Source organism: Dermacentor silvarum, chromosome 6 (genome assembly GCF_013339745.2).
Source record: "Dermacentor silvarum isolate Dsil-2018 chromosome 6, BIME_Dsil_1.4, whole genome shotgun sequence".
Taxonomy (NCBI): Eukaryota; Metazoa; Arthropoda; class Arachnida; order Ixodida; family Ixodidae; genus Dermacentor; species Dermacentor silvarum.
In genome coordinates this window covers 15,469,102-15,613,280 of record NC_051159.1, presented here as the reverse complement: position 1 = coordinate 15,613,280, position 144,179 = coordinate 15,469,102, and the positions used below count along the sequence as shown (strand labels likewise).

Below are 144,179 nucleotides of genomic sequence, written 5' to 3'. Positions count from 1 at the left end.
CAGCCTGCTGCCGACCGGTCGGATTGCCAAAGAGGTCGCGGAGCTTCTCCTTGAAAGCGTCCCAGCTAGAGATCTCCTCCTCGTGTGTCCGGAACCAGACACGAGGTGTGCCGCCCAAGTAGAAGGGGACATTAGCTAGCATTATGGTAGGGTCCCAGTGGTTGTTGCGGCTAACAAGCTCATGCATGCGTAGCCAGTCATCAACGTCAACATTATCTTGGCCGGAGAATAAGCCAGGATCGCGGGGAGTGGCAACCGTGACGTACGTTGTGGTTGGAGTTGCAGTAGTAGCAGCAGACGAGTTGTCGTCACCGGGAGCCATGGCGGAAAGCTGGACGGTGCGGCCACTGCGGAGCTCCGTGGTGAGGACGGGGAACGGCACGCTCCACCAAAAATGTTACGCGAACGAAGAATTAAGTACAGGAGACTATTTGCAAGTATATTCACAAAAGATAGCTGCAGCGCTGGCCAGATCAGCCGATAGCTCGAGAGCCCTGTGAGCGGAGGAAGCGGGCAGAAAGGTTGAAAAACGTTTAATTGGCAAAATTACAAACTGCGTTCATTGTTTGAGGCTGAAAAAACTTCGGCTCTCCGCTCTCCTCTCGCAAAACGTCACACGACTCTCAAGGTTGCTTGACCTCGTCTCTGAATAAAGCTATGTTTAGAGCTGAAGCTCACATCCCACCCCACTTAGAAGTCCAAGTCCACTTGGAAAAGAAAAGCTAGTTTTGCATTGACAGGCCACATAGTCTTTTAGATGGGTGGGCGGGCAGTCTGGGCTGTCTGACTGGGCACTGATCGTTCAGCGTCAAAGCAGATGCAATTTCTGCACTACGTGACACCGGGCGAGAAGTCTTCAAAGGTGGATGGTGCATTCTTCAACCCGAAAGGCATTTGCGTCCATTTGAAAGTACCCTGGTGCGTGATGAATGTGGTTTTCTCCTGGTCTTCCTCTTTCACTCTGATTTGCCAGTATGCACAGCACAAATCCAAGACCGCGAACAGGGAGCTGCCAGCAAGGTCATCAAAAATGTCGTCAGCCCGGGTAAGTGGCTGCAGAACATTCACTGTCATATTGTTCAGAGGTATGTAATTCACACACAGCCTCTTTTTGTTGTTTTGCGTCACTACCACCGCTCGAAAGCCCCATGGGCTATAGGATGGTCGGATGATGTCACTCTCAAGCAGAGTCGCTGTCTGACGCTCGAGAAATTGTCTATCACTGGCTGTGTAACGGTACGGCTGTCGACCGTAGGGCTTGGCGTCAGGCACCAGCTTGATCTCGTGTTCGATGCCTTCACAGAGACCGATGTCTTCAGGGCGTGTGCTGAAAAGACCAGCATGACGTTGTACGATGAGCTTTATGGCTGCTTGTTCTTCATGATTGAGCTGAGCTCCAAGGCAGATGTCATTCAGGGGATCGTCAGGGACGTTAGCAAGTGGGTCTGAAGGCAATGGGCTGGAAGAGCTTGTCTGGAGTGGGCTTGTGGGGCATGTTGTTTCCAGTTGAACTAGGGCCGCCTTGTTGAGCTGGCTCCACAAGGGTTCATTCTCGTCTGGCTCGTACTTGAATTGAAGTGGCTCTGCCGTGGGTTGCGAGGGATCAAAACGTGACAATGCAGATGTTGTCAAAATTACTGCATTTGACATTCTTGGCAATAGTTTCTCTTTGCACTGCACGACAACGTTGGTAGATGGCTGGCAGATCACAGGCAGCTTCGGAGGTTTGAAGTGGAGTTCAGCTTGACCTGCGTAAAACCAATCCTCTCCCAGAATGAGGGGAAGGGCATTTCGTTCAAGGATGGCTGCTTCGACAACTGCGGATAGAGGCCCAATAGTGATCCTCAAAAAGACAGATCCTTCAGGCATGACGGAGCTTCCGCCGACGACAAGCAAAGGTGGCTTGGTCCACGGTTCGATGTTGAGGTTTGATGCTAAGCTTGCTGCAAGAATGGTGACGTTTGAACCGCTGTCTGGGAAAGCACTGATCTCTCCCAGTCCTTTGACGTGAGCAGTAGCGACGGCACATCTGAACTTGGATCCATGCAGGGTGTCATTGACACGGCCAACACAGGCTGTTGGTGCTTTGGGGACTGTCGGCTTGTTGTCACCCGAAGGTTGCTTTGGTGTAGTACATTTACTTGCTAGGTGACCCTTCTCTTGACAGTTGTAGCACACCGCATCTTTCAAGTCTTGTCCTTTTCTGTATGCTGGGGCACCATACTTAGCTGAAATGGCTTCGTACCTCGACTCTTGGTCCGCAGGTGGTAGGCTGTTAATACGAGGAGGCGGTGTCATGCGTGTGGTGTGCTGGAACGTAGAGGGTCGAGCAGTCTGTGAGGAGTTCACAACACTGTCAGTTCTGGCAGTAGCACTCTGGAGCTGGGGGCGTCCTGGCTGTCTTGCGAATTGCTCTGCTGGCTGTGGAGATCGGATCAGGCGGGCGTGGTCCAATGCTCTATCCACTTGGGATACAATGCTGAGGAAGTCGTCCACGGTACGGGGTCGCTGAACAGCGATGGATGTGGCTACCTGGTCGCCACGAATGCCTTGAACGAGGTATTAGATGCGTTCCTTGTCAGTAATGGGAACTGGACAACGTGACATGGTCTTGAGCTTTGCAAAGGTGTACTGCTGTAGGCTCTCTCCGGCTTTTTGTGTGAGGGCTGTGACCTTCTGTTGCCACTGTATCATCGAAAGTTGCTCACCGAATTGTTCTTGGAGTCCGGCCTTCCAGATGGTCCATGTGGTAAGCTGTCGTCCTGTTGAGGCATGCCAGTCTGCTGCGACTCCACGTAGCTTTCCTTGCGCAATGGCGAGGAGAGTTGGGTCTTCCCATCGTGCAAGTCGTTGAATGCGCTCGAGCTCTTCGATCCAGTGCTTGAAAGTAGGGGTGCCACTTCCGTTGAAGGTAGGCAGTGAAGCTGAGAGGTCTGGTAGCGTTGTCACGTGCACTGGGTTCGCGTGACTTGCTATCATGGTCATCATAATGGCCATGTTTTGGTGAAGAAAAGCTGCCATGCGCTGCATGTTCTCTGCTGGGTCTGACGTGAAGGCTGGCATGGCTGGGAATGACGTCGTAGGCACTGGCATGGTCGGGAACGACGTTGAAATTTCGGGCACGCATGGCGCGGGTTCGTGGTTTGGCGGCGGGTCTTTCGCGGTATCAACCAAAAGTCGGTCGATTAGTTCCTCCTTGTTGCCGGTTGTGGAGAGGTTTCGGCGTTGCAGCTCAGTTTTAATCAATTGTGCATTCAACGTGGCGAGGTCTTCTGCGGTGGCAACACGCCAGTTGATGAACGACATCGTTGTTGACACGCCGGGCTGGGTAGGCTTAGGAATGGTTTGGCGTTCAACAGCGCTCAATCGAGGGCACGGCGGCTTACTTGGCGGGCGAAGTGGCTGTGGCAGGTTGCGGATGTCGACTGCGCCATGTGTGAGCGGAGGAAGCGGGCAGAAAGGTTGAAAAACGTTTAATTGGCAAAATTACAAACTGCGTTCATTGTTTGAGGCTGAAAAAACTTCGGCTCTCCGCTCTCCTCTCGCAAAACGTCACACGACTCTCAAGGTTGCTTGACCTCGTCTCTGAATAAAGCTATGTTTAGAGCTGAAGCTCACAGCCCAGAGCAGTTCGTCTTCTTCGTCTAGGCGCCCGCGCGCCTCGTTCAAACAACCAAATACCACACGCGTGTAGCAATATAAACTTGTATTGGTAGCATTGCATGGCAAGAAGTCGACCAAGGAAACGCGCCAAACATCGACATTGAAGGCAGAAAAGGATTTTAATAAAGGATTAATGCGTTCCAAGCTGTTTATTTGTTCTACTGAGGATATTTAGGTACCGTTTGTTGTTTCACTACGTAATTTCGTAGAGATCATAGCTGGCCGCCAGCACACCTGTAGGAGTAGAACAGATGGGGCTATATATAGGGCACGATTCGGATTCGTTGTATAAGTGCTCTCCTGTGTGTGCTGATCGTGGTTTCTGCTGTTGCCTTGCCAAAACGCTCGAAGTTTGGAAGGGTTCACATAGAAAAATTCGCTTTAGAATAAACAAATAATGCACCTTGTAGAAGAAACCACTTTGCTACACAGTGCTACTGTCAACACCAATACAGGCTATCAGCTTTTTTAGTGTGTCAGGTCTGTCGTTTCATCATCCAATAAGACGAAACCAATAAAATATTTCGATTATACTTTTTCCTAGAGTACTTCAGCTGCGTCCATGGAACATCGTTGCAGACATCCGCGAGACATCTTTAGGACTGCCAATTTTTATGCGTCTTGTAGTCCTGCGGATGTCCGCCGTACATCCTTCGGAGATCTGCTGACGTCCTACGGGTGACCAAAATATCCAGAAGCGGTAGTCCAGTGGACGTCCAGAGGAGTTCAAATGCCCATTATACCAAAGCATGTCCGATGAACATCCTCAAGTTTAAATAATAAGTTCCTGTGGATGTCTGATGGATGTACTGAAAAGGCTCAAGTGTATGGTTTTCCATGTCCCTGTAAAGTCCGAATGTACGGTTATGGCAGCCATCGGACATTCGACGGACTGCCAATTTTCTTGTGCATAAGTGTCCTGTGGACGTCCGTATTAAACCTGGTGGATTTCTGTGGATCTCCGACGGACATCCATATGTCCAAAACTGACTGACCAGTGGATGTCCACCGGAGTTTCATTGCCCATTGGGTATATCCTTGTCAAGGTTTTTATGCGGTTTTAAGTTTTTTTTTTATCTTGCTGTAGGGCACATGTTGGAACGGAACAATCAAGAGTTCAACGGTGGCTAAGCAGCTATATTTTTCAAACAGTTGTGTGCTCACCAATGAAACTTAAGGTAAACATATAGAAGCATGCTGTTGAATGTCTCTTTATTTTCTATGCAGCAATTTTACTCGTTCACGGAACCGCAAGGCCTGCTGGCTTCCATTGTTTTTGTCTAGTTAAGGTAAGTCGCATGGTTGCAAGCCAGACGTTGACTGTTTTGTTGACTGTCTCTTTTTATTTCCTATGCAGCAATTTTACTCTTTCACGCAAACACGAGGCCTGCGCTCTGCCATCGTTTTTGTTTAGTTAAGGTAAGTTGCATGGTTGCAAGACAGACGTTGACTGTTTTGTTCACTGTCTCCTTTTAATTCCTATGCAGCTCTATTTCTTTCTCACGGAACCACAAGACCTGCTGGTTTCCATTGTTTTTGTCTAGATAAGGTAAACCGCATGGGTGCAAGCCAGAGCCTGAATGTGTGCTTATTCGGTCCGCTTGTTTATGCGTGTGCACAATCCGTTTCCATACTTTTCGCATTTGATCATTTGTATGCTGCTACAAATTTGTTTATCTTGCTGTAGGGCATATGTTCCACAAACAGATGAACAGGGGCCAAACGGTGTTACGTTTCACACAGTTTCATGCACACCTAATTAATCTTAAGGTAAACCTATAGGAGCATGCAAGGCTTGACTGTTCTGTTAAGTGGCGTCTTTCCCACTGAACACAAGACGTTTTGTAGCCGTCTTGGACCAGCCAAAAACAACTAGAACGTCTACAACTATTCAAGACGGCTACAAGACGTCTTTATATGTACGTCTTGAAGACGTCTTGCAAAGGATGGCTTGAAGGCATCTTGTTAAGCTGTTTTAAGCTATCATCTTGCTAAGACGGCTAGAAAATGTTTGTAAAACGTCTGGAAGATATCTGTGCGGATTCTTATCCAGATATATGTATAAAATATGTATTTCAGTTCTTTCCGCTGCTTTATACGGTTGTTAGATATCTAGCACCCATACTGTAGTTAAAACCTGTAGTTAAGCCTGTAGTTAAAAACGTGTACATGCACTGCCTTTCCTTTGGTCTGTCATTTTACCATCTTGTAAGGTGTACATTTCCATTAGCTGCACATGTGTCGTTGCACTGTACGTCCAGTCGTAGCGTCTATACGTATTTCACGAAGAAAAAACATGAAGCAAACGTAAAAAATGTGCTAGATTGAAGGCAGCATACATGCAAGACCTAAGGCATTTAACTACGTTAATTGAGAAAACAGAAAAAGCGAAAAATAAATACAAGGATTGTACGTGCCTAAACTATGAAGCAGACCCTAGGTGGAGACTCCGGATTAATTCTGACCACCTGGGATCTTTAAGGTACACATCAATCTAAGTACACGATCGTGGTTGCGTTTCGATCCTATCGTACCCGCAATCTCGAGCTCAGCAGATCGATGCTATAGCCACTTAGCTACCGTGGCGGGTAACAGAAAAATGTATGCCTATGCTGAGCAGCTGCGCAAATTTAGTGTGAGCGTTAGTTTCAGATAGATGAATAGGTGAGTCCGATGATATATTTGTGTGGCAGAAGATCGCTCGAGTTTTTACCTGTGCGGTTTTCTCCAGGCTGTCAAAATCGGCGTTTTTCGCACGATGCTAGTTCAACCTCCACCCCAGCGCATTATCTGACAGTGTTTCGCTCCTACCGAAATAAGCACATAGAGTTGCATCACAATTCCGTTGTCAGCTGTTCAATCATGTAGTAAAAAACTATAGTATTGCAAGTTCATCAATTCCTTATAACGCATTTCACCGTCGTGTACTCCGAAGTTGTGAGACTGAATCGTTCATTTCATCGCTCTTTCAAATTAAATACCTATATACTCTCAAAAGCTATAGCTGAAATTGGCGCTAAAAATAATGATGTGTACTTTCGGGGCAGAGCAGCATATATGCATTTCATCTAGACGTGCTCGTTTTGCCCAATTATTTGTAACCACAGCACGGCGATTTTAGAAGTTCACCACATATTATAGTAAGCGTTCCAGAAATTTTAATACTGCAAAGTTTATTTGCGACCTCTTTGAAATGTTTTGAATGATTCTACTTTGTATATTTACCTGGAATATTTGTCACATACATAGAAGCGCTAAGTTAACCAATTGGTAACTACACCAAGACCGATATTGCAGTTACCAGGACCGAGCACGGTTGATCCGCAGCTCATGATCAGTGCAGCCATATTGACGCTTTTCGCGGCGATCCCATGGGCGCTGCCATGTTTGATCAAGTGGTTACGCGTCCATTGCTTGCCTCAACTGCCTCCGTTGTCTCCTTGTTTACAATGGAAGTGTATGACGCCGGTGCGACTTAGAAATCCTTTGTTTTGGGAGATATCGTAGACGGTGACTGGGCGGACGACGCGAAGCTTTGATCACAGCTTCAGAGAACATGCAAAAGTGCTTTCGGAGCTCATTAAGCTATGTCCAAACGGCGCAAGCCGCATATATGGTACTTGTTCTAAAAGCGGGGCTAAATGTGTATTCCAAGCTATCCAAACATTCCGCTCATGAATTGAATCAGGATTAGTGTATTTTGCTCTTTGTTTTCTGTCTGGCAAATATTTTGAAGTAGTGGCTTGTCTGTTTCTGACTCAGTGAAGTTCCTCGGTGTGGCCACTATCTGATTATTTTCTGCCTAATCGGTCGCGGGTGTGCTCAGTTCCGATAGATCTGTTCTTGCGCTGCGCGCAAGGCTTGACACGTAGCTGTTTTGTACAGTCCTTTTTAGTACAGTACTTTTTAGCAAATATACATATATTACCACTAGTAACTCGCTTACTCTTGTGGATCGTCACGAAACATTCAACTTCTACCCTTCGTGCGCCATCGGTGTAGTCCATCGTTTATTGTGCGTATATAGTGAGCATATATTCAAGTGTGCGCCCATTCACTTATTCTTGATACGTCGGCGATAGAGTGGGCGTAAGTTTTCCTGCCATTTGGGATAAATGTGCATAGAGAACGTGCGCGAAACTTTCTATGACAGGAAGCGGCGCTACTCCCTTTGTCATTGTTTAACGAGTGGTACTCGATGTTGCCGACGTTCTGGGGCTGAAGTACTCTCTTTGAAGGTTAGCGATACAATGCTGGCGGATGAGCAAATTTCTGTATCCTCGAGGAAAGCCGTACATCTCGAAATGCCGGTAACACGTTCAGACAGTTGCAGCAGCGGTCCGCGAGCTTGGCCACACAGATTCATTCTATTTCTTAACATGCCAGTCACTATTTTTGCAGCCAACTACTACACACGTCTTCAATCCGCATGATTAAATCTAGCATAATTGCAGCACAGTGTATTAGCGAAAACTCAGTTGCATTTCCTACAGCTGATAGCACAGAAGCAAGGTAGAAGGGTAATTGTTTCGTATTCATGTGCGGTCGCTGAGGAGACGTATGGCGTGCCGCCGTAAGCGCCACCTCGTTTCTCTAAAACAAACTGCTCCGCGAAAAGGGTCAATACAGCCGATGCATGACGGGGGTATTATGCAAGCGTCTAGCAAGATCGGAGCGCTTAAAGCGGACAAGCTTGCTTTAGAAATAAGTTTGCAGTCCGCGTGTACTTATCACAACGTGTACAAGGGCATTGCAAAAAAAAAAGCACATTCGATAATTATCGGTATTTTTCAGAGCCGCGTATACTGCATCTATTTTGTCTGCTTTGGTCGTGTTATTAGGTGCACATTACAAAATTGCGATATCGTTTAGTATTGCTATGTCGCAGAGTTGTAAACTTGATACTTTCCAATTTTCGAGACTCGTTCGAAAGACAGCGCCGACATTAAATCAACATCTGCTTCCAGACCATACTTGATTTTACATTTTATTTTAAATGCAAGAAACGTCATCGAAATCGGTGTAGCGATCGCCGAGAATGTCGATTTCACCATTCCTAAGTATCCGGAGCGAACGCTGCAAGCATTGCGCATTTCAGTGCGGGCGCTCTCCACGAGCGCGTTTCCGGAGTTTCCTTTCTCCGTGCAAACGAAAGGCTAACGGCGCCGCGACTGGCAGACATGGAAGGAGGATGAGATTGGAATTTTATTGCGATAGCAATTATATGAACATGTCAACCGGATTTCTGCCGTCGGCGTCGCCGTCGCCGTGAGGTTCCCTATAGATAAAATCTTCGCCGCGCGCCGTATGCCCGAGCGGAAGTGTGCGGGGACGCGCGCTATCACGGAGAGCGAACGCACTCAATCTCCCACGCGCAAGCAAGGAAGCGGGAAGCCAGTGCCGGAGGGAGCAGGGGGGTAGCGCACTTCTACTCTGCCAACAACCGCGCTCGTCGCTCGCCCGCACCGTCTCTTATCTCCACACGGCTCTGACCTTTATGCGCCGTGCATTCGCCGCTCAGTTTCCGTTGAAGCGATAGAGCGCACGTACCTTCGCCGCTGCGGCGTATGCGCTTGCTGCCAGCGTTTTGACAGTCGTTGTCTGCAGTCATTCAGTGTGATCTATTCATGTTTGTTTGTGCGCGCTCACACCACGCTTGTTCATTCCGTTAGTAATAGTCGGGCCGCATTTTCCAACGCACGCTACACATGCAATGCTGCCCGGATCGGCAGTGCAGCGCTACAGATGTGTCCCTTTTCGCACGCGCTGCCCACGGGAAGCGCTTCTCATCAACACCACCGTTTCACAGGCGCCTTCTCGTGGTCATCGAGTCTCTCTTCATGTCGGTCTACTTACGCCGCAGCACACCTGCTTACTTAATCAGCTCATGTTTACTACAATTCATATTGCTACCAAAGCCGCTCACGTACCTCACTTCGTATGACATTGCTGTGTTGCTATCTCATTCATTGCTTCGCCGTTAGGGCGAAACTGTGACATTTTTTCTGCCTCCCCCCATGCCCGGCGGCCCTGGCTGCATAGCGCCTCTTCCTCTTCACAACCACTCTCTCTCGGCGCCTCCAACTATCACGTGACGAAAGCCATGAGCGAGGGCGTTGGTTTGGTCGCGTGAGCTCAACCTCCCTTTGCCGTTCTCTCTCGCGACCTGCCCTTTCAATCTTTTCCGTTTCAGATCTTTCACGGCGGGAAGCGGCGCCGGTTGTTAGGGCAAGTCTGTTCGGGCCTTTGTTTTCGACTTTGAAAACTGGCCGAGCGTGCTCTCCATTTTGTGTCTTCGATGCGTTAACCAAAGACCCTTGCTGACCCTCGGAGTACGCGGCGTCGCTTCTTTGACTCGGAAAGCAGATCCTGCCTCGTCGATACGGACAAAAAAAAAGTGAGTACCGCACGAAAGTGCCTTATTGCTGAGAATTGTTACCCCCAAATGCCCTTTGTATGGGCATGTCACGTTTGCACGACGCGCTCGAAAAGTATACTGTGAGCTTGCCGCCATCTTAAATTAATCGTTGATACATGTTTGTCACGGATAAAATAATGCTTGCTTTTTCCACATTGTGACTACCTATTTCATGACGCGTGTTTGTGTTTTTCTCGATGATCCTGACAACGTGCGAGATATAGCGCTGCACAGACAAATTTAATTCCTAATTATATTGCAGTCATCCATGGCCCGTGGATTGCGTTCGGGACAGTTAGTGTCCCTGTGGCGGTGAAATGCTAAAACACCCGTGTACTTAGGTTTAGGTGCACGCTAAGGAATCCCAGGTGGTCCAAATTATTCCGGAATCCCTCACTTTGGCGTGCCTCATAATGCAGATCGTGGTTTTGGCGCGTATAAACCCCATAATTTTTGAACGTTAAGGAGAGTTAATTACTCATGGCAGGCTTATCACAGCTGCTGCTGTACGCATGCCGAAACTTTAGGGCTTCAACTAGAGTCGCTCGTTTGGCGATACAGAACTACGCTGCTTGCTCTTCCAGTGGCCCACCATTCCCGCATTAATATCGTTGGCGATCACGAACGCGATCAGGAAAACTTGCGTAGCCGACATAATTTGTTTGGCATGTTTATTGTTATTCAATTCCTGGCTGGCGCGGTAGCGCCGTTCAAAAATATTCCCGCCTCCAATATTGATCCCCATTGTTCTCGCGTAAAATCGCGCGCTGGCTGTTGCGTGTTACTGCGTTTGCTTACAACGTGTTATGTTTCTACTCGTATTGTACTGGTTGCGTGTGACCAACCTGTTTTATTCTTTTCATTTGCGTTTAGTGACGGTGATGTAATTGTGTACAGCGCATTCAGTCGAGCTACAGTCACTCACGCTTCGAATCTATTGATTGCTGGTTGTCATTTCTAAAATATTGCGATCTTTGGGGGTGCCTGCTCATGGATGCAGACTCGGGAACACGCCGCCTTGCGCATAATTTTCTTTCGCACTATCCATTTGACCTAGAAATTGTGGATGGATTACGTTAATTCGCATCGGCGTTCGTACCGCAAGTCATGAATCTGAATGTGCTAAATCTCGCGGGCTGAAAACGAAACTTTAGGTAACTCCCCTATTGCAAAACCCAGTATCCAGTGCCCAGTGCCATGCCTGATTATGGGCCTAGTGTCGCGCTTGATGCTGGGACGCTGGCAAGGCGCGGCATACTGGCAGGCGCTGGGCGCGGGGTACTGGTGCGAAATGCAGCTCTAGAGCGAGAAATACGTGGTGGCTGGCTACCTTATATATTTTTTTCGAATACAGAAAGAAACAGAGAACGTTGTCATGCAATATAAAAAGAAGAAAAAGTAAAACGAAAAAACCCGTCAGGATTCGAACCACCGACCTACAGATCCCATTTTTTTTTCTCCTTTATTGAAACCTACAGACCCCAATACCAGTATCTTACCTCCACATCACGCCGATTCGTCATTACCGATCCATATTTTGCCATGTCAACGCGCAGACACAGTTGTAGCTTTGCACAGACGTCTCGCACAGACATAGTAGATGCGATATCGCCTTCAATTAAAGCTTACCCCTCTATCGGAGCGAAAAAGTTGTTGTCCGTATTGCATTGTATGCCTGGAAGTGCTGTAACACTGATTTGCTTTTGCGATTGGTATATTAACTACGAAAAAACCTTAAATGAACCGCCGACCCGGGATGTTGTACGGGGTGTTACTGCCGATTTTGACAGCCGTTTCTTATTCTTCGCGCAAAAGTAATGCAACATTTCCATAGCTCGACAATTCTTTTCAATCGACACGTATGTTTAGTCACATATCTCCGTCAGAGAAGCGGTCGGTTAATGTGGCTGACCGCATTCGGCGACAGCACATATAGGTGTGTTTATAACGCGTCATAACGGCGCTCATCGCTCTTTGTGCCAACACTGTACACACGAAAGAATGGTCTCTTTAAAAACACCGATGGGAAAGGTAAACTACAGAGCGATTCATCCTCGTTAGACTTGTTGATTCCTCAGCCCAGACGGGCCGATAGAGTGTAGACGGACTCGGCGGGTACGGTAGGGCTCCATTCGGTGGAAGCAAACGATCTCGTTGTGGGTATAGGCCAATGCAAAAATGTTTGTATTTAAGCTTCAGAACATTTTAACTATTATTTTTAGTACACCAAGGAAGGTGGAAGCGCACGAATCACCTGCAGGTTTGGTGTCGGTGCGATAATATCAATCAGCGGCAGGCTTCCTGAGGTCCGTTCGAAGGTGTCTGAACGACTGCTCGGTTTACACAACACGGTGTACAACACTGCGACAAACTCGCAGTCATCTATTGCGTACAGCTTACTAGAAAACGAGGCGTTATCTGCGTTTGCGTAATTTCGTTCACGAATACAGCTATCCCCACAGTCAAAAAAATTGTCGCAGTTTCACCTGAAAGGCGAAGCATCAATTGCGATAGCAAATTTGTAGAGAGCTATACGGAGTAATGATAGTAGCTTTATCAGCTGTATAAACTTGGACATGCAGCAGCACCGGCAACACGCATAACTGTTGTCGACGCCGTCGGCGTTTTGCCCGCGTTCACACAAAATGCGTGCGGCGTTGTTGGCTGTTGCCGGAGCCTCTTATATAAATAGGCACTTGGTGACGCAGCTAAACGTCGCCTCCCTTCCCTCCCCCCCACGGCCTTTCGCGCGTCGGAATAAGGCACGTTTGCTCTACATATAAACATATACATATATTTACAATCAATTACAATCAATTACAATCATGTACATATATGATTGTAAAGGAGGAAAGAGACGCTTACTTCTGCAGCCCTTAAGGGAGCACGGCGCAGAACGCGCGTTTGTTCTCCGCCGTGCGTTCACTCCCCGTGAAAGCGCGCGTCCCTCACGCCCTTTCACTCGCACATACAGCGTTCGGCGCGCGGCGACGATTTCATCTCCATTGACGTCATACGGAACCTCACGGCGACGTCGACGGCAGAAATCTGCTTTGGAGTGTCCATATAATTGCTATCGCAATAAAAGGAAATGTACAAAGCGAAAGTGATCTAGTGTCGCACATGCATGGGCAAGCTCACGCACCTTTTTTCCAAGCTGCCACACCGCCGACACGAAACAGACATTTATGATCCCAAATTATAGCGCTATTTAGCACTGGAGTCTGTTTTTTGGACAGGAGATGCCCATAAAATTGCATCAAGCATTTAATATTCAACAGCGCCTATACTCCGGGAGTGCGACGCAAACGAAACCAGCGCAGTCTCCAGTACGAGAAAGCGAACTCCAGTGACAACCAGCACGTGTACAGTAGGGTGCCTCGATGCCAGCGCCGCCGTTCAGGGTGGTGCCATCCTTTGACCGCCCCCGCGCCGCCGCCTTCTCGCTGCGACGCCATCTTGAATCACAGCGAGCGGTTGCGATTGCTTGGTGCCGGTGCTTAGTTGAGACACAGTGCGCGCGGATGCTTCGCTGACGCTTCTACTTACTGGAGAGTGTTCAGCCGCATGAATGACAAGCTTGTCAAGTGCATCGAGTCGACATGACTGGCTGTTGTGTTCCCAAGTGCACCGGATCGACGCGTAAAGGGCTTCGTTGTTTACGCTTCCCCCGGGACCCAGAGCGCAGGAAGAGAAGGGAAGCCCAAGTAAAGCGGTATCACTGGAAGGCAACGGATAGCTCCTACATTGCGAGGTAAGTGTCGAGAAAGTTTAGATTATCGCACCGTGTTTTTCATTTAAATAAGAAAGTATTCTCTGATCCTCGCTCACGTACCTACGTTAGCTCATGACCTAAGCACTGCACCGATGCTGTCTGAGTAGCCTATGGTTTGCGAGCGCGCGTCGCATAGGCTTTTGCCGTTTTGATCGGCGCAGTCTAAGCGAGTAGTACCCTTATTTTAAGGACTGACGAAAATGCTTCGCCGCGAAATAGTCTTACATTAGCTACAAATCGTCATGTAAACCACCTATCTTACTTTTTCACGGGAAGCACACATCGTGTCTCTTGATTGTTTTGTTTTTTCCTCAGTTTCTTTTTTCGCTATTGGTTATTTGGGACTAAAGAACGCAGTGCTTCTTCTGGGGAGAGTGGCTGCTGTGTACGTGGCAAGAGAAGCATTGTGATTTTCACTGATTTCTCAGCAGATATCTTGCGGATCTCAGGTTGTTACGTTATATGGCTGATTTTTTAGACGAATATATTTGTAGCGTGGTGCTCGTAAGCCGATGGTCATTCGTGCTCATTCCCGATCGTAGTGGGTACTGTGACGGTCTTTAAATGCCCGTGCACGGTATGCCCAGGTGTAGTAGAGTTAAGGGGCATCATGGGACCAAAATGTTTCGGCGCTTTCTGGCATGGTGTCTGTTGTAGCCTGTGCATTTCTTCGAAACGTGTGAAGCGAGGTAATACAGCATTACTTCTGCGACAATTTATTTTTAGGCACTGTAATGGGCTCTCTGTATTTACAAGGCAACTTTTCATATCAATAATCACTTTTGTTGTTTTACTTGTACTTAGAAACACTTTGAAGAGGACCAGTACGAGGGAAATCGGCAGGATGGGCGCCGTCTGTTAAGGTCAACAGCCCTACATCATCATGGACTATATTTTCGAAGTGAAAAACATTGCTAATCTGTATTTGAATGTCTTAGTTTCATTTACGGTTTTTGTACGCGATATGTATGCGGTTTTGTTTATTTTTTCAATGTAGTTATCCGTGTTCCAATAGTTATTTTTAAAATGTTCTGTACTCGCCATCGATGTGTTTGGCTGATGCGACGTATTCGATGGTAGCTGATGTTTTCTGGCTAGATATCTTGATTAATATTACCCGCGGTTGCGTTTGCTTGTTTGTATTCTTGTTTTCGATTTATATTGTGTGTAATAAGGTTGATGTACTCACTTGAAATCCCCCCCCCCCATGTAATGAATAAATTAAAAAAAAAACTCTCCCTATCCCGCATTGTGTGTGTCGAGCCTACCTTGCGAACTTTTTTTTTATCTCGTCTTTCAACACAACCTTCAGGCGCCACACAGTACATATAATTTTTCATGTACATATCTCCTTAATGATTGACTGTACTAGACATTACTAAGTAAATGTATTTTGTGCATCGTTTGGTTTCTTGTGTGTATTGCGCAAGATTGACACAGACAAGTTACGTTACATTTTATTGCGATAGCAATTATATGGACACTTCAACCGGATTTCTGCCGTCGCCGTCGTCGTCGCCGTGAGGTTCCGTATAGATTTCAAGGGCGATAAAATCGTCGCCGCGCGCCGTATGCGCGAGCGAAAGCGCGCGGGGGACGCGCGCTATCACGGAGGGCGAACGCACGGCGGAAAGCAAACGCGACCGTCCCGCGAAAGGCCGTTGGGGTATGGGAGGGAGGGAGGCGAGGCGGCGCTGTGCTCCGGCGCCAAAGGCGTATCTTACCACTCAATCTCCCACGCGAAAGCAAGAAACGGGAAGAGGGGGGGAGGGGGGGGCAGCTTCTGCTCTGCCAACAACTTCTCTGCCCGGCGGTCGCCCGCACCGTCTCTTATCTCCACACGGCTCGGACCTTTGTATGGGCTGTGTATTTGCCGCTCAGTTTCCGTTGAAGCGATAGACAGCGCGAACTTGCGCTTGCTGCCAGCGTTTTGACAGTCGTTGGCTGCGGTCATTCAGTGTGATCTATTCATGTTTGCTTGTGCGCGCTGACACCACGATTGTTAATTCAGTAAGCCAATGTGTCCAAGTGTATGCAGCCGATAAAACTACTATCCCTACTCCGAATAGCGCTCTACTAATTTGCTATCGCAATCGATGCTTCGCCTTTCGGGCGAAACTGCGACATTTTTTCTCTACAGCACTAACTAAACCTTATTTTCACACCGCAGTTATTTTTACACCAGCTTAATCCTGTCCGCACACAGTTTTGTGGGCAAAAAACGCAAATTTGCGCGTAGATATCGTCAAATAATTGCAAAGAACGCGAAGAGCACGCGCAACGCAAGGGAAACTAACCGCCGTGCGCGAGTGGCTGGCCACGGTAAAGGAGGCGTGACGTGTAAACCAAAATACAACAGCGAAAAAGAAAAACTTCCACACACAGGGGGTCGCAAACCTTATATACCAAGCATTGGAGTGCAAAAATAAAAAATAAAAAAAATTCTGCGTATTTCAAACACACACGGCATATTAAATGTGATCGAATTAGGCAACTTGGGGCATGTTCCCGGCGCCATACATTTACGTCTTCGACCTTCGACGAGTTAACGGCTATTGGTTATAAAGATTTGCAGATGCGATACCGATAAAAAAAATCCTCATCAAGGCAAAGCACTTGGAAGTGCGCCGCGAGTAACAGTATTTTGAACGCAAGCGTAGCTGAGTCTGAGCTCGTGTGATTCAATATGGCGGCGCCAGCGGGGTTGTCTCCACCCTGAACGGCGGCGCTGGCATCGAGGCACCCTAGTGTACAGCGCACACCAGTGCGCCCCAGCGTCATAGCAGTGAAACCAGCGTCTGGGCAAGTGTGACCCAGCTCTTTTCCAGCGATCTCACCAGTGTCGCAGTGACTCTCAGTGACTCCCAGCGTGCGCCAGCGGCCCCAGTGCCATCCAGTGTCAAAAAACGCGCTGGTTTCACACTGGAAGGCACTGGCTTTTGCAATAGGGTCGTAATTCAAATTAATAAAAATCTGGGGCTTTACATGCCAGAAGCGCGATATCATTATGAGGTACGCCTTAGTAGGGGACTTCGGATGAATGTTGACCACCTGTGGCTCTCTAACGTGCACTCAATGCATAGCACACCGGCATTTTTGGATTTTGCCCCCATTCGAATGCGGCCGCCGCAGACGGGATTTGCGCACCTACAGCACGCCCCATATTTTGTGTCGTTGATTTCTTTGGTTGATTTCTCTGGTTGATTTCTCTGGTTAATGAAATATCGCCAGGCCATCTACGCGTTTCCACGCTGTTGTGTTCTTCGGGGGTTTTACGAGCCAAAACCACTTCTGATTATGAGGCACACCGTAGTGGAGGGCTCCGGATTAATTTTGACCACCTGGGGTTCTTTAACGTGCAATACAACGCAAGCACACGGGCGTTTTTGCATTTCGCCTCCATCGAAATGATCTCGTGCTCGCTCGGCAGTGCAAAACAGCTTAGCCGACTAAGCCACCGCGGCGGGTCACACTGTTGTGAATCGTTGCTTTGTTTCTTGTTTACCCGTTATTTTATCAGAGCTCTTTGGGATCGCTGGTAGCGATTTCCTCCAACGCACTTCTCTGGAAGGGAAATTGAAATTTAGTGTTGTTACGAACGTTTAGCATAGCGCTATATATCGCTTATACCGTTGCCGCGACATTCTCAGGCACAAGTCTGATTGGCTCGCTAAGCTGCACGCGTGGCGTGGCAATGCAAGCCAACCAAGCTGGTGGATACGGTAGCGGCAATAGCGGCATATGCTAAATGCTTGTTCATTTAATGTTCCAGTGGGAACCCGTGAGGTACCTGGATAATTAAGTAAATTTAGGTGTCAGACACTTGCAGCATTCTATCAGCAAGCTGAAGCGCTGGTAAACAGAACGATGCATGAGAGAGTGGTTTCCTGTGATCCACATAACGATGGGCCTTTGTTATCGCAAGACTAATTATTTGCAACGCTGAAAAGGTCATTTCTTATTCCTCTTGTGCCATAGACATGCGGAAATATAGTCTACAAGTCAGGCCGCATTATTGTTCCAGAGCGGATTATGTGTCCATATACGTGGTGTCCTTTTTTTTAGCTGCACCAATTTTTTTTAATTGCCTGTGGCAGATAGCACAATTATAAACCTTGATCGAAATTACTCCATAAGGCGGCCATTACGTTACGAGAAACCAATATGCTTTCCGAATAATTTACTTAATTGCGCTAATGAACAAACTACTTTTCAGCACATATTTTAATCTGCTAGTGGGTATGCAATGCATATCGACTTAGACCGAGATTTGAAAACTACGTTAGTTTCGATATCATAATTTTGAATGTGTCCACCGAAATGCATTGGCGTTCCAGTTAGTGTGTGCTTCAATGTATGAAACAGTGTTTTCTTAAATATTAAGTTAAAAAACTGTGCATTTTTACTGCAAGTTTGTTACCGCATATCTCGAAACCGCTGCCATCCTCAGAATTTGTTACAACTCGATATGCCTGGCATAATCACTAGCTACAATTAAAATATGTGCAGTGAGGTAATTAATAAAAAGTTAATTAGTGTAACTGTCAATTGTTCAAATAAACGTTTTGATTTTTCGTAGAATAGGTCACCTCTTCGAGTAATTTCGAACAATTTGGACAGCACAATTGTGCTGTCTGCCACATGTTCTTAAAATTTAATTCAGCTAAAATAAAAAGGACCATGTAGAATGAGAGCATACCTATGTTCTCATTCTACAAGGTTTTTTTTTTTTAGACTGAACCAAATTTTAAAAAAAAACATTGCATGTGGCAGATAGCACTTGGGCAAGCGCAATGGTTCAGTCATATGACATGTTTCAAACCATTACGTTATTAAGCTGCTTTCTGTGTCACATAGAGCGAAAGAAGCATTCTTTAATGAGATGCTGGAGATGTTAGCCTGGCTATTCGCCTGACATGCTATTCTAGGTGCCTAATAACGTAATGGTTTGAAGTAGTTATATGACTAGCCCATGGCGCTTGTCGTGTAATTGTCATTTTAATTGAGTATGCTGTTAGCGGTAAGCTGAACCAACTGCTGAGTATAGGTTTAGCTTACCACTGAGGCGAGGATGACAGAAGACGGTAAATACGTCATTGCGGCCCCAGTAATGACAGAACAAGATGTTGGCCGTCAGAATAACACACGGATGTAGTGTCCTATCGTATGCGCCTTTAAATAAATAAATTCTAAGTGTGACCTGTATGTGCGGCATATGTATTTTTGTGTCCTCATTAACTGATAGTTTGGACCGAATTTTTTTATGCTGCTTCACTTGGTTCTTGACAAATCTATCTGTCCTAATTTAAACCACAAGAATGATTAATACGTGGAATTTCGCCGTCTTCAGTTTTTCTGCTCACATTGACTTCCATACTTTGCAACAGCTAGGATAATATAAATTCAAATTCAGTGCTGCATCTGGCTTATGCTTTCTCTTGGTTCTGGAGTTCATGTTACAAGAAGAAAAAAAACAGGACGCCGATCGAAAAGTGGTAATAATAATTGGACGCACGGAAGCCTTGTTCACAACACGAACTGCTTGGAACGACGGCATTCTGCGTATGCAGGAGGGATATTGCCATCGTTGCGATACAGCGTTTTTTCTGTAGTTTTTTGTAGTCTGGGTAGCAAGGGATTCCAGAAACTCCCTTCAAATCCAGTTTCCTTAGCAATGATAGAAGCCTTGTCTCGTCGGTGGCACATTCAGCCTGCCACGTGCTCCGCAAGTGGAATGGAAACGACATTGTTTCTTCACTTCCGATTAATTTCTAATTGATATCTTTGACATAGATTCCATGCTTCAAGCGCTTTCAGAATGACTGCTTTCGCTGATGTGAAGATAGTCACGATTCGCGCAGGTTGTTCTGTATACAATGCTTGGAACATATCTTCTGAATCTTCACATCTGCCTGTTCATGCTGCAACTAGTGGGCCTAAACGTGGGACATTGACTTCATAGCGTTTCAGAACAATTCCGATGGCTCACTCAAGGGACATAGGCGAGGGTCGTGTGAGCTCGAGGGCGCGTGTGACCGGCAATGTGGCCGGCCTCAACGATATTTCGTCGAACGAATGAACATTTCTGGTTATGCTCAATCGGACGTAATCTGTGCAAATCATTGTCAGAAATCTGGTCGCCAGGATTAAAGCAAAAATTTTACAGCGATCCCGGCAAATTTGCGCTAAATCAGGACGCTCAGGGCAGTGACGTTTCAGGTGGGGGTGGGTGACCGGGTTTCCGCCCCCCCCCCCCCTCTCCAAGTTTTCTTTTTATTTTTTTACGGCCCTGCTCCCTTTTGTGCCTGGCACGTCGCCTATTAACAAAGGCGCGTATCCTTCGAACGTGCGGCTATTATGGGCATTCGCGTCTCAACGCTTCTCCAACGCCTGAGAACTTAAAATAACGAAGCACCGCAGTCAGGACGATCGCGGTGCTTTAGCTCCCCCACCCCCGAAAAAAAATATCCGGGCTACGCGCCTGGCTCAAATTACGTCGCGAACATTCTGAGTGCGGTTACCCAGGAAGTGTTTCATTCGTTGCGTAGAACATTGTTCACGTTGACCAGTGACCTCGCTTGGCCGCGCGTCCTTGAGTCGACGCTGAAATTCAACATGTACCCAAAAGGGGGCCTTGTCACGTGTTCTGAAAACCTATGACGCGCGGTGCATATATGTTCCTGCCTGCACGTTGCATCATGAACTGGTACATGTGAAGGACACGGTGTAGCATTGTTTTTCGGCGCAAACTGCTACAACGTTTAAATCAACAAAAGATGCAATTTCGAAAAAGGGCTTGCAGCATGTGTATTATTTGAAAACGAACAATGTCGCTTGCGACGTAGTTGCGGAGAACGTGGCAGCCTCCAACCATGGCACTGGCATTCTTGGACAAGGCTGTCGTTATTGCCAAGAATCCGGATTTCACGGTAGTATCTCGGGGGCTTGCTACCGAGGCTACAGATAAGGCCGAATCGCAGCGATGGCATTATTGCATCAGCATACGGAAGATACCTAGGTCGGATTTCTAACAGTTACTGTTTGCAAATAAGACTGGGGTATAAATGAGTGGGAACTCTTATCAGTCATATGCAATAAAATCTTTTTATAGCGAAGTTGAATGGGGAGCCAAAATTACGTCATTATATTGATTACTGCCGTTCACTGCAATATATGCGCAATGTCACGCACAAATTTCAACTTGTATAGAAGCAGACGGTTATTCGGGCAGCAGAACCACTACATGGCCACGTGCTCTCTGAACTTTTAATAAAACAGCACAAGAAACTTCGGCGTCCTTAACACGCCACTTCTTAGCATCTGACACGATTGCCTTTACGATAGCTGCCTTCTGTTTCAATGTGATCATCTTTCGTTACCGCTTTTAGTTGAGTCGTCTCTAGCATCGCGAAACCGGCGAAACGGTGACGCGGTTGAATAGGTTGCACGCTGCGACACCAACAATGTTCGTCGTGTGCGAGCAGCACGTGGTACACACAGGGAGGCGTGGCCTCTGAAATTGCACCGGCGCAATCTCCGAGGCCACGCCTATAGCTGCACTAACTAGCCTGCGCGGTGCCGCAGTGAGAGGAATTGCGATGGCGATCTAGAGTCTGCTTATGCGCAACTACGCGCAGTGATGACAAGGACCAGTGTTCGACGGTGGATTCAACGCAACGTTTTAAACATAGGCAACGAATTTGTGCTTTACCCTGCGGAAAGCAGAAGCGAGCCTGCAAGGGTCGGGCATTTCTTTTTTTCGGAGAAAACTGAAGTTTGGTGTATCTATTGGCAGGATAATTTTACTTCGTTGAAACGAGGTTATAAAAACATGGATATCTTCGGGGATTTCAGCGGGAATGTCATTTTGTTTATACAATAATTAGTTATATCCCGTTTCGTTATAACGAAGTTTCACTGTAACATATTTGTTAATCTTTTGTCTTACCTACTAATTGCAGGTGCGAAAACTGAGGTCAAGCATCATTGGAACACGCTGAATTTTCTGCGGGTGCATAAGCCTGTGGAAATCTCTAAGCCTGAATCGTGAAGTGTCCAATTTGTTATAACAGCTAGCCACAATGCAAAACTCTTGGAGGTGCATTAGAAACATTTTGCTTATGCAGTGGCGTGTTACTGATTTATTAAAAATTCTTTGAAACCTTTGACCACTTTAGTGCTTCATTTGTGTGACAATCATGCTTTATGTTAAGCGTACGTGGCTTTCACTTGTGTTTATCGCTTTTGTGGCTTTGCCAATATTTCAGTGTTGCTATGGTGGGTTGTAAGAAATGGGCCATAGGGATTGGTGCTGTTGGTAAAGCCAACCTTTTTTTAATATTGCGAGGAATACGAACATCCTCATTGATTTCTCTATGTAGCAGATAAGAGGGAGACACTCAATTTCTTTATAATTAATGCTATAATGGAAGGGTGTTTTGTGTATCTAAATTCTTGTGCGTGCCAAACATCCATGCAAGATAAAATTCTGTAATAATGTTGCAGGAGGCTTTGATAGTGCTACGGAACAGTATTTGCCTTGACGAAGAGGCGAGCAGTGTGAAGACGACGACGAAGATTAGAGGCTACAGCCGGCGCGTGCTCTGGCGTTCGGAAGCGTTCGCTGTGGCTCCTGTCTCTTGGCCAGGTTTTGGGTGATATTAGGCTTTACTAATCTTATTTATTGAGGTATCACTTACTCTAACATCAGCTTCATCCTAGGCTAATGTCCAAGAACTCCCCCGGCGGGGGTTTCTCCCCTTGGACGGCCTCTACTCCAGCGGATGAATTACCTCTAGATTTGTTCATCCGCAGGGGTGTGAGCAGCATCCCGGTGGCTCTGGTTCCTTCAAATGGAGGCTCTATACGTCTGACCAACCCCCAGGCGATCCAGAAAGCTCTGCAGGCTGCTACATCTTCATACCAGACCATGACGGAAGTGAGGCAGTTCGGCCGCGGAGGTATCGTGTGTCGATCGCCAGACCAGACCTGTGTCGCGAATTTGCTTAAGTGTTCGTCTTTCGCGTCATTACCGGTGAGTGGCTACATCCCTGCTCACCTCGCCTGCACTAAGGGAATAGTCAGAGGTGTCGATGCTGATCTTTCTCCCGCTGAAACACTAGAGAGGTTGTCTGGGACTGGAGTAATTGCTGTTTACCGATGCAATCGAATGGTAGACAATAAGCGGGTCCCAACAGAATCGGTGATTGCAACTTTTGCTGGAACTTCCTGCCCATCAGAACTAAAGGTGTGGCCCCTTGTGTTCAGAGTTGAACCCCTGGCATGCCGTAATTGCTGGCGGCACGGCCATAGTATGGCAGGGTGTAAGTCTAAACAACGTTGTTGCGCATGTGGGGACGAACACGCTCAAAGTGATTGTAGTGCCCAAGAAGAGCGATGCTGTCTCTGTGATGGAAATCACACAGCCGATTATTCTAACTGTTCTGTTAGGGCTCAAGAATTACAAGTGATTGAAATAATAGACCGACGACGCTGCTCTAGGATGGAGGCAATAAACATTGTGAAAGAAAGGGCATCTGGCTATGCGGGGATTATAGGCAGACAAAATCTTACCGCGGACCTATCACTTACTGCAACTATAGAGGCCGCTGTGGAAAATGCAGTTACCAAAGCTATGGAACGGTTGGCAATGAGCCTGGGTGAATGTATCTCACAGGCCATCTCTAGTCATTTGTCTCATTTGATGCAAACTACCTGCCCAACTCCTGTGACAACGCAAACAGTTGATCCTGAGCACCAAGCTAGTCATAAAAGCTCAGATACCATTCCTTCCAATGATGATATTGAACCTTCGACTTCATCTTCCAAGGGCCCTACAACTGGTAATCTGATTAACACAGATTTGGAAATGACAGAGGTGGAACTAAATTCTCGAGCATATAAAAGAACCATGTCTTCTATCAATGAAGACTCTTCCCCCGGTCCTCACTCAAAAGCTAAGAAAAGTCAGTCCAGTGCTGTGCTAAAGCAAAGCATTCTACAGAAGGCAGTTTCGGCTGCTGCACTTTCCAAAACATAGGATCGCTAAAAGTGCTTCAGTGGAACTGCCGCTCTTTATACTCTGCTTCAGTAGATTTATCTTGTCTAACTTCTCAGCTTAATCCTGATTTAATTATGTTACAAGAAACGTGGCTAAATTCTGCGAAATCTTTTCAAATAAAATTCTACAGATCATTTCGTTTAGACCGTCCTACAAGAGGTGGCGGATTAATTACACTCATTTCATCTAGAATTTGCCATAAGGCTAAAATTTCATTTCAAGTTTCTACTCCAGAGTGTGAAATCCTAGCGATAGAGCTAGTTCTTCCTGGATGTTGTCCCTTCACCGTAGTTAATGCATATTTTCCATGTGGCGTACAGGACATTAGCACACTGGATAGTGTTATTAACTCTTGCGGACGTGAAATTCTAATCGCAGGTGATTTCAATTCTCACCATATCTCATGGGGTTTAAGAACAGATTTGTGCGGCACCCGATTATGGAACTGGTCGTTGGACAATCGGCTAACGTGTGTTAACTCCGGATCTATTACGTTTGTGCGAGGTCAATCTTACTCTTCAATAGATCTTACATTCTGTGGCCCGAGTCTTTCCGTAACTTCTTGGTCGACTGTTGAGTGTTCGACAAACAGTGATCACCTTCCAATAGTATTTGAAGTTGCCCGTCCTGTAACATTTATGAGTGACCAGGTTCGAACTTTTATAAACTACGACATTTTTAAAAAATGCTTACGAAATGCCCTTTCATCTCTGTCTGATGCGCCTACAGAACAAAAAACCACGATTATTTGTTCCGCTTTGGAAAACTCTCAAAAAAAGGCTCAATTTGAGATTAGATTGAATAAAAGAAATTCTTACAGCCCTTGGTGGAATGAAGAATGCACCCGAGACTACAGAAAGAGAAAAGCTGCTTGGAAAAAATTATTACATAACCAGAGTCCGCAAAATTGGAGTGACTACAAATTTTTTCCAGCAGTCTTTAAACATACAGTTTCAAAAGCCAAAGATGAATTCGACTGTAAGCATTTTGATTTCCTGTCTAACAATAAAAATAAGCGCGCATTGTTCCGATTTCTCCGCAGTAGAAAAGTTCTTCCGCGTCAAATTAATATTGACTCTATAATCTTAAGTAGCGATGAAATAAAACAATCACTAGAAGAAATTGCGAAGGGATTAGAGCTTAGATTTTCTTCCGTATTGCCAAGTTGTTCTCGCTTACGTAGGGCATCAGATGATTTTACAGAAATGTCTATGTTGGAATTGGCTGAAATTGTGGAGCGGCTTCCAGATTCAGCTCCCGGCGTGGATGGGGTAACATCTGCTATGATCAGAATCTTATTTAAGGAAGCTTCTAATGACCTTTTAGCTGTTGTAAATTACTCAATTCGCTTTTCATGGATTCCGTCTGCGTGGAAAATCGCTAAAATCATCCCAATTCTTAAAAATCATGGGGAAGGATATACAATAGATAATATTAGACCAATTGCCCTAACTTCAAATTTGGTTAAATTAATCGAAAGAATTCTATATGCCCGTATGATTAAATTTATACAGAACAAAGACTTGCTTAGCCCCTGCCAAATTGGATTCCGACCATCATGTTCCATTTGGCATGCTCACGTGGACTTAGAAAGTAGAATAAAACTAGCACGGCGACAGAGGCAAATAGGTGCTCTCGTGACGTTAGACATTTCCAAAGCATACGACAGCGTTGAACACTTAATCGTATTAGATATATTGCGAAGTCTAGAGATTCCAAATTATTTTTCAAACTGGATTAATGAATTTTTAAACGGAAGAACATTTTACTGCTCTCTAAGAGGCTTTTCCTCGAGTATTTATAATCAATCACGTGGTGTTCCTCAAGGAGCTGTCATTACTTTTTAACATTCTGATGTGTTCCATTCCTCTTCATCAAGATGTACAAACATACGTATACGCAGATGACATTGCTTTCTTCGCATCAGACAGTGATATCCACTCTCTATATTCCTCCACCACGAGGAGGTAGTTGGCTCGGAGAGGCGAGAAGTTCTTCTTTAGGAGAATGTCGTTTTGCAAGAAAAACGACGCCAATCCTCGCCTGAACACCTTCGGCACAGTGACGGTCTTGCCTTCCAGGTAATCTACAAGGTTCCTTAGTTCCGGGTCGGCTCGCTGTTGTTCGGCGAATTCGTCGGCACTGATGGGTCCCAAGAAAGTGTCGTCATCCTGGTCATCCTGTGGCGGCGGTTCGACGGGGGCGCGAGACAAGCAGTCGGCGTCAGAGTGCTTTCGCCCGGACTTGTAAACGACGGTGATGTCGAATGCTTGAAGTCTCAGACTCCATTGTGCGAGGCGACCTGAAGGATCCTTCAAGTTAGCTAGCCAACACAAGGCGTGGTGGTCGCTCACAACTTTGAAGGGCCTGCCATAGAGGTAGGGGCGAAACTTTGATGTAGCCCAGATGATGGCGAGGCACTCCTTTTCTGTTGTGGAATAATTTGATTCCGCCTTCGATAGCGACCGGCTAGCGTAACTTACAACCCTTTCTAGTCCGTCTGTCCTCTGCACAAGAACGGCGCCGAGTCCTACGCTGCTTGCGTCGGTGTGGACTTCCGTATCGGCGTTTTCGTCGAAATGCGCAAGGATGGGCGGCGATTGTAAGCGTCGCTTCAGTTCTTCAAATGCTTCGATTTGTGGCGTCTCCCACTTGAACTCGGCGTCGGCCTTCGTGAGGTACGTCAGTGGCTCGGCGATCCGTGAAAAATCCTTGACGAAGCGCCTGTAATAGGCGCACAGGCCAAGAAATCTACGCACTGCCTTCTTGTCAGCGGGCGGAGGAAAGTCAGTGATGGCCGCCGTTTTCTGTGGGTCAGGGCACACTCCAGACTTGTTGATGACATGGCCCAAAAACAAGAGCTCCTCGTATGCGAAGCGGCACTTTTCTGGCTTCAACGTGAGTCCGGAGGTCTTGATAGCTTGAAGAACTGTTTCGAGGCGCCGCAGGTGTTCTTCGAAGCTTGAGGCAAACACAACGACGTCGTCCAAATACACGAGGCAAGTCTGCCACTTCAAGCCTGCCAGTACTGTATCCATGACGCGTTGGAAAGTCGCAGGTGCCGAGCAAAGACCAAACGGCATGACCTTGAACTCGAACAGTCCGTCTGGTGTTATAAAGGCAGTCTTCTCCCGGTCCCTCTCGTCGACTTCGATTTGCCAGTAGCCGGTTTTGAGGTCCATCGGCGAAAAATACTTTGCGTTGTAGAGTCGATCCAAGGCGTCGTCAATCCGTGGGAGGGGGTATACGTCCTTCTTCGTGATCTTGTTGAGGCGACGATAATCGACGCAGAAACGTAGGGTTCCATCCTTCTTCTTCACTAACACCACGGGGGACGCCCACGGACTCTTGGACGTCTGGATGATGTCGTCGCGTAGCATTTCGTCGACTTGTTCCCTTATAGCCTCGCGTTCGCGCGCCGAAACTCGGTACGGGCTCTGACGGAGTGGGCGGACATTTTCGTCGGTTATGATGCGGTGCTTGGCGACAGGGGTTTGTCGAACTTTTGACGACGACGAGAAGCAGTCCTTGTATTGCAGGAGCAGAGCTTTTAGTTGTTCTTTCCTATGCCTGGGAAGGTTCTGATTGACGTCGAAAGTTGGTTCAGGTACTATAGTCGTCGTTGCAGGTGCACTGGAATCCGTGAAGGCGAAAGCACTGCTGGCTTGTACTATTTCGTCGATGTAGGCGACCGTGGTGCCTTTGTTAATGTGCTTGTATTCGGGGCTGAAGTTCGTGAGCATCACCCTTGCTTTCCCTGCACGTAGCTCAGCTATGCCTCTAGCGACGCAAATTTCACGGTCGAGCAGTAAGTGATGATCGCCCTCGATGACGCCCTCCATGTCTGCAGGCACTTCGGTACCGACGGAAATCATTACGCTGGAGCGAGGCGGATAGGTGACTTGTTCTTCTAGCACTTTCAAGGCATGGTAACTGATGTCTGCATCCGGTGGTATCGCGTTGTGCGTTGAAAGCGTTACCGACTTGGACCTTAAGTCGATGACTGCACCGTGTTGGTTTAGAAAGTCCATGCCTAGGATGACATCCCTGGAGCAGTGCTGCAGGATTACGAAGCTCGCCGGGTAAGTGCGGTTGTTCACAGTGACTCGTGCTGTGCAGATTCCAGCCGGCGTAGGTGGCCTCCCGCTGTACGGATATCGGGTCCTTGCCAGGCAGTCTTCACCTTCTTCAACTTGGCGGCGAACGGGCCACTGAAGACGGAATATTCGGCTCCAGTGTCGACGAGAGCAGTGACGTGATGACCATCGATTAGCACGTCTAAGTCGGTAGACCGTCGTCTGGCGTTGCGGTTAAGTCGTGGCAACGGATCACGGCTGCGTCGGCTTGCTCCGCTGCTGCTACGTCGCGTCGGTAGGTCTTCTTTCGGTGGCGAAGTGCTGTCAAGGCTGTTGCTAGGCGGCGTGCTGATACCTCGTCGTGGTGATTCGCGAATCTTCTTCGTCGGCGGCGGAGGATCTTCGGTATTGCTTCGTACAGCAACTGCACCTCCATCGGTTGCTGCCTTTAGTTTCCCGGGTAAGGACTGGGAGATCGGCCCCGAGTGGGACCGGTGTACTGACGGCGATGGGGCGAGATGTAGCGGCCTGGTGACGGCGAGCGTGAGGGTCGTCGTGGTTGCCACTGAGCTCCGGCGAGGTAGTCGGCGATGTCACGTGGTCGCTCGCCAAGCTGTGGACGTGGCGCGTTGACGGCGAACCCTCGTAGGCCCATCTCGCGGTATGGGCATCGGCGGTAGACATGGCCGGCTTCCCCGCAGTGATAGCAGAGCGGGCGGTGGTCGGGGGCGCGCCAAATGTCCGTTTTTCTCGGGTAGCTGCGCTGGGCGACGGGCGGGCGTGCTGGCTGCGGCGGCGGCGCTGGGCGACGGAATTGCGGCGTTACGGGGCCCTGGCGCGAGCGCGGAGGGGGGCCTTGACGACGGGCGACGGCGGCGTATGTCATCGCTTCCGGCTGGGGTTGCGGCGATTCGGGAAGTCCTAGCGATTGCTGGATTTCCTCCCGCACGATATCGGCGATGGAAGCAACTTGAGGCTGCGACGACGGTAGCAACTTCCGCAGCTCTTCGCGTACTATCGCCCTGATGGTGTCTCGTAGGTCGTCGGAAAGTCCTTGGACTTCGGCGTAGTGTGGCGTCGAACGGCGATTGTATTGCCGGTTGCGCATGTCCAGTGCTTTCTCGATCGTCGTAGCCTCCGAGAGAAAGTCTTGGACTGTTGTTGGTGGATTCCGTACCAGTCCGGCGAATAGCTCCTGCTTAACTCCCCGCATGAGCAAGCGAACTTTCTTGTCTTCGGGCATAGCTGGATCGGCGTGCCGGAACAATCGAGTCATTTCTTCAGTGTAGATACCGATGCCCTCATTCGGGAGCTGTACACGGTTTTCCAGCAAGGCTGCAGCTCTTTCTTTACGGACGACGCTCGTGAAGGTGTCCAGGAAGGCGGCTCGGAAGAGGTCCCAGGTTGTTAGTGAACGTTCCCTATTCTCGAACCAGGTTCTGGTGCCATCTTCAAGAGAGAAGTAAACATGGCGCAGCTTTTCGTCGCAGTCCCACTTGTTGAACGTAGCGACCCGGTCGTATGCCTCCAGCCAGCTTTCGGCGTCTTCACATGGCGAACCGCGGAAAGTCGGCGGCTCCCTGGATTGTTGCATCACGACCGCAGATGTTGGCACAGGGGCTGTCATGGTAGCTGCTGCCGAGGTCATGACTTTTGTCCTCTTGGTCTTCTCAGGTAGGGGTTCGTACTCCGGTGGCAGGTTCAGTAGCCTGCGACTAGCTCGCTGGTCGGGGTAGGCGTCGACGTCTTCTAGACGGTGTGGGCTTGGCTCACGGCTGGACGGGGGGGTCCGGTACAAGGACATAAAAGCACCTCCACCAGATGTCACGTAGTAGTGACGAGGAAGCAAACAGTCGTAAAACTGGGAATGACGAAACTGATTCTTTATTGAGCGAACCTGTGCCCACAAAAGCAAGTTACACTTGAAGCACAACGATAGCGGCGAACACAGTCGGCGATCGTCGAAATCTGATCAGCGGCGAAACGCGTCGGCTTTTATACCTGAGTCATCGAAGGTTCCAGATTAATCCCTGATGCCCGCGTGTCTTCCAGAAAGTTCTAGACAATTCGCGTCGCTCATACAATCAGATTACATGGGCGTCGGTGACCACAGACGACGGATAGAAGCATTGATAACGTCCGAGAAGCTTCCAATGCAGGCGCGTCCTGCGCCGAGCGATAACGTTTAACATTTGTCAGCCAATGTTGAAAGCGGCCACCGGTAAAAGATAAACATGTGTACGTGTCAATAGACTACAAAACTACCTCTATGCCATAGAAACCTGGTTAAACAAAATTCGCCTTTCATTAAACGTTAGAAAATGCTCGATATTGGTTTTCCCTCTTAACAATCCTGTTAACATATCGCTATCTTATCGCCTCGAGACTATACCTCAAGTGGAGTCTGTGAAATATTTAGGTGTAGTATATGACGGTTCCCTCAGCTGGCTCGGCCATATTGACCAAATAGTTAAAAAAGGAGTGAGAGCCGTTGGTATGCTTCGTAAGCTGTGCAACAGTCGGTCCGGAATGCGGAGATATCCACTTTTAATGATATATAAAATGTATGTGCGGCCCATTTTAGAATTTGGATGTGTATTATTTTCCGGTGCGCCAGCTTATAAATTACGTCCCCTTGTTCTACTTGAGCGGGAAGCCCTACGACTGTGTTGTGGATTACCCAAATGTGTTGCCAATAACATACTACACCAAGAAGTCAGGTTGCCCTCAATATTGTGTAGATTTCGTTTACTGACGGTGCAAACAATCTTAAAATTGTATGAATCCCCTATTACAAGATTAGAATACATATTCATTTCCCAGCCTGCACTATATTCTTCGGAATACACTGGCCTCGTTTTCATACACCCCAGGTGGTCTTCGTACAAACATTAATCAATCCCTTAAATGTACGTACCTGGGAGGTGCCGCCTATTTGTGATGTGCGAGAAAACCTACAAATCATATATGATGGCATCTACCCAAACAACGCAAAACTCCTTTCTTATAATATATTAAATGGCCTATTACAAGACCATTTATTAAGTTTATCAATAAGTACGGTCATTGCGACAGACGCCTCACAGTGTGAAGAAAAATCTGGATTCGGCATTTTCTCTCCTGCTCTAAATTGGTCATTCGCAATCAGGATTCCGGACTTCTTTTCCGTATTTCTGGCTGAATTTCTAGCTGTAGTTCTAGCCCTACGCAAACTAAATTCATCAATATCAGCGGTAGTAATAATAACAGATTCTTTATCTTTATGTTCCTCGCTCACAGCAAATAGTGTCACTAACCTTTTACGTACATTTCATTTTCTAGTGCCTGCCCACATAAATTTAATTAGATTGCTTTGGGTGCCTGGACATAAAGGATTAGTCATGAACGAAATGGCTGACAGTCTCGCGAGAGCGGCCCTCAGTGGCCCTGTATTACGATTGCTTCCTACAATAGCTTACCTAACGACTACTAGATTCAGGAGATATTCAATTATTCAAGACTTCTTGAACCCGGCTGTAGCCAATTTCTCAGAATATCGACACCTCCTATTCCCTTGGCCCAAAAATTCCTTTCACACCAGAAAAACTGAAGTCATCTTTACCCGATTACGTTGTCGGGTACCAATATTAAACTTCTATCGTCACAGGGCTGGTCTGATGCCCTCCCCTCTGTGCCCATTCTGTGGAGAAGATGAAACAATAGATCATTTTTTCATATTCTGCCGACGTTTTCCTTCTTTAAGGAAAAATATTCTAGAATCAAAATTTACACAGCTTGGTTTAAGCTTTTCTATTCTAAACATCCTTTCTTTAGGAGCCTCCTCTCTTGGAAAGTGCCACAGGGATATTTGCTCAGCCGTGGAGGAATTTATAAATGCTTCAAATAGATTTTCTTGAATTATTAAATATTTTATTTTTGTTCATTTTCTCCATTTAGCTTTACCGATTTTAGTATTAAAAATATTGCCTAATCCCACCCAAATCTTGGCCAATCCCCCGCAGTGGGTATGCGCCATCAGATAAGGCATACCATACCATACCATACTGCAAGCTGTGGCTTCTTGGCCAAGTGCGGCGCATTTCTTTGTAAATATACTTGTATATAGCTTTTCGTCTGTGTCTTCCTACGTAACATATCTGGTGGAGGTGGACGTTCCCTGTACCTCGTCACGGAGCTTCGCGGTGGACGGTACGTCGAGCCTTCCGTCATGGCTCCCGCCGACGACAGCTCGAGTCAGCCGACTCCGACACCTGCTGCCACTTCGACGACCTACATCGCTCTCCCCGCTTCCCGCGATCCTGGCGTATTCTCGGGAAAAGATGGGGAAGACGTCGACGACTGGATCAGCCTGTACGAACACGTCAGCCGCAATAACCGGTGGGACCCTACTATCATGCTCGCCAACGCACTCTTTTACCTCGGTGGCACACCTCGAGTTTGGTTTCGGACACACGAAGATGAGATCACCAGTTCGGAATCGCTTAAACAAAAGCTCCGAGACTTGTTCGGCAACTCCTACGGTCACCAACTTGCCGCGCAGAGGGCGTTATCCGGCCGTGTGCAGACGTCCACAGAGCCCTACGTCACGTACATTCAGGACGTCTTGGCTCTCTGCCGCAAAGTTGACGCACACATGACTGAGCCAGACAAGGTTTCCCATATCCTCAAAATCATTGCCGATGACGCCTTCAACTTGCTCATGTTCAACAACGTGGCGACGGTGGATGCAGTTATAAAAGAGTGTCGCCGCCTGGAACTCGCTAAACGCCGACGTATCGACCAGCAGTTTGCCCTACGTAACAATATTATTCCATCTGCAAATCTATATTAGTGTTGATAAGGTAAGTAAAATGATATTGGGTCTTCCGGGACGTAATGGGCAGTGTATGTTGTTTCTAGCCAGATCACTGAATCTAGGCAACATTTCGTTGGATAGTTGACATCGAAAGGAGACAGACCATCTGGATTGCAATATGACCTAATTTTAGCTTCTGGAGACTATTTAAATTGCCATATTTGTGCTAGTGCATCCCCTAGCTGACAATAGATCAGGTGTTGAACTAAAGTTTAGAGAGGTCAAGTCCGTTGTACTTTATATATATATATATATATATATATATATATATATATTCATAGCTTGTTTATTCCTTATTTGTTTCTTCACTTTTTTTCCTCAAAGTGAAGACTTCGTAACTTTATGGAATACATTCTCTGTTGAAATAACCTACGCCATGTTCAGATTTCACATCCTCTCCACTTTAGATCTAAGTATATTTCCACTGTCACTATCTTTTGTAAATAGTGTAAAACATTATTTAGGGCTTAATTAGCTTAATACGAGCGACTAGAAAATGCCATCCCTTAGTTGACCAGTAGATGTTTAAAGCATTTAAAACGTTTTTAAGACATCCTCAAAACGTCCAGCAGAACGTTTTGTAGCCGTTTTCAAAACGTTCCCAAGATGTCTTGCAAGACGTCTTCTAGCCGTCTTTGAGACGTCTGCAAGACATCTTGTAAGACGTCTGATATCCCAAATTTGGCGGTGCATTAGACGGTCTTAGAGACGGCTACAAGACGTTCGACAATATCTTGGTAAGATGTCTTCAAGAAGTATTTAGTATCTTGCCAGAACGTCTTTAAGAAGTCTTGTAAATGTTTAAAATGGTTTTCAAGAGGTCCTGCTTAACTTGTCAAGACGTCTAGAAGACGGCTTCTAGACCAATGTGTGTTCAGTGGGTTTTAATTTCTGTGCACCTTTTAATTTTGTATACTGTTATTTCTTATTTGGCGCCATGTGGCTGCCTGGCTGCCATTTATGTTAGTCATGGTAAGCCAGAGCTTAACTAATTGTATTGCTGGTAAAATGCTTGCTGTTTACTGACAACTGTGGTGTTGATATATAGTTTACATGCTTTTTGTTCTGGTGATCTTTTTGTCCTCAGGAGAGCACACTAATCATATATAGTTTGCACCAAGTTACCTTGCACGTAGTATCACTGATTAAAGAATAAGAGAGCAATAGCTTTTTCTCTGAAGTGAATGTACAACAAGTTGCACACTCACTTCAGAGAAATAGCTAGTGCATTCTTGTGCTTTCAATATGCGCCATGTGTAACCAAGCGATTTCGTTGAGAGGAAGCATCACTTATATATAGAATAGGGATAGGATCTGCTCGTACACCAGCATGGTTATTTAAGACGGGGTGTATCGATTCTTGAAACTGTACGTGTGACGAGACATGACACATTGAACACTTTTTGTGGCCGTGCCCAAGGTACTGAGATGAAAGGGACATTCTTATGGAGAATCTGCAAAAAAAAAGGACCTACCGCAGATATGCCTGCGACACTTCGTGTTCCTAGAAGGATCAGTTATAGCACGCAAAGAAGCTTCATGCCTTCTTATTGCATTCTTAAAGTGGCCCTGAAACATTTCCTGAAATGGTCAGAAAATATTGCCGATCTGTCATAGCAGTTGCTGTGAACATGTGTGCCAAATATTACTGCACTGCATGCAGCAGGGAATTTACAATCTCGTGTCAAACACAATGAAAAATCGCTTGCTCTCGCTTCCACAATGTCGTCACATTGAAAGCAGCTGGCCTACCAACACTATTGACTGATTTCGTGATCACGAGAGCATTCTCAGTAATACATGATTCCTAATTTTGAGTTAATGCAATAGAAAAAAGGCCAAAATCATTTCATCTTTGCACTGGGCATAGCTGCATAAACTGCATGTGGCCTTTAAGATGGCAGCGGCGTGCTGCATTGCGTAGTATACTGAGGCTTTTCTCTCTTGGCTTCTCCTCTATGTAGCTTCCAGCACGCTTGCAGGCAGGAAAATAGTCTTGCATTGGTGTGGTAAGTTCACTTATAGTTGGAGGATTGGAAACCTTTTTGCGGCATGAGATTCGTGAGACGATGTCCTTAATAGTGAGGTCACTCTATGATTAGTTAAAAGTGTTTCAGGGCTCCTTTAGGAAGAGAATGGTTTTATTGGCATGTGGTACAATACCGCAGTGATATTGTAAGAGACACTCGGAAGGAGCAGTTGCCAGCCTTGATTGTCAGGCTAAGCCCTCCTGTTGCTACAACCCACCAACGCCACTACTTAAATAAAAGTAACCTACTCCTGTAAGAGATTTGTTTGCAAATCCTCTAACTGCTAATGACCTACTGCAAGTCGGTGTGGATTAAACCATTTTCCAGTTTAATTTCACTCTACCAGTAGCTTTTTCATATCATATCTGCAACATAATTCTGAACGTCATCGTACAGCATAAGATTGAGAGAAAGTATTGCTTAAGTTTATAAAGTAAATATGACCGAGGTAAAACAAGGGCACATATTTTGCTATTTGAAATACCAAATTGCACATCTTTATTGTAAATCAAGTGTGGCTTACTCACTTTTTTCTTCACTGTTGTATTACACAGCAAACTTCTATGGGCAACCAGTGGTATCCAAGAGGGAAGGGACCTGGACTGCTGTGGTTACTGTAGCTAAGTCTTATTTTATGTGGTCACCTGTTCTACTGTATTTTAAAATTTTGTAAAATCATTCTGCGTGTCCTTTAATTTATTAGTCAAAAAAGTCGCTTTTTCATAAGGTCAGGTTGTAATTTTTTTCTGCATGTTATGCACATTTGATTCGGATGTGTATTGCACATTTTATATATGTTACAAATTGTATGCAAGTTATTATAAATATAATGTAATGCTTCAATTTATGTTTCAGTTCTATAAAGTCGACTGCCAGTCGTCCGAGATGTTCAAGATTTTATCGCGAAAGTGGTGGGGTACGTGTTACGTACAGGAAGAAACCCAGGCGGATGTAACTGCTCGGAATGTGGTTGAGAATGCCTACATATATTTGTGGCGGTTTACTTTTATTGATACGAAGGACATTGATGCTCACTTCTTGGTTCATAATTCATTTATTAGTTTAGTTATGCAGTGAATAGTCGGGATGTGCAAAGTGCCTCTACATATTCAAAAAATTGTGTGTAGCAGCCGTAAATTCATATCACGATATGTCAATGTCATGCATATATCGTCGTGGCCGATGTCGAAGCTCCCATATACACCTTCCGCGTGTGCCTGCAGTGTTAGCAGATTCGACTTAATTCCTGGTGTGTGCCTAATTAGGATCGTTGATATACGCTTAGTGCACAAGCGCGCGTGTTTTACAGCATTTTCCACGTCTGCGTTCCGCGAGTGGCGTTGAGCAGCTAGATTTTGTAGGTTTTATTGCAAATAGTCTGAACTGCTGCGTAGTTTCTCGACATGTTTTTTGTAGTCGTTCTTTAAATTGGCTGTTCAGAAATCAGACTATTGTCCTTGTGTAAAGTAACTTCGCAATCGTTGTCACTAGTATTGGAGTCGACACAAATAAAAAATTAAGATGACTACCGCTCCTACCCCCCCCCCCTAAAAATGTAGTCCCCCCCCCCCCCTAATTTCAATTCCTGGGGAAACCCCCGACAAAGAACACTAAAGAAAGAGCAGCCATTAGACCCATAAGGAAACCGGTATCTATCCATAGAAAACGAAGACGGCGTTCCGTGCAATCTAATTATGTTACAGGCCTGCACGTGCTTATGGCGGGCTCGCATGGCTAGGTTTTACCAGAGTCCTTCCATGTATGGAAGGACTCTGGTTTTACTGTGACCCTGATATGCGACCAGCGCGCCTGTTTTTCGTGAGAGCATTGATAAGTTTGTGGAAGTGATAAAGGTGCCAGAATGTGTCCGATCCTTATTGGCCGTCAAGGGTGGAACCCCTAAGAGTCCTTAAAGGGACCCTGAAACGATTTGGACGGTTTTTTACAAACATACTGAGTCGTTAGGGAAGGTCCTTCTGGTCATTTAGCGACGCATTTCAGCAATGTTACGGGCCGGGGTTTGGTGAACCTTCAACAGCGTCTGCAATTCGAGCTCGAACCAGGTTGACTATCGGAGAGGGTCCGGCAGGGAAGACAAGGCCACGTAAAAACAAATAGCAGAAGTTTAATACGTCGTTACGGGTGAGCGGTACGTGTGCTCCAAAGAACAAAGTACAAGAAACGTTCAGCGTATGCGAACGCTCCTGCACGCGAGGGCAAAGCAAGAGTTTTCTCCACGTGGCAGCTTGCTGGCTCTGTTATCAGTGAGTGAGCGCGAACTTTATTGACGTCCTGAGGAGAAAGAATTAAAGCGGGGCCGGAGGCCCCACCAATCAATCCGGTAGCTCCACCCAGGTCGAGGCCGGTAGACAGAGTCCTTCGGCGACGGCCCGGGCCCTCTGGACAGCCTTGAGCTGTGCGATGAGCTCTGTGCTTCTGAGCGCCGAGTCCCAGGAGGACTGGTCAGGAAAGTCCGTGCCCGCGTTGGCAGGGCACAGCCAGAGCATGTGTTCAAAGTTGTTGTATTCGTGGCCGCAGTGTGGGCATTCAGTAGAAAGGTCAGGATTGATCCTGCTTAGTGTTGTTGGTGTGATGTGTGTCCTAGTCTGCAGCCGTCTGTGACGGCCTGTGCATTTTTGAGGTTTTGGTGAGGAGGAAAATTTCTTCGTGCTAACCTATGATTTGAAGTGATTTCGTGATATGATACGAGCGGGTCTTTGTTGTCTAGATCCCTCCAGGCTGGGTTGAAGCAAGGGGGCGGACCGCAGACGCGGAATGTGAGTTCTCGCGCCAGTTGGTGTGCCCGCTCGTTCGGATTACAGTCAGGAGGTCCGGAAATGTTGCCCATGTGGGCCGGGAACCATGTGATGTGTGGGGACGTGAGGTTGTCTCCTCCCGTTTCTTGGAAGAAGATTTTGTTGTCAACCGTACCTGCTTTCCTAGAGACGAGGGCCGCTGAGAAGGTTCTAATGGCTGTTCTTGAGTCCGAGTAAATGACGGAGGCTCCTTTACAGCTTCGAAGGGCCACCGCGATGGCCATTTCTTCTGCTTCGTGAGTGAAGTTGGTAACCACCGCGTGGCTGCGTTGACGAGTGAGCCATGGCGGTCCACCACAGAGACCACGTAGGCGCCTCGATTCCAACACCTGGCCGCGTCAACGAAGAGGACTTGCGTTTCGTTACATTTGATGTTGTCAAGGATTGCCTTCGCTCTTGCTTTTCTCCGCCCTTCGTTGTGGGTCGGGTGTATGTTTCTTGGGATTGGATCAACAGTTATTGACCTCTTGGCAATAGTGCATAGTTGCGACTTCTCTGGTGGCATGAAGACAGGCTGTATGCCTGCTTCTAGTAATATATCGATGCTCGCCCTTGTGAGTGAGAGCCTACTAACTTGGGTGTTTTGCTGTGCTTCAAATAGTTGTGTTGCCGTGTTGCTTAGCCCCAATTGGAGAAGTCGTTGCATGCTAGTGTTTCTAGGGAGGCTTAGGACCGTTTTCAATCCTGTTCTGATTAGTATGTCGATTTTGTTCAGCTCCATCTTCTTCCTGTTGAGGAAGGGGGCGGCGTAGGTTACGTGGCTGATGAGGAAGGCGTGAAATGCTTTCATGAGGTTGTCCTCTTTCAGTCCGTCCCTTGTGCTGGCGACCCGCGATAAGACCCTGATGAAGTTGAGGGTGCTCTTTGTGATGCTTTTAGTGCCTCCATGTTGTCATTGCTGTAAGCCCAAATGACCATGCCCAGGACCTTAATTGTGTTACACCTGGGGATGTTTCCTCCGTCCCTGGTGTGTAGGTGAACGGGGAGGAAGCTAAGGGGCTGTCTCTGCTTGGGGCCTTGTTTGCACAGGAGGAGCTCTGATTTGCTGGGGGAGAGCTTCAGTCCCGTGTTTGTAAGGAAAGCTTCCGTGGTGTCCAGCGCTTGCTGTAGGTTCTGCTCCAGAGTGCATAGCGGGCCGCTCGTGGAATAAATGGTGATGTCGTCCGCGTAAATCGCGTGCCCTACCCCCGGGACTTTCGAGAGTTTGTTTGCGAGATCGTGCATTGCAATGTTGAAAAGAAGCGGCGAAATCACTGACCCTTGCGGAGTGCCGATGTTACCTAGCATGTGCATTCTGCTTCTGATTTGTCCGACGTTTATGGTGGCCGTTCGGTTATCCAAACACGATCTTACAAGATTGTGGAAATCTACTCCGAGATCTAAAGTGGCATGGCGTCTTGTGTGGATAGGGATTTTCTGAAGCCTATGAGACTGTGGCGGAATAGGCCGTTTTCTTCAATGTGCTCTCCCATTCTATTGTAGATGGCATGTTCCGCGACCTTCCCGAGGCACGACGTAAGGGAGATGGGCCTCAGTCTCTGCATGGAGTGGTTTTCCGGGTTTGGGGATGAGGACTACATTGGCAGTTCGCCATTCATCCGGCACCCGGCCTTCAGCCTCGTTAATTTTGCTCGTAATGATTTGTATGGCTTTGTCATCTATATTTCTGAGTAGTTTGTTTGTTAGTCCGTCTGGGCTGGGGGCCGAGCGTCCGTTTAGGTCATGAAGGACGTGCACAATCTCCGAAACTTCGAAAGGATGATCCAGCGAGAGTTGAAGCGTCCCCTTGTACTTGCGCGTCGGGTCGTCCCATGGGACAGGTTTGCGCTCTACCGGCAGGTAGATGTCTGCCAGAGCGTCAGCAACGTCCCGCGGACTCGTGCCTTCTTTCGTGTGAAGATGAACGAGCCTTTCGATCGTTAGTCGGCCATTACTCTTGGTCGGTTTGTTGCTGTAGGCGAAGGGGTTCTTGAGAAGGCTCCACTTGCTGCCCCTTCTCATTTTACCGTCCGCCTCATTACACACCTCGTCCCATTGCTGCGCATTCAACTTTTTAGAGTATTCTTCGATCTCTTTGTTGATTTTCGTTAATTTAGACCTCAGCCTCCTGTTTAGCTTCTGCTCTTTCCATCTTTGTCTTAGCGCGTTCTTGGCCTCCAGGAGGTGTGCGAGTCTGGAGTACATGGCTGGTACCTCTAGGTCCACGCTTATTTCTTTAGTGGCGTTGGCCACCGTAATTTTGAGATTTTCTACGAGCTCTTTGATGGTTTCTCCTTGTCTGTTCTCATTATCCCTCATTCCTCTAAAGAGGTCCCAGTCGACGTAGGTGTATGTCTTGGGAGGAGTGGGTGTGATGCGGACGTTGATTTCTAGGATGTAATGGTCGCTGCCAAGGTCCTCTTGCAGGTTGTCCCACGACCCGTCAGCGTTTCCGAGGAACGTCAGGTCCGGGGTGGTGTCCCTCTGAACCGAGTTGCCTCTGCGCGACGGGAACCTTGAGTCCGTGATGAGTTGCATATGTCTAGGGTGTCCGCGCACTCGGCAAGGTTAATCCCTTTCCTGTCATTGGTGGCGTAGCCCCAGACGGTGTTGTGCGCGTTGAAGTATCCGGCAACAATCAGCGGCCTGTACTTGGCTTGCGACGCGGCTAATGTGAGAAGTTTGTTAAAGTTCCTGAGTCTGTCAGTCGGGGGACTGTAGACGTTTAGTATGTAAAGGTTGGTCTTTAGGGCCCGACTGGGAATGATTTCTATGAGCATGGATTCCAGGCCTTTCTTGTATGTCGGGGTGCCCCTTTCCCCAAAGGTGACGTCTTTGCGGATGAGAGTGTGGCAATCCCCCTGGTTCGGTTGAACTCGGGGTCCAGGGTCGGCCTGGAAACCCTGTACCCCGAGGACGTTTTGAATGTTCTTTTCCGCCCCGCACTCTTGTAGGATGATGACGTGTGGCAAATTGCGTTAGGTTAGCTTTCTTTTTGTTGAATTAGTTGCAGTTCCATTGCCAGATCTTGGAAAATTGTTTTGTGTTATCCATTATAATGGTTTGGCATGGCCCCATTTATGCTGGGCTCACTCATTGGACCTGGCGGCCTGGAGGGTGCGGGCGGGGCAGGTGGGGGTCCCAGAGCAGACATGGGCCTTGGGTCCGGCGTGGGGATTATTTTCGTGGTTTGTGGGTGAGCGACTGGTCTTTCTAGGCGGTCAAGTCTGCCGCAGATTTGCGTGAGTGCCTCCTTAATTTCAGTAATTACCGATTTAAATGCGTTGTACTTGCTCTTCTTCTTGCTGCGCTTCTTAGCTTTGTTGTCACTGACGGAGGCGTTAGAAGGAGCCTCGCTGGCATCAGACATATTGGTGTCCACATCGGATGTGTCGTGGTGACACTCTCTTATACCCTCCGCCATCCAGGCATTGCCATTCTCCGGTGCCCCCACTGCAGAGGGCATTGTTAGGACACGTCCGGGCATACAGACTAAGTACTAGTGGGGCAGGCGGTCGCAATGACGATCAGTTGCCAAAACGATCGTAGGATGAGCTATCGCAATGACGCACGGTAGGTTTTGCATTCGTTCAGTTCACGGCCGCGCAAAGTGAATCGTAACAGACTGCCTCGCCGCCGAAGGAGATCCCGATGGGCAGTGGACAACATGCGCTGGCCAGAGGGATGACACAGGTCGGTGTTCGCAGTCGCCGTCGGTTGTCGCGCAATCCTCTTAAGTACGTAACTCTGTGGGTGTTCTTCAACGTAGCTCACCGTCCCGGTCAGAGTCTACATGCCTCAGAAGGGTCCGCAGCAGTTTCTAGTTCACAGCATATGCTACATGCACCGAGACTCGATCAGCCGCTATGTCAGCAAGCCCGAGACAAATCCTTGCCGAGCTCTTCATGCTCATTTCTCCGCTCAAAATTGAGTTTTACTGAACTCATGAACACATTTTCTTTAAATGTTTAAAGTATTTTAGACTTGGTTGTTCTGCGCAGGGGCGGATCCAGGTTTTTTCTGAGGGGGGGGGGGGGGGGGTCAGCTGCTGTCAATGATGATGATGATGATGATAGTAGCCTTTCTTATTTACCGAAATTTACCGTTTCTGCTCACGATAAGCCCGCGTTTTATACGGCTTGAGCAACACCTGTAGCCCGCCGTGGTGGCTCAGTCAGCTCAGGCGTTGCGCTGCTGAGCACGAGATCGCGCGATCGAATCCCTGCCGCGGCGGCCGCATTTCGATGGAGGCGAAATGCAAAAACGCCCGTGTGCTTGCGTTGTAGTGCGCGTTAAAGAACCCCATGTGGTCAAAATTAATCCGGAGTCTTCCACTACGGCGTGCCTCATAATCGGAACTGGTTTTGGCACGTAAAACCCCAGAAAGAGGAAGAAGACCTGTAGCGAAGCCAGGTATCGGTTTCTCCGAGCTTATAGGAAAAGGATGTTACCCATACAGCCATGTGCTTGGCGGCTGCGCCTGATAATGCAGGGTGTTCAAAACTAAGCTTTATGGTTTTCTTAAAGTTAGGCACTGGGAGGCACGCGAAGACCACGTGTGCAAATAAGGGGGGCACAAAGTGAGATGATAATTATCGCTGTGAGCAGCCCAATTAACTAAAATTGAACAATTATTTTTTGTCGACTGCAGTAAGTGGGCATGTTTGTATTGAAAACTTAGAGGCAGTAGTGTTTCTACACAGTATCAGTCGGAAGAATTATTCTAGCGTGTTCGTGCTCCGAGATATCCGACTCCAAATTTCAATTGTCGTACTGCGCAGAGTTATGGAGTTGACGCGAGAGCGGTTTAGGCTTTGCGTTGCTGTGGAAGGGAGGCATTTTGAACATTTTTAGGGCATTGACATTTTGATGGGTGAAGTGTTGTCATGAGATTTGTGCATGACAACACCAAACATAAAGCGGTAGTATGAAATATTCGTTAGCATAGCTAAAAATGTTTCTGCTGTCGATGGTGCAGTTGTTGCTCTTGATTTCAATAAAACTTACAATACTTGGAAATCAGCAGTCACTTTATTTTCGTAGCCCAGACAAGGACCATGCCCGGTAGTCTAGTCACCATTACGCACGCGTACTGCCCTCCGGCTTCTCCGCTCGCACCATTATCTCGGCATGGCAGCTGCCGCCATCTGTACAGGCTGCGCGGTTGCGTGTTACGACAGCGCTTACGGGCTCTTCGATTTTTTTTTTTTTTTCATTTCACCAGCCGTGAGGGGAAGGGGGACAGTTATCTTTGCCAATGCCTCCGCCCAGTTGTCAGACTAAACGCCGCACGCAACAGCCGCGTCACATCAGGGAGGAGCTTTGCGCCGATCCTCACTCTCTTGCATGCGTAATCATGGGAACGACAACTAAAATTTGGAGTTGGATATCTCGGAGCACAGACACGCTAGAAGAATTCTTCCAAGTGAAACTGTGTAGAAATACGACTGCGTCTAACTTTTGAATAGAAACATACACACTTACTGCAGTCAATAAAAAGTTAATTATTCAATTTTGGTTAATTGGGCTGCTGACAGCGATAATTATCATCTCACTTTGTGTCCGCCTGGCCGCATAACTGATTTGCGCAGGTGGTCTGCATGTGCCTCCCAGTGCATAATTTTAAGAAAGCCATAAAGCTTAATTTTGAACACCCGGTATATCTAGCCTGTATTGTTTCTTAAAATAAAATTTGGGATAATCTTTTGCAGGTTCGTTATAAATGCGTAAGCACGGGTCTGTCTTTGGAGTTCTGTTGGGACACCTTGATTTCCTTAAGGATATTCTTTGTGTTCGGCTGAGACACCTTCGTTTGCTTTGGAGGACTAACTCCCGTATTCTCAAACAGCCCTCGACTCGAAGCTCTTACTCCACTCTACCTTGTTGAGCACAGCGCCGCTTCTCGACTGATAAAGACGCGACAATTCTCAAGAATTCCCGTGAATGATCTTGAACCTCAGTGACCACTTCTGCGGAGGGATGGCGGTGCCATCTTCTCTCTTGAGTCGTGGTGGTGTGTTGACTAGAGGAACGTTCTTGAATACGGGCGTAACGCTCCGCTCCAACGCAGCAACTATACTACGCTGGTTGTTTACAATATGCGAATCACCGCGTATGAAGACTCACGACGCCACCTGCAAGAATAACGATGTGGCGTAGTAGCCGAGAGCAAGAGCCAATTAACGTCTTCATGTTTTGTTTCCCACGCGACGTCATGCTTTTACACAAGGCGCGCATCTGCTCCCGTTTCTCTAATCACGCGACGCCATCCTAGGCCCGCGCACTGGCGTTGGCCGCTGACGTCACCCTCCTCCACTTCGCAGCCGCGGCTCGAGGCTTCGCCCCGCTCCGCGAGAACGCTCACTCAGATAAACGGAGCCGGCGGCGCTTGAACCTCCTATGCTTAATGTACGACAATAAAACTCCGAAGTTACAATGAAAAACTTGTAGCGTACGAACGGCACTGTGCTCGTACTGGATATTGTCAACGTGTAACTGTGATCACAATGAGTGCAAAGTTAAAGAAAAGTTGCCTATGCGTAGTTCTTAGTTTAGCTGTTAGTTGTTATTATTTATATATGAACACTTCAGCGAGAGATCTCTTTCATTAAGCGGGTTGGTCGCGGAACCGATGACAGCCAATGAGGCAACCGTTGACACCCCAAGGGGAAATTAAGTTAATCAGGAGCGAAGGCGCTCGAGCGGATCTTGGCGTGCTTGGCAAAAGGGACGTCCCCTTGTTCATTCGACGCCACCGACGGGACGAGTAAGTCACGGCAGGCGCCAGGAGGTCCAAAGTGTTCATGAGAAAAAATAACTACGGCAACTTCGCGACACCACAATCCTACGGAATACAACTAAGCTTGTGAGCGAGCTAGCTTTACTTCTACATGGCTGATACCACTGGTGCTCGCGAAAAATACTTTTGAAGAATGCTGGTGGCCATATTTTTTTTTTTTTTTGCGACAGGGCCATCCCCCTGTCAGCGAGGGGGCGATGCAGAAATCTGAGGGGGGGGGGGGGGGGGGTCAGGACATCCGGACATCCCCCCTGGATCCGCGCCTGGTTCTGCGCCACCAGGTGGTTGTACCGTGCAAGGCTGCTCACGCCGCTCACGTCTACACTAAAGCCCCTTGATCGCAGCGGTAGTTGTATGGAGGGCCTTTATGCCTGCGCCCATCTTTAAAAATGCCCAACTCGCTTGTGTTTACGGAATACTGGACACGCTCGGCGCTGCCACCGAACGCTCACAACACCCGCTGGTTGGATAGCTTTCGCTGGAGATCGACAGCCAGGCAGCTACGGAGCGATCGGGGAGGCCTCACGCGCTGGCTCCAAGACAACAGGAAGACACGACGTCACATCATGACGCAGAACCAGTGAAGGCGGAGCTTAGCCCTGATCACTCGGCGAACGAGTTGAGGAGAGAAAAAAATGTCACAGTTTCGCCCTAACGGCGAAGCAATGAATGCGATAGCAACACAGCAATGTCATACGAAGTAAGGTGAGCGGCTTTGGTAGCAATATGAATTGTAGTAAACATGAGCTGATTAAGTAAGCAGGTGTGCTGCGGCGTAAGTAGACCGACATGAAGAGAGACTCGATGACCACGAGAAGGCGCGTGTGAAACGGTGGTGTTGATGAGAAGCGCTTCCCGTGGGCAGCGCGTGCGAAGGGACACACCTGTAGCGCTGCACTGCCGATCCGGGCAGCATTGCATGTGTAGCGTGCGTTGGAAAATGTGGCCCGGCTATTACTAACTGAATGAACAAGCGTGATGTGAACGCGCACAAACAAACATGAATAGATTACACTGAATGACTGCAGACAACGACTGTCAAAACGCTGGCAGCAAGCGCATACGCCGCACCGGCGAAGGTACGTGCGGTCTATCGCTTCAACGGAAACTGAGCGGCGAATGCACGGCGCATAAAGGTCAGAGCCGTGGGGAGATAAGAGACGGTGCGGGCGGAGCGACGAGCGCGGTTGTTGGCAGAGTAGAAGTGCGCCCCCTCCGGCGCACTCAGCTCCCTCCGGCGCTGGCTTCCCGCTTCCTTGCTTGCGCGTGGGAGATAGAGTGCGTTCGCTCTCCGTGATAGTGCGCGTCCCCGCACGCTTCCTCTCGGGCATACGGCGCGCGGCGAAGATTCTATCTATAGGGAACCTCACGGCGACGACGACGGCGACGGCAGAAATCCGGTTGACGTGTCCATATAATTGCTATCGCAATAAAAGCATGGCTAGGGAGGAGGGTAACTTGTAATCATCCGTAGCTCTCAATATTGGCGTAGCTCTCTAAATTGTGGCACGAATGTTTTACTGTAGCTGTATTGTGCGCATCCACAAAATTTGTCCAAACCATTTCGGAGACCCGATAAGTTTTAAAATGGCAAAGTCAACAAAGACCAGGCAGATCACATGCATTCAGTGTCTTTCACGTATCTGTGGAAAACAAAAATGTGGTGGTATTTGTTGTAATGTCGAGATCCGGGGAAAAAAAAGCGATTGTGGCCCAATGGTTAAGAGCCCCGAGCTGCTGTGCTTGACGGCAGAGGTTTGATTCCCACATCACTCACACTATTTTTATTCAAGCGAGGCAAAGCAAGAACATACCTACTACAAAGTGCCAAGAATGAGCCAAAGGATGCGTCATATTAAAGAAGAAAGCGTTTATTAAATACATGATTCGAACAGAGGAACTCCCAGTCACGAGTCCAATGCTTTCGTGCGGTGTCACGGAAGCATTGGTCGGCGAAAGACAGATGGAGCAAAGCGCGCTCTCCTCCATTGCACTGTATATACAGTTAAACCTGCTTATAACGAACCTCCATATAACGAATTCCTGGATATAACGAAGTTTTTCTATTCCCCGCCGTTACTCCATAGAAGCACATGTATTTGAGACCTCTATGTAACGAAGTGGCAGCGGGATACCCCCTCGATATAACGAATTTACCCCTCCGACAACCTAGAGATTTCGCCACAAATTTTGTCATTTTTGCGCGAGCAGAAACCGGAAGCACCTTCTCCACCGCGACGGAATGCGAAGCGAGCGCACGTGTGCGTGCGTGCGTGTGGGAGGCAGGCCTGCATCCCTCGACCCGGCGATCTTGCCGCCGCGGGCGTGACCTTTCCCCCTCCCTTCATTCAAACCTGATCCTGCCGCTTGCTGCAGCTGGCCTAGCCCGCCAAGCCGGCAATGTCTCCCTTTCCAGTTGATGTTGCCGACGCGCTGGTACACGCTGTGACACATCACACTCGATGAGCGCGGACACGCACTGTCAAACGCTGGCGGCGTGTGGAAGCGCCGCTGCAGAAGCGAGCAAAGTGACCTTTGTGCTGTTGTCTATCGCTTCAACGCAAACTGAGCGCCGAGAACACTCATACTTTGGATGAAATTGCCGAGGCTCAGCGTACGGCACAGAGAGAGCGGTTGCTAGGTACACCAGCGTGTAGGCATATCTTAGAGTCAATCGGAGAATCGGTGGCTGTGTCGCGCGATGGGGCACGGCTAGCTACACGAGTTGAACCTTCGGACCAATATCATGGTTCGTCCGTTTCCACGGAATGTGCACCCTGTGCACAATGTAGGGAGGCGGATGGCAAGAGCTAGGGCTTTGTTGCGAGAAGCAAAAGATCAGGAGGAGGAGTCTGCGTCCGTTGACGCGGCATGGATTAATGGGAAAGATGGTTATTCGGTGGTGGTGGTAGATGGAAAAGGGAGCGTTCGAAATGCCGCTTCAATTTATACAAAGGATCCGGGGGTTGCTGAGCAGGTGGCTATTGCTTTAGCACTACTTGATTCAGGAAGAGTTTCGGTGTTTAGTGACTCGCGATCTGCGATTAAAGCCTTCTCGAGGAGACTTGTTGCGGAACCGGCTTACAGACTGCTGCAGGGTAGGGATATCACTCCGCATACAGTTACTTGGTTTCCGGCGCACATGGGGTCAGTGGAGAGAGCCCCGCGTAACCTCAACGAGGTGGCGCACAGGGAGGCACGAGGATTTGTGTGCCGTGCCCTCCCTGATGGGGCTGTATCTCCCGCTCCTGAGTTCAGGGACCAGATGTTAACCTACAACGAGATCACCAAGCACTATTACTTAGAGCGCAGGGCATTCCCCCTGCCACATTCTAAATTAAATAGGCCACAGGCGGTTACATTGAGGCTTCTGCAGACACGGACGTACCCTAACCCGGTAGTCATGAATAAAATTAATCCGGACTGTGGGGTTTCAGTCTATTGCAGTAAGTGTGGGGGTTTGGTCGATTTAGAACACATGCTCTGGCGCTGCTCGGCGTTGGCCGGTGATGGTTGTCAAGGTGAACGGTGGTGGCAGCGCATGCTGCACAGTGAAGTGCTAGCGGACCAACTCGGGGCTGTCCAGAGGGCCCGTTTGGCGGCAGAGGGGCTCGGCCTCTCTGTCCCGACGTGGGAGCGGCCCGCATCAGTCCCAGACTGATTCCTCGGGACCCAAATAAAGTTCTTCATACCATACCATAAATACATGTCATACGCATAATTACTTGTTTAGCGCAAAAACAACGGACACGTGAAAGACGACAGGACAAGGCGAATGTCATATGCAATTATGAACCCCATTTGATAGGTCTGAACGCAAATATCAGCGCGCGAAGTAGTACGAATGACCCTGCCGAGCAGTATCGCCAGCAGTTTCCAACGGCGCGACCTTGATGCGGCCCAATCCACTTCGACCGCAGCGCCGCCCCAGTATTTTTCCACGTCGGGCGCCTCACTGCAAAGTAGAGTGTACTAGAATATGGTCGAGTGGGACGAGCGGCTGGGGCGGCGCATGCTTTGCAGTGAGGCGCCCGACGTGGAAAAATACTGTGGCGGCGCTGCGATCGAACTGGATTGGGCCGCATCAAGGTTGCGCCGTTGGAAACTGCTGGCGGTACAGCTCGGCAGGGTCATTCGTGCTACTTCGCGCGCTGGTATTTGCGTTCATATCGCTCAAATTGTGTTCATAATTGCATATGACATACATTTATGCCTTTAGAATAAATTTTTTCTTTCTCTTTTTTTATTTCATTTTATTTTTTAATGTCGCTCGGTAATTGCGCGTGCATAACGGCCGCAGTGTCGGCTTTCATTCTACTATGTTATTGTACGGTTCCCTTTGGAGAACAAATATTTTTCGCGTTCTTCAAGCAGCATGTATCTCTCGTACGTATTGTTGCGCATATAGTTTTCCATCAGTAGGTCTTGAGAAAAGCAGACGAGGTAACATATGTAACGTTCTTGTTTGCCGCTTAATTCAAACAAGTAAAGCACATCTGCCCCATCCGGCGCCTGTACTCAGATTTACGGGAAGCATTGTTATAGATAAAAAGAAAGAGTAAACTGCAGCGCAACATTTCATTCAAGTTTCCGCCTTCCTCGCGTAACAGAATGCGGAGTAATTGGTAAGGGGTCATTTATTGCAGTCGGACCGCGATCGAGCGCCGGAAATGGTTTTAGTTAGTCATTCTATATGCTAATATTTGGCCGTAAGCCGTACGTGAATTTTTTTTAGTCGACACTTCAAAAAAGAAAAAAAGAAGAAGAGAAAGAAACCCTGCGCGGTAGCCTAATTAGTGGCTATAAAGTGGATACGGCGTTGCGCTGCTAAACTGGAGCTGGCGGGTTCAAACCAGGTCGCGGAATTCGATGGGAACGAAATGGAAAAAGACTCGTGCACTTCTATTTAGGTGCACGTTAAAGAACCCAGGTGGTGAAAACTAAACCGGGTGCCTTATAATGACATCGTAGCTTTGCCACGTAAAACCAAAGAATTTCTTTAAATTAAAAAAAGAGAGAAAAAAGGAAGTGGCTGCGTTCTTCGGCTTTTTTCTAGGGGTAAAATAAATAATTCTCCAGGCTGATTTCAGAGAAAAACGCTTATCGCGCTTATCCTATATTTCATACATAAATGTAATGCCGTTCCCAAATGTATGACGTACCGCTCAAGTCAGCAGCTTGTACATTATAAACGGCTGCTTTCAGTTATTCGCTGCACTATCATAACGATCATAATGAAACAATTAAAGGAACGGCATGCCTCACATACACGTAGAGATGTGCAGATCTGTTGCGTTCGTTGAAGAAGTGTGGTACCACATGAGGCACCCAGTTTTAATGGGTTGAAAACATGATGAGCTGTCAAAAAAAAAAAAAAAAACGTTTTCCTTGTCTGAATCAAGTGAGCAGATTTATAGGCTGCCCCAAAACAGGGCGTTTATATTGAATGACAGCTAGAAACTTGTTAAGCAGGACTCATTAACCCCCATGCGTTAATTCTCTCAGAAACTGCGCCTCTGCGCAACAACGACGACTCTCCGGCAGCACTATCATCCGGAATAACAGTCGTCACTTCCATCGGTCCCTCACCTTTGAGACTTCAACAGTGCTGTTATGCGTTACATTCGAACGGAAACGACTATTCGGCGTCGTACGGTATATCAACAACACTTGCGCGCGCGCACACACACACACACACACACACACACACACACATATATATATATATATATATATATATATATATATACGATGTTTTTGCCTGCTTTGGATATTATTTCTGCGAATGAGAGTTTTATGTGCAGTATTCCCTAATAAGTGTGTTACAGCAAACACGTGCGCTTATTCCGGTCGGGAGTTCTCGCTTTTTCAATTCGTGCATTTAGACTATTTGTTATTTTTTCCTTACACATATATCGTGAACATATATGTCTATGTACCCTTCGATTTAATTATCTAGACATACATTGGTCATTCTTCGCGCCACGCAGTTATTATACCTAGTTTATTTCTCTCTAATGCTGTTTTCTTCGATGATTTTCCCTGATAAACATCCACCAACAAGAAGCGTGCGTAAAATGACGCGATATCAATAATAAAATTACGTAGCTTCATGTTGCAGAGATACCAGTTACTTTTAGAAGACACTGGTAAAAACAGCAGTTCACCTGGCTAAAACTACATTTGGTACCGGCCGTCAAGAGTCATGGGCTCACCAAAGCAACTAAACATAAAAAAATGTACTGCACAGACGTTCTGTGAGAAAAACTGGGCGTCCGCCAGCGTCCACGTAGAGAACACGCGCTCACTAGCAGACGACGCGCTTGACAACGACAGCAAAATTGAAGACGTCGCGCTGTGTAATCCATGCCTCAAATATATATGTTTGGCAAAATGGTGTAAGCATAAATTTGCAGTTGAAATAAAGCACTATTTTAAGAGCTACTATGCGCAATCGGCCTCGGCGCACGCAGCGAAAGTACGTTGAATATGCCGCGGAGCGCGTTTCCGCCCCAATCCAGTTCGCTCGCAGCGCCCTCGCATAATTTTTCCACACGCGGCGCCTCAGCGGGAGAGCGCCGTTCGGCCCACTCGACCATTGTCTAGTACACTCTACTGCAAAGCATCCGCCGCCCCAGCCATCCCACTCGACCGTCAGAGTACAGTACAACGCCAAAAAATAGGTGTCTACTACGTGGACGCCTCCGGTCCTCACCACGGGGGATGGTACACGGCGGCGGTAGTTCACAACAACAACAACACAGTTAACGGCCTCACCTTTAGAGCCCGCAATGCAACACACGCGGAAGAAGTCGCCATCGCTCTCGCGGCCTCACATTCCGATTCAAAATACATAATCACCGACTCACGAGGGGCCTGTCGGAACGTCGAACAAGGCTGGACCCCGTCTCTAGCCTATCACATCTACAAAAGTTGCATACGGGATACGGACCCCGCACACCGTTACCTTATATGGTGCCCTGCTCATCAGGGGTTAGCAGGAAACGAGGCAGCAGACGCAGCCGCCCGCGCGCTCTCTCACCGGGCTGTTTTCTCCTCCCCACCCGATCAGGAACCCGATTTTAATCCGGCCTATACCTTTAAAGATATTACATTATACTATCAAGATAGTCATCGCCTTTACCCCCGCCCATGTAAAGGCCTTAGGAAGGAGGATGAGCGGCTCTTTCTCCGCCTTCTAACGAATACTTTCCTGTGCCCGGCAGTTCTAAAGCATTTTGACCCCTCCTTTAGTGGCAACTGCCCACACTGTGGTGCGGTGTCTTGAGACACCTATCACATGGTGTGGGCCTGCCCCTCCAACCCGGCCATCCCCCCCATCCTCAACCCAACCCGGGAAGACTGGGAGGCGACCCTGCTCGGCTGCCACGACTTACAGGCCCAACAAGCCTTAGTTGGGCGCGCCCGGGCGGCGGCTACCGCCACTGGCGTCCCGAACTAGGGACCTCCACCCAGTATTTGTAAGGACCAGTCACGGGCTGGTCCAAGCATACTTCCTGTCCCTCTATAGCGAAATAAATGTTTTCACCACCACCACCACCCCCGCTATCCCTCCCCCGTCGCTACCTCGCCGGTGCCTCGAGCGCAACGGAAGAAGGCGCGCTGCCTCCCTGCTTTTCTTGCGCGCGCGAGATTAGACGCGGTCGTCGGCTCCACTCGCACGTTTTCACTCGCACATACGGCGCGCGGCGACTACGTTATCGCCCTTGGAGTCCAAGGGCGATAACGGTTGGACTTTATACGGAATATCTATGAGCCAAAACCAATTTTAGGGCTGCAACGCGTCATAGACACCATCTTTAGATAGCAAATGCGGATCTCGAGGGCCATACTTTTGCTGGCGGAAACCGAAAATACGTCATAGTCCCCCCGGCACTTTGGGCGGCCAATGCCATTGCTAAGCCACCAAGCCAAGCGACATGAAAAGTCAAAATGGCCGCTCGGGCCGGCGCGGAGTGGTAATTCACAACGTATGATGCGGGAGCGGTCCCAGAGTTACGACGCAACAGCGGGGTTACCAATGCATTGGGTTCTATGGGAGCTGTGCCGGGACCGGTCGAAAACGACGTAACAGCCGGGAAAACGCAGCCCCCAGGAACGTAACAGCGGGGTTCTACTGTAACACTATACGACGCTACGACGCAATCGTGACGCTCGCTCTTCGTTTCCGATGCCTCACGTTTGTGCGAAACGACACGCGTCCACACATCCAGTACCTGGTGTGACATTCCAAGGATGAGTGCTTCGACGAAAACGGAAAACGGGTGTGCGTTACAATCGAGGGCGCCTTGGTATCTAGTAAATACGATAAGCGTTTCTTTTTAAATTTTCGTGCTGAGCCTGCATATAACGAAGTTTTTCAGGAATTTGTCAATTTCATTATATCCAGGTTTAACTACTCATCTAACTGCAAAGTGGCTAGGCTCCTATACAGCCACTATAGAATTAAAGAAAACCTGAAGCAGGAGGGAAAAAATCCAAAGTGAGAGAAAGCGATCAACAGTGAAGCGAAGAAAACGGGAGGCTACACACATCATTCTCACAGTTATTCCCTGATCTGTCTCGAGTGCACATGAAACCACTAGCTGCCTTTAGCGCAGATATCAGTCATGAACACTGTCCTAATCACTGAGGCATTTCCCTGACATCTCGGTGCTCGAAAGGATAGCAAATGCTACGACATAAACTAGCATTCCTCAGCCTGCAACGAGGGCCCATTGCCCCTATAGTACACACTCGTATGTGCGTCAGTCATATTTCGAGATCAACAACTCTCGCAACTGTAGTCAACATAGGATGTTATAGAGTAAACAAATAGCCGTCATACTTTACCTTTACAGCTCCTGTTCACTTTCCAGTGTTGATGCATAATTGCATACCATATATGCGGATTGAAGCATAGTTCATTGTACGCTTCAAATAAAGATGTCAGAACTTCAGTAGCCAATAGACAAACAAGCATACTTTATTGCTATGCTTAACAAAGAAGATAGAGGCAGTATTGGCGCATCCATGCTGTTGGCATTATATATATATATATATCTGGACGAACGCAAACTGGCAACGACAGCTGTACAGAACAAATACTTTGAAGTGAACATGGAACGTTTTTGCACCAGTAAACATTAAATCATGGCCACATCTATGAGGGTCCGGCACTGTACATTCCTGGTGCACCAATGCACTACAAAACTGGTTTTATCGAGCCGTCCAAGCGGCAAGGAACACACTAGTGCAAGCACAGCTGTGCCGTCATGCGGAATTTGTAAAATTATAACGCAAGAGTGATAGTTTTCAGCATATCAATGACGCCATAAACAAGCCTGGTGATTCTTCGGACATTGAAGGATCTGCAGAAATTATCGAAGGGATATAAATAAGTTAAAACCTTACTCTGCTCCCTTAGCCCCAAAAAACGGTACTATATGAAAAGTTTGCACCCTTTGGTACTTATCTTGTCCCCAAACAATAATCAACATCTATCGTGCATGTCTTTCCTTTCTTCAATGCTGTGCACCCAGTATTTCCAGGTCACGAATGGCATGTGCATATCAGGGCTAGAGTTGAATTAGCAGTGTCATGTGGGTCGTCAAGAACATCAAAACACATATTTGCCCTTGTAGTGGCACAAGCGAAGTTGGAGCCATATATTAAACTATTCATCTTTTCTTTTTTCTCTGTTCGTCCTCCGTTTGCATCTTGAACGTCACGTTACCACTGGGTCAGCTACTCAACGCGACGGAGTGAGAGCACAATGCCACGGGTCGTATTTTGCAACGTTTCATTTCAATTTTTATTCGTTTCCCGCTTCGTCAATGGCTCAGATGTAACCAACACACTGTTATCAGCCAACAGATTGACAGCTGATTAGAATGGAATATCGAATGGATCACTACAAAGTACGGCCCTTGGTGCAGATGAGGTGCTCGTGCTGGTTGGCCACCGCAGGACATCATGCCATGCCTGATAAGGTGCCACTATTTGACACAAGCCTTTCACCGCCATCACTCCTTACCTCTGCAAACAAGTAATAAGACTCCAACATATACAACTGGACACTGTCAGTCAAGCTCCCAAGCGATTTCGCTATTCAGTTGGCATTGCTTAGCCACACTTTTGTCAGGCGTTTTGCTATCACAAACAGTGGCTGAATGATAAAAAGTTACCGCCTGGTGCTGAGCAAACGAAGCATCGATTCGAATTAGGCCAAGTGGTAAAGAGGAGAGCATCCAGTTGGCCAGTGGGTGTGAAATGAACGTTTATAATGACGAAAGCAAATACACTCGAGGTCGTGATAGTTGCGACACTATACTGTGCAAAGCCAGGTCACAAAAAACGGAAAAAAAGTGTGTAAAAAAAATCGCTGAGACTGCAATTCCCACAATGAAAGGAAACAGTGAAACTCTGACCAACAATGAAAAGGTTTAAAAACCTTTAAACCTTAAAGCTTTTTAAACCCTTTCATTTTTGGTCGGCGTTTCACTGTTTCCTTTTATTATGCCTCCTCATGAACAGACAAATTATCGTCGAACCATCGATTTCATCCATTCCCACATCGTGCCCTCATGATGAACTTAGCAAGTTCCATTGATGCCCCGGAAGCTGAACTTTTAACAGTGAGTAATTGGTTTCCGAAATGTGCAAATGCGCACGGCAATAATTTCACAAAGCACATATTGTCCTGAGCTTCACACTAATTCCCAGACATGAACATGCCAACATCTCTGCTTACAATTGTAACTGCTTACAGACATTTTTCATACAACCAAAGCGCATGCCGTAACCTGCACATAGAATACAGCGAACTCTGTGGAGATGCAGTCAATATAAATCTTAAACTCTATTTTCTCAGCGTCAGAAGTTGGTATGCCAGAAGGCAAAAAATGAGAAAAGATTGATGTTGGCATGTGCTTTTCTGTCTTCGTCTTTCGGCACGTTGGTCAATGTACCCCAGAATTCTCAAGTTTCTAGTGGTTGAGGTGAACAGAAAGTAGCGAAGTCATTTGGAATACAACTTCACCGACGTGTAACGACACAAAATTTCACACCCATAGACTCTGAAGACACTAAATCAGTTTTGTCTGGCAAAGTATTACTTCAAATTTCCAATTACATTTCTTTGGCTAAAAAATGTTCATCGCATATTAGTTGACAGGATAAGAATAAGTGTCTTCTATTATTTTTTATTTTATGCCTAGACTCCAGCTTGCATGACTTATGTGTAGCTTTGCGAATCACAGTATATACCACATTCATCTATTTGTGCAGATTTTTTTGTAAGTTGTCTTGTTGTGTTATTTCACAATTTTGAATGAAATCAATACTTTTCTTTTTACAAGCATGTAACAGCACCAAGCAGATGATGTCCAAATTCATGATATCATGTTTAGATGTGTAGAAATTTCGCCGTAAAGGTGTCGCATACCTTTCGTGTTTGTGCCCTTCCTGGCATACAATGCCTGCGCTCGCAGTAAGACTTGCTTTATCGCACTCCAAAAAGTGTAATCTGCCAGTTGCACTCAAGTTATCTCTCCTTAAAGTCCATTCAAGCGGTGAGTAGACCTTGTGGTACAGAATGCAGGTCAGCTCAGCGAACTAACTAGCCCACCAGTCTTCTTTTTAACCGATTCAAACACTACCGAAAGAGGAACGTCCATAAAAGTCGACAGCTTTGCTTTTACGTGAAAGCTTGATTCCATGCCTACATGGGCAGCATGCATATCAGCGAGTGTTACATTATACAGAAAACACACATGTTCGACTGACCAAAGGCTTAGGAAAAGTAAAAAAGAAACAATTGTGCAGCAGAATTGACCAACACAGGGATGTGGCGCCAACCCTTAGCTCCTCAAGGAAAGGAGGTACACGGTTTGAAAGTAAACTTCAGAGGCTGCACTGTCGGGTGATTACGCCACAGTGGCTAGCCAGCTGTACCTGCCATATTCTTGGCAGACCCAGAGACCAGCATCTCTTCCTTGCCAAAGTAGCCACGCGCCCACTAATCGCGTCATGTGCAGAGCTCTTTCTGTGCACATAAAAGCGTTGGATGTCATGTGGTGGCTAAACTAAGAAAACCTTGTGGCGACAATGACTTTCCTGTGACAATCCAAATTTGACAGTGGCAATTGACAAACAAAGCACAGTACTGTGGTAGCCTACCATCTTACAAATGAGTTTGCAGACAAAGTTGGGAGCACAAAGCACCCACATTTCAACAAAAGGGAAAACACAGACCAGGACGCACACGGCAACCACTCACCACGTGGTCATTAAGACATTGAGAGAAAGCGTCTACAGCATGGATCGAAATTATCAAATCCACGTCTGAGCTTGCCTCATTAGCAAATTGTCAGTGTAATACATCCTTTACTTAATCAAATGAGAAGCAGTTTATGTTCACACAATAGCACCCCTCTTGTACGAAAAACATTGCTTAATCACCTCTAGAATATACATATTTTTTGTTTATATGAATGTACAGATATTTATTTTAGCATGGTACTGTGGCACTCTTTGACTTTATATTTCTTCAACACAACAAAAAAAGGATGTTTAATTTTTGTTCAATTCATTTGGAGCTATTACAGTTTTATCAACTGCTTCAGCTTTGTTACGGCTTTCTTTCTGTATTACGCTTCACAACAAAAAATGAGTACAAAAAAATGGAGCATCCGCTTAATTTAAGTGCTGTCAAACACAGCTGACCCACATTATTTCAAACTCCAAAGTGTCACAGAAATTCTGTGTACGAATAAAAAGTGGTCCAAAGCATAATTATGAGTTATTACATAGACTATATACACATCCAATCACATGGTAATAGATATGGAAGCATTAAAAGTATACGAACAATGTATAACTCAAGCGTGTTTGCAGCAACCAGGTCAGTGGTGCCACCTTGTAGCAGCACCTAGCACACACAGTAGTCTGAATATCAAACGTACGCACATTTTTATTAATCATGAACCATGTTTATTTTTATCACCTTTTTTTGCCAGAGCTGCTCTGCCCTATAAAGATGAAAATCCAGTTAAAATTTGGTGGCTCTAAAATGTGTTGAAAAATGAGCGAACCATTATTATAGGATATGCTTCGTTGAAACAAAATGCCACATTATTTAAATTTGAAGAATAACGATTCAACTGTAGATGCTTCGCACTCTAAGCTCCACTTTCAAGCAAAATGACTGAAGCTTGCAGGGACCATAGGGAACAGCATTTCCACATACTGCATCATGCATCAAAGTGTATCGTATAACTTCTGTTCTCTTGCAGGTACGGAATGTTTTCAACAAGTTTCACCTAAACATCTTTAGTGGAAACACTATTAAAGGCCACCCAAGGAGTGACAACACATTTAAAGATGTAGCACACTACTCATGGTATCCAAGATGGCTGATCACACTGCGACAAGCAATTGCAATAAAGTTTGAGCTCCTGTGCGCACAATATGTACAAGCACGAGGACATATGTCTGATACACCTGAGACAGATGGGTAAATTCAGTGTCACTTTGATTAAGTGCAGTTTCACTGAGTACCAGTTTGGCAGCTTGGTGTTAGACAGTAAAACAGAATGGCATTCGGGATTGAGGGCAGTGACGATTGGTTGCTTGAAACACTTGTAAAACATTTGAAAGGGGTCATTAATGTTGTTTTTGATTATGTAACAAATGTGTCAAAGGGCATTCACAGACGCTAATTGGACAACAACACATCAAACACCTGGGCAATTTTCTAATTCACTGAAATACGTGCAGGGCAAGCACATATGATTGCAGTGGCCATCAAAATTGAGCACTGAAACTGCAAGCCTGCTCGTTTTACCAATCCGCCTTTTTCATTTTCCTGTGCTGCCCTCTGCCGCGCGCCGCTGGAAACGTTTTGGTAGGGTGCTGGGGCTTTCGCCGATTGATTTGCGAACCTGCGCCCGTGTTAAGTGCGCATCGATTGTGCGTTTCGTGGATTGCGAATAATTATTAATGGCGTCTAGGGGGCACCATGTCATTCCTGGAAGCCATGTAGCACTCACCAGCTATATACACATAGGGTGAGCAGGCCTGAGTGTGCTGTTTTGTTTACAGTGCGGCCGATAAAGGCACGCCGAGTTCCCTCTGCCGTCACGGCTGCTTTGGAGTTTGTTGGCCCTAACTCCTGCACTTGCACCTCGCTTTTTTTGTAATTCTTTTTACACATTCTTTAGACATTTCGCATAAATAAGATGTTTTCGAGTGCGCAGCCTTCTGCGTCGGATTTAGCAAAGCGATGCACTTGTTTACATCGGCATCTACAGCCACAGATCGTTGTTAGCATCAAAAAATGGGGGAAAGGTGCATATATCAAAAGGCACTGATATGGAAGAATGCCAAAACGTAGAATAAAACACACATATCTGCTCATATGAGCCGCGTTGTTCCATTGTGAGACGAGTCAGTATGAGCGGCTGAGCCACTTAAACAATGGCGGCTGTGATCCAGTTACAAATATTGGGCTGTTAATTTATTACTGATTCTCGCTTTTCTTTAACTTCGCAATAGTTAGTTTGCGCGTGTCATAAAGCATTATTAAAGCAAACTGTGCTCGCATAAGCGCTCATTTAAAGGCCGTGTTGTTCTCCTGCAAAAACGCGGATGCCATCGCTGACACCGTTGGTATATAACTGAGCGAAGCGGCTGTTTATGCTGCTGTACCGAATGTACTATCTCTTGTCTCGGGTTTGACGCAGAGATAAAGAGTACATCTCAGCAATTAAGAAATGTGTCCGCATGCCGACACGTAAAAACCCACCCATCTATGTTGCGAATATGATGGGCAGCCTACGGGAATGGTGACGTACAGATGTTGGCACAGGCGTTGGGTACAGCGCTGTGTCCCCGCTTGCAGCTTATTGTGTACACGGCGATCGAAGCGAAGGGTAGTTTATTTCAAATCGCTAAGGTTAGAATTGGACTATAAAATCAGTTTCCTTCATTATAACTTGCCTACTTTTCAGTACCGGTCCGCCGGTAGCGGGTGCGCAAACTCGACGGTGCCAGGCCTAACCTTCGCTGAACAGGTCAACATTGGCTCAAACTTATGTGCACGGATTGAGAGGGTCGAATCTTGTGCATTTCAACTTCATAGGCATGTCTTGACTCACTTTGAGCGCGATTATTTATATATATTAACGAGGCCGTTGCGGCTATTGCGTTATCGGTTCGACGGCCGATCGCACGGGGTTCGATCGAATGATGGTCGGAACGCTGATTTTATTGGTGCCGTCAACAAGAAAGCCCGTCCCGGTACGACAACTCGTGCTCGTCGGTTACATCTTGTAGGCCTGGTATGATAAAATGGTCTCAGAGACACAGTGCTGAATGGTCGGCCAATCGTAGGCGTGCGCGTCTTGTCGGTCCTCGTATCGACCCGGTGTTACCGCGCCTTGAACGAGTACGTGAAGTCGGGCACACGCTGCCACTACCAGCAAGCGAGGACCGACGCTGCAAGAAGTCTTCGTCAGCAACGTGTATTTAAGTGTCGTCTAAGTGTAACGCAGGGGTTTATCGATAAATTTGCTATTACAGCCATCAATGCAAGGCGGCAACTATGTGGTTCCCTGTGCAGTCTAGACGAAGCCCTCACCGCTTCCTCTTAAAAGTGGAGTTGCAGTCTTACGCAACGCACGTTTTCGGTACCGCACCGACGTCGAGCTACCAGTGAAGTTTCAACGAGGTACACAGCACGAGTTTGCACTAGCAGTAGCGCGTGTGCGAGCGCATTTTTTTTTTTTTCGGGGGACGTTCCCCCGAGACGGGGCCGCACGGCCGCGCGCGCGACCCTTCCAAAACGTTTTGCGACTAAACCGCCAGGGCAGGGCGCATGCGCCGTAGCGCCGTGAAAAAGGCGGATTGGAACAACCACAGTAGGAATGACAACAGGGAAAAGATACCAAATCTTCGTCTTTTGTTGTTGTTGTTTTTTTTACTCTGAGAATGGTTGTTGTCAAGGTTGTGCATTTTGAAGAATCTGGACAAGCAAAGTCAATGAGTGCACTCTCTGCAGCTGTAGTGTTTTAATGACTTCTCGTGAGACAGCCTCAGAGTGACACTAATGCGGATTGACACTTTCTCAGGGTGACACTGAATTAGCCTGTCAAACAGGGACGTAAAGGAACTGCCAGAAAAAGAAGCACGCCAACAACACAGTGCTATTACAGCTGGTGTAGTTCATGCCACTGAATGATTTTTTAACGTTGAGATCTCAGGCTACACTTGAGATGTGAGTGTACCAACGGGTGAACTGTGATAGTGGGTTAAACAGCAACATGGTAACTGTAATAGAGTTTATGAAATACTATAATTCATACTCTGTACTTTTCTTACACTCGAGTTCTATAGAGATCAATTGGCTTTGTTTGAGATGGCATGATAAAGAATAGTAATAAAACAGAAAAAAATACCTTTCCTTGAGCGGTAGCTAGTCGAAAATGTAACAAAATGCATTAAGCCGACTGAGCAAAAGTAAGGAAATTTACTGTAAACGTAAACAAATAGTCTACCCAACAGAAAAGGAAGTCCTCAAAAATCCTCCCGCATATGCTCGAATGGTTACAGAAGCATGCTTTCATAAAGACAATGTTTTTGACATCTAATGCAATATTTAAGAATGAAATAATTAAAACATATTCAGTACCCATGTAGCACCTGCTCTAACGTCCTCACATAAAAAGACAGCGCCTGCGCAAAAGGCAGTGGAATATACGGTTAAGAGGCAATATTTCAACCGAGTCTATAAAATATTGTTTGCAAAAGAAAAAGTACTTCTAGAGAAAATGGCTCAGAATAAGTGGTCTGCATGCAAGAAATGTTTATCATGCCTCTTTCGAGAGAAGACTATCATCTCCGACATCCTTGATTATACTGAGGTCCAGCTGATGCTGTTACAGAAACTTGAGCAAGGTGCACTACAAATGTGTAAGGTGCAGCAGCAATTACGCCGAAGGACTAGGAAAATGAAAATGGTGCAATGCACTAACTGTCCCTTCTTTTAAATGGACACGAAAGGCAAACATGAAGTCGAGCAGAAGTGATAGAGTAGGGCTGAAAATTTTCCAAAATATGACTTTTACTGAGAAATCTTTTGTAGGAGAAAATTACGTAAATGTGGAAGTATACTGGCACCACCTGTAGTGAAAATACAGAACTTGAGGATGTCTTATGTCTGCATAATATTCCGCAAATAGTGAAAATTTTCATTACTAGGATTATTAGAGAGGAAACTGGTGCTGTAGTCCTTCAGAACAGGAAGTGCGGGTAGCACTCGGATTTCTCTATTTCTTCGCATGGATTTGTTGATGAGAGGGCACATCTTGCAGCTTCTTTTATTCTTCTTTGTGGTGCAATTGTGTTGCCTGCTATCCTCAGAATGTTTCTTCTGAGCAATTAAATTTCCCGAGTTCAGACCCAATACATTTCATCCTGTAATATAGGAACTCTGCACTATACATGCATCATGCTATTTTCAATATCCATATCAATAAATTCATATGCTCATCAGTTAGTAACACTTACCATGTGCAATTATTTTTTAATATTCAGTACAATTATTTTTGTTTGTAATGTTCTGAAAATAATCATATGGTAGGAATTAAAGGTTAACCAAGACTAATTATTATTCTCATACCACATTCTCAGGATGAAAAATTAGCTTCAAGAAGGTTAATGTGAAATTCCTCAAGGTTGTTCGAAGCCAAGACAAAAAAGTTCAGACAGGTACTGCTGTCCTCGCAGTGCACATTGGCACTAGCACCACATTTCTCTCTAGTATTCTTAGTATGAAACTCTACGGTAGGTATAGTACTCAATCACTGACAATAAGATCACCAATCGCCACAATAGTTACACTGTATTTCAACATGAAAGAAAATGCAGTTTGGCAATTTTATTGGCTTTTCCCATAGCATTAACTCATTATTGCTACCTTTCTCTTCGCTGTGTCAGCAATATTGGAGGTAGTGTGGCGCCCTCTCTGTGCAGCCCTCTCAGTTACTAAGGTTGGCAGCACCTAAAAAGCACGTCCTCCAAGACCGCCGCAGCAGATTGTGCACCTCTGCCTATTTTCTCAGGCAATCTTATCTCTTGAACAAGCATGCCAATTCAGTCGCTGTTTTCTTGGAGTATTTTCTCTGGGTAAAGAGCAAAGGCAGACAGATTTTCTGGACCAAAATCCATCATTCTAGCTATACTTAAGTGGTTGCCCTTAGTGCCATACTTCTAAATGATACACGACAGTTGTGCAGTTTGTGCCAAGATAACGAACCTGTGCTTTGACGTAGATGCTGCAGTAATTGCAGGCCCGTGCTTGTGGATCAGAGCACTGAGGCCCATTCTACACGTCTGCTAACCACGAAGAACTGGTCGCTAACAAACTCAAAGGAGTACTTTGACCTGCAGTACAAGTGCCGAGGCAACAGCAACACAGGAGCTAGGAGGAAGCGCCGTGGCTAAATGGACTGGCACTCTCTCAAAACACATGAAAGACTGAGAAAGCAGAAAACTTCATCTCTCGAGATATTGTCATTTGTGCGACCCCAGTGCAGATCCTGTCCCCTAAAATATCTATCAATTCATGCTACTCATAGGAATTATTATGAAACGATGTTGTTACAAGAAATGTACTGCCAAGAAATACACTGGCAATGCTGTTTGAGCACCTAGTGCTTGTATCAGGTAATAGTAATGTACCATGGACAGACTAACAGCAACTGGAACAGTCTTACAAGGGTCATTCACAAAGTTCATACTATCGCCCTTCAAAATCAGAATCATGTGCACAAATGCACGCTCCTCTAGCTTCTGCACGCTACAGGCATTGACACTACACCAGTGCAGAGCACCTCTGTGGTGTGAAAGATAAAATGCTGGCTGCTAACGAATCTACTAAGCACATAAAATGTACAGAGGTTATCTGCTCACTTAATTTTGCGGCACCCCTTCTAGTTGTCATTTCACTGTCACCTTATCATGTGCTAGCGTCCTGTTCAGGGATGTTGTTAGAGGAACCGACTCTTCAGTATAAATAGTGGTGCCACGTTAGATATACAAACCAAAACAATATTTTCATCGACTGCAACAATTATTTTTTTCTGTAAGAAGCCCTATGGGGTTCCTTTGCAGCTTGGAGCTGCTTTTAGGTGGTTGACATTTTTTCCTTGCATGCTGAAATACCTCCAAGACAAAGTAACCAGGAGATGTTACAGTTGTCCAAGAGTGAGTGACAGCTTCACTGACCCACATGGCCACTGTGGAAGAGGGGTGACTGCATCGCTATAAACCAGAGCGTAATGCACAATGCAGTAAGTGGCAGCACTAATGGCCTACTAAAACTAATGGTCAGTGACAAGGTTTACATTTGCTACAATGGTTCTTTATCTGGCCAGACAGGACTCTGCCGAACCCTCAGCTGCAGGAACTGTATGTATGGAAACAGTTGCAAGAATGACAACAAAGAATGTCCCACAGTACGAGTTAACCTAGATTTAATTAACATGCTGGGACCCAGGAATTATATTAAGTAGTCATCTTTGCGACAGTCCGATCTTTCAATGAGTCGTTGGTTAGTTTCTCATTATGAACACCAAGAGAAGAGATGGGTTACACACATTATGTATTGGCTTATATAGTCATCTGTACTACCCCTAGAAATGCGCTGGTTGTTGGCTCTGTTCACTATGGAATTTCATAAAAAAACAACGAATGGTACCTACATCTCCTCAGTGCCACAAATTGTATGCCTTCAAGCACATACCTAAGTATGGTGCATCTGCTCAGTCAACTTCTAGCTGAGTAAAGTCAAAGACGTAGTTGACCGAGTTAACCCCGGAGCTGGTGTGATCGAAACTGGGCTGATCCTGGATTCATGGTCATGTGGTGAGTAACTGCAAACCACACCATTCCCCTCCCGGATGTGTCGTGCCCTTGCTTTCATACTTGAGACAGTTTAAGTAAAATGCCACTCAATGGAATTTCAGTGAATTTGAAAGAAGCTAACGCTGGTTTTGACCATTATCATCAATAACTTCTAGTGGAATTTTTTTTCGTTACACTGGGAACTACTTAAACTGATAACACTCATGCAAATACCATACAGTAAAATTTAATTATAACAATATTGAAGGGGGAGGCACGATTACTTTGTTTCGTCCGTTACTTCGTTGTATCCAAATCATAAGTTTCACCATAAGATAACTTCTGGACACTCAACGAAACAAGGTGGTCTGTATGGATAGTCTCACTCCTCCACTCATGAAAGAATAAGTAGCTTTTGCAGCAAAAGTGAGAGCAATCTTCCACCTAACCTTCGCTACTTATTCTGTGTTCTTTAAGGGCAGTAGCGCAAACTTCATGAACGACCCTCCAGCATGGTCAAGTAAACGGCACAATCATCCTCTAGCAATGCAGAAATACATGGTTCAGTACCAAGTGTGGCTCTAAGCAACAAGCTACAAGAGGGTTCCTGCTCTTCGTTAGAAGTGAGCCTCCTTTACGATGCCTACTCGTCTAGTACGCTACTGGAAACACGACTGTAGCCTCTGCTTACAAAATCATGTGCATTTGACAGCACCTGTACTGAATGGACGCATCTATACCATGTGTATAAGAGTTAATGGATGGCACACGAAGTTACAGCAGTAATACGATGACCTGCATATTTGCTTCTACAATTCTAAAAGGAAAGAAAAACTCTCTCGAGTCTACTGATTCACTTGGCAGCCTTCAAATCTTGCATAGAAATTGCATTTTGCAACATCTATTGTCAACATAACAACAGAACAGTTGGCACAGCCACCTAGGTTTTTGCAGAAGAAATAAGAAATAGCAGTATCTGATGAACAGGTGCTCGGGAAAGCGAAATGAGCTAGTTGAATGGACTGATGCGATCATCCCACTGTGCCAGGCATCTCCTACTGATAACGTGTTGTTCATTTTTTCTTCTTCACAGCAGATGACAACAGTCTACTCACTTGACTGAAGGCACTGTCTGAGAACTGATTTCTTGCATATGAATGACTTGTCTGCATTACCCAACTAACAAACAAAGCATTGATGTCGCGAACATTCTTACACACAGTAGACTGCGGAATCGAACCAGGGACCCCTCGCTTCTGAGCGCGCGGCGTTAGCCCACTACGCCACGAAGCACACACACAGTAGACTGCAAAGTTGCACCTTCGTGTGATGTCTGAGCATTGATAGTCCAGCAGAAAGATCAGAATAATCATTTGAAGCTTTTGAAGCAACGATGCAGGTCACAGCATAGTCATGTACTTAGGACAAAAACATGGCTACTGCAAAAACACATGTTTTGTTCAGAATACCACGAAATATGACGGCTGTCACTGCTGGTTTGGTAATTCAATGTGTTTGCAAGATAGCAAACATTTCTCATCACATTCGCCGAATTAACCTTGGCAAGAACAAATGTCACCAATCTCCAGCCACACAGCCTAAACTAGGCACAAGTTCTATTTCTTTAAGAATGATAAACAGAAAAATCTAAATAAATGGCTAATCTGATATCAATATTCCGAATTACTCGGAGCTATTAAATGAGCTTTTCAATACTATACACCTATGTAACTACGATGTGATATGGAAAAAAAAAATGTGCAGGTAATGATAAGAAGTGCATATAGAACATTAGAAATCATTCAGCAATGTCTGAAAACTTTGTTTACCTAATGCAATGTGACCTAGAAAAAAAGCTTAACATTTCACTGAACATGATAAGGAGATAGTAGTGGACTTAAGGCATGTTCTTCTGACGGCTTCCACTTCACAAAGCTTGCAGCTTGTTCAGTTCTTATTGAGCCTTTCTAACATAAGAAAAGAAAAGAAAAAAAGATACTGGCAGCGAGCATCGTCCACAGTGCCATGAACAAGCTGTACTCTAATGAAAAAGGTTGTTTCGGTGTTTCGAGACGCAGTAGTACATCCAGAAACAGTATGCTAAAGAAATTACACCGAGAAAAGCCACAACATTAAATCAGATGCAGCACTGTACAGCCCACTTGTGGCAAAATGCTGACAAACCGAAGTTCACAAAATATGACCACGCACACCCATCATACACTTTCATGACAGTCTGCAAAAGAAAAAAAAATTATGAGGGGAACGAGGCAGTTTTATACAACAAAATGCGGCTCAATAAAAGGACAGCATGAGACATGTTGCAAGTAAAAAGTGTTCTTCCAGCATTAGCCAGGACTGCTACGCCTAGGTAGTTTCACAGACAAATGAAACGCAAACGGGAAAGTACGACCTCTTACGAGTACTAACTCCACCCCTTAGTACTTACAAGTATATTAACTCACGATTGCAATTTCATACCACTTATGTATCCAGTTGGCAAAGGTGGCTTAGGCCCCAAACTAAGCACACAATACAATAATGATGCCGACATTGGACGAAGTGGAGGAAGCCGAAATCAAATAATGTAAAGCCATAACTTGTTTGTGCTTCACTTGTACACAACATGTGATAAAAGCATAAAAACAAGACTACTAAAGAAGTTGTGAAAAGACAAAGCTCGTAAAACAGCTGCGATAAAATGCCAAGAAGGATAAAGGTCCCGACACACCCCAGAAAGCATAATTTGAGGTATCTATTTCAAAAGGACACACAGGACAGACACAGCCTGTCTCTTCGGTCGTCCTACATGCCCCGTTGCTCTATACATCATCAAGTTATGCTGTATTAACTGGCCCACCAATCTGTTCCTTTGAGCTTCGTTTACAGAAAGCATCCCACAGTGTGACATGAATGTGAACAATCCGATGGGACGCTCCGAAGAGCGAGTGTGCTCAGGGGTGACCTTGCTACGAGAGATCCACGTCTACACTTTTCAAATGCACATAGTAGATGTATTAGAAATCACTGCATCACATGCACCAGACACTGCACGCAAGCAGTTATTAGAGCAAGAAAATACCGTATTTGAACAACCATAATGTAACCCCACATATAACGCAGTGATACATATCTTACAAGGGGGGAAATGTAGTATATTACAATTATATAAACATCACACATTCCAACAGTAGCAATGGGGTCAGCATAACAGTCAATAGAATTAGGTTTATCGTAACAGTCTGGAGTAGTGTAAGGTGCAATTTGCCACATTCTTGAACACAACATGCTGGCCGTGCACAGTTAAGGGTGCGCATGTGAGCAGTACTTTTGAACCCACTTCAACCAATATTCAAATTGCAAGAAAGTCCCATTGTTATAACCAATAATTGTTATAACCGGGTTACACGAGGGGACAAGCATCGAAACATTTTAAGAAGACAGAAAGAAGCACAGTCAAATCCACTTATAGCCTTACTTGTTTTGACGATACTCGGATGTAGCAATGAGCAGCTACTGCACTGTGAACTTCTGTGTGCGTTCTATGGCAAAATAAACCACTTATTACAATGTTCCCATGCTGCGTTATTGGCTAATTGAACGTATCCTTGTACGCAACGAGCTTTGCCAGTGTGAAAACGAGTGATGTCCAATCGATTCTTGTTCATAACTGATACTGAAGCTCTGCTGTCTACCAAGACTTTCATTTCGACATCATCTATCTTGACAGGTACCGGTAGTAAAGTGGACGACACTATGTACACCGTCTCATGATGATCGTTATGGTGGTGGCACTGACTTTCACCAAGTTTTGGTTGTAGTTGGTAGGGTGCTTGCTCCTGTGCACTGACAGAATTGTAGTAAGCGGTTTGTTTTACCACAGAAACACACACAAAAGTTGGTGGTGCATCGGCTGCTCATTGTTATTACTGACATACTGTTAAAACTGGTATAAGTGGGTTCGACTGTATAGCAATGGACCGAGCCAACAAAAAAATTAACGCCGCCCTATTTCTGTTGATTCATTGAGAACAAGTCTACTATAAAAACATGCCTGGCAACGGAGACACACAACATGCGAGACCACTGGCAAAAAAAACAAGACAGAAAGACAAAAACAGACAAAACACTTGAAATGCCCATTTCTGTCTGCTTATTTCTTCCTTGGCTATGATTGCTTTAATTTTTCACTATCTACTTGCAGACCAATACTGCTACTACTCATGCAGGCCCGTCTGTATTTTCCACAGGGTGTTATCAGAGTTTTAGCTTGGCAAGATCGGCCCAGGAGACTCAACATTGCATGTGCTAATCCACTTCTAATGGGTGTTGCTAATTAAGCTAGCAGACTTTTAAAAATTGTACACTCCTTATGCACTCTCATATGACGAAAACACACCTTTTAGGGTGTACACGTCCTGACATTTCACTAAAATGCTATTTTACACCTTTAACAATTACACCATTCAGGGTGTAATTTTGAGACAAGATCGTGCACTTTTCTTCTTTAACACTGTGTGATTGCAGCACCTTTCTGTCAGGAATGCCCCAAAAAACATCCAAGCGTTCCATAGAATTTCAGGAAGGACAGTAGTGGGTGCGCAGCTTAATGATAGAAATTCGCACAAGATTGATGACAATTATTATTCTTGCACTGCAAAACTGAACCGCAAAGATTGTTTTGCATGTGCAAAGGTGGCATGTGGCTGGGATGGCAACATTAAAAAACACTAGAACAGCCTATCGAGAAGCTGCCTTACCTGCAATGCTTGGTTGTTTGACAGTTGAGCTTGCCACACTTTGAAACACAAAGTAGGAACCCGAAAAGAAAAAAATGAACAATTCTAATACTGCATTATATTAGGATTAGCATTCCAGATACAGCTGGAGGTGCTCTCTCAATTTAAATACACACAAAGAAAGCCGACATTATGCTTTTCAAATATGGTACGTTAAAATATGCTTAGGATCACTTTCACAAAAAGCAAGGGCACCTTTATGTACATGGATTAATGTCACGACACAAATACAATAACATGGCTGTTGCGGTGTGCTGTGGCCTGTGTAGCAGTGATGTACAGTGTGCTGGAGCGACTTCCCGCACCTATGTACAACGAATAACGCTTATTATTATAACACAAGATAATTTCTCACTTATGCTAAAATCACCTTAAGCAGCGAAATGCACATATAAATAGCCGAGAGATACTCCTGAAAGATAATTATGTATTTGTGGCCTCAGTCAATGCTCGAATGCCATATCATCACTACATTACCTCAAGCTCACGACACATACAAGCTATCACACAAAGTAACAGAAAAATGCTTCACATTTTCAAAGGAAGGCATTGCAGGCAGTGCGTTTTACATAGCGGCATTTGTCCGTGTGACCTTGACTCTGGATGGAAGCAGGACTCCCTCAAGAGGAAGGGCGTGCAAGTTTATGTGTAAACTTTCAGCTCTTTTTGCGCTGCGCAGCTGCTCGATACTTTGCAAACATGACTGCCACTACAAGATATATGTGCCACACTTGTTTGCTAGCTGTGCCCAAGCCCGGCGAGGGCCATGTGCCGATATGAAAGCCACATGCCGAAAATAAAGCTATAGTGTGAAGCTAGCTGTAATTTGTGTCGGAATGGCTTACACTGTCATGAAATGTCAGAAAGTCACTCCAGCAGTACCGTGACACCTACCTGCAACAACGTCTCACTTTTCGGGCTGAGTTTCATGCCGGGAACAGCACAACATACACAATGAAAGAAGAAAAAGTGTTGCAGCCGCAAATGGGGAGACGCAGGCTAAACACTCACAAAACTGCACGATACTGGTGCGTGAGTCCTATTTACAGAGTATTTACATGGTGTTTAAATATTGTACATACAGAATTCGCAAGGCCCTACATCGCTCTGAAGCAAAGACTGACACCTTTGACGGTAGTGACACGGATACCTCTCCACGCTGGCTGCCATTAGTCCATTTCACTTGCACGGACTCCGTTTCTCCCTTAGTCTTCCGCGGTGTCCCGCAACGGCTCTTCTCTGCATCCCAGGAACAGTACTCAACGAGTTTGTCTTGGACAAGCAGCTAGTTGTGTGACGTAGCACAGATGGACTAAAGTTATAGTGGCAAGTTTCAAGTGAGCAACTTTAGGCCATATATGGCCAGCAAACGTTTAACAGTGCTTTCAACTGCCACAGCATGCTCAAGAAGCATGCAGAGTCTCGGGCACATGTTGACATGGTACCGTGAACAACAGTATTGCAATGTTCTCACGATGCTGTACATAATCTCGTAGCAAACCGAAAATGTCGGTGCTGCACGATGAATCTTTGTCAGGCTTATGGTGCGCTGTACACGGGACTTAAAATTCGTTGACGCGAACAACCTCCTCGCAGCTTTCACAGTCCACTACAATATACTATCATCATCTCTTCACAACGAAGCAAGCACACTTTCAAATGTAATGGTAAATAATCTGTACACTTCGCGCTCATGGCTGGCATGATGTATGCAGGGTTTCATTCAACGTATGCTGAAGTGGTTTTGGCAGCCCGTTTGGGAGGAAAGTTTGTTATCAGCTTCAACCATGCCGACAACTATACAGGCAGTTTTATTGACATACCTGTCATGAATTAGGCAACTTAAGGGCTGCACACATAAACATGGCATCTTGGAACTAAAGCAAATGATTGGAATGACTTTTTGAATAAAATTATACAAGTGACCCCTTTCCTAATTTGCAAGAATGCAACTCCATATTATTGATTTGCCTACCTGGATAATCCTTCAAATAAAGTGTGAAATGTATATTCTAGTGTGTCACTGTTGCACACCTTCCAAGTCATAAAACAAATTGGGTGTGCACTGCCGACCTAAAACTTGGCTACTCTGCCATTGACCGGGGACAGTTCATTGCAAGAAATCTGGATTAGCAATTAGGACACAGTCTCAAAACTACACCACAGCACACTTTCTCCACAGTCAGTGGCACAGATATGCCCCACATCCGAAGAAATATCAAAGTAATCGAAAAGGTCGCAGGTACCTTGCAGTCAAAGTGAGCCTTAAGTGTGCGAGGCAAATGAATGCACTGTCCCATCTTACGTTCACCGCCATGCGAGCACCGGCTGTTGCGACCATCGGCCGTGGCAAGGCTTTTACCAAAACTGTGTCAAGTTCCTGGAATGCTCGATGATGAGCTTGAGGAGCTTCCAGAGAAGCAGCTGCGCGGCTGCCATGGCACTGATGCCTTCGTCACAGTAGACTTTTTCACAGTCGCTGTCGTCGTCATACTTGTTCGGATCATGGGCATGATCCGAACGACAGTTGTCTCACAATCTCAGTTTGTCTTGCGTGTTGGAAATGATGGTGCAGTAGTAGTCCGAGTCCCGCAGGTGGTGGGGCACGTCTGCAGAAATAAGACCTTTCTGTAACTATCTTGCGAGAGCGAGCTTTGCGTCACCAGGTGGCTCAACCGCTCCGGCTGCTCACGTTTACGTCCACGACCATCCGACAATGCATCCACACCACCTGCCGGAGTACTGGACGCACCAAAACTCTATAGTATCGGCTGATCACTTTCGGGCATCACCACTTTTGCTTAGGGGTGTGCGAATACCAGACAGTAACAGATTTCATATTCAATACCGAAACGAATAAAGAAAAATAAAGCCGAATATCGAATTATTGAATATTAGAAAACTTAACAAAGTTCTATGCTTACAGGTTTTGTCCAAAAAATTGTGCCACACATGCTCAGAAATCTACTCGCCGTAAGTTACTAGCTATCAGTAACTTAGGTACCTAGAAATCAAGATGCATAGAATGGTCTACGTTTATGAAAGGGAACATCAAATCAGTATGCCAGCACTCATGATAACTGAGTGCATATACAAAGGTCTGGAAAATATTTTTTGTTGATAGAATGTCTGTTGAACAGAATCAAGTGATTTTTCCCCTCTGAAGCTGAAGAAATAGCAAAGTTATGTTGTCCTGAATACCAATGAGGCTTTCGGTTTAATAGTGGACCGTACTGTGCTTAAAGGGGCCCTGAACCATCCCTCGGGCTTAGTGAAAAAACACAGTCTGCGGATAGCATACGCTGCTATGAACATCTCAGCCAAATTTTGCAGATGTCCGCGGCGCGTGGATCTCGCAAGCGGAGCTCAAACTCACCTTTCTCTCAAACATTCTCTTTTCAACAGAGGCCTACTCCTCACTCTTTTGTGGAGACTTTATTTCGTAATATAGCAGATTTAATCTGCGGCTGCTATTGGCCAATAACTGACATCAATCAAGAAGGGTGTTCGGATCAGTGCACTTCCTTCTACTGTTACTGTGTATATTTATTGATACAGTTTAATAAACAGGCTGAAGTAAGCAAAAATGTGATTTCGAATTTCAATAATAATTAAGCACTTCTGGAAGACGTCGACTATTGTCTGCTCACGCTCGGCCACGGCCACCCACGTAAAAATAAAACTTTGGTGACTCTGCTTATTGGAGTTGCAGCCGTCAGGTCTCGCTAATGCGCAAGAGCGACAACATCACGATAACAGTGAAAAATCGGTGAAAGTAATCAACAGCAAAAGATCCGAGTAATGCATGCATAGCAATATACTAGTCCTTTAAAGGTGTTGAGACATCAAATTTTTGGCTTGCGCGTTCTATGTTTCAAACGTTTCTTATTGCTCCTGGAAGCATGATACACGCTCGAAGATTCATATATTCTCGGTAAATAATTTAATATCGCATTCTTTATGTGAACGATTTTTGGTTTCGGTTTCTGAGCACCGAGTTGGACAGTGACGTTATTGTCTAGGAAGCTTGGGCACATGGGTCCACAAAGCTGTGAAGCACGCACTGCTGCATCGTCTGCTCTCACACACACTTTCTGTACCAGTGCAGGCAAACAATACCACGCCGATTACGGCTCTACATCTGTGTCCGATGCAGCTCACTGCACTCGCCCGCTGCTGTGGGTCACTGCTCATTGTAGGTCACTCTAATGCGGTATGACGTCACTAAAACTTTCGTTACGCTTCCAACACAGTGACATCGCATAAGAATGGATAGTTGGGCGAGTTGGTACGGTAACACATTCTTGATATAAGCGCGAAGAAGACACGGACGGTGGCGTAAGAAGACAGGACGAGCGCTAACTCAACACTAAATCTTTATTGGAAATAACAAACATATTTATAAGTGATTGCAAAAACCGTAGCAAAGAAAACATCACATGGTCAAACGGAATGGCAGTTACCAGAAAAATCTAATCAGGAAATGGTGAAGCCGCTAAAATTTTAAACAAGAAAAATGATCAAAATCAAATTAGCAAAACAAGACAATTATCATTGTCAGAAGGTGAATTTCAATATTTGCTCTGCACGTGCGTCAGTGCGAAGTAGAGTTTTTTTTTTTTCTTGTTTAAATTTTAGCGGCTTCACCATTTCCTGATTAGATTTTTCTGGTAACTGCCATTCCTTTTGACCATGTGATGTTTTCTTTGCTACGGTTTTTGCAATCACGTATAAATATGTTTGTTATTTCCAATAAAGATTTAGTTGTGAGTTAGCGCTCGTCCTGTCTTCCGCCACCGTCCGTGTCTTCTTCGCGCTTATATCAAGAATATGTTACAGTGACATCGCTTTCAATCACGATCGCGAGACTGAGCATTTAGGCACTCTTTAGAAGCGAATTAAAATATATTTTAAACGTATGCTGTGTCCAACACTTGATATTGAGTGTCCTTGCATACAGCAGGCTTTTTATAGCCTTAAAATTTGGTGTCTCAACCCTTTTATGAACAAGGAGTATAAATACACGAAGAAAATGTTCACTTATAATCAAAGTGAAAAATACACCAAAAATAAGCATGTCGCACGAAAAAAATGAATAAGTTACGACTAGAGGGGTAACACCAGGCAGAACCGTGGAAGTGAGCTCCACTCTATGGCTTTTTTGGGAACTTTTACAGATAGTTCTCATAGGATGTGAAACATTGGTGTCCATTGCCATTACTCTGCTAAACGTGCGATACCACTGCAGCTGGGGGAAGCGAAACTACTACTTCCTCGCCCTGTGTTTCTCTTCCAATCTAACAAATAGCGCTTGCTGCCCGTCATCCAGTGTTGGACAGAGATGCTTAGTTAGAAACCCCCCCCTTACTCAATACCAAAACTTTAATTTTTTTTTCTGGTGTGTTTCCAGTAGGCAACATTCGTCGATAAAAGGGTTACGAGCGCGACGTGGATGGCACAAAAAGCCCAAGCAGATATAGGACTTACTGCACTGCTTTTCGGTGAGCAGGTGATCGAAAGGGGGAGTGGTGCTGATGTGGGCAATGGTGTGGGCAGCGTAGTTCCCCTGTCGGCTCTTGATGGATGCAGTCCACTCCATCGGGGAGACACTGGTTGGGGATGACAAATCGGAAGTGATGCAACAGTGACAAGCTTGTGGAGATTTAGGCAAAGTCAGCAATTCATGACAGCAACACAATGTACTACATAAATCTATTTAATTTTTGGCGTCTGCGCAGCATGACCTCTACAAGATGTACACATGTGAGTCGCAGCTGATCTCGTCTACACATAAGCAAAATGTAAATATCAGTCATCATAATGTACATAATGTTACATTATGTTACAGTTACCTAATGTACATAACAGTCATCATATGCTGATTTAATTTTTATAACTTTTTTCTAAAGCATTTTAAGATGTGTCACAAGCTTTTACTGGATAAACTAAAACTAGGCCCTAATCACCTAATGCGGATTTCATTGTTTCTTGCTGATTGTCCCTGAAGGTACACAAATTAAATAAATAAACAAACTATACCTCTGGCTTATGGGGTGAGGCTACAAACGATTCAGCAGCGATAGCGTGATGTTTTAGCTATATGGTTAAATAACGACCCTAGAATTCCATTCCGATTCTATAGTTAGAGTGGTTATCCGAATAGAGTGGCTATGCTAACCAACACTATTTTGTATAAGGCTAGGCCAGTAAGGCCTTTGCGCGAGAGGACTCGAAAAAAACCTTCTTTAGCCATGCAACCATACAAAATGGTCGTCATAATCCATACCACTGAAGTACAATGCCAGTGGGTGTGCTTCTCGTCATGCCGGCATTCTGAGGTGTCTTAAACCGATCAGGGCGCCGTTTACGATGTGCAGCAGCAGTTGCCTCGCATGCTGTGTCAGCGCAAGCACGTTGCCCCCGTGTATTCTTAGAGCGCCATCTGAGGAGCTTCAGCACAATGCTTAACCTTGCTATCGCTCTCGAAGCTTTGCCCTTCGGACGAAACTGGACATTTTTTTATTGATCTCAACTAATTTACCACTAAGGAACTAGATGCGGTTGCATCAAAATTACATAATGTATGAAACTTGACATAACGTATTTATTCGAATATAAGGTGAGGTGTTTTCCCAGAAGTTTAACCTCGATGTCAACGCCCCCCCCCTCCCCCTAAACGCAAATTTTACCTTTAGGTGTGGCTTCACAGCAGTGAGAATTTCGCCTTACAGTACACTGGCTTTACGGCAGCGCGCGGTGTCGTGCGGTGAAGACACACTATAATGAGAAATTCTCGCTGCTGTGAATCCACACCTAACGGCAAAATTCACATATAAACCTGCATTCCGCGTGTTGAAGCCCCCCCATTTCATGGTCGCCATTTGGCATTTTGGCTGTGTTAGTAATTCAGTATTTCAGGCGATTCCTGCCGAGCATTGATAATCCTACTCTGCATCGCCTTATATTGCTGTGCATACTCAAGTTTCCTTTTTCTTGGGTCCCCCCAATTGCACCCTCGCCTTATAATCATGACTGCCTTATAATCGAATAAATACAGTAATGGAAAATAATGAAACTAATATTAATTCAAAGTAAATATAAACAATAAGAATAGTAAATATATAAAATAAATAAATGATAATAACATTGAACTGAACTGAATTTCATTGTGTCAGAGCAGAAAGAGATGCTCACTTGTCCAGCACCACACGAACAAGGGGAACTTTCAGCGGAAACCTGAACTTGTGGATGTACTTTCCGCGTTCACAGTTGCTGAAGTACTTCAGGGCTTCCCTGGAACAGAAGACCACCAGCTGAGCACGGCATGTGTTCCTAATGTACATGTTGCAAGCGCTAAACAAAGGGACTAAAGAAGCACTAAACGCAGAGAAGCAGGGACCTAGTTTTGCCCCTGCCAACATCCCCTCCCCTTGAACCCAATTTGCATATGCACAAACACACACACACATGTTCACATGCCTGCATGCACACACACTCATAAACATCATCATTGGTTTCCTTAGATTTTTGTTACTCTTGGGTTGATGACAATTTTTTTTATTGCGATAGCGATCATATGAACATTCCAGGCAACTTCTTGCCATCGCCGCCGGCGCTGCCGTGATGTTCTGTATAAAGTCCAAGTGCGAATATGTGTCACCTGCTGTAGGTGTGAGTGAAAACTTGCAAGGGTGAGCCTAGACGTATGGTGGCTTGATGCAACGGTGGAAGGTGGGGAGGGTGCACATCGTCTTCCCACGCATGCAAGGAGGAGGAAAGGGGTCAGGTTAGTACGCTGTACTCCAGCTGCGACGGCAGAGTGCAGCTGCGCACGTCCCATCCGGGAGGCAATCTGCGTTGGGTTCGAAGTCTAGCTGGCCGGATATAGCCGGCGGCTTCGTGTGTGCTGCGTTCTCGTGCACCTAGCTCGTGTTAAAGCGAGAGGCAGCACGAAAGGGAATTCGCTCGCCGCTGCTGCCGCTCTTCATCGGGCCAGCGTTGTGACAGCGAGAGTCCACGGTCATGGTGTGAGATGTGTTGTGTTTGCCTGTGTGTGAGAATGTGCTCGTTAATTTAGCTAGTAAGCGAATGTTTACAGCAGCTTATGCAGCTGATAACAAAACTAATCTTAATTCATATAGCTTCCCAATAATTTGCTATCGCAATCAATGCTCGCCCTGATGGGCGAAACTATGACTTTTTTTTATTTTTCATCATCAGCCTATTCATGTCCACTGGAGGACGGAGGCCTCTCCAAGCGATATTCAGCCACCCCTGTCTGGCTAATCCACTGCCACCATCAACTGGGTTTCCGTTACCACAGTGGCCATTCTATCTCCCTACTAGGCCGCTGGTTATGCGCTGTACACATCACATAACCTGTCTAACTCCACTTCTTGCTCACAATCTCAACTGGAACATCACCTACCAGCATTTTCTATTTCATCACAGCCATCTTCCTGTCAGTTAATGTTACGCCTACTACTTTCTGCCGCATAGCTTGGTGCATCCTAGCACACGGCAGTGATGGAACACCCTTATTGATTTTTGTTGCAAGAAATGAGAAACACATGCACAACACATGAAGGCAATCAAACTCATGACATCGTGCCCAGAAGAACATCAAGGCAATTGAGCCCCTCTGGTAGGCAATAAATATTCGATACTGACACAAAAAGCTATCTGCTTTCAAGCTAGAACACTAATAAATGAATTTTGAGGTTTAACATTCCAAAACTGCATAGTTGGCCATAAGGCACATCATAATGGAGGGCTCCGGATAAAGTTTTATCACCTGGGTTTCTTGAAAATGCACCCAAAGTACACGAGCATTTTGAATTCCACCCCTGTCTGGAATGTGGCTATTGCACCCAGCAGAAATTGAACCCATGGTCAACAGCGCAATGATATAGCCACTGAGCTGCTGTGGTGGGTAGACCGCTACCAACGAAAATGAGAGGTCGTTATTATGATGAAGACGTAACAGGTACAGCCCAGAACATGGGCTCCTGCCGTTTCTTGTATGCTACAATACGCTTCCTAAGGTAAACCTACAGTCTGCGTTTAGTCTTATTTGAATTATTTTACATTGTTGTAAATTTTTTTGTTTGTGTGTCATTTGCTGTATCCAGGAGGGGGGGGGAGAGAGCCAGTCAAGCTGTTTACAAAGCTTTTTTCCTCTCCTCCTCCATCGATGATGGAAATAAAGTTCAAGTTCAACAAAGGAACCAGCACGCAGACACCCGAAAGCAATACTGGTGCTCTGACAGGGCACTCCAACAAAGCCATCGGCCTGTCATAGCAATAGCGCATCTGTCGGTTTGAGAGGAAGTGTGCTGCACTGTACCTGGTGTACCCGCTAAGGTAGTGAATGGGGAGGTGCAGGTAGGTCTTGCACAGCATTATCATGTCCAGGACCGCCTGCAGCTTCCACAGCTCGCCGAGGGCCTCATCCGATTTGGTCGGGCACACAAGGAAGGGCACCAGCTGCTCCTGGCTGGCCAGCTCCAGACCTGCAGCAGACGACACGTCTCGCATTGGCACACGCACCAACACTGAAATCTGAACTGGTTTGATGCGCATCCATGTTTTGCTAGTTTTGGTTTCAAGGAGGCACCGGCAACATGGCCGATGACCATGACGTGGCAATGCTGGCGACATATAAAAGCCAACATATTGCTATTTCTGCTTGGCTCATGCAGACGGAGTCTGAAATTTCGGTCGTCCTTATACATTAAGTCAAAGTGGCCAGTGGCTGTGTTGCAAAGCCGTCCGAATAATCGAGCATGTCTGAATTATCAATGACTGCAGTTTGTGCTCTTGTTATGTTATTCGTTAAAGCCCCGAAATGAAAGCATTTGACTGCTCTAGAGATGGACATACACATACAACAACACGAGCGTTTCGTCCCCGTCCCTAGCGCAGTCAAGTGCTTTCGCTATGTGTGACCAACTAGCTCACAATTCACGATACTGTCCTAAAGGTTCTGAGACCTGGGTTTCACTGCTGCTTTGCAGGTCAACAGAGCAATGAACATGATGACAATTACTGCAATGCTACATATGAAAAAAAGTTGCTTCCCCCAAGGCCATTCTAGGAACTAAACTGCCACACCTGTTACACCACCTTCTGCTACAGTTACAGAAGTGGTGCTGCTGGTTGTGCGGGAGAGAAAGCAAGCAACTTACCGACAAAGATATTGACAAAGTCTCGCTGCAGTTTCTGGAGCCCGATCTCAGCCAGCATGCGCACCGGCATCAGCCCCCCCATGGTACCCTCCGGCCGGAAGTGAGGGCTCATGTTTCGCAGGTAGGCACCCACCGTGGTTCCGTTCTTGGGAACAATCTGCACCCAGTTGGAGGGGTCTGTGATACACCGCTCTTCTTCACACATGACATGGCATAAGACGTTAGAGCTGAACAGGAGCATCTGTTGACCGCTTAAGAGGGCAAGCAAATGTACTCACCCACACACAAACGACAGCACCTCCCATTTTTATGCGAGCACTCGAGTGATAAGGTGGGGGGGGGGGGGGATTTCTTGCAATTTTATGTGTGTTTGAGTGCTTTTACGTGTGTTTGAGTGCTTGAGTGTAGTCGGTGTTTTCTTCTGCTCTTAAGGTGTTACCAAGATGGATTATGAACTAGCAAAGCTATAAGTTCTTCCAGGTGAACAAGAACAATTACACAAAACACTTTGCAAAGAATGAACAGCTACAAAATTTGTAAACTGGAGTATGTAATGGTTCCGTTGTTCAGAACAGCTTTTTCTTTTTTTTTCTTTCCTTATGTGCTTACTGTTATGTTTGCAAAGGGAGGTGCCAAGCATGGCCGGCGGTCCTGAAGAAATGACACACATACACAAGTTCCACACAGTGCCCAAATGACCAATCGACTGTGGTGTGGTGTGGGCTTTTATACCACATAATGGGGCATCCCCTGGGGCCGTCCAATAGAACAATATTAGCAAAATGTGCAACAATTATGTGCTTCCTTTATCTGCTATAGCATATATGAACTGTGCACAATGTTCTGTACAAATTATGAGTTTAGACGTGCTAAATGAGATGCTTGTATGTAGCAACTGAATACAGTTAAACCTGCTTATAACGAACCTTCATATAACGAATTACTGGATATAACGAAGTTTTTCTATTCCCTGCCATTACTCCATAGAAGCACATGTATTTGAGACCTCTACGCAACGAAGTGGCTGCGGGAGACCACCTCAAAATAACGAATTTTCCTCACCGACAACCCAGAGATTTCGTCCCAAATTTTGTCATTTTTGCGCGAGCAGCAACTGGAAGCACCTTCTCCACCGCGACAGAATGCAAAGCGAGCACACGTGTGTGTGCGTGCGAGCGTGTGCGAGGTGGGCCTGCATCCCTCGGCCCAGCGATCTTGCTGCCGCGGGTGTGACCTTTCCCCCTCCCTTCATTCAAACCTCATCCTGCCGCTTGCATGCAGCTGGCCTAGCCTGCCAACCGGCACTCTCCTTTTCCAGTTGATGTTGCCGACAAACGCTGGGGTGAGGAATTTAAGCGCCACTGCAGAAGCGAGCGAAGTGACCTTCGTGCTGTTGTCTATCGCTTCAACGCAGACTGAGCTCCGAGAACCCACAGCATGCACAAAGCTACGAGCCGCCCACGCACCTACACTGCCTAGACTCTGCCCCAATGCAAATCGCTTTCAAGATACGGCCCGCGCGACCCGCCGCACAGTACGCAGTTGATGCCAAAGTACAGTACAACGCCGCCCGCTATCCCTCCCCCCTCGCTGGTGCCTCGAGCGCAACGGAAGGAGGCGGGCTTCCTTCCCTGCTTTTCTTTCATGCGCGCATGAGATAGACACCGTCGTCGGCTCCCCTCGCACGTTTTCACTCGCACATACAGCACATGGCGCGCGGCCACTGTGTTATCGCCCTTGGACTTTATACGGGACATCTATGAACCAAAACCAATTTCAGGGCCACAACGCGTCATAGATACCATCTTTAGATAGCAAATACGGATCTCAAGGGCCATACTTTTGCTGGCGGAAACCCAAAATACGTCATAGTTGTCGCCTCCAGCACTTTAGGCGGCCAATGCCATCGTCAAGCCACCAAGCCAAGTGCCATGAAAAGTAAAAATGGCCGCTCGGGCCGGCGCGGGGTGGCAGTTCGCAACGTATGATGCGGGAACGGTCCCACAGTTGCGACGCAACAGCGGGGTTACCAACGCATTGGGTTCTATGGGAGTTGTGCCGGGATCGGCGAAAACGACGTAACGGCCAGGAAAACGCAGCACCTGGGAACATAATAGTGAGGTTCTACTGTAACACTGTACGACGCTACGATGCCATCGTGACGCTCGCTCTTGGTTTCCGATGCCTCACGCTTGTGCGAAACGAGACGCGTCCACGCATCCAGTACCTGGTCTGACATTCTAAGGATGAGTGCTTCGACGAAAACGGAAGACGGGTGTGCGTTACAATCGAGGGCGCGTTAGAATCCAGTAAATATGGTAAGTGTTTCTTTTCCGAATTTTCATGCTGAACCTGCATATAACGAAATCCTCTTTATAACGATGTTTTTGTGGAATTTTTGTCAATTTCGTTATATCCAGGTTCAACTGCTTTGTTAAAACCGGCATTGTTATAAGTGGGTACTGTACCATTACATAACTCTTGTGGCTGACTAAACACAGCAGCTATGTCACGAATGCCAGCCGACTAAAGACAGCGGCAAGTTGCATGCACTAGAAACACATTTGTAATTAAAGAAACGTAACAACGAAACCATAAAACAAACACTGCAACCACATCAAAAAAAACCTATACAATATGTATACAGTCCTACTGCAAAGTCCTGACCGTTTGGACGTCCTAGCTCAATTGTGTCAGTCTAAGAGAAATCACCATGACACACGTAGGGGACTGACAATCAAGGGCGTAGCCAGGGGGAGCAACCCCCCTCCTCCGAAATTTTTTCGTGCTGGCATGCACCGCCATCCAAAACAACCACCGGCGCCGGGAATCATTCTGGATTTTGTCTACAATGTCTTTTTCGCACTCGAAAAGACAGTTCGGCACGAACATTGCAAACTGGTAACAAGGCTGGCAGTACTTGTAAAATAAATAAATAAAATAATAAACTCAGGCTGGATTTCATGGCAACGCCCTTGCACCTGGAATCACATAACGCAAGAAGCCCCATCTCAGCACAAACTTCAAGGGCTTTTCGATAGCGAGCAGGCGTGTTGCAGCATCTCGCAGCAGTCGCGGAATCTACGGAGCGCATGAATTTCAATTACGAAACTTTATGGGTATAAACTTCTCATAAACTTTTGACGCGAAAGGTGCACTGACATTTCCAAAGGCGTGCTTTACATTTTCAATTCTGGAACTTTATGGGTTTAATGTTCTTATAAACTTTGGCCAACATGCGCGCACTGGAGCCCTCGTATCCAAGCTGTTCCAGAAATGGAAGCACGTGCTCACAATCTTCCACACGCATGAAAATACTAAATATCACCGTGAATGTCAGCTGGCAGCTGACAATTTCCTCCAAACATATTCAGGAAGCGCGCCTAATGTGATCGATCAGCTGGACCAGGGCAGGCAAAGTAAAATAAAACAGGAGAAAATTAACGACCTATTATTGAGGCAGTTCTTTTTCGCGGGCGACAAGGTCTGGCTCTCCGTGGCCATAGGGACAGTGGTCCTAAAAATTTAAGCAAAGCCCCCGCTGAAAATACTGGTATTTTCAGAGTGCTTCTTCACATGCGAGCTGATTGTGGAGATACCTATCTGAAGAACCATTTGGAAAGTTGCCCCAGTAATGCCTCGTATTTAAACCCAGATGTACAAAACCAAATTATAGAAATTTGCGGTGAAATTATCAAAAAAAGCCTAGATGCAAAAATAAACGCTGCAGGCTGCTTCTCCATACTTGCTGACGAAACGATGGATATTGCTGGAATCGAACAGCTTACTATTTGTGCAAGGTACCTAAACAAGGACGCCAACGACATCGAAGGAGTGTTTTAAGGTTTTAGCACCGGAATAGATGCCCGCTCTCATTGCGACTGCAGGTTCTATGTAAATGTGTACAAACTGCTGCGCAGATTCTAGATTCTAGTCACACTTCCAGTGACCACTACCAGCGCAGAGAATATATTTTTTTTAACAAGGGATTTCTAAAAAACTACTTGCACTCTACAATGTCTGAGGAACGCATGGTTAGGCCGGCGCTTCTATACGACCACAGAGACGTCGGCATCAACATGTCCGAAGTCAGTGACCGCTTCACTAAACTTCCCCGCCGAGTTAAGTTTGTCCTTAAGATAGCGAAGCAGCAGAAATCAATGCAAGTAAAAAGCTGTTCCTTCAGATCCATAAACTCATAATTATGAAAACGTATGACTGCTCATTAGCTTTTAAAACCACAGAAATTTTCGCTGTTTATTCTAACAGTTAGCATCATGATCAAAATTATCATGCAAATACAAAAATTACAAGGACACCAATAACCAATTTCGACCGACCTTTATCATTGAAAGTCCGGCCCACGCAGCGTTTCTCAACACACTCGGATATTGGGTAGTTCAACTTACCAGATCATCTGTGGCTTTCGTTTGGCCTTTTCTTTCCTTTTTAGCTACCTGCTTTTACTTCTTTTTCGAACCGAAGCAATAGCCTTCTTCAATTTTGGGTGAAGAATAATTGTTGCCGCTCTGCAGGCGGTTAAATTACACATTTTCGTACTGATTTCTGCATTATTCCTCTATTATTCTACCCATATGGTGCTGTCGCGACTGCCGCATGGCTCAAGTGCATATCACGATTTCTGCGATCATAGTTTTGTTCTTGCCTGGATCATCTGTCTTTCTGTGTGCAAAGTTTACTATCTGTGACTGCGCAACATGTTTATTTGTCTTGTTTGACGCATTATATACAGTGACGTTTGCTTAAATACGTAGATTTATTGGAGACTTATACGTATTTTTAAATATCTTGTTGCGAGGTTTCGTGTATACAAGCAGTGAACTTCGTTTCCAGCGACACTTTTTCGCCCTTTAGCGATTTGTATCTTCGCATTTGTATATTCCATTCTATGCATTACTAATGTATATTTTGCAGAGCTCCTGCTTTTTATATGTACTCACTGTTGCGACTATAATCTCAGTGTAATTACAATACACGACTGGTAACAGCTGCTCCTGCGCAATCTATTGCAACGAAGGACAGCGTCATTGAGGTTTTTCCCTGGCCGTTGCATATGTACAAAAATGTAAACAAGGTTCTTGAATGACAAAGATTCATCAAAATATTTGTCCTCAACTTGTTCATTTCATGGCCTTTATGTTTTTCATATCAGCTGCATGCACTGCTTTGCTGGTTTCGAACTGATAAAGTTCTAAAGTTTGTGTGATATTTTCTTTACTCATTAAATATACAAAGAAAACGCGGAAGCATTGATACCAGTTATTTCTGCCACAATTTTTGGGACATACGAATATATTCTTTGATGAAAAAATACATATTTGACTTGACAGTGCGTAGCGTTCAGTAATTCGTTTGCAGCATCTAATATACAATGGCATTGGCAATGGCAATGCAGTTATTATTCATGTATTTGATCCCTTGACAAATTCTATAAGAAGGAGCCCGCACTGCAAGGTGAGGCCCCCCCCCCCCCAGAACAAAATTTCTGGCTAAGCTACTGCTGACAATCAAATAGGTAGCCACCGTTGCACAGGGTGGGGCTCGGCAAGTGGCGACGTGTCCTTGGGCGGCCTCCGTGGCACAGGACGGGGCTGCAGTTGGAACCTGCTCGGGTACTGTGATGCACCGTCGCAGCACTCTAAGGGGACGGCAGGCTGGTGTGTTGCCAATGGGTCCCCTCTCCGAGCCAGGTCTTCACCCGCTGGTGTCTCCAGAGCGTGGCTTCCACACTAGCCAAAGGCCTGCCACCTGAGCACATTCTCTTTTTCTTCTTTGTCCTTGTAGTCACGTGCCACTTCCTTGTAGTCGCGTGCGACTTCTCTGTTCTCTTCTTTTCGGTCACACGCCAGTTCTTTCTGGTATTTTCTTCCCACTGGCGGCAACATAGTCTTCGCAACAAATGCATGTGCTTCGCCTCTCACTCATTCGAAAATAACACAGGAATAGCTAGATCACTTCAATAACAAAAGACAATGTTGTTCTCAATCAAGGAGCAGATTCAGGCTAAGCTCAGTCTACTTCTCTTGATGCTGCTCCATAGCTTGAGGCCATCATCATCGTCACCGCCAGTGTTATTCAGCAAATGATAGGGATACAGCATTTATATGTTCGTGTTACAATATTATGTTGCTTCTTTCACTACATTGTCTTTTCTGTACGTTTTCACTACATAGCATTCTGCATGTTGTTACATCAGGAAATGTCATGTTGCTATACGTTATTTCTGGACCACATCAGGCTGAATAAGCAACCTTTAGTCCAGAAGACCTTCGTTCAAGAAAATAAAACTGAACTGAATTGAAAATTTCATCCAGTAATTTTTCAGCAGCAGTAGCACATGGCTCGACCAACAAAGAAAATTCATCTGTGGCGTGCCTACGATTGCGTCACTATTCTCACTGTCTCCTCTTTGCATGTTCCTCCGAAGGTCTTGTCTAACATGTGTGGTGTGACCAAAGCTTATATAAAGTCAACATTCAACTTGAATGCATTTGCCCTCCACTGGAGTAACATGGAATCACCTCATGAGACTTTCTCTGCCAAAGAGATCAATTGTTTCCAAACAAGAGATGGCTGCTGCTGATTGAGTCCATTTCATTGGTGCAGTTAAGCATCCAAAAGCAGCCCAGTAGCTGTGATAGACGCTGCAGTAGGATTGATTTTGACCACCTGAGGTTCTTCAATGCACAGTCAAAGCTCGGCACACGTGCACTCTTGCATCCATCCTCATCGAACTGTAGTCATCACGGCTGGGAATAAAGCCTGCAACCTGCTCAGCAATACAACACCATAGCCACTGAATTGCTGCAACAAGCAGGGCAACAAGCAGGGCACAAGTGGTGGACAAGAATGTCTCCTACTGAATGTGAATATTGCAGCAAACGCAAGCGCTTCCACCACCGCGCAAGAAGCTCATCGTGACACCACTGAGCATGAGCAGTACGCAGATAATTGTATGGTGCACACTGTGGGCACATAGGTACAGTATATTCTCATGTAAGCACTGCACTTACTCTCTAAATTTGGGCCGAATTTCGTTGGCACGGCCCACACATGTGCAAAAAGTTGGAAGGCGATTCAACCTCTAGTTGAAGTCGATAAAAAACAATGTTTTCCTAGGTGAGTTGGGGTGTATGAACCATATGATTTATTGTGAGAGTTGTACTGGAGTGACCGCATTCCACTGACGTCAACTAGAGGTTGAATTGCCTCTCAAATTTTTGTCGCTAATTATCATCACCATAGTAACCATCAGTCATCAGCTTTGCCACATTTTTAGACTTCACTGTCCTCGGGATCGGCCCATAGAAGAGGCTAGAAACAGACATTAGAAATAGACATATCCAATACGGAAAAGTGGTGGCAATTCACCAAAGAAAACGTTGTCTTCAAAAAGCAATAAAACTGTAGTGTGCTTTGGAAAACCAATATGCCTGCTGGAATGTGTGACGACCTTTGAAAGCCTTTATTTTAGCTTCACCTACTACCACATTCGTCGCCACTGTCACATAATCACAGAGGTAGAGCAGCTGGTGTCTGGTTCACCGCAAGTGTGCATTACAAGATGAAGCCATCTTCAGACCTCAAGCCACATACAGTGTAGACCGCTTATAACGTAAGTCGCCGGAGTTGCGATTATCTGTACTATAAGCGGTACCGCACTATAACCAAAACAACGATTTTCAAGCCCTGCACGTATGCAAAACATGTAGACCAAGCATGTAGACACGCTTTGTACTATCGCGATGTAGCCGGTGCTCTTTAAGCTCGACAGCTTTGCACCAAGTCAAAATGAAACTGTTTGCTGCATGGCTGTGGAAAAAAATGCGACCGCTATCGTCATGATTATGAACGGGGACTTTACGGTGCTGAAGGCACACGCCCGACGCACGCACCGAGTCTGGACGAATTAACTACCATTCGCTGCAACAACTGCAGTCGAAACCGCGGTCGCTATCTATGCGATCATCCATGGAGACTACATACGCAGTTTTTTAGGCACGCGGCCGACGCGCGTACTGAGTAAAAACGAAACTACTGTTCGCTGCAACTGCTGTGGAGAAAACCGCGGCCGCTACCGACACGATCGTGGATGACAACTACGCAGCTACGAAAGCTCGCGGCCAACGCGGTGTTATGCGCGGCGGTAAACACAGGAATACAGGCTTTAAAGACACAAATAGGCTCGAAGTGTTCCGGCATTGCTGTCATTCACTTATACGATTTCATGTGATGGCTGAGGCGATGCGGACTCCGCCGCTTCGTTTCGGTTGGACGCTAGCGCCGTTCTTGCTCTTTTGTGTCGCACATTTGATGCGCTCCTCGCTCACCGAGCTCCGAATGTAGTCCGAATTAACTGATGTGTGGCCAAATAAGTTCGAATTAACGAGAGTTTGATTGTATTGAATAATGCATACGCCGGCCGGCAGCACGCACCTTGTCGAGAAGCGTGCTCGCTGCTGCCCTCGTCGGCGAGATTTACCCGCGGAAGCCGCATTATAACCGGTATTTTGTCCCACGCGGCTGCACTGTAAGCGGTAAGCGTATACATGGAGCTTTATGAGAGGGTAAACGGGAGTCGGAAAAGGCCGCGTTGTAGCCAATTCTGCACTATAAACGGCTACGTGTGGTCTATACTGTATAAGGTTGGGTGATGAAAAAATTAGGGAGTTTTCACATGAAACGATAGCGCCCACATGTCAACATGTCCGCTTAAAATTGGTACATTGCAATCAATCCCTGCTATTACAGTTAAACCTGGATATAATGAAATTGACAAATTCCCGAAAAACTTCGTTATAAAGAGGATTTCGTTACAGTGGAATCTCGATGATACGAATCTCACGGGGTCATGAAAAATATTCGTATTATAGCCGAAATTCGTATCATCGAAACACAATTAAAACTAACTAAATTATGGGGGATGAAGGGATCAGATCGCGAAAATCGCCAGAAAATTTGATTTTTGAAAACCACGCGTTTCGGTATCTGCAACGCCTAATCTACGCTGTATCAAAATGGTTTGGCTGAAAACGCACTAAAAGTGGCCGAAAAATATTTATTCGTCAGTGCGCATGGCGAGAAAACAGCTTTAAATCGCGCCAGATAACCGCAATTCACGGAGACATATCTCGTATTTCCCGCCACCGAGCGCCGCCATCTTGGTATCGTTCGAAAGCTAAAAAATTCGCCGTTCCGCTTCTCAATTCGTCTGTCGTCGCCATCTTGTAACAAACGCGCAAACTCAAAAGAAGTGCGGGTCTGCGATAGGTAGTCACACTGGCCCATCGATGAAAGCGGGCTTCCGATTGGCTGCCGTGCTGAAAGGAGTCTCTCGATTGGTTGCTGCTGTGGCAGGGGCAAGATGGCAACCGCAGTTGTCTGCTTCGTAAACCACGCCGGCGTCTTCACTTGACACGCAGAATTCGCATTACTGAGAGCTCCCAGGTTAGTGATGGATCGTCGCTCGTTGGAGAAGAAATTTTGGACGAAGCACGCCTTCGGAATACGGAAGCGCAAGCCTCCTACGGCAAGAAAAATACGGCGATTAGAGGGAGAAGCGGAGGAGCACCCGACTGAACGTGCCGCGCTATCTTGCACCGTGTGACTCCAGCAGCGAAACCGACAATCACCCTGTGCCACCGGCACCGATAACACAGTCGACGGAAGACGCGCCAACGGAGGCTCCCACGCCTCGGCGTACCGCCGCGCGAATCAGCTGAGATCGTATCTCGGTCAACATAGCTCGCTGCGACTAGGCAAAATGGCGCAAACGCAAAGAACGCGGCCCGAAGCATAGCAGCCACTCCGTCCGATGGGCGGTCGCCGAAAAGGAGGAAAAGCACAAAAGCAACAAAAGCGCCACCGCTTCAAACTCTTCGCGCCCAGTCGCGGCCTCTGCGCCGTCCGCGCCTCCGAACCAAAAGAGAAAGGGAGAAAGCACGTGACCGTCGTTCTCTTTCGCGGCCGTCGGTGGGGCGGAGTTTATTCGTATCAACCAACGCGGGTCGAAAATCGATTCGTAAGAACCGTACTCTAGCACGTTGCAAAGTAATGGGGCTCGGCCGGGACCGCGGGAAAATTCGTATCATCCGGATATTCGTATTAGCCATGATCGTATCATCGAGATTCCACTGTATATGCAGGTTCGCCATGAAAATACGAAAAAGAAACGCTTACTGTATTTACTCGATTCTAACGTGCACCCGTTTTCCATGACCAAAAGTGAGGAAAAAGAATCCTTTACAGTACCGCGCACCTCATGCTTTCATACAGAAATACAACTATCGCTCAAGATTTACTCCCAATACACTAAAGTTGCGATGAACAAAAAAGTCCCAGTTTCGCCCGAAAGGCGAAGCGTCGATTGCGACAGCAAATTAGCAGACAACTATACAAAGTAAGGATAGGTTTTATTGCCCGTATAAACTTGTAAAGATTTGCTGTTTAACTAAATTGTTAGACTAATGCCTAAGCACACGTACTACAGCACATGGTCGAAGCTACAGGAGCAAGGCTCGAAGTGCGTAGGAGGCAGCCATATTGAAATGCTGATGGCTATATGGTAGCGCAAATTTAGGGTCGTACTCGATTCTAACGTGCAGGCAATTTCTGAACCAATTTCTTTTTTTTCCTTCGGCAACATCAACTGGAAAAGGAGAGTGCCAGCTTGGCGGGCTAGGCCAGCTGCAGCAAGCGGCGGGATCAGGTTTGAATGAAGGGAGGGGGAAAGGTCACGCCCGCGGCGGCAAGATCGCCGGGTCGAGGGATGCAGGCCCACCTCGCGCACGCTTGCACGCACGCACACGCGCGCTCGCTCTCGCCTCGCAGTCGCTGTGAATCTGAGCGCGCCAAACACGACACCGCGGCTTCGCATTCCGTCGCAGCGGAGAAGGTGCTTCCGGTTGCTGCTCGCGCAAAAATGACAAAATTTAGGGCGAAATCTCTAGGTTGTCGGCGGGGAAAATTTGTTATTTTGAGGGGGTCTCCCGCTGTCACTTCGTTACATAGAGGTCTCAAATACATGTGCTTCTATGGAGTAACGGCGGGGAATAGAAAAACTTTGTTATATCCAGGAATTCGTAATATGGAGGTTCCTTATAAGCAGGTTTAACTGTATAATTCCATTTCATTTTAACATACAATAAATGTAGTCAGCACAATTGCGGTAGATGTTTCTAGAGCAGAACTCACTGGTGCTACCTCTCAACACTGTTTGCTCTCCACTTTACATGATAGTCTGGCACCCTCTATGTCTGGGGCCTCATACTCAAAATCATGCACAAACACCATGGCACCACACGAACTCCGAAATCCCCGGCAGAGTATGGTCGTTGAGATCACCAACGCAGCTACCTAAGAATGCGTGTTCATTGTAAGTGACTTAAAATGCGGATATGTGACACCCCTTCAGCTGCCATTTTCCCTACAGCTCTTGGCATGAAACACAAGTTGCAAGGTTTTTAGAAGGCAGGTGTGACAAAGTAGATTGCTCTGTGTCTGCTTTCAGTTACTCTTCGAACTTTTAAAACATAATGTTCATGCGAGTTATCAGTGTGGAAATGTGATTTTTATGCATGGATAATACACCAAAATAAGCCACATTTTGTCTTCCTGCTTCTTCTGACAGGACAAAGGTGAGGCCATCACTTACCAATGGTCTAATATCCCCAGCTTGCACAGCGTGAAATATCATGCAGAACCCTTCCTTGAGCTCCTGGTACGTCCCACAGCCTGTCACAAGGAGAGAGGGTGAAATCCACAAATGGAAAGCCAGCTTCAGCCAGTAGGAAACTGTTGAACTTGAAGTTACGTTCATTCAAGTGAACGAATGAATACTAAATGAAGTTGTATGAGAGTCTATCAGAGCTCGATTGCGGCCAACCATTGGCCGGAATCTTGAGGGTAGCGTGACACGATGTCGTACCTGACATAGCGTTCCACATCTCGTCAGTGAAATCCACGGACTGCCGCTTGCTCATTACCACTGTCTCAATGTAGAGGTCAAAGTCCGATGAGTTCCAGCCGACATCTGGAAAGGGCGTCCCTGATTTTCCTCGATAACTGCCCTTACGGGATCCTGCACATTGGCATGCAAAAAAGACAAATAAACACTGTTAACATGTGATGAAAGTCTACGACGGAAAGATCCAGTAGGACCTCAGTGACTTGTCATGAAAAAAAAAAAGAAAAAAAAAAGAAACAGAGGAATTTCGTACAGATTTTTCAAAACCTTGGAAAATACGTCCTCATACCAGCCAAAATTCGTATCACTTTCACAGGCCACAACCACAGCACCAAAGTAAAAGTAAGACATCCTTTTTTATTTACAATCATTACTTCCAGACAAAACCATTGGTGGCTTCCTGGCCAGCTCTTCCCACAATGTCATTGATGAGACCCTTCCGGAATGTACAAAACTTAACGCTCATTTCTCGAACAATGTTGCCAGCCATTCCCTGCACAGTGCAGTGGCTGCTTTAAAGTGCTCAGGTATTTATTTTCCAGGATCATAGGAGACAAAGATTTCTTATACTGCCATTGCAAATGTACAATGCAGCCACAGTTCCCTGACAGATATCTCACAGCGGCTCAGAATTTTGTATCATCCACTGCAGCCTGGGAGAGAGAGCACAATAGTCATCCCAAAATAGAACGTATTGCATTTGGTGCATTCTGGTTGAGTTTTCAAAATTCCTATCACCCCAAAATTAATATTGATGGTGATCACATCGTCGCAATTCAACTGTATAAGGCAAGATTGTAGGGAATGTTTTCAGTTCTCTCAGCCATGAGCACAAAAAACCAGAAACAGGGAACACATCAAGTTTTCCATTTTTGTCACTCTCTTGTGTGTTTCTAACAGTTCTGAGCTAGGCACCAGAAACGGCTGACACATGTTGGAAAGACAGCATCAGAGTGTGACATGCTATCTCAGCTGGTTAAAGTTAAATTAATTAAATTGCGGGGTTATATGTGCGAAGCAATATGACATGATTTTGAAGTGAACCAATGAAATGGCAAAACGAGAACACTGCAGTTGGAGAGAGAAGCAGCTGCAGCAAATGGCAGTGCACTGACCTTGCAGCAGCGTTTTCACCTTGTCAATGAGAGTTGGCCCATTGAGATCCGGTGCCCACGCAACTGCTCCCGTGGTCAGGCACTCGACAAGTTGCTAGAACACAAGCGCACAGTAGTCAGCCAGAAAATGACGAAACTGTTGCTTAAGAAATTGTGGGGTTCAAGATCCAAAAACAATGCATAGGCTATGGAGGCGCACACTAGGGAAGAGCTCCAGATTTATAATTTTAACCACCTTAACATGCAACTAAACATGACATAAGTATGCAAGCATTTTGCGCAGTAATGCTGTGACGGTGGCTAGTTGGTAAAGCATCATGGCTAGACAGACTGCATAACAAAGCGAGCTGCTAAGTTTTAACCTGTTTCCTTTCTTATTATTGCGATAGTAATTACAGCAGAACCTCGTAGATATGATCCCTTTTTGTATGAATACAAAAAATGGCCCAATACAGTTACACTTATTTTTTAATGGTTAATGGTTCCCGGAAATCAAACTTTTGGCACCAACGTTCAGTATATCGTCTAAGCGTGATCGTATTACAGATTTTCCGGCCGCTAGATCCCACGTAAACAAGAAAAGGTGCGATGCACACGCGATCGAGAGAGTAGGTGCCCGCAAAGCCAGCTTCCACACAGCACTCGCCTGCCCATGTCACATGAAAATGCCGCCACACACACTCAGTGCTGTCGCTGTGAGGCTAGACTATGAATGCATGTGTCCTCTTGAACAAGGAATATACACAACTTGCAGCCAAACAAGACAAAAAAGTTGCCTTCTTTCAGCTGTAAAGACAACAGGGCCAGTGTTGGCCCTATTTGGTATATTTATGCTACCCTGGGTCAATCAACTTGCCCAAATTAAGTTGATGCAGTTGTCCTTGTTCATTTCATGCTGTTGCTGTGAGGCTAACTTAGAAATGCATGCACTGTCTTGACCAAGAAATACACTATAGCTTGCAGTTGAACAGGACAAAAAAGGCTGCCTTTTTTCAGCTGGGAAGACAACATGGCATGTTTCCGTTATCCTTATTCATATTGTCCTACGTCAGTATACCATTGGAATGAATCAACTTGTCCAAATCAAGTAGTTGCAGTTACTTTGTCCTTCCAACAAACCTTGTCTGCTGCCCAGCACTATATTTCTTTGTCTTGAATTTCAGTGCCCTATGTGCATGCAGAGAGCGAATGTCTGACATTTGCACTTGTGGCCAGCCTTTCTTTAACTAAATGCTCTAATGTGCAGCACAAGTGTAAGGCAAGGACGGGTTATGTAAACTCAGAAGCTAGATAAAAAGAGACATATAGATGTGTAAGTGAGAAAGAAAGTTTCTTTCCCCACCTTGACAAATTTCATTTCCTTGTACACAGATCTTGCAGGACTGCGCTCATTTCCAGGTAAGATCTGGACGTTCTGAAAGAAAAACAAAACCAAAAACATGTACAAACAGAAGTCGTTTTTATCACATTCGCAGCCTATGCAATTATAAATTGCTGGACAAAAACATGCCAATAACAGCAAAACCCCACTGTTACGTTCCCGGGTGCTGCGTTTTCCCGTCTGTTATGTCGTTTTTGGCCGGTCTGGGCACAGCTCCCACAGAACCCAATGCATTGGTAACCTCGCTGTTACGTCGCAACTGTGGGACCGTTCCCGCATCATACTGTCACGTAGTAGTGACGATGAAGCAAACAGTCGTAAAACTGGGAATGACGAAACTGATTCTTTATTGGGCGAACCTGTGCCCACAAAAGCAAGTTACACTTGAAGCACAACGATAGCGGCGAACACAGTCGGCGATCGTCGAAATCTGATCAGCGGCGAAACGCGTCGGCTTTTATACCTGAGTCATCGAAGGTTCCGGATTAATCCCTGATGCCCGCGTGTCTTCCAGAAAGTTCTAGACAATTCGCGTCGCTCATACAATCAGATTACATGGGCGTCGGTGACCACAGGCGACGGATAGAAGTATTGATAACGTCCGAGAAGCTTCCAATGCAGGCGCGTCCTGCGCCGAGCGATAACGTTTAAGATTTGTCAGCCAATGTTGAAAGCGGCCACCGGTGAAAGATAAACATGTGTACGTGTCAATACTCTCCCCTTAAAAAGCATCGTCCCGATGCTACAAACAAACACGAAAGCGAAAACAAAACCATGCGTAATAAACAAAATAACAAAAAACAATAACAACGTAACAAAGTACCCAAGTTTGTCAGCGGGCGTAGAAAGGCTTAAGACGCACCACGTGGATGACTTCAGGTCGTGCCCGGCGCCGCTGTGATTGCGAAATGCCGTCTGGCACGACCTCATAGTCCAGCGCGCCAATACGTCGGGTGATCTTATATGGTCCGAAATAGCGACGTAACAGCTTCTCGCTAAGTCCTCGTCGGCGTATCGGAGTCCAGACCCAAACACGGTCACCGGGCTGGTACTCGACGTAGCGTCGTCGAAGGTTGTAGTGTCGACTGTCGGTCCTCTGCTGGTTCTTGATGCGCAGTCGGGCGAGCTGTCGACCTTCTTCGGCACGCTGCAAATAGGTGGCAACGTCGAGATTTTCTTTGTCGGTGACGTCCGGTAGCATGGCGTCAAGCGTCGTTGCCGGGTTCCTTCCGTAGACCAGGTTGAACGGCGCCATGTGCGTCGTTTCTTGCACGGCCGTGTTGTATGCGAAGGTCACGTACGGAAGGATGGCATCCCACGTCTTGTGTTCGACGTCGACGTACATTGCCAGCATGTCGGCGATGGTCTTATTTAGGCGCTCGGTGAGGCCATTCGTCTGCGGGTGGTAGGCGGTGGTCCGGCGATGGCTTGTGTGGCTGTATCGCAGGATGGCTTGAGTTAGTTCTGCCGTAAAGGCAGTACCTCTGTCGGTGATGAGGACTTCTGGGGCACCGTGACGCAGGAGGATGTTCTCAACGAAGAATCGGGCTACCTCGGCAGCACTGCCTTTGGGCAAGGCTTTTGTTTCGGAGTAGCGGGTGAGGTAGTCCGTAGCTACGACGATCCATTTATTCCCGGACGTCGACGTCGGAAAAGGCCCCAGTAAGTCCATCCCAATCTGCTGGAACGGTCGGCGAGGTGGCTCGATCGGCTGTAGAAGTCCGGCTGGCCTTGTCGGCGGTGTTTTGCGTCGCTGACAGTCTCGGCATGTCCTTACGTAATGGGCGACGTCGGCAGAGAGGCGAGGCCAGTAGTATTTTTCTTGTATCCTCGCGAGCGTGGGGGAAAAACCGAGGTGTCCAGCCGTTGGGTCGTCATGGAGAGCTTGCAGAACCTCTGGACGCAATGCTGAGGGTACCACGAGGAGGTAGTTGGCTCGGAGAGGCGAGAAGTTCTTCTTTAGGAGAATGTCGTTTTGCAAGAAAAACGACGCCAATCCTCGCCTGAACACCTTCGGCACAGTGACGGTCTTGCCTTCCAGGTAATCTACAAGGTTCCTTAGTTCCGGGTCGGCTCGCGGTTGTTCGGCGAATTCGTCGGCACTGATGGGTCCCAAGAAAGTGTCGTCATCCTGGTCATCCTGTGGCGGGGGTTCGACGGGGGCGCGAGACAAGCAGTCGGCGTCAGAGTGCTTTCGCCCGGACTTGTAAACGACGGTGATGTCGAATGCTTGAAGTCTCAGACTCCATCGTGCGAGGCGACCTGAAGGATCCTTCAAGTTAGCTAGACTCACTTGTTGATGACATGGCCCAAAAACAAGAGCTCCTCGTATGCGAAGCGGCACTTTTCTGGCTTCAACGTGAGTCCGGAGGTCTTGATAGCTTGAAGAACTGTTTCAAGGCGCCGCAGGTGTTCTTCGAAGCTTGAGGCAAACACAACGACGTCGTCCAAATACACGAGGCAAGTCTGCCACTTCAAGCCTGCCAGTACTGTATCCATGACGCGTTGGAAAGTCGCAGGTGCCGAGCAAAGACCAAACGGCATGACCTTGAACTCGAACAGTCCGTCTGGTGTTATAAAGGCAGTCTTCTCCCGGTCCCTCTCGTCGACTTCGATTTGCCAGTAGCCGGTTTTGAGGTCCATCGGCGAAAAATACTTTGCGTTGTAGAGTCGATCCAAGGCGTCGTCAATCCGTGGGAGGGGGTATACGTCCTTCTTCGTGATCTTGTTGAGGCGACGATAATCGACGCAGAAACGTAGGGTTCCATCCTTCTTCTTCACTAACACCACGGGGGACGCCCACGGACTCTTGGACGGCTGGGTGATGTCGTCGCGTAGCATTTCGTCGACTTGTTGCCTTATGGCCTCGCGTTCGCGCGCCGAAACTCGGTACGGGCTCTGACGGAGTGGGCGGACATTTTCGTCGGTTACGATGCGGTGCTTGGCGACAGGGGTTTGTCGAACTTTTGACGACGACGAGAAGCAGTCCTTGTATTGCAGGAGCAGAGCTTTTAGCTGTTCTTTCCTATGCCTGGGAAGGTTATGGTTGACGTCGAAAGTTGGTTCAGGTACTATAGTCGTCGTTGCAGGTGCACTGGAATCCGTGAAGGCGAAAGCACTGCTGGCTTGTACTATTTCGTCGATGTAGGCGACCGTGGTGCCTTTGTTAATGTGCTTGTATTCGGGGCTGAAGTTCGTGAGCATCACCCTTGCTTTCCCTGCACGTAGCTCAGCTATGCCTCTAGCGACGCAAATTTCACGGTCGAGCAGTAAGTGATGATCGCCCTCGATGACGCCCTCCATGTCTGCAGGCACTTCGGTACCGACGGAAATCATTACGCTGGAGCGAGGCGGAACGGTGACTTGTTCTTCTAGCACTTTCAAGGCATGGTAACTGATGTCTGCATCCGGTGGTATCGCGTTGTGCGTTGAAAGCGTTACCGACTTGGACCTTAAGTCGATGACTGCACCGTGTTGGTTTAGAAAGTCCATGCCTAGGATGACATCCCTGGAGCAGTGCTGCAGGATTACGAAGCTCGCCGGGTAAGTGCGGTTGTTCACAGTGACTCGTGCTGTGCAGATTCCAGCCGGCGTAGGTAGCCTCCCGCTGTACGGATATCGGGTCCTTGCCAGGCAGTCTTCACCTTCTTCAACTTGGCGGCGAACGGGCCACTGAAGACGGAATATTCGGCTCCAGTGTCGACGAGAGCAGTGACGTGATGACCATCGATTAGCACGTCTAAGTCGGTAGACCGTCGTCTGGTGTTGAAGTTAAGTCGTGGCATCGGATCACGGCTGCGTCGGCTTGCTCCGCTGCTGCTACGTCGCGTCGGTAGGTCTTCTTTCGGCGGCGAAGTGCTGTCAAGGCTGTTGCTAGGCGGCGTGCTGATACCTCGTCGTGGTGATTCGCGAATCTTCTTCGTCGGCGGCGGAGGATCTTCGGTATTGCTTCGTACAGCAACCGCACCTCCATCGGTTGCTGCCTTTAGTTTCCCAGGTAAGGACTGGGAGATCGGCCCCGAGTGGGACCGGTGTACTGACGGCGATGGGGCGAGATGTAGCGGCCTGGTGACGGCGAGCGTGAGGGTCGTCGTGGTTGCCACTGAGCTCCGGCGAGGTAGTCGTCGATGTCACGTGGTCGCTCGCCAAGCTGTGGACGTGGCGCGTTGACGGCGAACCCTCGTAGGCCCATCTCGCGGTATGGGCATCGGCGGTAGACATGGCCGGCTTCCCCGCAGTGATAGCAGAGCGGGCAGTGGTCGGGGGCGCGCCAAATGTCCGTTTTTCTCGGGTAGCTGCGCTGGGCGACGGGCGGGCGTGCTGGCTGCGGCGGCGGCGCTGGGCGACGGAATTGCGGCGTTACGGGGCCCTGGCGCGAGCGCGGAGGGGGGCCTTGACGACGGGCGACGGCGGCGTATGTCATCGCTTCCGGCTGGGGTTGCGGCGATTCGGGAAGTCCTAGCGATTGCTGGATTTCCTCCCGCACGATATCGGCGATGGAAGCAACTTGAGGCTGCGACGACGGTAGCAACTTCCGCAGCTCTTCGCGTACTATCGCCCTGATGGTGTCTCATAGGTCGTCGAAAAGTCCTTGGACTTCGGCGTAGTGTGGCGTCGAACGGCGATTGTATTGCCAGTTGCGCATGTCCAGTGCTTTCTCGATCATCGTAGCCTCCGAGAGAAAGTCTTGGACTGTTGTTGGTGGATTCCGTACCAGTCCAGCGAATAGCTCCTGCTTAACTCCCCGCATGAGCAAGCGAACTTTCTTGTCTTCGGGCATAGCTGGATCGGCGTGCCGGAACAATCGAGTCATTTCTTCAGTGTACATACCGATGCCCTCATTCGGGAGCTGTACACGGTTTTCCAGCAAGGCTGCAGCTCTTTCTTTACGGACGACGCTCGTGAAGGTGCCCAGGAAGGCGGCTCGGAAGAGGTCCCAGGTTGTTAGTGAACGTTCCCTATTTTCGAACCAGGTTCTGGCGCCATCTTCAAGAGAGAAGTAAACATGGCGCAGCTTTTCGTCGCAGTCCCACTTGTTGAACGTAGCGACCCGGTCGTATGCCTCCAGCCAGCTTTCGGCGTCTTCACATGACGAACCGCGGAAAGTCGGCGGCTCCCTGGATTGTTGCATCACGACCGCAGATGTTGGCACAGGGGCTGTCATGGTAGCTGCTGCCGAGGTCATGACTTTTGTCCTCTTGGTCTTCTCAGGTAGGGGTTCGTACTCCGGTGGCAGGTTCAGTAGCCTGCGACTAGCTCGCTGGTCGGGGTAGGCGTCGACGTCTTCTAGACGGTGTGGGCTTGGCTCACGGCTGGACGGGGGGGTCCGGTACAAGGACATAAAAGCACCTCCACCAGATGTCACGTAGTAGTGACGATGAAGCAAACAGTCGTAAAACTGGGAATGACGAAACTGATTCTTTATTGGGCAAACCTGTGCCCACAAAAGCAAGTTACACTTGAAGCACAACGATAGCGGCGAACACAGTCGGCGATCGTCGAAATCTGATCAGCGGCGAAACGTGTCGGCTTTTATACCTGAGTCATCGAAGGTTCCAGATTAATCCCTGATGCCCGCGTGTCTTCCAGAAAGTTCTAGACAATTCGCGTCGCTCATACAATCAGATTACATGGGCGTCGGTGACCACAGACGACGGATAGAAGTATTGATAACGTCCGAGAAGCTTCCAATGCAGGCGCGTCCTGCGCCGAGCGATAACGTTTAACATTTGTCAGCCAATGTGGAAAGCGGCCACCGGTGAAAGATAAACATGTGTACGTGTCAATACGTTGCGAACTGCCGGCCCGAGAGGCCATTTTGACTTTTCATGTCGCTTGGCTTGGTTGCTTGGCGATGGCATTGGCCACCCAAAGTGCCGTGGCCGACACTTATGACGTATTTTCGGCTTCTTCCAGCAAAAGTATGGCCCTTGAGATCCGCATTTGCTATCTAAAGATGGTGTCTATGACGCGTTGCAGCCCTAAAATTGGTTTTGGCTCATAGATGTTCCGTATAAAGTCCAAGGGCGATAACGCCGTCGCCGCGCGCTGTATGCTGTATGTGCGAGTGAAAGTGTGCGAGGGGAGCCGACGATCGCGTCTAAATCTCGGGCGTGGAAGAAAGAAAAGCAGGGAGGAAGCGCAACTTCTTCCGTTGCGCTCGAGGCGCCGGCGAGGGAGCGAGGGGGGAGGAATAGCGGGCAGCGTTGTGCTCTAGCATCAACTGCGTACTGCGCGGCGGCGCGCGGCCGTGTGGGCCATATCTTGAAAGTGATCTGCATTGGGGCCGATCTGCGTTGGGGGCAGTCTACGCAGTGTAGGTGCGTCGGCGGCTTGTAGCTTTGTCCATGCTGTGTGTTCTCGGTGCTCAGTTTGTGTTGAAGCGATAGACAACAGCATGAAGGTCACTTCGCTCGCTTCTGCAGCGGTGCTTAAATTACTCACCAACGCGCGTTCCTCACCAACGCACGTTTGACAACGCGCGTCCACGCTCATCGAGTGTGATGTGTTCATGTTTGCCTGTGGGTGCTGAAACCATGCTTGTTAATATAGTTAATAAGCAAATGTTTACAAGTTTATGCGGATGATAAAACTACTATTCTTACTTTGTATAGCTGTCTACTAATTTGCTATCATAATCAATACTTCGGCTGTCGGGTGAAACTACGACTTTTTTTTACATGTAAGAATTAAAACAATATTGTGTGCAATTCAACACTACTCCGATTTCTCAATTTTTCCTGTTTCCTGGCTCTTGCGGTTTTTCTTTTTTTTTTTTACGGTCCCGTGAAAAACGTATCAGCGGGGTTCTACTGTATTGAGCTTCATTCACTGAAAAACAATCTTTTTGCAAATTCAACCGGCAAAATACAAGGCAAGAATTCTGAAAGTGTCTAAATCTGATTAATAAACGCAGCAATGTTGTTATACAGTTACACCTGGATATAACGAAATTGACAAATTCCCGAAAAACTTCGTTATAAAGAGGATTTCGTTATATGCAGGTTCGGCATGAAAATTAAAAAAAGAAACGCTTATCGTATTTACTAGATACTAACGCGCCCTCGATTGTAACGCACACCCGTTTTCCATTTTCGTCGAAGCACTCATCCTTGGAATGTCACACCAGGTGCTGGATGCGTGGACACGTGTCGTTTCGCACAAGCGCGAGGTGTCGGAAACGAAGAGCGAGCGAGTCGATGGCGTTGTAGCGTCGTATAGTGTCACCTAGTGTCAGGTTAGTGAAGTGAAGTGCAGAGACTTGCACAGTAATCAAAGAGTGGCGCTACCAGCGTGTTGCAAAAAAAAAAAAAAATGATTTTTTTTTTCCTTCGGCAACATCAACTGAATAAGGAGAGTGCTGGCTTGGCGGGCTAGGCCAGCTGCAGCAAGCGGCGGGATCAGGTTTGAATGAAGGGAGGGGGAAGGTCACGGCGGCAAGATCGCCGGGTCGAGGGATGCAGGCCCACCTTGCGCACACGTGCGCTCGCTCTTGCCTCACAGTCGCCGCAAATTCGAGCGCACCAAGCGCGCCGCCGCCGCTTCGCATTCCGTTGCGGCGAAGAAGGTGCTTCCAGTTGCTGCTCACGCAAAAATGACCAAATTTGCGACGAAATCTCCAGGTTGAAGGCGGGGAAAATTCTTTATTTCGAGGGGGTATCCCGCTGCCACTTTGTTACTTAGAGGTCTCAAATACATGTGCTTCTATGGAGTAACGGCGGGGAATAGGAAAACTTCGTTATGTCCAGGAATTCGTTATATGGAGGTTCGTTAAAAGCAGGTTTAACTGTACAGTATTGAAATTGTGTATAAATATGCTTCTTTATACTGAGATTCTAAATACATGGTGTTATTTGGACAAGAAGGTATAAGAAGTTCAATACTTTGTTATATTGAGATTCAACTGTATTATACTGAGAATGCTCTTGCCATCTCGAAATCCGCCAATACCGGCTGAACTTTCTTGCGCGGTAGCTGCTGATCACATTGCGAAGGAGAGAGCAACAGATTTTTTATTGTTTTTGACACAAGATTGCAAATCCCCTGCTGCATGCAGAGAATATTTGACTGACATGTTCACAGGAATGTTGTCTACAGATCAGCAACATTTTGTTACTCTGTTTGAAAAGTGTTTGAGGGCCCCTTTAACGAAGATGCACTGTTTGGGGTGCAGACAACACAGAGCGTGCACACAACACAGTCAGTCTGTGTTGCGTTCATATTCACAGCTATCGCAATCAACCCTATTGCAATAAGCACCTTTACCTACCTGTTTCACAACATGTATGGTGCAGTCCCAAGTGTACGGCACACATTTAATAGGCGATAACCCAAACGCGCCTCAGTTCCCTGCTGCAGGCGGTGCAAAGTGAGCATTATGTTTCGCTCAGGTGGCATCATATTCCGGTGTCGCCAACAAGTTCAATTTCATTTCGTACCGTGTGCCTCCTACTTTTTAGAGGTGGTCGTCGCAAAAAAAAGTTACAGTGACGTTTCACTTCGTGAATGTGGGTGATATGCATCACCTGCGGGAGGACAGCCGTATTTTCATGCACTTTCACATGTCTTTTCCTTATTAATTTCCACATTTAATTTAAAACCACAGTCATATTTCCCCTATGCCTTTCTTTGGCTTCATTAACTGTGGTTCTTAAACACATGAGGCCAGCATAACGACATAATAGCCGGGAAAATGCAGCCTTCTTTAACCACATCAAGAAGGGGGACGACAGATGGAGTAGCACACTGTGGTATAGAAGTTACATAAACAGGGATGAAGTGCCTCAGAGAGGCTGGCATATGCTTTCATAGGTGGACATATTTTCGCCAGAAGCTGTAGATCACTTCTAGGTTCCACAATAAAGCGTGAACAGTTGAGTGCATGGCTTGCGGTTGTCTTCAAACTGCTGCACATGCTCATCCAAAGGCTTCGCAGCTTCACATACAGCTCTTGCATTACAGTCAAACCTCGATATAATGAAGCTGTACTTGGAGCGAAAAACTTCGTTATATCGAGAATTTTGTTAGATCAAGGTTTCGGTAATTCAATAGAACTAAGATGGGGGAAATAAAAATAGTTTGTTACATCGCAAATTTTGTTAAATCAATGTGCGTTATATCGAGGTTTGACTGTATTATCAATTGGTGACTTATCATCATTTTGTGACTGTGCACGCGAGCTGCTGCAAGGCCTGGATAACGTCAAACTATTCCACAGTGTTGTTATTTAAAACCTTCCATTATCCCTCCGTGATTAGTAAAAATGGCTTGGGCCACACCCATAATACGACCTGGGCCTAAGACATTTTGAACAGTTCCGGACAGATAATGAAGGATTTGGCATAAGCACAGAGTGGAACAGTAGGACGTTATCTGAGCCCAAGCCTCTGATTTTGTACACTATTCTTTGTTAGATGTCAGCGTAAAGATAGTGCATTTTTGTTGTACAAGATCAGAGGCTTGCAGCCTTCTGCCGGCACGCACATGAAAAGCTGAAAAGCCTAATTATTGCAAAGAGCATAAAAGCAAAAGACCAAGTCACAAGCGCATCGACTTGATCGTGAATGTGCCGCTGTTCATTGCAGTCATGGCCAGATCGTGCGGCATGTACCGCAACCTGGAAGAATAAAATTTAGTCACATGCACTCTTCTCAAATCTCTTCAGCGGTGCTTCAGTGCTGGGGAGAACTCACATTAGTTTGGCTCCCCCAGAGGTTGGTGAGTAATGTTGGCTGTGAGAACCAAAAACAATTAAAACGAAGTGATGGTCACAACGAACCTCACTATAGCTAGGCCTTACTGCAATTTCAGAATTGAAGCCACCTAGGATGCAGAGCACACCCATTTGCTAGAACTCTTGCTCCTCGCACCAATTTAAAGCTGTTGTGAAAATGTACTTCGAAATGCATTCCTCTTCCAGTTGACACTTTCCTGAATGCATTCTTTCGTAGGGCGCAGAAAATGTCGGCTAAGATGTCCACGTATTATTTCTTTGCAGACTTCGAGTGAGCGAGGTGAACGAAAGAGGTGCACACACGTACGAGATGGCAGAGCGCATCGGCGCATGGCGGTTGCTGCAACACAGCAGCCTTGTTCCAGGAGCATTCAAGGACCATGACGTCCTCACGGCTGCCTTGCTGCGAGGGGTCATAGTGGTGCAGGACATCGTACTTCGCATTCACCTGCATCGTCGTCTGCACGATACAAAGGCCCACTGTGAAGATTCGCCAAGATCTGCACTACTCATGAGACACATACAACAAGAGCTAAATAGGTTCACACTTGTGCTCCTTTTAAGCCCCTACAGTATGCATTTCCATGAGAGGAAAGAAAGGCGATTTCAGTCAATCCTCAGTATAACAAAGTCGTGTTCGACATAAAAACTCTCTCGTTATATCTGATATCAGTTAATATTGGCACTAATATGCTACATGCTGATATTATCAAGAAACATTTTAGATTTACATTGTTAGATTTCATAAATTCATTACATCTGGGTTTGTTATATGGATATTTGAAAGGAATGGACAAAGCTCTGAATGTCCATAAAGCTTTAATCTGCACAGGTCAACAATAAAAAATGCGAGAAAGCAGCAAAAAAGAGGAGAGAAAACATTCGTGCAAACTACAATGCAAAAATTGAGACCTATCATACACACCGAGAGAAGAGGTTAATTTGTTCTCTGCACAACAGAGGCTCAAGAAAATTAAATTCTGGTGTTTACGTGTTAAAACTATGGTCCGATTATGAGACATGTGATAGACTAGTGAAGAGCTCCAGATTAATTTTGACTGCCTGGGGTTCTCTTAAAATGCGCCTAACGGTAAGTACACAAGTGTTCTTGCATTTCGCCCTCATCGAAATGAGGCCGCCGTGACCAGGATCGAACCCGCGACCTCGTGCCAAGCAGTGCAACAACATAAAAGTGTTGCAGGGTAATGACCTTTCCCAGCTGTCTCCAGTTACCCTGCCTTGTATCAGGTTACACCATCCTATGCCTCCATATTTCCTAATGTCATCACACCAACATGTTATCTGCCATCATCAAATGTGTTCTCCTTCCCTTGGCACCCATTCTAGTATCTAATTATCGCACTACATTATCTGCCCAACTCCATTGCTTCCTCCTAACGTCAGCTAGAATATCAGCTACATCCATTTACTCTCTAACTTATACAGCCCTCTTTCCGACTCTATAGGGGTACTGACACAATATATTCGACTATTCATTTCTCACGTTGAGGCCGAGACCTCTGAACCCAACAAAAATTGTTGGGTTCCACTCAGAGTGTCGTTAATAATTTGATATAACAGCCACTTTTGTTTTCGTTTTCAGGAGAATATACAAAATCGTGACGTCACGACACAGTATGTGGAAAAAGGATACTGCCATGTTGCGGGAAGCTCGCCCTTGATACTTGTTTGTACCCACAAACGAACACACGGAGATCTGGTGCAAGATGACGTGCAGCAGCTGCACTGACCGCAGCGTGCGTGAAGCAGGGTTCGCAGGCGATCAGCAGGCAACTACCACAAATGCACACAGTAAAAGTTTGTATGCACACCTACTGGCAGTAACGATGAAAGCTCGTGTGTGGACAACATTCCAAACTGATGAATTTCTGGCACACAGTTTAAACTGACAAAAACACAGCGATGCGGAGTCAAAATCGCACGCACAATATCTGCACTTCGCGACAATGCGCATCGCGACAGAGGAACACGAAACGCACTCGTGCTGTCGATCGATTTTTCCATGGTGCTGGAGTTCTAAAAAAACAACAACAATTTGATTTTATCATCGGGAGTCATTTTTCCGGCCTGCCTGACAATGCAAACATTTTTACGACACTGCCCGTGCCCGAAAAAATCACTCAGTGACTTTCTGCGTGGACCGTGTGCCGCTGAGAAGCAGCCCAAGCAAAAGCCTTCTCCGTTGCCGAGGCAACCCCCGGACACCCGCTGAGCCAGCCCGCTGCCGTTGCATTTTTATTCCCCCCCCCCCCCCTCTGTTCTGTGTTCATTCACTCGCTACGCGTCTGCTCCTCCGCATCGCCCTCGTCGCTCTCCCCTCGGCCGGCATGCCTCGTTGCTAAGAGCGCGTGCTGCTTCGCGTGCCTGCGGGATTTTCTGGCAACTGCATTATAACCGGCATTTTGTCTTGGAAAACTGCACTAGAAGCAGTATGCGTACACATTGAGTTTTACGCAAAGTTAAACGGGAGTCAGGAAAGACTTCATTATATCAGGTACATATCTATAAGCAGTTACGTTGTATGTGGACTGAGCACTAGTTCTGGAACTCGTTTGTTGTGCAACAAATAATGACAAGTGTTAGTGAACACTAACATTTCGTGTTTTTGCACTGCTTTCCATGCTTTCTAAGATCAACCCAATGTTACACCCTTCCGCAGTCCTTACCCGAAGTCATTAAATATTGTGCAAGACGCAGTTGTGTCAAAAAGAGCACATCTTGTCATGCACTGGCTTGTCTATGTGGGGAAACACAGCAGGCAGTGGCCCACCATTTCCCAATGAAGGTACGCACAGATGCTCAAAAACAGCAATGCGAACCGCTTTGTGCTGGTTCCAGAGGTAGCAGACAACAACATCGCTTATGGTAGATTCCAATGATCCAGAGCAGACGACTGACTTAACGAGCTGGCACCCCAGTCTGGCACAGAGCAACACCTCCTATTCTGCGACTGGAACACAGCCTACACCACTGGAGCATAGTGTCCGAGTGAAAGTGCTCTACCAGATTCGAACTTACCCAGGATACTCTGTGAGTAGTCATCCACCTCCACTGTTCTGCCAGCACAGGCGAAACATCCTGCTTGTAAGCAGGCAGCTTCAGCACCACTGGGCCTCTCCCAATTTTTGGTGTTCTGGCAGCCAAACTGCAGCTAGCTAGTTCCAGTCCTGATAGGAGACGACGTCATGGTCACGTGAACTGGGATACCAAGACAACCCAAAGCGGTGTGAAGGTTGCAGAATCGAATGCCCGAACAGCTGGCCGGGATGAGAGTAAAGACGCTGCTAGCATGGCAGTGTAGCCCTTTGTGCATTGCTCGGTTAGAAATATGTAGTTACGTATGCCGAAGAGCTGGAGTAGTATTCTTAAGCGACTGCATTTGGGGATACAATCACCCTCTCGTGGGATGCCGTCCGACTCGGCACAGGACATGTGCTGTGCTAAGCTCACTATCTTGCAAAGCACAACAAATGCTGTCCGATGCACTCGGTGCAGTGAAGCAAAATCCCGTGAAAGTTACTGTATCACTGAAAGTGATCCCTTGAGGATACTTGCTTGTAGTGATCATGTCGCCCACCCGCGTTGATGAGTTGGTGTTCCGTCATCATTTGACTAGACACAAAAAAGTAGGATCTGTACAGGGTACGTTCGTGCTGACATGCTTGTTTTGGTTGATGGTGCCTCTGTTCTGGCCCCTGTGCTGAATTCAGGAGCTGAAGCTGCAGAAGACGCATGAAAATGCACTCGCAAGCCGTCTGCGACCAAGCAAGAGCAATGATGTACCAGAGTTGAAGTTTAGGCATAGGCGTAGTCAGGGTCCTTCAATACTTTTCTCCTGGTCATGAAACTCCCGCGTAACGCTATGGGAGAGCTTCGTATAGTGCCCGCAGTTGCGGCGCCGCGTTGCTAGAAAGGAGATGGGGAAGGCGGCCACTGCAGCCCGAAAGCGGAGTGTAGGCGCGGCGTGCTGTTGTGCGTAGTTGTTTTTTGTTTCGTCTGAACGTGTCTCTCCATGTAGTGACACCGACAGTTCGTAATTCACCATAGCAGTGATGCCTAACACTTGTTGTGAGCCAGGCTGCTGCTCCGTATACAAGGGCGTCGATGAAAAAGTCTCTCTATTCTGTTTACGAGCCAACCCAGAACTACACGACAGGTGGAAGCGAGCAATCCCGCGACAAGAGACTGCCGGATTCTCGTTTGAATCGAAGTACTTTCGCGTGTGAGAAAAACATTTTGATGCCGGAGACATTATTCGTGCGGACGTGTGTACAGCGAATGGAAACGTTGTGTCACTGCCAAGCAATCGATCTTAACTGGTAGAAGACGCTATTCCGAGGATTTTCCAATGCATACCTGTGTACTTGTCTAAGCCCAAAGAACGGCCACATGCACCGACATGGCGCCCACCTGCAAAAAGGCGGTGAGCGGTATCTTAAAACTGCGCTGAAGCCGAAGTTGCGGCCGTCGCAACTGCACACATCACCGATGAAGCCGAAGAAGAAATTCACGGTAAGTCTGGTACACACCTTTGGAGTATGCTACTTGCTCACTAGGCAGGCAAGCTGGCATCACTCTCATTACGATATTCGTTCTTGGTCACTCTTTGCAGATGAAGTACGAACTGTGAATCGCCTTGGCGGTGCTGATGCAGAGTGCCTAACTGAGCACGCCGTTTTCTTTGCCTCAGAGCTGCAAAGGGTGAAGGCCCAATTTCGCAGTGCGAAGCAACAACTTCATTCGTGTCAGCGGAAGCTCGCAAAAGCGGAGGCGCAGGCAAATGAAAAACGTGGCATGCAGGAAACCATTCAGAAGCTATCAGGCCGCGAGATGCTCATTATAGATCAGTGCATCATGAAGGCAAACATGAAGTCCACGAATTCAGTGCGGTATGCCCCCATTCCTTAAGTTTTTTTTTTGTATAAACCGCAATAGTGTCTGTGTTTTAGAGGTTTACTTGAAGCGCAGCATTTGTACGATGAACGTGCTTACTTTTCGCTTAATGATCCAAACGAAAAAGTGATAGCACTGACTAAAATGAAGATGGGCCACGCCTACTCTTAAAAGTGCAAGATCTCTTTCAGCATAAACAACCTACTGCTAACCAAGTAAACTTTTTAATAACAGACACCAAAACAACTTGCAGAGTAGCTGTGCACTGTATAGAAATGTGGTGATGACTGTCTAGCCATTTGATGCTAATGGCAAACACATCTCGTTTTAAATGCAGTGAAGATCTATTATTCTTTCTGATGCTTAAAATTTCTCACTCATGTCATTCACTGAGTGATAGAGCAAGATATTTGTGTTTCAGATTGATACCCTGGCAGCTTTTTGGACGATATACTACTGGAGCCGGCTGAGTGCATGCAAGATATCAATCGTCCGGAGTCAACGAAGGACTGCATTTTGGACTACATCGGTGGCTAGATTGCAAGAAAGTTTGCTAAAATAAGCTGCAAGGACTGCCTCCAAACACTCAGGAGCACCTCCTGAGAGCCAAGTGCACTGACCGAAATAAGGACTAGGGGATTTTTGCAAGCGCCATCAGACCAGCTGGTTTGCCTTCTGCAAATTGTGGTCGAGCACCTAGAAGTGTGCACTGTGGACAATATAGCCTGTGCCAATGTCTACATGAACATTGTTGAAGACATCCTGCTGGACGACCGTACTTCCTCGGCCAATGTTGGCTTGCGCAACACATTTTGAACGCACTACGGCTGAAGTTGTGCACTTTTTTTTATTAAGGTCCGTTTGCATTTTTTTACTTGCTAAAGGAACAAACTATTTCATGCTGGTGCTCGTTCATCTTGTCCAGCCACAGGAGAGAGGAAAGCAGTCACAATTATTTTTCCTGATGTTTTGTCTCATTCCCTCTATCCACCAACTTTTCTGCCAGTCTATCAAACGCAATCTTAATTGCAACCATATCATGTGTACTAGTGCTTGCGGCACTTTTGCATTCTTGACGCTTGCTAGTGTGAGGGCTGGACGTGATGGCTGAGGCGTGAAGGCTGAGGCGAGAATAACAGGGTAACGAACTATTTATTAGAGAGCATAGTGGAGCGCGCCAAAAACCGTGACCGTCCGTTGCGGCGGTCGTAGCGAACGAGAGTGACCCCTCCCTCGCTTGGGCTTGGTGTTGAGTCGGCATAACAGCGCTGTAGGTGGCGCTAGTGATGAGATAGGCGGCACATGCGGGCGCTCACATCCCACCCCAGTCTGACTGACCATGTCTCGTAGTCAATTGCTTCTGCACACTGTCACACGCACGATACCACACCCACACACATGCGCGGAAACGCTGCAACTTCACTCGAGCACAAAATCGTCGAGGTGGCTCGGTAGACATCGAGTGCGTTGGGGCCGTTGAGGCTGTTGCTGCTCTGTAGAGGCGACAACATTTGCTGCTGAGGCAGGCGTGGTCTCTGCATTGACGACGGGCTGTTGCTCGATCACTGGAGAAACTGGTGGTACGTAAGGCTTAAGCTGGGACACGTGCACCGTTCGTGGTTGATTAACCAAACGAGATGTCAAGCATGACACACGTAAAGCCCTAAATGTGGATGGTGTAGGCTGCTCGATGAGGTGGTAAACACCATTGAAGCGAGGTGCCATTTTCTCATTGGCAACCGGAGCCTGTCGTCTCACCCAGACCATATCACCGACGGTAAAGGTGTGAGAACGGTGGCTGCGGTCGTAGTGCTCTTTGCGTGCACCTTGGGCTGCTTCCGAATTGGCGGCTACTTCGGAGCGCTGCACTGTTGTGTCGAGGATGCGCTCGGCAAGAGCAGAGTGCTGGAACAGATGATGTTGTTGGAGTGGAATCTTCGGTACGTAGCCATAGAGAAGCTGAAATGGCGTAAAGTTCGTGCTGGCATTCATGGACGTGTTTACTACAAATGCTGCCTCTTGAAGTTTGGTAGGCCATGACAGTGGTTCCATTGCACCGATCTTGCGGAGAGCTGCCAGGAGAGTTCCATTGCTTCTCTCGAATAAGCCATTGCCCTCAGGTCGATAGGCAGTTGTGAAATGGAGCTCCACGGAATGAAGACTCATGAAGCGCTTGAACTCATTGGATTCGAAGGCTGAGCCATGGTCCGAGAGGCAGTGGTCTGGCGTGCCGTAAGTGTAGAACACATTGTGCAAATGCTTGATAACGTCGCCCGTAGACGTGGACGAAACTGCTGCGGGCACGATATAGCGGGTGGCAAAATCAACGACGTTGAGAATGTAGCGCTTTGAGTTGATGGGTGGCATGGTTACATGGTCAATTGCTATGCTGGAAAATGGAATGTCCGTGGTAGGCATTCTGCCAAGAAGACCTACACTGCGTGAGGTAGGGCGATTGAACTGTTGGCAGCACTGGCAGGATGACACATATCTCTCCACTGATCGGTCCATGTCAGGACACCAATAACGATCCTGGACCTTGAGCAACGTACGCTTTGTGTCAAAGTGCCCTGCACCATCGTGTAATGCTTGTAGAATGGCAGGGCGCAGTTTGGACGGAGCTACGACTGCATACGTTCCCGATGACAGTCGGCGGTATAAGATGTCATCTAGCTTGGTGAACTCAGCTGGGTCCTCTTCATTGGCTAGGCGTGAAAGAATCACAGCGCACTCGGAATCTTCTTGCTGCATCGTAGCCAGCGACTGCGAAGACTGTGTGACAGCACCTGCCAAACGGGACAAGTGTTCGGCTACAACATTTTGGCGTCCTGGCTGATGTCGCACGGTGAAATCGAACTCCACTAAGTCCATGAGCATAGAAGTGAACCAACGAGATAGCCGCACGTTGGACGTTAAGCAGGCAACAGTCCAGTTGTCTGTGACCAGAGAGAATTTTCTGCCTAGGAGGTATTGGCGGAACTTCACGGTTATTGCCCAGTGAACGGCGATACACTCCCATACATTGCTGTGCAGTTTGCGTTCCTCCAACGTAAGTCCACAACTGGCGTAGGCAATGACACATTCTCTGGTGTCTTGGATTTGCGATAACACTGCTCCAATGGCTTCCTGCGAAGCGTCTGTGGTTAGCGTTGTGGCTGCCATGGGGTCGAAGTGCGCCAAAAGGGGAGGCTGGGTGAGGGCGGCCCGGGATAGTCTGAAAGGCCTGCTCACATTCAGTGCTCCAAACAAATGTGGGCGCCTTGATAAGAGCCTGCAAAGGGGCGACCACTTTCGCAAAGCCCTTAATAAAACGACGATAGAAGCTTGCTGTTTGCACCCAGGACAGCACTTGTTTCTGGTTTCGCGGAACTGGGATGCGACACAAGGCTGTAGCTTTATCAGGATCTGGGAGCTGGCCTTGACTGGAAATAATAAAGCCCAGAAACCTAACTGAGGGTTGGCCAAAAGAGCACTTTTCCAATGAAGCCTTCAGTCCATTGACCTGCAGCAATTGCAACACCTCCCGCAGGATGCTTGCAAACGTGGAAAATGACTCAGCATAAACGAGGACATCATCAAGATAGGCACGGACTCCACTTCTCTCAGGCCTAGGCTGCAGATCTTGGAACACTATTTGCATAATTCTCTGGAAAGTGGAAGGAGCGTTTTTCAGTCCAAATGGCATGTGCGTCCACATGTATGTGCCGTGATGAGTAATGAATGCTGTCTTCTCGTAGTCTTGTGGGCGTAAACTCACTTGCCAGTAGGCACATTTCAGGTCCAGGGTAGCAAAGTATGCGCAACCTGATATGTCCTGAATGATGTCATCTACCAAGAGCAACGGGTGCACTACTGTGATGGTGCGTTCATTCAAAGGTTTATAGTTCACACACAAGCGCTTTTTTTCTCCACGGGTCACCACCAGAACCGGAAAGGCCCACGGGCCAGAAGCCGGGAGTATTATACCTTGGTGGAGCAACTTCTTCACCTGAGTTTCCAGGAACTGCCTGTCCTCTGTAGCGTACCGGTATGGGCTCCGACTGTACGGTAAAGCATCAGGTAGCAGGTCAATGCGGTGCTGCATACCAGTGAAGTGGCCAAGATCATCATCATGGCGAGCAAAAACGGCATTGTGCTCGGCCAATATACCTTTTATAACTGACCGCTGCGTGAGGGTGAGCTGGCTGCCAACGCGAGCCGGTGGAATGTCAGGATGAATGTGCGCGAGCGCCGTGTCGGAAGTGAGAAAGTTTGACACTAGAGGAGCGCTACTTGAGCTGCATGAGTACAGCTTCTTGCTGCTCGGCGGGCAGCTCTGAAATGCACGTTTTTGGTGTGGCCCCTCAGGAGGACTGTGGTGTCGATTGTTCTGAGCGAGGCTGCTGGCGCTCTGCGGGCTTAGCGGCACGAAAGGGCACGAAAGGCCCAAAAGATTGACTACCTGCTGCATGGTTTACGGGAACAACACATCCTCGCCGCCATAGTAGCCAACCGGACGCCCACGGTAGCTGAGTTTATTTCTACTTGCACCAGACTCGACAAGAGTGCGCAACATCTGCACGCCAAAGCAAGCCCGTCACCATTTGCCGGTTCTGTTTTGCCGCCGTCTCAACCCTTTCGTGCCGCTAAGCCCGCAGAGCGCCAGCAGCCTCGCTCAGAACAATCGACACCACAGTCCTCCCGAGGGGCCACACCAAAAACGTGCATTTCAGAGCTGCCCGCCGAGCAGCAAGAAGCTACTCATGCAGCTCAAGTAGCGCTCCTCTAGTGTCAAACTTCCTCACTTCCGACACGGCGCTCGCGCACATTCATCCTGACATTCCACCGGCTCGCGTTGGCAGCCAGCTCACCCTCACGCAGCGGTCAGTTATAAAAGGTATATTGGCCGAGCACAATGCCGTTTTTGCTCGCCATGATGATGATCTTGGCCACTTCACTGGTATGCAGCACCGCATTGACCTGCTACCTGATGCTTTACCGTACAGTCGGAGCCCATACCGGTACGCTACAGAGGACAGGCAGTTCCTGGAAACTCAGGTGAAGAAGTTGCTCCACCAAGGTATAATACTCCCGGCTTCTGGCCCGTGGGCCTTTCCGGTTCTGGTGGTGACCCGTGGAGAAAAAAAGCGCTTGTGTGTGAACTATAAACCTTTGAATGAACGCACCATCACAGTAGTGCACCCGTTGCCCTTGGTAGATGACATCATTCAGGACATATCAGGTTGCGCATACTTTGCTACCCTGGACCTGAAATGTGCCTACTGGCAAGTGAGTTTACGCCCACAAGACTACGAGAAGACAGCATTCATTACTCATCACGGCACATACATGTGGACGCACATGCCATTTGGACTGAAAAACGCTCCTTCCACTTTCCAGAGAATTATGCAAATAGTGTTCCAAGATCTGCAGCCTAGGCCTGAGAGAAGTGGAGTCCGTGCCTATCTTGATGATGTCCTCGTTTATGCTGAGTCATTTTCCACGTTTGCAAGCATCCTGCGGGAGGTGTTGCAATTGCTGCAGGTCAATGGACTGAAGGCTTCATTGGAAAAGTGCTCTTTTGGCCAACCCTCAGTTAGGTTTCTGGGCTTTATTATTTCCAGTCAAGGCCAGCTCCCAGATCCTGATAAAGCTACAGCCTTGTGTCGCATCCCAGTTCCGCGAAACCAGAAACAAGTGCTGTCCTGGGTGCAAACAGCAAGCTTCTATCGTCGTTTTATTAAGGGCTTTGCGAAAGTGGTCGCCCCTTTGCAGGCTCTTATCAAGGCGCCCACATTTGTTTGGAGCACTGAATGTGAGCAGGCCTTTCAGACTATCCGGGCCGCCCTCACCCAGCCTCCCCTTTTGGCGCACTTCGACCCCATGGCAGCCACAACGCTAACCACAGACGGGAGGAACTAGTGGGCAAGGAGCACGGACTTATGCAAGTCCGTGCTCCTTGCCCACTAGTTCCTGCCGCCGCTGCGCAGCCGGGCGTCTGCTCTAAGGCATGATCGGGAATTTCGCGTGTTGGCGCGGTTTGAGCTTATCACGAACCGAAAATGACGGCCCGATCATTACTTGCCAGACGCTCAGGTACGTGACCGAACAGTCGCAGTTTGGCGCCTTCTCGTCGCTACGTTCATGTGTATGACTTCTTCAGGTCCTCAAGGTATCATGAAAGATGTTGGGGCACTGCTCTTTGAATTGTGTGTCCGTGTATCTGGGCACAAGGTTGATCACATAATCCTGGATGCCTTGGATCATAAGGCTTTCCGTCCTCGTACGATCGACAATGAGTCATCAGTCAGCATACCGCGCGGAGCAGAAATAAATCCTGTGATAGGGTACCTCTGAGAACAGCACGAACAGCTTGCATCGCATACATAAGCCGCTGCTGCTGCGTCCGTCGCCGCGCGTCAAGTTCTTCTAGCTCTTCATTGTCTATCAAAAACTGCAGGAGGGTGTTTATTGGCGGGCCATCTTCAAAAAGCGCGCGCAATGCGATAGCGGTCGCGGAAGCAACATAACATTCGCCAGACGGCGCGTTCGTGCGCCCGAAAGCAGTCGGCGAAAATCGCCGTTAAGTTAAGCTCCGAAGGCGTCGCACTCGAGCGTGCTCCTTTGGAGTTCGGAGCGTGCTAACTTAACGCGCCCAATGTCTACATGAACATTGAAGACATCCTGCTGGACGACCGTACTTCCTCGGCCAGTGTTGGCTTGCGCAACACATTTTGAACGCACTAAGGGCTGAGGTTGTGCACTTTTTTTTATTAAGGTCCGTTTGCATTTTTTTACTTGCTAAAGGAACAAACTATTTCGTGCTGGTGCTCGTTCATCTTGTCCAGCCACAGGAGAGAGGAAAGCAGTCACAATTATTTTTCCTGATGTTTTGTCTCATTCCCTCTATCCACCAACTTTTCTGCCAGTCTATCAAACGCAATCTTAATTGCAACCATATGTGTACTAGTGCTTGCGGCACTTTTGCATTCTTGACGCTTGCTAGTAATTACTCCCGAATAATCGTATACCATGCCCTCCATTCCGCCCTTTTACTAAGTAGACACTGTCCTGCAAGAGTAGCGTGGTTAGCACAAGTCAAAATGCTATCTACAAAGACCTGCGCAAACTTGTTTTCTCTTAGGCAGAAAAAATAATTTAAAAAATTAGGCTCTAGTTGGATTAAGAAAACTGAGTATAAAGATAAACAAGAGAAACATGCAAAAAATAATATAGTTATTCAGTTTGATTGGTAAATGTAGTCTTGAATGACCTAGTGACGATGGAAGCGCCGAACTGGTTTCAATCTGTGCTGGTATTTTTATAAAAAGACTCGGGTGGTGTTTTCGGTCGACTAAGTGAAACGCGAACCTTGAACTGATGGTCACTGCGACATTAAATGTGAATGGATGAAAAAAAAAATACACCCGCGCAGGTTTCAACTGATCGTGTTTAAATTTGTATGCGTAAATGCAAGAACTTTCGCTTAGAAAGCGCACATATTGCCTATGTCTAGCATGCGCAGTTCACAGCTGCTGCTGCAATGAGTGTCAAGATGACTTTATTCAGACGTGCCTGTTCTGCGCGCGAAATTCCCATTTGCAGTTTCTCGATGCCCCAGAATAAACAGGCAATTGACAGGAGAATAAGCGCTGCGATCTGGTAGCGCGCAGTAGGGCGCACCATAACTTCTTGCGCAAGCAACGTTAATCTGTGGGTCAGCTAGGCTTAGTCATGGCGCACTGTATAATTTAAGCATGATTTTAATCACCTACACAGGAATCAAGAAACGTAGGTATAGGTACGAGCACACGCGAAATTGCAACACTTGACGGGCGCCCTTGGGTGAACCATTGCTAACAATCACTGACTTGAAGTAATAAACAATTCGCACGCTATCTTATTTGGTCAAGAGTAAGCACTGCTATGTTCAGTTAGAGGACACAGTGAAATAAAAATGTGGGCGAGGTGTTTTTCATGGCAAACTTTCACGCAAACGCGCAACTGCCTTTCCAAGCGCGGCAGATCGGTGCCCTTCTACTCACGGCGGCGCCTCTGGTGGCAGCTTTTGTCCCTATATGAAACTTCGGCGGGAGTTTCATGACGCCCGCCAATGTTCAAACGGTTTTATAAACCGTCTGGCCATTGCTTAATCAATGCACTCCATTAACATCGATGGCCTAGTTGGAACACATTAGTTTTGACGAACATTCACACATGCAAACATCCGATGAAGTGAACACTGGCTAACTGCGACCGTGACCGCCTTCGCTATCTGCAGGAAAGAAGATACCACCACATAAATGTGCGAGATATGAGAAGGGATACTACAAGAGAAAAATAAGCCCGAAAGGCGCCGCAACATGTGGGAACGAGCGTCTACAACCAGTGACACACAATGAAGACAAGCGCGTATGAGTGTGCCATGCACTGTTTACAAAAAGAATCTTCATGGGACGTAAGAAAATAAACTGCAAATGTTGGCTGCCTCTCGTATAGTAGCATTATCTCACAAGGCGGAACCGGCTTTAGAAGATAATGCCGGATGTAATTGATACCGAAGGCGCCCATTGCCAGAAAAGTCCTCAGTACCTGCGTTGCAATCCGTTAAGTCCCCACAAAGAAGGCGGCAAGCACCCACTGCCTCTTTTTGTCGTCTGCTAGCCAAGAACTTCAAGAGAGCTTCAAGACACCACTGACATAAGCAATGCCACGAATGGAATAGTAAATGAATCAACGGAAGCAGCAGCAAAATGTATAATCAAGAAACCACATTGTGAGATACGATCAAGACAGTTCTAGTAAGTTGAACTGTACAGCTGTATTAGTAAATTACACTTCAACAAAACCCAAAAGGCCACTTTTAGTGTGACAGGAAGCACGGTGTGCCAGAAAAGACGCCTGAACAAGATGGGTGGCCTCACCCCCTTGAAGTTGTATAAAACACCTCCTCTATAGTGAGTGGTACGGCATGAAATCCTTGTAACGAACTGACTGCGGAACGAAGGATTTTGGAGGTCCCAAGCACGTCATTATAAAGGCATTCGACTGCCTTTTGTATTTTTCTTCCCGCAGTATGTTCTCATAGTTCTGATCTCAGTCTCTATTGTAATGTCTACAAGCTCCGAGTGTATTGAAATTAATAAATAAAACTCTCAAGCACAGGCTGTCTATTGGTACTGAACAGTGATGCATGATGGGAGGAGGCACTCACGTGAGTGTGCGACTGGGACAATCCCCAGAAGTGCTTCCTCTGGATGCAGCCAAAGGTTGGCAGGTCTTCCTTGCTTTCAATTGGACCTGCAAGCACACACAGATATGTGAAACATTCAAGACAGGGCCACCTCGCTTGGGCTCAGTAACACATCTGGCACCCCTGCACTTTTTTTTGCTTTTTACTTTCTCACACATGGATGCGCGTTATTTGAACAAACAATCATGTCAACGTATCTTATGTCCCAAAATTACTGCACCGCTTATGCATCTGGTCGTGACCTCCATCCGCATGAGCCCTTTGTTGTGCCTGAAGTGCAAACTCGATTTGAGAAACATCTCGGAAAATGATATGTGCCTACTGTTTTTAACAAAGTGCGGCAGGAACTACAGTAGAACCCTGCTGATACGTTTTCCACGGGACCGTAAAAAAAAGACTTAAGAGCCGGGAAACGCAAGAGCCGAGAAATGGGAAAAATTGAGAAATGAGAGTTGAACTGCACATAATATTATTTTAACTCTTACGTGTGAAAAAAAAGTTGTAGTTTCACCCAAAAGCCAAAGCATTGATTGCGATAGCAAATTAGTAGACAGCTACAGAATCTAAGGATAGCAGTTTTATCGTCCGTATTAACTTGTAAACATTCGCTATTAACTATATTACCAAGCATGGTGTCAGCGCCTACAGGCAAACATGAACACATCACACTGTGCCGGGACCGGCCGAAAACGACGTTAACAGCCGGGAAAACGCACCACCCGGGAACGTAACAGCGGGGTTCTACTGTACTTAGTTGCCACATTCGTAGAAAAGCTAAATGCATATTGCTTGTCTATAAGCAATTTCGTAACTGTTTTCTTGTACGGGTTACTTTTGTTTCTGTGTAAAAGCAAGTTTGCGTAACTTCTTTTTATACTGCAATTTTTTTTGGCTTTGTTCGTTATTTTCTTTCTGTCTCCTGTTTTGAATATATATTAATGCCATATGGTGATGGCAGGCCTCTTCCAGTGAAGTGCTAAATACAATAAAGAAATTTATTATTATTACTATTAATGGCCCCGAGTGACTTATGCAGGCAGAAGAGAGTGGTAGGCACGTCTGCCAGGTATAAGGCACAGCATTAACTAATTTGCAGAAAATTTGTCAGTGCCTCCAGGATACAACTGAACATTCTTGTGGCAAAATTATATCCAACACGAAAATACTTTCATTATATGTCCACTAATTTGTTATATCTGCATTTCTTATTGGGCACGAGGACATATGGTGGTGCCGTCTTCCGGGAGCGCCACTCTGACGTGGTACGAGGGATAACATGGTGCACTCCTCATAGATTGGCTGCTGGCCGTCAATTTCAGCACAACGGCATAAAGATACGGTTCGTGAAGTGCCAGGAAGCAGTCAAGCACCAAATACCTCTTTCCTGTGGTAAGCAGTATGTCGGGCAGGCGAGCCCCTGCCTGAATGATAGATTGAGAGAGCACTGCAATAATGTCGGGAAAGCATGCAATGTCAATTGCATTGTAGCACATGTGGGTGCGAACTGTTTTTTCAAAAGACCACGGTTTTACCAGCATAGAGACTGATAATGGAAGCAAGCGAAAATTGCAGGTTTAGGCAATGAGTGTGTAAGCACTCCGTCCCCATCTTTGTCAGAGAAAGGACTGCCATTTTTGAATGTGCCATAGTGTGCAATGTGATAGTGCAACTGCTTTTTTTTCTTTAAGTATGAGTGTGTCAAAAGTCAAAAGCAAAAGAAGGCCATGTCTCTGCACATGGCATTTTGTTATGGCATATGGGCATCACCAATGCATATATGTGCGCCTTGGTTTCAGATAAACCATCTCTTTTAAGTTAGAGCTCGTGCTGTGTCCTGTTTCTTTGTCCTTGCCTTTAAATTGCTTTTTGCCGTGTGCCGTGTGCTGCGAAGTTTTTCCTTTTTTGTGTGTGTTCCTTTTTTCTTTTTAGTTGTGTTCTCAAATGAAATTCACAGGCTGTAGGAAATTGTAACCATGTCTATATTCCTATTCTTACCTCCTGTAACCCCCCCCCCCCCTTATGTAATACCCCGACAGGGGGTCCTTAAGGGAAAATAAATGATGATGATGATGAAATTGGTGACTATGCTATACCAACAGGGCCAATTGTCAACCCTCGTTCAGCACCGTGCAGGCAACCTCCTGGACATCTCTCCAAGTGCCTTCAATGTGAGGAAAGTTCTTCGCTGCTAAATTAATGCTCCTGGGCAAACTGAAAGCCGAGGACACTTTATGAATGCTGTGTCTTCACAAAGTACAATGCAGACCCATAGTATGCAGTCATCACAATGGTCATGAGAATATGACGAGAAATTCATTCCACAATAAAATTTATTCCTGTTGTGGGAATAACCAATATTAAACCAAACCTAATCACATAAGTTAATAAACTGAAAATACACGACAAGGACGTCACTGACCCAACCTGTATAGCAATGGCATACAGCGACTACTTTTTGTCCGTTTTTCTGTGCAGTGCCAATAACAATATAGATTTCAGCCACGCAACTAAGTATGAACTTCCAGAGCTACTAATCACAGATGAAGGTATTTTTTCAGCATTGCTTAGCTTATACATTAGGAAATCTTCGGGACCCGATGAAATCCTTAATGCGTTTTTGTTTAGATACGTGGAGTGGTGTGCTGATTATCTTTATACAGTGCAAACTCGTTGATACGATCTTTGCGGGAACCAGAAAATTAAATGTATCATCCAAAGAAAGCTCCAAAACGTAAGAAAACAGGCTTACTTGGTGACAAACTCGATAGCAAAGTTGCCTGTGGCGTCGAGTGATACTGCTCTGCATTACATGCATGTTATGCAAAGCAGCATCACGACACCACACGAACCACAGTCAGCACACCTTTATTCAGCACTGAACTTCCTTTTTTTCGAAGTCCGTAAACAAGTTCTTTTGAAAGATTAAAAGAAAAAATGAAGCCGCGTTTCCTCACTCAACTGCGCATTTGCAATGAAGCCGCGATGAGCATCTAACGCTGCAAGTGCGTCGCCAGTAGTTGTGCGTCACGGCTGTGCATCACAGCCATCTTCCGTGCTTTTTTTCGCCCCTTTCTTTTTTTATGGTGAACTAACAAGCGCACGCGAAAGGTGACGCGAGCAGACGATATTGCGAGTGCAAAACGGGGAAACGGCCGGTCTGGAGGCGCGTGCCTCCAGACTGGCCGTGCTGCGTGTACATCACAGAAGGGGGCAGCTCTCATTGGTCGGCTTCGTTCGTTACTCGTTTGCTGCCGGGGCGCGCGGCAATTTAAATCAGTCGAGGACCGATCCCTCTCACGGCACGAAAAACCTGCTTCGTGGCAGCTCTTGCGGCGCGCGTGTTTTGCCGGCGGCAGCGCGCAGTGCGAATTTTTTCACTAGTGCCGTCGGCCCTTAACACATCGTTCGTGGGTCGTTGGAATGTTTTTTAATCTAGTACACTTGAATGTAAAGCTACGAATTTCAGAAATAACAGTTTGCAGTCACATCCTCCAATTTCAGGTGGAAACGCGATCGTATAACCGCATGAAAATACATTGCTCCTGGGGCGTTGGCCGGGAAATGAGAAAGAAACGTATCATCCCGAAAAACGTATTACGCAGAATCATATCAACGAGCTTCCACAATATTATTTTTAGTGAAAGTTTGCATCAAGGAGAAGTTCCTTCTGACTGGAAAATAGGTAAAATTATACTGATACACAAGACTGGTGATAAGCTCACAGTAACTATCGCCCGGTGTCGTCGTTGTGCACAGCTAGCAAGGCATTAGAACATTTTCTTTTCAAATGTTTAAGCAGCTTCCTAGAAGGCAACAATTTTTTCTTAAACAATCAGCACGGATTCAGGCGTGGCATTTCAACAATGACACAGTGATTTGTTTGCAGTTCTTGATAATAGTGGCCAGGTCGACATAATCTTTCTAGACCTTGAAAAAGCTTTTGACCGCGTGTCGCATTCCAAAATGATATTAAAACTAAAGCATCTCTTTAGAAATGAGCGTATGCTGCGGTTGCTTGACTGTTACCTAACGCAATGCCAACAGTATGCTCAAATAGGTTACTCTAAATCATCCATGGCTCCAGTCCTTTCAGGTGTTCCTCAAGGGACCATTACTTTTTCTTGTATATCTGAATGACCTCTCGTTTGACACTACTGTACAATGCTGATTTTTCGCGGATGACTGCATCGTTTATCATGCCTTGCGAACTAAGGACGACCAATTACTCTTAAGCAATTCTCTAACATTAATTTATAACTGGCGCCAGACCTGGAAAATGAGCCTAAAAATCCCTAAGTGCTCCTAAATGACTGTAACAAACAAAAAAAAAGAGTCCACCATTGCCTGCATACAAAATTAACAACGTTGGCATTACGCCCGTCAATACGTTTAAATATCTGGGGATTAAAATATCTCACGATTTAAGATGGAGTGCGCACATTAAAGACATAGTTTCACCGACCTCAAAAAGACTCTGGTTACTTCGGCAACGTCTGAAGCACTGTACGAGCAAGACAAAACTAGTTGGTTATACTTCACTGGTGCGTCCTCTACTTGAATATGGTTATGTCGTTTGGGACTCGCACACTAAGACTGATACAGATAGGCTGGAAAAAGTACAAAAAAGAGCACTCAGGTTTATTTTTAATGCCTACGGAAGACAAGTGTCCCTTTCTGATCTTCTTTCAAGGTCTGGTCTTCCAACACTGGAGGAACTCCGTAATTACACAGTTTCAAGATGCTTTACATGATAGTCAATGGCCAAACTAAAATGAATTTGAAAAAATGCTTGCAGTTTAACACATGTAGAAGTACCCGCGGAAACCACGCACTTACCCTTATTGTACCCCAGGCTAGAACTATCGCTTATCAATTTAAACTTTTTCCCTAGAATGATAAGAGACTGGAACAGGCTTCCACAAGAGGGAACGAACAAGCGTTCTGTCGACTCTTTCTTATCAGCTCTTTCTCATTTGTGAGCGAAGCACACAGTTCCTTTCGTACCGAATTTTCATTCAACTCGTGTCTTTAGTATCGGAAATATTGTTCTGCACAGTAGCGTACAAGTATGATCTGTGTTGCGCTCTGTGTTCGCTTGCTGTGTTCGAATTTTCTTTCAACATTTTCTTTGCTTGTACAGTGTCCCGTTTTCTTTTGTATGTACCACCCCTGCTCTGGCTGACAAAAGGCAGGTGGCGGTATTGTCAAATAAAGAAATAAATAAACTCAATGCAGCGACCACACAGATTAGCCACTATTGATTGTGCATCTGCATGTATGTCAGCACACGATGTTTCAATTTCACTGTGATCAATACCAGCTGTGCATGTGTATGCGTGAGTATGTGCTTGTGCTTTACTTAAATGTATCATTTTGAAATCTGTGAAAGACAATACCATTTGACCTGCTCAGGTAGTTTACACAATGAGGTTGACATCACACAAGAAAGTGAAATTTGGTTGAAGCTAATTAAAGAATTCACTCATCCTTTTAAAATTATTCACAGGTTGAAATGACAAAATTGAAACCAAGAACCAGTGATGTCATAGTACAGTCAAAGACTGATTATTCGGACAGCAATAATTTGGACATGCTTAATTACCGTATTTACTCGAATCTAGGCCAACTCCGATTCTAAGCCGACCCCCCAAAAGTTCGAAGTCCAAAAAAAAAAAAAAAAACTTACCTCGAATGTAGGCCGAACGAAAAAGCGAGGACAGCAATCGCAAAATGAAACAGCATTTATTAAATTTGAACATGCCGAGCTCATTCTGTCACCATCGCTGCTAGCCTCGTCGCTATCTTCCTTACTGCTGACATCTTCAAACAGTGCGCTATATTCAGTACCATCCCGCGCATTAGAGATGCTGCATTTTTGGAAGGAGCGCACGTTGCGGCGCACGCAAAAACCATCTCCCGTGGCCCCCTCCAACGACAGACCGATGCCGAAGTTCCGCCCGGTTTGAACGTTTGAGGATGCCTCTACGGCTAGCACAACTACCGTATTTACTCGATTCTCACGCTTCCTCGATTGTAACGCGCGCCCGTTTTCCGTGAGGAAAAATTTGGTAAAATAGATTTCCTCCCGATGCACTGATGCTGCGATGAATAAAAAAAGTCGCAGTTTCGCCCGAAAGGCGATGCATCGAATGCGGTAGCAAATTAGTAGACCGCTATTAACAAGCACGGTGTCACGCGCGCTCAAGCAAACATGAACACACCTCGCTCGCTGACCGCGGAAACGAACTGTCAAAACGCTGGAGACGAAGCGCGCCTTCGTGCTAGCATGCCTCTCGCTTCAACGCGGCGAAAACACGGCGCGCGGCGGACTTTACCAGTCGCAGATTGCTTTCAAGATAGGGCCAAGCCTGATCGTATCGCCGGAGTGGATCGTCGCAGATTACGTCCTGCTTCGGTCCACTGAAACCGTTCCGCATTGCTTTGCTGGCGAAAATCCTCTCCTTCTGTTTGCGCCAGTCCCGCTCGCAAGTTTCGGATTCTCCGAACGCCCGTGATGCGGCCCGATTTCCGTCCGTCTCCGCACAGATGATCACTTTCCTTTTAAATGCGGCATCGTGATGAACTCGGTACTTCATGCTGATAGAGCAGACGCTGAGAACGTGAAGACAGACGGTAGACTATTGCTAAAGTGAACTAGATAGGGGTAGTGGGACGAGGGCGATCCGGGAGCCGAGGTCGTTTGCACGGAAACCGGCAGGCGGCGCTGCTGCGCCTTTCACCTGAACCGCCCCGCAGTGCGCGCTTATTCGCCGCACACTCATCGGAAGAGTATGATAGATCTGAAGCTCATGCTTGACTCCTGAATGCTTACATTGCTCAGTGTCAGCAAAAGGAGAATAATTATATTTCTACAGTGTTGTCTATAGTGAATAAACAGTAAAAAACGATGTACAGCGCGAAAGACAAGGGCTGAGAGACGACACACACACAGCGCAGTGCGTTTCGTCTCTCTCAGTTCCTATCCTTCGCGCTGGATATCGTTTTTTACCATGGATTACCAACTAGCCCAAGCAACCACCTTTGTGTAAATAAATATTTTTGTCCCTAAAGCTCCCAACCATGGGATTTTAGGTACAAATCCGCGTATGAGAAAGTTCGCGGAACTACGCGTCGCTACTCGGAATGAACGGGTTTACCAGTACACCGAAAAGGGTACCGCCGGGGACGTGATTGCAAAAAAAAAAAAAAAAAAAAAAAAAAAAAAAAAAAAAAAAACCAAGAAAGAGAGAGAGGCTCTGAAGGACGGTACGAAACCATTTTATTAAGGACAAACGCTCAGATCACAAAAGCGGCGTCAAAACAAAACCAGGCCCTTAGGTCGTCCTGCTCAGCTTAAGGTGCTTAGCTCTCTGTGGCTTTGCGCTTCTCGAGCTGTTACCTTTTGAAGAAGTGGAGTCGCGTGAGGACATAGAAAGAAAAAATCGCATGCTTACTTCTTCCTTGTGAGCGTCGCATCCAACACCATCAGAGCAAAGGAAATTACTCTTTACAAGAGCCACAACATCGCAGATGCTGTTCGTGTGCAGCTCTAAAATGCTTAAGCATTCTGTGAATATATTCTCAAGAGCTTCACTAAATGAGTGCAAATCTTGCGAAGGATACAAAAGTCCACCCCAGTCACACTGCTCAGTGTACTCTGAGGGTAACAGGTGTGGCTTCTGTTCGCCTGACGAGGAGGATGAGCTCACATAAACAACAGTCAAGTTTTAGGACACACTTTCTTGCTACGTAGCTTGCTACGTAATATATTAACCGCGAGTCACTCCTCTCCATCACTAATGATGAGTGGCTAGCACGGGGAGCTTCTACTGTGGCTAGAGACTCTTCAGCTTCTTCTAACCTCCCTTGGGCGAGCAGCTCATCAACACTGGAGAAATGTTGGGAGTTTTATCGTCCACGCTGAGAAGTGCATTTATGATATCTGGGGTGCCATTTGCACCGTCCACACTCCTTGCGATGTTGTAAAATGACAAACAGTTCACTGTGATAAAAAACTGATCTGGCGAGGGGTGGGCATTACAGCCGCTGGACTGGCGGATAATGCCAAACATGTGCTCTACGGAGTCGGTGCTGAGACGAGCAGTCACCAAGTACTTGAACCCTACATTCTCTGCCAAGTACTTCAGGAGAGACAATGTACTGGCAATAGTGACTCTCAGCCCTGTCGCCGTGGAGTTCCAACCTGCCTGCTCCCTTGCAAACTTGCAATGAATGTGCTACCTCCAGCACCTGCTTTGCCTCGTCCATCGTCCGTGACACATACGAGCGTCTTTCGTATGTACGTGCGGCAAATTACTGCACTAGGGCTCTCGCCGTAGTTCATCAGCACAGTCTTCTCAACGCCGACAGTCTTTTTTTCACTCTCCAACGAAGGCAAAACATGCTCAACACCATCATAGTTCGGAAACGTGAGCAGTGCCCAATGCTCACTGGGTTTGAGAATTTCATTCAGCACAAAGGCGCTATTTTCAGCGCCGTCACCTATGTTCACAGTTTCACTGGTCTGCAGGTCGTCCTCTTGCAGGCACCGCCTTTTTGTCTGGTTGCCATGGAGATGTAAGGCAGCCCTTTTTCTTGTGGACTGTTCGCGCGATGGATTTTCCGAAAGGTACATGGGCAGATTAAGCAGAATCATGGGCACGGCGTCTGTCGAGAGAGAGGGCTTTCCGCGTGGTGTACGTAACTATTTGCCTTCGATCATTGTACGTATTCTCTAAGTACACACTTTCCTTCAAAATGAAGCTCGCATACGGCGTCAGTGGCATCCAGCGGCTTGTCCTTGTGGCGTAGATTCCGCTCCCATGTCAGGCGCATTTCTTCATCCTCGGGGACACTGAACAGAGAAAACTTCAGGGCATCTTTCACTCTGCTGTACCCAGTCTTACAACCAGGCGCAAAGCAATACTTCTTTTGCCGAGGTCTCCCTATCTCATCCAAATCAACGCGCACACGCCGCCAACAAAACCACGCACGTGCAACTACAATCGGTAAACACGTCGGCACCTCACAGAACACCCTGGGCACCTGTCGGGACGCGTGCGGCGGGGATGCGGCTTCAGGTGAAAGGCACAGTGGCGCCGCGCCACGGCGCGCGAATATTTCCGTGTGTTTCGCCTCGCCGGCGCTGCCCTTATCCGCTCTCCCTCGACCCACTACCCCTATCTAGTTCACTATACTATTGCCTAAGCACGTGTACTGCAGCACACGGAGGAAGCTTCCGCATGCTACGGTAGCTAGGCACGACGCGCGTGCGAGGCGGCCATTTTGAAATGCCGACGCAGATTTAGGGTAGTGTTGAAAGTGCGCGTTAGATTCGAGTAAATACAGTATTCGTTTAGAAAGCGGCACTATAGTGGCATCGCCTATTTGGTGCCATTACGATAACGCCACACCGCGCGCCGATGCTGCACCATACCGATACTGCCGATACGACGCAGGTCAAAATGGCGACGTCGCTCGTGTACTTCAGCTGGCTACTGGCGCGGCTAGTAGCGGCTGCGATACTGACTTTTCTAGATGGCGCTAACTATGCACCATATTTATCGGTTTCAGTTAAAAACTGGCGCGTTTTTTAAAATCCTCGAATCTAAGCCGACCCTAGAGTTTCGTATGTGATTATTTGAAAGCCTTTCCGAGCCTTTCCCTGGACGACGCACTCGTGCAAGCTCGTCAGCACGAAGACGCCGAACGCGAAAGACAACGCCTGTCCCTCACCGCTGGGCAACCGCTCACGGCAGCTCACGTGGACGCGGCGACTTCGCGTAAACCCGCGCAGCGTGCACGCGGACGACGCAATAGACGGGACTCTGGCAACTTTGCTGACTTTGCGTCACGTGACCGACCCGACGGTTCGCACTCGAGCAACAGAGCTGGCGAGGCTTTGAAATGCGGCCTAGGCCTAAGTAGGCAATGCGGATTTTGCGGTCACGAGTTTCACCGACGGTCTGACTGTCCAGCGGCCAAAGCGGTCTGTAACCACTGCAAGAAGCGAGGCCACTTCGCGGCGGTATGTCGCTCAGGGAAGCGCCTCGGATCCGTCGAGCTCCACTCCGTCGCGGCGGTGGCCCGCAACGGGCGGTACGTTGAGGTGCGTGTCAACGGGAACCCTCTCGTCTTCAAAGTGGACTCTGGAGCCGACGTCTCGGTGGTTCCGCGCACGTTTCCCGGCTGCCCAGCCGTCCTCGATAAGCCGCGAGGCGAAGAACTTTTCGGACCCGGGAAACAAGCCCTGAAGCTTCTCGGCACCTTCGACGCGGCGCTGTCTTGGAGAGGCAGGCAAGTCAACGAGCGCCTCTACGTCGTTGCGGGACAAGAGCAGCCACTTCTCGGCTATCCCGCTATCGTTGCCCTTGGGGTCGTCAAGTTTGTCGGCGCCGTCGCACCAGCTCTGCCGGACGCACCACCTCGTGAAGTCCCTCCAGCCCTTTTCACCGGCCTGGGCACGTTTCCGGAAGAGTACACGATACGTATCAAGCCTGACGCGGTACCGTATGCCCTCAGCACAGCCCGGCGTATCCCGATACCGCTACGAGACGTAGTCAAAAAGGAGCTCGACAAGATGGAGCAGGAGGGCGTGATCCGGTGCGTCGACGAACCGACGGACTGGTGCGCGGGACTTGTCGTCGTCCCGAAGCCAGCGGGGGGTTACCGCCTGTGCGTTGATTTGACCAAACTCAACCAAGTCGTTCTGCGTGAACGCCACGTACTCCCGACCGTCGACCAAACCCTCGGACTTCTCGGTGACGCACGCGTTTTCTCGAAGTTGGACGCAACTTCAGGCTTCCACCAAGTACGCCTGGCGCGCGACTCCCAGAAGTACACGACTTTCATCACTCCGTTTGGCAGGTATTGCTACTGCCGCCTCCCATTCGGCATAACATCGGCCCCGGAATACTTCCAGCGTCAGATGTCTCGCCTGCTGGAAGGGTTGGCTGGTGTTGTTAACCTTATGGACGACATCCTTGTGTTTGGCCGCACCACAGAAGAACACGACCAACGCCTCCAGGCAGTCCTTGGTCGCCTCCAACAAGCGGGGGTCACCCTCAACGCTGCCAAGTGCACTTTCGGCGTGTCCAGCGTGCGGTTCCTTGGCGTTGTCGTCGGTGCCAATGGCATCACTCCGGATCCAGAGAAAGTGGCCGCCATTCAGCGCATGCCAGCTCCTCAGGACGTTCATGGTGTCCAACGTTTTCTCGGTATGCTCAACCATGTCGGTCGCTTCCTCCCGGGCCTCTCTCAAACGACTGCGCCAATCAGAAGTCTCCTGAACAAGCTTGCAGCCTGGACATGGGGACCAGCGCAGGCTTCAGCATTTGAAAAGCTCAAGAGCATGCTGTCGTCGGACATCTGCCTCGCAAGGTACAACCCTGCACTGTTGACGACAGTCTCCGCAGATGCCAGTTCCTTCGGGTTGGGTGCTGTCCTCCTTCAAGACCAGCCATCAGGGGAGCGCCGACCAGTTGCATACGCCTCTCGAGCGCTGACTGAAACGGAACGGAGGTACAGCCAGATCGAAAAGGAGGCACTGGCTGCCACCTGGGCGATCAACCGATTCGACGAGTTTCTTCGGGGTCTTCGTTTCACCCTCGAGACCGACCATAAGCCGTTAGTACAGCTCCTAGGAACCGCGGATCTCGATCTCATGCCACCACGAATCCAGCGCTTCCGCATCCGCCTTCTCCAGTACCAGTTTGATGTCAAGTACGTTCCTGGGAAACAGCTGGCCACCGCAGATGCACTCTCAAGGGACCCAGTCGTCCAGCTGCCAGCGACTCCAGCTGTTGACAAGGTGGAGCTGTACGTTCAAGAAGCACTCCGTGCTATCCCTCCTACATTTGCAGTCCTCCTCGACGACTTCCGAGCTCACCAGGCTGCAGATGGGGAGTGCGCGCAGCTCAAGTTGTACTGTGAGCAAGGGTGGCCTAGGAAAGAGAATCTGCCTCTCAGCATGGCTCAGTTCTGGGCTCATCGGGCCGAGTTCAGTATTGGTGACGGCCTTCTCCTCTGCGGTGGACGCCTGCTGGTGCCCGCTTCTCTGCGGAAGCACGTCCTCTCCCTCATCCATGACGGACACCTCGGAGTGAACCGTTGCCGCGCCATCGCCAGGGGAGCTGTCTGGTGGCCGACCATGGGGAGTCAGATCAAGACAATGGTGGAGAACTGTCCCAACTGTGCTACCACGCGGGTCCAGCGAGCAGAGCCACTGCTGCCTACCGTGACGCCTAGCCGTCCCTGGGAGCGAGTCGGGGTGGACATATTTCATCACGAAGAAGCCGACTACCTTCTCCTCGTAGATTACTACTCGAGGTACCCTGAAGTGCTGTCCCTTCGCTCGACGACGTCTACAGCGGTGATCTCCATCATCAAAAGTGTCTTCGCAAGGCATGGGATCCCAGAGACCCTCGTCAGCGATAATGGGCCTCAATTTTCGTCGGCAGAATTCCGCGTCTTCACCCAGAGCTACGGATTCTCCCACGTCACCAGCAGTCCCAGGTACCCGCAGTCTAATGGGGAAGTCGAGCGTATGGTGCGGACGGTTAAGGAACTCTTCAAGAAGTCTCCGGACTGGCCTTTGGCCCTCTTGGCATACCGCAACGCACCTGGCGTGACCGGGTACAGCCCTGCTCAGCTGCTCATGGGGCGCAGCCTCAGGACTCGCCTTCCGGTCCCCATGGCCGCGTTGCTTCCAGAACCACCTAACGCTGCCGACTTCCACCGGCGTGACACTACCCAACGACGTCGCCAGCGTCAAGATTTTGACCGTCGACATGCTGCACAAGATTTGCGGCCCCTGGAGGAGGGAGAGAGAGTGTGGATTCGCGACACAGATTGTGCTGGCACTGTTCTTAGCCCAGCGCAGCGTCCACGCTCCTACGTGGTCCAGACGGATGCAGGTGCTCTCGTCCGCAACCGGAGACATCTGGTTCCGCAGCAGTCTCCGTCATCAGGTGGTCTAGACCTCGGCAGCTCCAGTCCACGGACACGAGGATCTGAAAGCCTGCCACAGACTCCAACTCGCCCAGAGCCTGTGTGCAGCAGTCCAACTCCCAGGGCACTTACTCCTCTACCAGTTGCATCGCCACCGGTTGCCCCGGCTACTCCCTCAAGACCGCCTGGGTCAGTTGTACGCACTCGGTCTGGACGTTGTGTTAGGCCGCCGGTGCGGCTGAACTTGTAGAACGTGCCATGAGACATTTGTCATTACGTTGTATACCTGAGAGCAAGGGGTTGCTTTCTGTTACTTTCCCAAAAGGGGGGATGTAGAGGGCGCGAGTGCTAAGCCGATTATGAGGCGCCCTCTATAGGATGTAGCATATAAAGGCTGTGCTGTGAATAAACGGGGGCACTTCTGCTGGGGACTCGGAGCGTGTGTCTTTACTCCGCGGCCCTCGGGCTTCAGCCTGCCTCCTCGGCCGCCTCGGCTCGAACCCTCCCACCACAAAAACTATCGGCCTAGATTCGAATAAATACGGTATTGGACAGCCCTGTAGCACTGTCACTAGCCAGCCCCATAGACTTAATGCATAAGGCGGACCGAAATTTCGGACACCTTGCAGTGTGTCGTGCAATAATTTGGACTCCGACTGCATGACTGTGTACGGCCAATGAGCCAAGCAGAAATAGCTGTATTTTCGTTTTCAGATGTCGCCGGCGTGGTCGTCAACCATGCTTCACGAAACTGAAAGTAACGAAGCCTACATGATCTAGTAGTCGCCGATGAGAATTCGGTGCATGCACTGACTGTACTTTCATCTATTTGTAGTGACAGCATGACAACGGTCGAGATACGGGCTGCGATTTTGTAGCAATGCCTTCCGATCGATTCTATGTCACTCTTATCATCTGTTCATGGCCGGCTGATGACATTCATAATGCGTGCGGAGCTTCGCTCTGACCACACTGATGAAGCGTGAAAAGGGTGAGAAAGATAGGCACTGCTCTAAAATGACTGCCACAGAATGTCTAGGCCAAGGGCAAGCATATGTGCAGACAGCAAAAAAAAAATCTTATTGGTTATTTTTTATTTACCTACACGTGCATTAAGATTCACTGTGCAATGTCTACATCTTTAGATAATTTGCATAAACAGGCCAAATGGCACTTTAACATGTGATATTAAAATGTCCATCTTAACTAGCAAATACATAAAACACGTCATTTTCCAAAGCTTCCAAATTTGAGCTTGTAAGTACGGCTTCATACCAGAAAAACAGAGAAGTGGGACAATACAGAGCAGACAAGACAAGCTGCAGTTCTGTATGCTCTTGTCCCGTTTCTCTTATAGCTCTCATGGTCAGGTCAGCCGAGGGCAAGCTGAGTAACACATAATGGTTCTTTGCGTTGTTGTTATTACGTCCTACTTTAGAGCGAAGCTGTTTCTGCGGATCCTGTGTCGTCGTCGGTTCGCTAAAACCCACGTGACCTAGCGGGAGAGAAGAGGAAAAGAAGAGTTCAACCCTGTGAGAATGCTTTGAGAGGGTGCAGATGAAAAGGAGAACGGGGTCCAATACTCGCGTCGGAGGGGGAGAGTGTGAGGTGCGCCAACCAATGGCGGTGTACGAAAAAAGTAGGTCAACGGAGGAGTGGGGTGTGAGAGGAGTTCGCATTAGCGTTGGTTGTACATACGGAGCTTTGGTCAAGGACTTTTCTCTGGAAACATAGCAGAAAAGTGTGAGGAATGTGCTAAGAATGACATCGCCCGTGGATGTTAAAGCATCCCATACCCCGCAAGTAGTGCCAATCACAGCTTCGCTTTTTGACTATCTTCACGGAGTGGAAGGGGCAGTGATTTTTTTTTCTCATTTTCAGATTCTGAAGCTGTACCAACTAGCTCAAGTTCCGGCACTATTTCAGTTCATTTGCTCGCACTCCCCAACTCCTTCCCTGCCCAATGGACTCACCCCGGCAGGAGACGATCACCCGGGAACAGTAGCCCCCTCCACGGTGGTATCCCAAAAAGGCTGTGTACTGGGGGTCAGTGCCATCGCAGGCCACCCACACGGGGTCCATCTCCGTCTTGTAGCCGCAGCTGCTCAGCATGTTCACTACCGCATTCAGGAGCGTCCTGGCACAACAGTCAGACACCTCTTCGTTAAGAAGCAATGACACAACATTGTCAGCTTAGTCATATTTTTTTTGAGCCAAATGAAGGTCCAGACTCTGAAAGTCCAGCCAGAAGAAACAAGCGCAGCATCTTTTTTTTGAGCAATGTCATGATATTTGTCTTTATTGCCACTAGATATGTCTGCTACTCTTGCTCTCCGTCATGACATAACGATAATGTCAACAACACCAGAAGAGGATTTTCGAGAACATGGTAAAATGAGGGTATCACGCCACAAACCCTACCAACTTGCCCAAACATCAACCTTGCCGTAGTATCTTTCGAGACCAACATTATCAAATTAAAACGTCTTTAGGTGTTCTCAAACCATCATACTTGGCAAGTGGCATCATTTTACATGCAAAAAACATGTGGTAGATCAGTTCTTCATGGGCAAGTTAGTTGGCAAAGTCTGCTTAACATTGTATTGGGGCACAAAAGAAGGCATATGAAAGAAGTACACACGTGCAAAGACTTTGTGCGTGTGCAAGTACTTCCCTTGTATATCTTTTGCACCCAAAAAACAATGCTGAACGTGTGGCAGAATTTCTATAAGTTTAAAAATATGTGTCAGTGCCCAGTTAAACCACATTCTGGTGAACTTGAAGGCTGAAAGCATGAATAACGGAGTGACTGACAGGTTTGCAACAGACAGGTCTGACAGGTTTCTCAGGTCTAACATTCCTGTACTGCATTCTCCCATGGCATTCGAATTTGCTAAACTTGAAAGAACTCATTTAAGAATTTAAAAATTCTGAATCCGTTCTGAAGCTGTTTGCTTTTCCCAATTCTGAAGGTGCAAGAAACGTGGTTAAAGTTAATTCTCAATGGACAGAATTAACTGGCCACTGAAGGGAATCATATGCACCCAAAGCACGGTTACACAAGTGCTTCCGCATCCCACCTCCATAAGAATGCAGCTGTCGTGGCCTGAAATCAAACACCACAGCCACTGTATTTGCACGGCATCCCAACTATTTAGAGGCAGACAGCACTAGATGTCCTGCTGCACACCTTCATTCAGTGGCCTTAAGCATCTTTTTCTGCAGCAGCAGTCGTTCTGACACTTGATCGATAGCATGAGACCGCGTCACCCACACGAGCCTTGCCTCTAAATTTAACACATGGCTGAAATCAACGCTATGCCTGGTTGCCTGCAGAACCATGTTTTTTTTATTTGTATGTGCGTTTTCTTTTTCATGTTTTGTAAGTGATGCTTCCTTTCTCTTCTTTTTGCACTGCTATTGTTTGAAGAGGTTCCTTTGTTGCACACTTTATTAAACCTGGCATATTCACTCACCAGCCACGATTAGGTTGTTGCAAACAATTTTGAAAAACACGCAATGGCTCAATAGCTGTACTTGGCATTTATTTTGCATTCTCCTGTACTACTGAGTGCACATTACTTTAAGGAGCAGCACATCTCTTATCACTGAAGGGCCTAGACTGTGCTTTTTATTCTTTTAAGTGCATGATACCTGACACAATGCTGGCACAGGATCACCACAGTATTTTGCTCATGTTGCTCTTATTCCTCGTGAGTGCTCTAACTTAATAATGAATAGCCAACTAACCAATCAGCACCCTGTTAAGCAGTTAACTAAGTGCAGTTTACGAATTTGTGGCATTTAAGAGATACCGCCAACGCCCTGGAACACATCGTACTGATCACACAATGCGTATTGCATTAAGAAGAGAACATTCCAATCATTGTTGAGCCACAGGTTTTAACAGCAAAGCTGTTAAAGCTGGAGGAGAAACATCCAAAGTCCACAGAAAACTTCGCGCCATTGCCTAGCAACAACCAAGCCACAGCTGCGCACCACCTGGCCCAACCTCGCCTAACCGCACATGCGCCGAAGCAGTAGCAACGCAGCAGCCACCGCCAAGCCACACCCACCGACGAGAACACTCCGCGCAGCCGCTGCGCCGAGCTACCGCAGCAGCTGGTAAACCGTTTCCCGCCACGCCGAAGCTACCCAAAATAGCTGGTACATGTTGCCTAGCAACCATCTACGTCATAACTAACGTAAACACCCAGCGCGCAGGTGCTTGGCCTCGGAGTTTGCCATAACAGGGGCTGCGCCTAGTCGCATCAACTTTCGCTAGATATCGAGCAGCTAGCCTGCAACGCGTTCGGTGTCGGCACTGTGCCAACCTTGGTTAGCCTGCCTGTGTTTGTGGCATGCCAGGAACGCTGTCGCTCGTAGATGCCAACGCGTCCAGCGCTAGTCACGCGTAATGTCGCGAAAGGGAAGGTATCTCTGAAAATGATTGCTCGAGAATACCTTCCCTACATGCGTAGTTAAGTTAAAAAAAAGAAAAAAAGAAAAGAAAAAAAAACAGGCAGCTTGCACTTTGTCGTGCAAAACTTAGGCACAGCGACACTGTCGATCCTCAAGTCTTACTGGCTGCTACTGCTAGGTATTAACTTGGTTGCTGCTAGATCTTAACTTGGTTGCTGCTAGGTTCTAACTTGGTTACTGCTAGGTTCTGCAACTTCATTGCTGCTAGGTTTGTAAGTAGGTTTTGCTTGGCCTAGTATTTTGCTATCACTTCACATTACTGGTCTTGAGGATCGACAGTTTCGCTGTGCCTAAGCTTTGCACGACCGAGTGTCAACTTGCCTGTTTTTTTCATACCAAAATTAGGAGTATTCTAATAAACCGCTAGGTAAGCTTACGATTTGAATTAGCAAATGCATGTACACCTGTGAGCAAAAGTATACGGACTACAGGGTCGCCGAAAAAACTTAATTTATTCGTAATTAACACGCATAAACTGAAATAGACGAGTACACTGGAATGTTCGCAATGCCAAGTTTGGACTGCAGTCCTCAATTTCAAATTTGATTTGCAGGCAGTTGAAAAAATCTTTTGTGCTACTTTGAGGGTGGCAGCAATGGGCAGTTATATATTGTTTGCATGGTAGCTACGAGGGGTGTACTATAATGAACTGCACTTTATTTTTTTTTAGGGGCGAAGCACCTTAGGGTCGAGCCTTGTCCCTCGTAGTCCGTAGCTCTGGTTGGCATGGAGACCGCTATGTATGTATATGTATCGTATATGTACACCAAGCTCCGGCTTCCGGAAGCCGGAACTGGAAGTCGACTTTCGCTTCCGTTTCCACTTCCGGCTTTTTCGCGCAATCCCTGGTCCGTATACTTTTGCTCATGGGTGTAAAAACATTGCCCAACCTTCCTGCAAACAACCATGCCACAATGAAAATTAATTTAGGTGAAGTAAGTGCACATCATTTCGGTGAGAAAGTTCACATCATTTGGGACAATGCCACTTAATAACAAGTTGATTTTGTTGCTACAGAACGGTGGCACCATCTACCACCGTTATGGTGGTAAGCGTACTTGATCATCATCAGTGCCACCGTTCCGGCGTAGACGAAGAGCACTTTGGCTTTATCCTCCCGAGACTTGAATACAGCTATAGAACAAAATCACTGTTCAAGCTGGTTTTTATTGTCTACTGGTATGTTATGAACGTGAAAGAGATATTTAAAATTTTAAATACCATGGTTAGATGCCAAAAGCTGCGTCTCCATGTACGTAGCAGAAGTAACCGTCTGCTGATGTTTGCTATGGTAAAAACTGTATTCCACTGCCTAAATGCAGAGGTGAAGATGAAACTATGTGTAGTACATTGCCATGTTGCTGCTGCACCCTGGATATTTATGCAATCTCAAAAAATTTGAAACACATTTCAAGGTTGCTTTCCACCGTCAATGAGAACAAAGAGGTCGAGAGTAATCTAGTGTCAAATTCCCCAAAGGCAGATAACAAGAATATGAGTAAACCACTTCCGTACAGTTCCACATGCACCGGAATTCATATCCACCACGAATATTGTGAGTACTTGCTGCCAAGTGAATTTTGAAAAACAATTGAAGGCAATGTGCAATGTATTGTACAAGGGGTCATAGGAGGTTAATGTGAATGAAGCAAGCAGGCAGGCTTCTCCCCACAGTGGGCAGCGGTCAAAATGCTGTCCACTGCTCCAGGCTTACTGCCCACCTCCTCTTTGAGGGTGCACTCAGCAATTGGAATGGTTGACTCGTAAAAACTTGCTATTCGTTTTGTTTTTATTCCTCGTGGTCCTGGGGGGGTAAATGTAAGAAAGAAATGTGACATAGAAGTTGAGAAAAGCACTCTTTCCTAGTGCGCTGTTGACAAAAATTCAGTAATAAATCGGGTGTCGTGAGGTGCCACAGCACCGCCGTGTGCGCGGCCATTCCGTTGACGCAGTAAAGAGGACAGGTGTTGCGGCTATTTCAGATAGCTGCAAAACCATATTTTGCTGCGCAAAAATAAAACCAAATGCAGAGCAAGAAAAGTGAAAAAACTAGCATTACTGCTGCTTAGATTTGTATAGATGGCGCATGTTTCACGCAGATTTTGACAGCGATGATCTGTGCAATTTTTTATCCCGGCCAAGCTTGGTGATTGCGGTAGGATGCATCGCTGGCTGACATTAGTTCTGTGAACACGTCCAAAATAGTGAACAATGGTGAACACGTCCAATTGGTGAACGTACAATTCAAGCTGACAGAACGATTTAAAAAAGAGAGAGAGGCTTAGTTGGGTGTTTAACACCCCCCCTCCGGTCGCAGGATGTCCGCCATTCACTAATTTCTGGGGAGAACCCTGCTGGCAGGTAGAGCTTGCAAACGTCATATTCAACTGAATCCACTACAAAATCCGTGACAGCTGAGTGTAGATCAGAGAGCAGCTTTACAAAAAGAGTCATGTACAGCTGGCACTAATATTTATGTAACACTGATGTCCCTGTACCAATCAGACTGAAAAACCCTCATGATGTCACAAAGGGCTCGTGCCCCAGAGGCTTCAAGCCTGCTTTTTTTTTTTTGCACCTTTTCCGTATGACTAACACTGATGTTCCTGTTGTCCCAGAAGTGTACTTTACAAATGCAACTTCACATTAATCTTTTGTGCTACTTTGAGGGTGGCAGCAATGGGCAGTTATATATTGTTTGCATGGTAGCTACGAGGGGTGTACTATAATGAACTGCACTTTATTTTTTTTTAGGGGCGAAGCACCTTAGGGTCGAGCCTTGTCCCTCGTAGTCCGTAGCTCTGGTTGGCATGGAGACCGCTATGTATGTATATGTATCGTATATGTACACCAAGCTCCGGCTTCCGGAAGCCGGAACTGGAAGTCGACTTTCGCTTCCGTTTCCACTTCCGGTTCCGCTTCCGGAGAACGCTTCCGGCGTTTTTCTCTCTCGTCCGTAGCTAGGGGCGCTGCAGTGCACAAGGGCATTCGTTCCCCATGCGCGCTCTCTTTCTCTCTCGTCTGTAGCTGTGGTTTACCCGAATGATCCCCCGGTGCTTCGTCCACTCATCATCATTCTTCATGGATATGCGGTGATTTTTTTTTTTTCAGTTATTTTATTTATGAATACTGCGGTCTTGAACGCAGGTGGGTATACATATTTGTACAGTAACATATTGAGACCAAAATGAAATGCATCCAGGCAAAGGCTTCAACAACACCTATACATAGCAGGAAATTGTTCACCAATGTCAAAACGTGCAAGACCATAACAGAATATTAATCTGAATGCAGGATTTACAAGCACTGAATATGGCTCAACACGCATACAAAAATAAAATCACTAATTATTGAATATGCACATCAAACAATAACAACGAATTCTGTGTTACTACACTATCAGCAAGGTTGTTGCAGTCGGTTATGGTTCTAAGAAATAGGAATATTTGTAACAGTTAGTTCTTGCTAATAATCGTTTTACTGAGAGTGAATGTCACATGCATGTAGCATAACTACTGGAATAACTAGTTATTTGCAAAGTGCCAACACTGTGGTGCCCATTTACCAACTGGAAAAAGAATTTCAAGCGACAAACACGATTCCTATTAGTAAGAGACGGTAAACTGCTTTTTCTTAAAAGGTCCGTGAGGGATGAACGTCAATAGGAATTATGAATAAATATCACTTTTTTTTAACCCTTTTCAATTTGTAAAAGTTAGTTTTAGTGAAGGGATCCCAAATCGTAACAGCGTATTCTAAGACTGGTCGTACAATAGCTTTATAAGCAAGTAAGCGAGTTTCAGGGGTAGCATACCATAATGCCCACCTTAAAAAGATCAGTTTACAAAGAGCATTAGCGGAGACAGTATCAATATCTGTTTGGATGTCCATTTTCTCAACGTAATGACCCTGGAGAGCAATGCACTTCTCCCTCTGGTGAGGGAGCATTGTTAGGCCCTCCTGGAACCACTTCTTTGGAATGCTGCACACCCACAATCGGACAGCGTCTTGCAGCCCCTGTATGTTAGCGAAATGCTGACCACACAGGGGTCTCTTTGTGGCTTTGAACAGGTGATAGTCCCAAGGGGCCAAGTCAAGGGAATTCGGAGAATGTGATGCACTTGTTCTCCATAGTAACACCTTTCACCCACGTGATTTGGGTGGCGCCACAGTCGGCAGCCATCCAGGACGGGTCTCCTTTTAACCAGCAAACTGGTTAAAAATTTGTTACAATAAATGGAAGTGAGTGGAGTTTACTGTGAAGTTCCTGTTGTTTCCACCATGCTAAGAAAGACTACCACTGTGCCAACATAAAGAATTTCAAAATTTTAATTGCTAATTTTCACCTTTGTGTGAAGTGTACACAAAACAAGCAGGCGATTAAAAAGTGCTGGAAATGTAACAAATTCTTCTTGTGATATGTGCAGTGCTCACGAAACAACAAAAAAGGTACTCCAGAGGACACACACTGACTTACAACTTGGGACATCACGTGTCAAGCGCGTGCCCTATACGCTTGCCTTTCTGTAGTTTCGTGTTTTATGAGCGCAGCACAAATTACAAGATGAATGCGTACCGACTTGCTGAGCTTTCAATCCAATTGTAATAAATTATGTTTTGATTTCACTTGGTGAAATTATCAGTGGAATTTTCTCCAGCCTCCACTTGAACATTGTATGTGGCATAATCAGCCTACTTAATATAACCATTAGAGGGCAAAGACCACTCTGAGCAATCTACAATATCTCCTCTCATGTGTCTGCAGCCTTCATAATACACTTGCAAATTTCCTAATCTTACCATACCACCCAATCGTCGGCCGTTCTCGCCAAGTTTCTCTTTCCTTGGTATCGTTCTGTTATATACTAATAAAGTGCCGATTACCAACTCTACACGATACATGACCTACCCAACTATGCTTCTTAAGGATCATTCACACCAGTGACTCGCAGAGGTCGCACGACCAAGTTGGTCGCTAATGGTTACTTTGGTTGAAAAGCAACTGCTTTGGGTCAGTCGTTCACTGGCCGATTTTTCAGTCGCACGACTGCCCTTGCAAATCTTCCGAATTAATAAATCAGATGTGCATAAACAGGGCATCTGTATACACTAACGCTTATATTATGTGACAAAGTAATACAATTAGAGGTGAACGGCATCAATCGTAAGAGATTTCAGTGTGGTGACGGGCAGGTCACACTTGCCAGTGTGAACATCGGTCGACGTGGGTAACTCCTTGGTCGCCAGTCATGGTCCGTTATGCAAGCTATGTCAATCGCCGGTGTGAATGAGCATATTCGGAATCTCTCAATAATGCCACGACAACTTGGCTACATTCAACTTGCGCGCCCTTCGTATTGGACACTGTGCACGTCGTTCCGTGGTGTTGTTCAGCAACAACAGGCAGCGATCTTCGTGGCACGAGCACCCAGTGGGACCCGGCTCGCATGCGCCACGCGCACGAGGCAGGACTCGAAAAGAAAGAAGACGGTTAGACGCCTGTTTTAGAACGCGACTGCCGGGTATTCTTCCCAACCGCAGTGACATTTAGTCATGGGCACAGGTTAGCCCTTAATAAATATTGTTGTTTTGTTAACCTGTGTTCCTCAACATCGTTACATTTCTGGTGGAGGTGCTGGGTATGAGCCGAAGCCCCATGAACGAAAGTCAGCGTAGCCCCGACCACCAGCGAGTCCATCCTGTGGAACTGACACCTGCGCACCAGTGGACCAGCTGCCGTCTTCGAGGTGACTCGCCCGAATTCGGCCCTCTTCTCTTCACGCCAAGGGAAACTCGGACAACAGACGCCGCCACAATGACTAGCCAGGTAACACCGGCACAGCTGGTCGTAAGCCAACCTCGCAAGCCGCCAACATTCCATGGAGACTCGTTTGAAGACGTGGAAGACTGGCTGGAACTGTTCGAGAGAGTGGCAAGCTTTAATGAATGGGATGAGACAGAAGCTCCGTAACGTATATTTCGCTTTGGAGGACTTCGCAAAAACGTGGTATGAGAACCACGAACCCTCTTTGTCCTCTTGGGAGGAATTTCGACGACAACTGCTAACAACATACGCCAGCACGGTTTGTAAAGAAAAGGCGGAAATTTCACTTCAAGCTAGAAACCAGCTCACAAACGAGAACGTGGCGATGTACATCGAGGACATGTCCTGCCTGTTCAAGCATGCTGATCCCACCATGAGTGAAGATAAGAAGCTGCACCATCTCATACGTGGGGTAAAGCAAGAACTCTTCGCAGTTCTCGTCCGCAACCCACCACACACGGTCGCAGAGTTCTGAACCGAAGCAACAACCATCGAAAAGACGCTGGAGCAGCGGGCTCGGCAATACAACCAGGAGGCAAACTGTGCACCTGCCCATGTCTTCTCTGGAGGCGTACCGAACGACCTTGAAGCCCTGCGGGAGCTCATCCGGTCAGTGATCAGGGAAGAGCGCAACAAGTTGCAGACACCTCAGACTCCAACTGCACTATCCATCGGCGACATTGTCCGGGACGAACTGAGGCAGGTCATAAGGGATCCAGTGCGTGAGCCACAGCCGATGCGGCGCATGCCGACGTACTCAGGCAACCCGCAGGTACACAGTAGTGGAGCAGTTGCCACGACCGTTCCCTACCCGCCGACAGTACGCAGTGCACCTCGTCTGCTGGAACCACCGTCTGCTGATACTCCTATCCCAGGAGTATCAGCTATACCTGTTTGCTTTCTAACCCATATTGGCATCCCGCATGCCTAATAGCATGCCATTGCATAGCACAACTTAACGACAGAAAGCGGACTGAGTCTTGCATAACATTTGCACTATTACCGAACATTTAGGGTGAAGTGACAGGAGAAAGAAATTACAGGTGTAACGTTAAGGGACAGGAAGACAGCGGTGTGGATTGGAGAGCAAACAGGGGTAGCCGATATTCAAGTTGACATCAAGAGGAAGAAATGGAGTTGAGCACACCATTTTGGTCATAGGGCAGATAACCGGTGGTCTATTAAGAGTTACAGAATCGGTACTAAGAGAAGGGAATGCAGTGGTGTAATGAAATTAGGAAACATATATTCATAGGATGGTGTCAGCTAACGCAAGCTATGAGCAATTGGAGATCACTGGGAGAGGCCTTCGTCCTGCAGTGGACATAAAAATCGGCTGATGTTGATGGCCCGAGCACCGAACGGTTTGGACCCCTTTCAGTCTCTCAGAAATCATTGCAAATGAAATGATGTGTGCCCTCGAGTTCAGGAAGCGCTCACCTTCCTTCATCCGCGGGTAGAGCCCTCAACTTGTTTTTGCAGGGGGATCCTGAATTCTTGCTTGAATCTTCATACGACGGAGATTCAAGAAGCGAAAAGCTCTTCGGTTCCATTGGCCACTCTAAAGGACATCCGGTGAGTTCCAGTTCACACTCTGAATCTGATGTATCATCGATGAACAAGGATGAGGAGGTTGACTTGGACCGGGACATCTTCCGCGACTGCTGCAAATAAAAGTTGAACTAATTAACCACAAGCATTCCTCTGCTCATCATAAAATGGGGCATACGCTGTTGCAACAAAGGTGTATACTGACAAATACTTTTGTCTTCAAGAGCTTCGTAGATTGGCTGAAATGCCTTGATAAGTAGCTATACATTTGGTGACTAGGTTTTAAGTTGATCGAAAGGAGGCAAACTTACGATAATCTTCAAACAAAAGAAGTATCAGTTGCACAGCAAAACAGACTTAAGCTGCAATGCCTTAGAAGTACTAGCCGTACTAGCACACAAGCTTGCGCTAACCTATGCTTCGTAGATTGGCTGAAATGCTTTGGAAAGTAGCTATACATTTGATGTCTAGGTTTTAGGTTGATCGATAGGAGGCAAAATTAGGATAATCTTCAAACAAAAGAAGTATCAGTTGCACAGTAAAACAGATTTAAGCTACAATGCCTTAGAGGTACTAGCCGTACTAGCACACAAGCTTGCGCTAACCAGTGTGCTAACAAGCACGAACAGTTGACAAACGTTTGACAGAATAAGAGTTGATCGCCACCTGATAGCGTTGCACTAGAATGACGGACTTGTCTGAAATCTCCAGCCTTCGTATCAGTGGGTTTGACATGGCCGTTCGTTCAATTTCGTACTTCTGAAAGTGAGAAACAGATATTGTAAATTCTCTACTAATCAGCACTGCTGGCGCGAAGACACGGCGTCACAGTGACCGGTTAACCTTACCTGTAAAAACTGCACGGCGTTTCCATCCCACGATCCGTTCAGCACCCTAAAGGAGGTAACGATCAGAACAAATTTCGTATCAGGACGGCATGCATTTAATCAAGGGCGGCAAAGACGTGACAACCGAGCTCACCTCTTCAGGGCCTCCATATCGCAGTAGTCTCTGTTTCCAGCCATACTAAAGTTTAAAAAGCCTAAAAACCTACGCGCTGATTTCGGTTACTTCTATAAAAAACACTTAGGCGAAGCAACACGACACTTTTGACACAACACACGGAACAACACAAGCGGGGAAGGACATTGGCAGGAATCACGAGCAGAAGCGGAGAGCCGCAACAGCCATATTTGAATCGATCCAGCGTTGTCAACGGCCCGAAAGACGGCTCCGATTTTAGTGCCGTTAGCCGTGGGCGCTTGACTAGGCTGAGGATCACATTGAAAATGACCTGTTTAGATAGTTTGGAACTAAAATGTGTACGCTAATACCTTAACGCAATTTCACGCAAATGCTCGTACACGGATTTAAATCATGCGCTCAAATGTCAGCGTGCCATGTTGAATTTCGGTTTCGGAACTCACTTGAAGGAGCGCGCTTTGAGGTAGATTAGCTGGTACACATTGGCTGGCACCGTTTGTGAAACCCTAAACTCAAATACGTACTTACATACATCATATATGCACTCACAATGCATACTAGTGGGGCAGTTGGCTTGCTTGCCGCTCTCGTAGCAGCAAGGTAATGCATGTATCCATGTCCGGGCCTTATAAGCGGAAAGCGGGCTTTTTCACAAATCGCCATAATG

General features: G+C 47.0%; 1 protein-coding gene and 1 pseudogene across 2 annotated transcripts; one reads left to right on the top strand and one right to left on the bottom strand.

The window, feature by feature from the left end:
- Positions 1 to 53,439: 53,439 nt before the first annotated feature.
- On the bottom strand, positions 53,440 to 143,795 carry LOC119455303 (protein zwilch homolog). Of its 2 annotated transcripts, none has more exons than XM_049668694.1 (16): positions 143,510 to 143,795; positions 143,377 to 143,422; positions 143,195 to 143,287; positions 142,418 to 142,638; positions 132,645 to 132,808; positions 117,685 to 117,770; positions 103,885 to 104,037; positions 93,806 to 93,877; positions 92,464 to 92,557; positions 91,310 to 91,462; positions 91,037 to 91,116; positions 79,363 to 79,519; positions 78,522 to 78,687; positions 76,370 to 76,468; positions 74,663 to 74,784; positions 53,440 to 71,784 (listed from the first exon to the last, which is right to left on the bottom strand). In XM_049668694.1, the coding sequence occupies exons 1-16, from the start codon at positions 143,551 to 143,553 to the stop codon at positions 71,708 to 71,710; spliced, it is 1,827 nt and encodes a 608-aa protein (XP_049524651.1). In that variant the 5' UTR covers positions 143,554 to 143,795; the 3' UTR covers positions 53,440 to 71,707. The 2 variants fall into 2 exon arrangements, with proteins under 2 accessions (XP_049524651.1, XP_037572630.1); XM_037716702.2 differs by having other exon boundaries at positions 142,418 to 142,641; positions 143,510 to 143,750.
- Positions 130,268 to 130,913, top strand: LOC125946190 (uncharacterized; annotated as a pseudogene).
- Positions 143,796 to 144,179: the final 384 nt, after the last annotated feature.

What these genes read in the sequence shown, in the direction of transcription:
- LOC119455303 (XM_037716702.2), bottom strand. Translation starts at nt 143,553, where the DNA reads ATGGCTGGAAACAGAGACTACTGCGATATGGAGGCCCTGAAGAG. An exon ending in GGTGATCGTCTCCTGCCGGG is followed by an intron (nt 117,771 to 132,644) that starts GTGAGTCCATTG and finishes GTGTGCTTGCAG; the next exon opens with GTCCAATTGAAAGCAAGGAA. An exon ending in GATGTGGAACGCTATGTCAG is followed by an intron (nt 91,117 to 91,309) that starts GTACGACATCGT and finishes TCCTTGTGACAG; the next exon opens with GCTGTGGGACGTACCAGGAG.